This window comes from Enhydra lutris, unplaced genomic scaffold, assembly GCF_002288905.1.
Source record: "Enhydra lutris kenyoni isolate GAN:26980312 unplaced genomic scaffold, ASM228890v2 scaffoldscaffold69, whole genome shotgun sequence".
In the NCBI taxonomy this organism is placed as follows: Eukaryota; Metazoa; Chordata; class Mammalia; order Carnivora; family Mustelidae; genus Enhydra; species Enhydra lutris.
In genome coordinates this window covers 7,691,007-7,825,219 of record NW_019154153.1, presented here as the reverse complement: position 1 = coordinate 7,825,219, position 134,213 = coordinate 7,691,007, and the positions used below count along the sequence as shown (strand labels likewise).

The 134,213-nt window shown below is 51.6% G+C and overlaps 11 protein-coding genes across 17 annotated transcripts in view; 2 read left to right on the top strand and 9 right to left on the bottom strand.

The window, feature by feature from the left end:
- The window catches only part of LOC111159799 (atrophin 1), an 11,860-nt gene extending 4,482 nt beyond the window's left edge, over window positions 1-7,378 (bottom strand). Inside the window, 6 exon segments of the mRNA XM_022522409.1 lie at window positions 1-475; window positions 477-1,304; window positions 1,954-2,067; window positions 2,221-2,358; window positions 2,484-2,678; window positions 7,250-7,378. The exon segment at window positions 1-475 is cut by the window's left edge and continues 739 nt beyond it. Of these exon segments, the coding sequence (XP_022378117.1) occupies window positions 1-475; window positions 477-1,304; window positions 1,954-2,067; window positions 2,221-2,358; window positions 2,484-2,510 (1,582 nt within the window). The 5' untranslated portion in view covers window positions 2,511-2,678; window positions 7,250-7,378.
- Window positions 7,379-11,609: 4,231 nt separating this feature from the next.
- LOC111159718 (enolase 2) lies at window positions 11,610-19,823 on the bottom strand. Of its 2 annotated transcripts, XM_022522282.1 has the most exons (12): window positions 19,714-19,823; window positions 18,426-18,522; window positions 17,843-17,938; window positions 17,640-17,698; window positions 17,265-17,334; window positions 16,658-16,791; window positions 16,205-16,427; window positions 14,865-15,062; window positions 13,405-13,606; window positions 13,063-13,171; window positions 12,838-12,896; window positions 11,610-12,542 (listed from the first exon to the last, which is right to left on the bottom strand). In XM_022522282.1, exons 2-12 carry the CDS (start codon window positions 18,508-18,510, stop codon window positions 12,473-12,475), a joined length of 1,305 nt encoding a protein of 434 aa, XP_022377990.1. In that variant the 5' UTR covers window positions 18,511-18,522; window positions 19,714-19,823; the 3' UTR covers window positions 11,610-12,472. The 2 variants fall into 2 exon arrangements, with proteins under 2 accessions (XP_022377990.1, XP_022377991.1); XM_022522283.1 differs by lacking the exon at window positions 19,714-19,823 and having other exon boundaries at window positions 18,426-19,088.
- A 504-nt stretch (window positions 19,824-20,327) lies between these two features.
- Window positions 20,328-25,914, bottom strand: LOC111159803 (leucine rich repeat containing 23). The gene is made up of 7 exons (XM_022522420.1): window positions 25,245-25,914; window positions 25,052-25,161; window positions 24,346-24,599; window positions 23,562-23,692; window positions 22,835-22,971; window positions 21,147-21,441; window positions 20,328-20,532 (listed from the first exon to the last, which is right to left on the bottom strand). The coding sequence occupies exons 1-6, from the start codon at window positions 25,365-25,367 to the stop codon at window positions 21,168-21,170; spliced, it is 1,029 nt and encodes a 342-aa protein (XP_022378128.1). The 5' UTR covers window positions 25,368-25,914; the 3' UTR covers window positions 20,328-20,532; window positions 21,147-21,167.
- A 16,532-nt stretch (window positions 25,915-42,446) lies between these two features.
- Window positions 42,447-44,859, top strand: LOC111159755 (splA/ryanodine receptor domain and SOCS box containing 2). Its single transcript, XM_022522340.1, has 3 exons — window positions 42,447-42,532; window positions 42,773-43,516; window positions 44,441-44,859. The coding sequence occupies exons 2-3, from the start codon at window positions 42,853-42,855 to the stop codon at window positions 44,566-44,568; spliced, it is 792 nt and encodes a 263-aa protein (XP_022378048.1). The 5' UTR covers window positions 42,447-42,532; window positions 42,773-42,852; the 3' UTR covers window positions 44,569-44,859.
- Window positions 44,860-44,957: 98 nt separating this feature from the next.
- On the bottom strand, window positions 44,958-48,470 carry LOC111159724 (triosephosphate isomerase 1). Its single transcript, XM_022522293.1, has 7 exons — window positions 48,273-48,470; window positions 46,957-47,080; window positions 46,760-46,844; window positions 46,553-46,685; window positions 46,169-46,254; window positions 45,655-45,742; window positions 44,958-45,564 (listed from the first exon to the last, which is right to left on the bottom strand). Exons 1-7 carry the CDS (start codon window positions 48,385-48,387, stop codon window positions 45,446-45,448), a joined length of 750 nt encoding a protein of 249 aa, XP_022378001.1. The 5' UTR covers window positions 48,388-48,470; the 3' UTR covers window positions 44,958-45,445.
- An 801-nt stretch (window positions 48,471-49,271) lies between these two features.
- Window positions 49,272-62,364, bottom strand: LOC111159731 (ubiquitin specific peptidase 5). 2 transcript variants are annotated; one of them, XM_022522305.1, is made up of 20 exons: window positions 62,099-62,364; window positions 59,045-59,170; window positions 58,711-58,777; window positions 58,382-58,515; window positions 58,079-58,224; window positions 57,659-57,843; window positions 57,105-57,199; window positions 56,074-56,267; window positions 55,354-55,425; window positions 54,982-55,069; window positions 54,729-54,854; window positions 54,179-54,332; window positions 53,679-53,853; window positions 52,963-53,051; window positions 52,143-52,334; window positions 51,473-51,616; window positions 51,249-51,394; window positions 50,886-51,039; window positions 50,549-50,633; window positions 49,272-49,923 (listed from the first exon to the last, which is right to left on the bottom strand). In XM_022522305.1, exons 1-20 carry the CDS (start codon window positions 62,306-62,308, stop codon window positions 49,830-49,832), a joined length of 2,676 nt encoding a protein of 891 aa, XP_022378013.1. In that variant the 5' UTR covers window positions 62,309-62,364; the 3' UTR covers window positions 49,272-49,829. The 2 variants fall into 2 exon arrangements, with proteins under 2 accessions (XP_022378013.1, XP_022378014.1); XM_022522306.1 differs by having other exon boundaries at window positions 52,212-52,334; window positions 62,099-62,362.
- Window positions 62,365-63,083: 719 nt separating this feature from the next.
- Window positions 63,084-65,187, top strand: LOC111159774 (cell division cycle associated 3). 3 transcript variants are annotated; one of them, XM_022522372.1, is made up of 6 exons: window positions 63,084-63,170; window positions 63,384-63,559; window positions 63,808-63,937; window positions 64,183-64,476; window positions 64,600-64,703; window positions 64,831-65,187. In XM_022522372.1, the coding sequence occupies exons 2-6, from the start codon at window positions 63,440-63,442 to the stop codon at window positions 64,987-64,989; spliced, it is 807 nt and encodes a 268-aa protein (XP_022378080.1). In that variant the 5' UTR covers window positions 63,084-63,170; window positions 63,384-63,439; the 3' UTR covers window positions 64,990-65,187. The 3 variants fall into 3 exon arrangements, with proteins under 3 accessions (XP_022378080.1, XP_022378082.1, XP_022378081.1); XM_022522374.1 differs by having other exon boundaries at window positions 63,111-63,170; window positions 64,258-64,476; XM_022522373.1 differs by lacking the exon at window positions 63,084-63,170 and having other exon boundaries at window positions 63,209-63,559.
- Window positions 65,188-66,393: 1,206 nt separating this feature from the next.
- Window positions 66,394-73,126, bottom strand: LOC111159773 (G protein subunit beta 3). Its single transcript, XM_022522371.1, has 10 exons — window positions 71,982-73,126; window positions 71,649-71,735; window positions 71,333-71,371; window positions 70,001-70,107; window positions 69,856-69,919; window positions 69,578-69,740; window positions 69,422-69,488; window positions 69,125-69,326; window positions 67,843-68,059; window positions 66,394-66,999 (listed from the first exon to the last, which is right to left on the bottom strand). Exons 2-10 carry the CDS (start codon window positions 71,703-71,705, stop codon window positions 66,893-66,895), a joined length of 1,023 nt encoding a protein of 340 aa, XP_022378079.1. The 5' UTR covers window positions 71,706-71,735; window positions 71,982-73,126; the 3' UTR covers window positions 66,394-66,892.
- Window positions 73,127-73,136: 10 nt separating this feature from the next.
- LOC111159772 (prolyl 3-hydroxylase 3) lies at window positions 73,137-83,805 on the bottom strand. The gene is made up of 15 exons (XM_022522370.1): window positions 83,308-83,805; window positions 82,236-82,388; window positions 81,716-81,917; window positions 81,510-81,641; window positions 80,920-81,056; window positions 80,388-80,477; window positions 79,142-79,194; window positions 78,948-79,015; window positions 78,718-78,842; window positions 75,812-75,913; window positions 75,327-75,477; window positions 74,987-75,104; window positions 74,833-74,908; window positions 73,887-74,027; window positions 73,137-73,748 (listed from the first exon to the last, which is right to left on the bottom strand). The coding sequence occupies exons 1-15, from the start codon at window positions 83,803-83,805 to the stop codon at window positions 73,581-73,583; spliced, it is 2,214 nt and encodes a 737-aa protein (XP_022378078.1). The 3' UTR covers window positions 73,137-73,580.
- A 925-nt stretch (window positions 83,806-84,730) lies between these two features.
- LOC111159796 (G protein-coupled receptor 162) lies at window positions 84,731-88,471 on the bottom strand. 2 transcript variants are annotated; one of them, XM_022522402.1, is made up of 4 exons: window positions 87,452-88,318; window positions 86,566-86,755; window positions 85,776-85,933; window positions 84,731-85,470 (listed from the first exon to the last, which is right to left on the bottom strand). In XM_022522402.1, the coding sequence occupies exons 1-4, from the start codon at window positions 88,316-88,318 to the stop codon at window positions 84,919-84,921; spliced, it is 1,767 nt and encodes a 588-aa protein (XP_022378110.1). In that variant the 3' UTR covers window positions 84,731-84,918. The 2 variants fall into 2 exon arrangements, with proteins under 2 accessions (XP_022378110.1, XP_022378112.1); XM_022522404.1 differs by lacking the exon at window positions 87,452-88,318 and adding an exon at window positions 88,457-88,471 and having other exon boundaries at window positions 84,868-85,470.
- A 3,155-nt stretch (window positions 88,472-91,626) lies between these two features.
- On the bottom strand, window positions 91,627-130,313 carry LOC111159821 (CD4 molecule). Of its 2 annotated transcripts, XM_022522448.1 has the most exons (10): window positions 130,185-130,313; window positions 123,591-123,691; window positions 123,324-123,488; window positions 96,990-97,148; window positions 96,271-96,531; window positions 95,582-95,914; window positions 94,610-94,810; window positions 93,902-94,026; window positions 93,495-93,562; window positions 91,627-93,142 (listed from the first exon to the last, which is right to left on the bottom strand). In XM_022522448.1, exons 2-10 carry the CDS (start codon window positions 123,637-123,639, stop codon window positions 93,112-93,114), a joined length of 1,392 nt encoding a protein of 463 aa, XP_022378156.1. In that variant the 5' UTR covers window positions 123,640-123,691; window positions 130,185-130,313; the 3' UTR covers window positions 91,627-93,111. The 2 variants fall into 2 exon arrangements, with proteins under 2 accessions (XP_022378156.1, XP_022378157.1); XM_022522449.1 differs by lacking the exon at window positions 93,902-94,026 and having other exon boundaries at window positions 130,185-130,312.
- Window positions 130,314-134,213: the final 3,900 nt, after the last annotated feature.

Below are 134,213 nucleotides of genomic sequence, written 5' to 3'. Positions count from 1 at the left end.
TCTCCAGCGGGTGGGGATATGCTCCAGGTGGAGGGGGCCCAGAGCTCCCATGATGCTGCTGCTGCTGCTGCTGCTGCTGCTGCTGCTGCTGCTGCTGTTGCTGCTGCTGCTGCTGCTGTTGCTGCTGCTGGTGGTGATGGTGATGTGTTGGGGCTGGTGGGTGGCCTGTGGATTGGCCTCCAGTTGAAGGAGGGAAGGGACCTGGGTGGGCATTGCTGTTGGCTAAGAGACGGCCATAGGGAGGAGGTGGTGGGGGACCCTGGCTCCACACAGCCTGGGATGGAAGGGAAGGCTGAGTATACTTGGGTGGCTGATTGGAGACAGTCAGGCTTGTCGGGGGAGGGAAGGAGTGGGGATAACTGGGCAGTGCCTGGGAAGCTGGGTACTGGGAGGCAGAGGAAGAGGACGAAGAGCTGGAAGAGGAGGCTGCTGCAGAGCTACTACCAGAGGATGAATATGGATACCTCATTGGGGGGGGCTGGGGCAGAAGAGGAGGAAGCAGGTGGCAGAGGATGGGGTGAGGGAGCAAGAGTGGGGCCCTTCTCTGGGCCAGGAGGAAGTCCACCCATACCCTGCCCCATGGCATGGGGAGACGGCAGATGCCCAGGTAGTGGCTGGGCCCCCAGGCCAGGAGGAGAGGCTGAGGCATTGTTAAGGGGTCTCAGGGCAGGTGGGGGAGGCAGGTTCGGTGTCACATGGGGGAAGGTGGCTGGTGGTGGAGCAGAGGGCAAGTTTCCACCACCCACTGGAGTGTTAGGTGGCTTTGTTGGGGGAGCACCACCAGCCCCAGAGCTTGATATTGAAATGGGGGTGGTTGGTGGGGGGTGCTGTTTACCCCCAGTAGGAGCCCCCACTGAAGAGGCAGCCCCTCCCCCCTTGGAACCCATTGGGGGTCCAGACAAAACTCCACCAGTGCCCCCAGGGTAGAGCTGTGGATGAGGGGGAGGGGCCCCAGGAGGAGCCTGGAACATTCGAGATGTGGGGGGCTCCATGGGAGCATGATATCCAGTGGGTGTCACGGAAGGATGGGGCTCAAAGCCAGGCTCTGGCTGTCGGGGGGTGCTGTCCTGCGGTGAAGGGGAGGGAGGAAAGAGTGGAGGTGGGTGGTAGGGGCGGGCTGGGCCCTGGGACAGGCCAGAAGATGAGTCGGAGTCATTCTCCACACTTCCAGGGCTGTAGATGCTGGGAGACGTGCTTCGGTTATCTTGGTCAATATCCCTAGGGTCACTGCTGCCATCATCATTGAGGCTCCGCCCATCTAAACTATCCAGATCAGAGGGAGACTGTGGCCGAGGGAGCTCCTGCTGCAGAAGAAGGAGGACCATTTTTTTTTTTCTTTTTCCTTGCTCCCCCTACATTTGGGGCCTCCCTTGCACAAAATCATTTCTCCCAACATACCACTGTACCATGTGATAAATACTCTTGCTCAAGCCCACCTACCATGTGGGGATTCCCCCCCTCTCCCCACATTCTCAGCCAGTGTTGTTTCCCTCCCTGGGAAACTCCATTCTTTCCTCAAGTGTCCATCTCAAGCACCTTCTCCCCATCCACAGCTAAACCCAAATCCCTGTCTTCCACCAGCTCATATCCACCCTCTTCTCATCTCCTTTCACCCCATTAACTGCACATGCCAGAAACCCGTGGTTTTTAAAAAGACCACTCTCCTGCATTTTCCTTTTGAGACCTCTCACCTTTAATCTCCTCCCCAGCCCCTTCATGAAAACCAGGACCTGGGAAAAAGCCTAGAATCCCCCACACTCCCAGTCCCCTCTGGCCCTGCCTGGTCATCTAGTGACCTGGCTACATCCCTGTCTGACATGTTAGACAGGACTCCTTTAATAAGCACCAGGTCTCATATCCCAGGTGAGATTACAGTAGGAATCGTGAGTGAAAGGAAGTTTTCAGTTAACAGTGGTCAGAAAATGGGTCAGGATGGCTGCTAGGGTCTCCCACCTCAGTTTTGGTCTTTTTTGGTGCATTGGTCTCCTCACTTTCACTCTCTGAGATCTCCTCACTCCGGCCCTGCTTGCTGACCTTTGGGGTGGATGCTTCCTCGATGCGGGCCTTCTGTTAGAGAGAAAAGAGAAAATCCCTGTCTTCTACCTCCCAAAGCCTCCACCGTCACCCTCTGCCAGACAGGAAGTTCCCTCACAACACACACACATACACCCTCAGCTCCAGTGCCTGGGCATCCTGTGGGAGGACCCGAGGACAGAATACCTTGGCTGTCTGCCTAGACTTCTCGGCTTTGCCATCACTGCTGGACGTGCTGACCCCTCCAGGGGAGGCCCGGCCCCTCGATCTCAGTTCTTCCCGGGGCCCAGGGGCCTCTTTCTTCCGTCCACTCCTCATTGACATCTGAGGGAGAAGGAAGGAAGCACCTAACTTCATGGTGTGCCTTATTTCTGTTCTACTTCTCCAGGCCCTCACCCCTAGTTCCTCCACCCTTCATCATTCATGTCTGTCATCTCAGCATTACTCACTGAGTCTTTATTCTGACGTGTCTTCATTCTTCAGGCTGTGGAGACCCCATTCTCCTCTGCCTGGGCAGCTGAATACAGAAACTTCTCTGCTTCCCCCCAAGTTCTCCACAGCTGTGGTCTGGGAAGCAGGCAGCAGGTTCTCCCAAGTATCCAGTGCAGGCACCTGGAACTTGCAGGATCTGTTTTCAGTGAAGCCTGTTAGAAGAGACCACCAGAGTCTCCAAACTGGGGAATAGTGTCTGAAGGGGATATCATTGGGCTTATCGCAGCCCAGCCCTGGGCCTTTGGGCCAGGAGGCATAAGCTTCCATAAGACATTGCTGGCCTGCCCCGCGGGCCACCCAGGCTATCTACAAGTGAAGCAGACTTTGCTTGCAACATCATCTCTTTCATCTCTGGAGAAAGTAGAAAATTCAGATGGACCTGTGAGGTCACATTATTTACCCTTCATGATACCTAGGAAATACCTGTGTGTCCACGAGTTCTACAGAACCTTACCAGGGAGCATAAAGAAATGTAGCTCAGGGCACCTGGGTGGCTCAGTTGGTTGGCTCAGGTCATGATCCCAGGGTCCCGGGATTAGGTCCCACATCAGGCTCCCCCTACTCTGCAGGAAGCCTGGTTCTCCTCCTCCCTCTGCCTGCCACTCCCCCTGCTTGTGCTCTCTCTTTCAAAAAAAATTTTTTTAAAGATTTTATTTGACAGAGACCGTGAGAAAGGGAACACAAGCAAGGGGAGTGGGAAAGGGAGGAGGCGTCCCGCTGAGCAGGGAGCTGGATGCAGGGCTTGATCCCAGGACCCGGAGAAGACAGACGCTTAATGACTGAGCCATCCAGGTGCCCCAGTCAAATAAAATCTTTAAAAAAAAAAAAAAAAAGGTATCTGAGATAGTAAGTAATTTACTGAGTGCTGTCTTATGTCAAGCCCTTACAATTTCACTGAATACTTATAACCAACCCTCCAGTATTCTTATTTCCATTATACAGGTGGGGAACTGAGGCTCAAAGATTGAGATTGTGATTTGCCCAACTTTATGTGATGAATACACAGAAGCCTGTGACAGCACCAGAATCAAACCCACATCTCCCTGACTTCAAAGCCCATGCTGTTTCTTCTAGACTTTGCTATAGTCTCATCAGAAGCTGGGAGGGGGGGGGATTCTCAGAAGGCTCAGATCAGTCCCAGAAATATGAAAAGAATCTTTTCACATCAGAGTAGGTGGGAGAAGAATGTCCTGTTCTCTAACACAAAGGCACACAGTCCTACCAATCCCAAGCCCAAACCTGGGTATTCCCAAAGTGCAGAACTTTATTTCTGGGAGCCCCCCTGAGGCTCCCTGTCTAGTGCTTGGGTTCCCTTAGGCTAGAAAGTCAGGACTTTCACTTTACCAACCCAAGCAGTGAGGATCAGTGAGCACATAATACAATAATACAAAGTTACCAGTTTCTGAGTCTGTACCCCCACTTGGCTTTAACAGGGACACACACCTCACCACCTGTCTATATCTGTACCTGTATCTACAGCCAGCTATTTTCACTCACACTTGTTTGTTTTTCTAGCTAAGTGTCACATCTCTCCATTTTATTGACCATGAAGTCTTTTGAGAGCAAAAATAGTCTCTTCCCACCGTTTTCTTCCTTTCTCTATCTCCCACTGGTGTCACATATATATGGGTGCTCTGTTCTGTCCTTGCCATTGACCTGTAAGCCCACTCACTTCAGTAGGTCTTTTTGAATAAAATGCTGCTGGCTTTGGTGGGAACAGGGTAAACTTAGCTACCTATTACTGAGGCAGAGGCCTGGCTAGGTAAATGGCATTTTCACAGTCGATAGCATATTTCTCCCAAGGAATACTGAGTAATTATTTATTACTCATCTCCACTGAACTCTACTGAGACAGGCGGTGAGGGGTGAACCTAACCTTTACAGAAAAATAATGATTTACTTAGAGTCACAAATTGCTGAGACACAGCTCCAGGTCTTCTGAACTTAAAACCCATGCTCTGCCCAGCAAACCGGCCATCTTTCTTCAACTACAACTATTACATTTTGGAATTGTTGTGTAGATGGGTTTTAAGACATTGTCAAACCCCCTCAAAATCCAAAGAACAAAACCCAACAGAAGAGAAGGGGAAAACAATCCCAACAAAAGCACAGCAAAGTTGACTATTTGTGACTGGAGTGTCTTTGCCACTCCCACTAGAGGAGAGTCCCCATGTCTCACCCCAATCTCAGAATCCGTTCACCAAGTCAGAGCGAGGAGATCCAAAAGCTCAGAGAAATGCATGAATGGAACTGAAAAATACAGCAATAAGGATTCCCTCCCCCTACTGCCACTGTTTTAAACAAATAAAATCTGATAAAATTATCAGTGAGTAGCTTTGAAGGAGAAAAGCAGTCATAAAAGCGTAGGTAATCCTGGGGGAAAGGAGCGGCAAGGGGAGAGCAGTTAGGGTTGGGCTATACATGACGTTTCTGAACTCAGAGCACGCTTTAGCATCAAGGTGAGCTATACTCCATCTTGCCCTAGTAGCCCGTCAGTGGAACTAATACTTCAAGAACACCTACTGTGTATCCGGCAACACACTATGCACATTCCCCTTCACAGCCTTACTGCAAAAGAAAAATGACAAATACCATATTGGGGAGATGCAAAAGTGAGAAAAAGGGAAAGGGTCTCTAAGAACAGGAAAAGAAGGGAGAAATATGAGAAGGACGTCAGAGGGAATACACAATCGAGGCACAAGGCTTTCTGGGAAAGGCTTGCAGGGTGAATTTCAGGATTGCTGGCCCAGCCCCCAACGTCATTCCAGACCTGCCAGACTAGCAAACCAGTCCAAAGTGACTCCTAGATAACAACGCACCAAGCTAAGCCTTTTTAGAATGCCAGGTTGTCAGAGGGGCCTCAGAAATCACCTTATCTATAACCCCTTCATCTTACAACAAAGCCAAGACTCAAAGAGAAGTGACTGACCCAAGGCCACAGTTAGAGGTACAGTGAGGACTAGACCCAGTTATCCTGGCTCCTGTTCCGGAGTATTTCCACGGCCCTCTACCCTGGGCCACCCTCACAAGGGATAGGCTGGTTGAAGAGCCCAGCCCCTGCCCCACAAGGTCAGGGAAATAGAAGGTCGAAGGTTAGCTGAGGGCAGGGGTCACTGCTGTGATGTCCGGGACGGAGGCAGAGGGAGACTCAGGGAGACTCATGCTTAAGAAAATGTCAGAATATCAGTGCAAAGAAGCAAAAGGACTACCAAATACAAAAAGTTCCTAATAATAAGGTAGGCAGAGGCCAGAAAGAACTACCAAAAGATGGTGTAACTTGAACAGGAACATTCCCATGCTCTCACCATGCCTAGGGGAAGGAACCGGGAGCAACACCTATGACCTGAAAATAACATGTCTACCTGTTCCAACAGACTGCTGGATGAAAGGTGGGTGGACCCCCTGGGGAACCTCCCATCCACCAGCAGCACCAGAAACACCTTCCAGAACAAGCCAAGAGTCCCAACGACAGAGTGAAAGGCTGAGGTCCATCAAAATCCTGAACCCCCACCTATAGGACATCCCACTGGATCACTACTATGGCAACAAAATGGTAGAACCTGCCCCTCAAGAGTCTATCCCAGGAGTCCATCTGCCAGCCACTCCCCCTCCAGTTACCAAAGCAACTCCTACCCTTCCATGGCACCCTCAGGGAAGGGAGCTGGAGAGTGCCTGCCCCCGTGGAAACAAGCCCTTGCACAAAGAGCAATCTCTGAGATCCGAACAGAGAAGTGAAATGAAGATATCCAAAATGAAGATATGACCCCCGAAACAGAAACCACAGCTCCAGGGTCAGCCGCTGCTCTGGGGATTTGAGGGAGGAGGTCACAACTTGCCTGGAGTGCCTATAAGATTGTTCAATTCTCTCCTCCTCCTCCACCCTCCCAGAAACCCTTTCTCCCTAACTCTCCCTTCAATGGTCCCATCTTCCTCCTCATTAGTTCTAGGGGGACCACACTACTCCGCCCCAGTGTGCTCCTCTCCAAGAAGTAACTGTGGCTGGGATTGGAAAAACAAGGTCAGAGGTGGCCTGAAGTGGGCGAAAGAAAATCGAATCACAAAGGCATCCACTTCCCACTTCCACCCCATAACACCTCTGCTGCTGCTTCTCGAAGGTGGACCTCTCCTCGGCCCTTTCAGAGCCTCCCTTTCCCCAGGTTCCATTCTCCCTCATCAGCTACAATCCCTCTCTTTCCACCTACCACACCCCTTCCCCATTTCTCACTTCCCTTCTATACCTTGCACCCCCAGCCCCGAGTTCTGAAACCCGGGCTCTGGGCCTTTTCCTGGAGCCCTAATGCCCCACCTCGCTGCCATATCTCCATTCCTTTTTTGCCGTCGCCTGAAGCCCCCTCGCGGGCATCCCCCCCCCTTTTTCCTCTGCCAACCCTCCACCTCGGTGCTTCTCTTTTGGTCCCGGGGTCCCGGCTACCCTCTTGCCCCATCAGCCCTCCTCCTGAGAGACCCTCCCACCTCCCTCCACCTTCCCGGTCCTCCGGGTACCCGGGCCCCCATCCCTCCACCGGGTCCGGCCCCACCCCCTGAACCCCCCCCAACCCCAGCCTCGGCCCGGGCAGAGCCCGCAGTGGGGGTACCGGGTCTGGAAAATAACAAATGGAGGCGCCGGCGGCGGCGGCGGGAGGGGGAACTGGGAGGGGTGGGGGGGGGGAGCCGCGGGCCAGAACCCGGGCGGGCCCGAGGCCGGGACGGCAGCAGGTCTTACCTGGTCGTAGCTCGGGACGGCTGGCTGGCTCCGAGCGAGATTCGGGGCTCCGGCGCCTCCGGGGGGGCGGCGGCGGCCGCTCCCCCGCCCCCCTCTCCTCTTCCCGGCTTCAGTCGCCGCCGCGACGGCGGCGGCGACGGCCCCGGCCCCCCCGGAGGGCGGCCCCCATCCCCCACCTTTCCCCCCCACCTGGCCCCGATAGCCCGCCTGCCCCTCGGAGCAGATCCCGGTCCGCGCTCTCGTTCAGCCCCTCCCCAGACCCGCCACCTCCCCCAGGCCGCCCGGAATGCCCGGGCCGCGCTGCCCGCCCCCGCCGCGCCGCTCGCCCCCGCGGCCCGGCTGGCCCTCCGCGCGGCTCTGACCCGCCGCCTCCCGCCCGCCGCCCGCGCCGGCCCCGCGCAGCCCGCACTCGCGCGATCCCTGGCCCCCCTAGGCGGCCTCCGCCCGCGGCCCCCGCCCCTTCCCGGGCGGTCGTCCCCCACGCCTCACCCCCTCCTAGCCCCTCTTCGAGGCCAGCGGTGCCCCCTAAATGGGTCCCAGCCCGAGGCCCCGGCCCGACGCGGGGCTGCGGGCGGGCTGGGCGGCGCGTCCGGCGACTCGCACAGGAAAGCGGACGGCGAAGGGAGGGAGCTTGGGAGAGGGGGATGGGAGAAGGGAGGAAGAGGGAGAAGGAGGGAGCGCGGAGGAACGGAGGAGAGAGGGGCCAGGAGGGAGACGCGAGGGAGGGAGCGCGAGGCAAGCTGCGAGGGGGGAGAGAGGGGGATCCGGAGAGGGGGAGGCGCTGTGTGAGTTGGCCAGGCCGGCTGAGGGGGCTGGGGCGCGGGGAGGGGTTCGCCGAGGCGGAATGTGGGGAACCGGAGAGGGCTAGGTGGGAGGGGCTATCGGTTTTAAGGGCAGAGAAGGGGGGAGACTGGAGAAGTTTGGGGGCCGAGGGGGTCTGTGGCAGAGAGGAAGTAGAAGGTTGTTGGGTGTGTGGCAGAGATTGGTCTAATGGGGGTACATTGTGAAAATGGAGCTACGTGGGGGCTTTGGGGGACAGTGAGGTATGTGACAAGGAGGGGTGACTAAAGCTTGGGGTGACACGTAGCAGGAGAGGTGGGGGCGATGATGCGGAGAATGGGATGGAAGCTTGAGGTCATGGGGAGGGGAAGAAATTGAAAAGATATATACATATATATATATATATATATATATATATATATATATATATATATATGCGGATGGTGTTTCTGGAAGAGAGTAGTTTGGAGGTGATAGGTGTTGGGAAAAGAATAGAGAACATAAGAAGTGGGGGTGATGATGGAAAGCTGGAGAAAGTCCAGAGATGTCAGCATGGAGAGAACGGGAAAGGTGAGGAACCTTAAGAAGGGATGAAGGAGGTGGGGGCAGAGGCATATTCTTGGGGACCTGTAGAGCTGGGTGGGAAAGGGTGGGGAGACACCAGGATGGCTGGATTCTGGAGATGGGGGGGTTCCAAGAGAACTGAAGAGGGTTTGGGTTGGCTAGACAAAGGTGGATACAGTGGGGCGGGGGCAGAGGGGAAGTGGGTAAAGAAGATTAGAAGGAAATGTAAGATAAACAAGGCCTTTGGTGGCAGTATGGAGGGAGGTCAGAGATGGGAAAGACCAGAGTGGAGATGGGAAGGGAAAGCAGTAGAAGGAAATGATAGAAATGGGAGAAGGCAAGCACCCCCGTGTAGGGAAGGGATTAATTTATAAGAGCGGGGCACCATCTTCAGGCCCTTATGTCTGGTGGTGGCTCCATTTTCCTTCTCAAACCTGTTCCAAGTCATCACAGATTGTACTCTGGGCCACAGGGAAGGGGTCCAGTGGGGATTAGGCTCAAGGTGGAGCCAAATCCCTAGGTACCGTGGTCCCCCAATCCCAATCCTCCTACTATGCAGACAATCCCCACCCACCCCCAGAACACAGGTTTTTCCTTCAACCCAACCCCCGGTCTGCCAGCCAGCCATTTCCAGTCTTCCAGCCTGAAGCCAGCACCCCCACCAGTCCACCACCAGTGTCTTCTTCTGGTCTGTCTCCCTGGCCCCACACCAAACAGCAACATCTCCCAGGACAAAGGACACCAAAACACTGGGTGATTTTTGGCAGCTGAGATTGGGAAGGCCAGAGAATGGGAGGGAGGCGGGCTGGGAAACTGGAAGAGCTGGAGCTGGAGTCTGGATTGGGAGCCTTTACTAGTTCTCCAGATTGGGGGTGGGAGTAGAGCATGTGAGGGGGCAAGCCAGCTAGAGGCCAAGGATGGGCCCTGAATGGTAGGATCCCACCAGGCTTCTGGAAAGGAAGGAGGTTGGATTTGTAGCAATTCAGTGGGTTTTGCCTCATACTTCCTTGGGTCAGGCTCAGCCAGGTTCTGGGACTACCAAAAGCTCTAACAGATTCTAAAGCACTGGAGAACCCGAGCCAGAAGGCTTCTGTGGCCTAGCAGTGAATCACCACTCTTCTGCAAAGCCTCTGTATTGGCCACTCACTTTTCTACCCCATGCCCACCTTTTTTATCCCTCAGGGCCCTCCAGAGACCAGGCCAGCTCCCTATCTCCTTCTCCCCGCTGATCCCTGCCCTCCCTTCCTCAGTGCCCTAGAATGGCCCCAGCTCCTTCTCCCCACCCCCACAACTTTGTTCCAAGACTCCTCCTCCTCACTCTCCATTGCATTTCCTCTCTTTCTGAACTTCTCAGTTCAGTCTCCCACTGGGCCCGTGGCCCAGGGTGGCCCAGGCCCTTCCCGTCTCCCTTCTAGGCTGAACTGCTCTCTCTTGTTTTTTAACCACTGAGGGATAGGCTAGGATGGTGACACACCTGAACCTAAAAGAAAAATTTAGGCAGAGGTAGGAATGGAAGATAAGGAGCATCAGAGAAGCCAGGGCCTACCACCTCCAATTCCTCTCTGACCTGAGGACCAGGCTCACCACTCAGCTTTGGGGTGCATCACACACACACACACCCCATCATCACACTTCCCAGCTCCCTTTATGGCCCCAGCCCCCCACAACCCACTGGTATCTAGGCAACGGCACAAAGGGAAAGTGGGGAGAGGGGCCTGGGAGGCCCAGACAACTAGCTGTAACCCAATCCAACCCGGTACCTGGCGGGAGCGGGGGCGGGGGGGGGGTGGTTAGGGGTGGGCATGGCTGCCAGAGAAGGCCACCTAGCAAGGAGGGAGGAAAGGGCAGAGGTCTGAAACAGTCCTGGTCAGTCCAGGAGTTGGAGAAGAAAGATGGCTATCATGGACCCCAGAGAAAACCGAGAGGCCCAGAGAAAAGTACAGTGTGCCCCAAGGGAAACGGAAAGGGTCGCCAGGAGACAGGAGAGAAGGGAAAGATGAGATGTCCACACTGAAATTAAGAGGCATAGAGGAACAGGGGCAAGAAGCTCTTTGAACTGAAAATGGCTGAGGTGTCAGTGACACAGAAAGAAGAACAGAGAAATGGGTCTTGCCCATACAGGAACAAATCCTCTTCTAGTCCTGGAGCTGGGCAGAATGGCAGAGCGCGCAGGACCAGAACTCAGAGTAGAAGCAGTTTAGGAGGCCCACAGAAGGGACAACCTTGAAATTCCTCCCATCCCACCCCTAGCTTAGGGTGAGTATGGCGTCCAGCGGAACCTTGCCTCCCTCTAGTGGCCACAGCTCCCCATGTGTAGCCCTTACATGCTGGGCTCGGTCTGTATCCCAGCCCTAGGAGAGATGGTTTCTCCCTCTGGGTGGTTGCTGGGCCCCAGTCAAAGTCAGTCAGGGCCCCCTTGGAGCTGAAGAGTGATAGTGGGTCTCCAGCCGCACATGGGGGCCCTACGCAGGCCAACCCAGCACTCGTGGTTCTGACTCCCCAGTTTACTAGAAGACTCCATTTCCACAGACCCTCCTCTGTGTCCACTGGTTCCACTCTTTTCCACTCTTCTCTCCCTAGTTCCCCATCTCACAGGTGATACCCACACAGTGCTGGTGCAGCTCGGAATGGCCCGTGGGGAGACGCCTAGATAGGAACTTCTCTAGTCCATCCATGGCTTGGTCTCCTACAGGAATCTGAGAACACTCTGAACCCCTCTTCCTAAAAACGCACACGCACAAAATCTTTGACACTTCTAGGAACGCTCAGACTCCAGACTTGAGAACCCTTCATTTGCCTGGGTCCTGGGGCCAGGCTTCTGCTGGCAAGGCAGGGGAAGCAGGGTCCCCACCTGGCCAGGGAGGGGTAGCCAGTGCCATCATCTTAGCCATACTTGTTCGGTTTCCTCCTCTTTTGGGTCCTCCCCAGCTCTGCTATGCAGGTTCACCAACTTCCGGGTGCTCCATCTTCTCTCCCCTCATATGGACTAGAGTAAGACTCTTCAGACACAACAAAGCACTGTGATTCAGACTTTAATGGTGGTGCTCATTTCCACACCACAGAGGTGGTGGCAACTGTGGAATGTGGCACAGGGGAGTGAGACATTGCTCTGGTGCAGCTGGAGGAAGAACAGGGAAGCCGGGGCTGAGGAGAGAGTTAGGGGAAAGAGTCCCCAGGCCCACAGCCCTACCTCTGGACCAAGCCGGCTTCGGTTAAGGGCTGGTGGACACAAAGGAGCTGATGAGCAAGGCCCTTTTCTGTTACCCTTCCCATTCCAGCAAGACCTCCCAGCCCCAGGCCATCTCCGAATCTCTGGCCACGTTACACACACACACACACACACACACACACACATTCATTTCCGGTCAGGCCAGGTTTGGACACTGGAGTTAGGGAGAAATGAGAAATTGATGAAGACAAATGAACAATAAATAAATGAATAAATAATCCACTAAGAGCTCGGGCCAGGCACGATCATGCCGCCAGCATGCCCCTCCACCTCGGCTGGCCATGCCTCCTGACTCCTACACAACATGGAAGACAGGTGGAAGCGACACACACAGTGACACACGGCCCCTCTCGACACGCCTCACCAACCAACCCAGACGCACCCTTCCCAGACCCTGACTGTTCTTCCATGGACTCCCTTATAATCCTCAGTCCCATGGCCAGTTTTTGAGGAGAGAGAATAGAAAGGACAGAGAAGTGGAGAGTGTGGAACCCAGAGAAGGAAGAGCACACAGCCGGGGCTGGACAAGCCAAGGAAGAGCGCAGCAGGTCAGCCGGGGGTCCGGGGAGAGGTGTCACAGAGCAGAACAGGAAGAAAGAGGTTCCAGGAGAGTGGCAAAGGGGTTCCTAGTCTCCGGGCAAGGAGAGGGATCACAGCACGCTTGGATTGCGGAAATTATGTCCAGCGAAGCGGGCTTCGTCCCCCAGCTCTTCTTCAATTCTGAGAGAGAGGAGCCAGAGAGGAAAGAGTCAGGGAAGCAGGGAGGATCCTGCTTCTTTTCCCGGGGGGCCCCTATCCTCCAAATCCGTCACAGCAGCTGCTTCGATGTCCTGGCCCAAGCGTGGGCATTCCCACGTGATTATGGGAGCCGCTGATCAGTAAAGCCATCATTCCAAAATAAGTATTTTCTGGATAACTACTGTTCTCCAGGCCCTGGGTGCTGGAGGTGGGATGGTGAGCAAACAGAGCTTTTAACCCCCTGGGCCCTGGGCTCCCAGCCCCCAGGTATCCTCACCTCATGAGCTGGTTGTACTTAGCCAGACGCTCCGAACGGCACGGGGCTCCAGTCTTGATCTGAAACGTGCCCAAAGATAAGCAGCTCAGTGGCTGCCCCTCCGTCTCCTATAAGAAAACTTAACACTCCTTTGACATTCCCCTGACACCCAAAAACACGTGGAAAGAGAGACCCAGCCACCTGACCAGAACCCACCAACCGCACAGAGCTCTCCCTTGCACTCACCTGGCCTGTGCAGAGCCCCACCACCAGGTCGGCGATGAACGTGTCCTCGGTCTCTCCAGAGCGGTGACTCACCATGACCCCCCAGCCATTCTCCTGGGCCAGCTTGCACCTGCGGCCACACACCGGCACTGACCCCCAGCCCCTCACGCAGGGCACTCCCTTCCCAGCCCCAACACTGGTCTGGCACAAAGCTCTCTGGGAGGGCCAAAAGGCATGGGGGAGAAAGTGACTACAGGTTCCCCACTCTCTTCAGCCTCTGTGCCAGGACGAGGCTGGGAGCACTTGCCGGAGGTTTCCTGTAGCAACGGGCTGCTGGGTCAGGGAGAGCCAGAGGACACTCACGCTTGGATGGCTTCAGTGACCGAACCGATCTGGTTGACCTTGAGCAGCAGACAGTTGCAGGCCTTTTCCTCCACGGCCCGCTCGATACGCTTTGGGTTGGTCACCGTCAGGTCATCACCCACAATCTGGATCCCTACATTGGCTGTGAACTTCGACCAGGCAGCCCAATCATCCTGATCAAAGGGGTCCTCAATGGAGACCACTGGAGAGAGAGCAGGAGGGGCTCCGCATCAGGCAGGAACACCTCCCCACTATGGCTCCCTGAAATGGATATAGATTCCCCTGGCTAACTGAGCCTGCCTTTCCTTGCCTCCCTGCCTCCAAGATAAGCCTGCCTGATTCTCAGCTCGATTCTTTCAGAAAACCTACCAGGGGCACCTGGGTGGCTCGGTCAGTTGAGTGTCTGACTCTTGGTTTCGGCCCAGGTGATGATCTCGGGGTTGTGGGATTCAGCCCTGCATCGGGCTCCAAACACTCAGCATGGGGTCTGCTTGGGATTCTTTCCCCCACCCCTTCTGCTCCCCCAACCCCCATGCTCTCTCCCTCTCAAATAAATAAAATCTTTAAAAGAAAATAAAAAAAGAAAAGGAAAACCTTCCCAAAAAACCCAATGGTTCAGAGTCTTTCTCAAAAGACTCTCACTCTTTTGCATTTTCCCACTTTCACTACTAGGAAGCTTTTCCTCAATGCTATTCGAAATCCTTCATTCTGCATTTATGTCTACTTTCTCTTGCTCTGTCTCAGGGAAATGGAAACCAGCTTCCTCCTTGTGGGGGTCACAGCCCTTGAAGTCTTGGAGAGGATAATTCGGCTCCTCGTCAGCCTTTCTGTTCTACTCTCACAGCGCCTGCCGGTCCACTCAGCATCCACAACTTCATCAGTCAAAAACACTGACACAGGGCACCTGGATGGCTCAGTCGGTTAAGCATCTGCCTTCAGCTCAAGTCATGATCCCAGGGTCCTGGGATCGAGCCCCACATCGGGCTCCCTGCTCAGTGGGGAGCCTGCTTCTCCCTCTCCCTCTGCCTGTTGCTCCCCGTGCTTGTGTTCCCTCTCTCTCTCTGTCAAATAAATAAACAAAATCTTAAAAACAAAACAAAACAAAAAACACTGACACATACAAGTTCCCTGCTGGGCCCCGTCACCCTCTCACCACCGCTGGTTCCTTCCAAAGCCCTCCCTGTGATCCTGGTAACTTTGGAACGCATGACTTTAATTAGGACAGAAGTAGATAAAACAGATTCACCATGGGTACCTGCAAATTTAAACTACCTACAAAGCTTGTCTCTGCTCTTGGTCTCAGGACCTGGCTCCTCCCCGTGCTCGGTCCTGATTTTCAGGCTCTTCTTAGACCTCTGCCTGACACCTACCAGCACCCCATACAGTCCAGAGTTGCCCACACATCCCTGCCTGTCCCTTGACCCTCACGCTGCCCTTCCTCCCACACCCCTTGTTCTCACCAGGATAGTCCCTGACAAAGTCCTGGTAGAGGGCCCCCAGCTGGTCCCCAGTGATGTATCGGGAAGGATCAGCAGGAGACTTGAAGTCCAAGTCATATTTGCCATCACGATGAAACTCCGAGGCAGCGACATCCATGCCAATGACAATCTTTTCTGTGTAGCCAGCCTTGTCGATGGCTTCCTTCACCAGCTCCAAGGCTGGGGATGGAATACAGAGAGATTACCGGCAGGAAGGGTGGGCAAAGAGGAATGAGAGTAAGAAAGAAATTCAGAGCCCAGGTGGAGGACTACTGCTGGGGAGAAACCTGACTACAGTTGCTGGTGGGGTCTTCCCCAGGGCTGGGAAGGGCAGGCCATCTTCTAAGATGGCAGAGGAATGCAATTCTGTTCATAACAGGTTGTTTGTAAATAGCTATCATTTATGGAGGGCTAACTATGTCACCTAAGTACAATGAAACTAAGAGGTAGATACCGTTATTATTCCCATTTTATAGATAAGAAAGACAAGCACAGAGAAGTTAAGTAAGAAAGATCACCAGCCAGTAACTCTTCAAGTCAAGGTTCAAATAGAGGCAATTTGGCCCCAGAACCTGAACTCTCAGCCACTTCCTGTTATTGTTTTTATTCACCATACAGCTCTCGCCAAGGCAGAGAAAAATTAGGGATCTTAGAGGCTCACTGAGAGGTTGGGATGGAAATGGGTCAGACTTAGAATAGAATCCATAGAGTATGATATTATCTCATCAAACTGAGAGTCCTATGAAGTTCAAGTCCAGGATGGATCCTACAAGGCACCTAGACCACTTCCCAGCATTTCCAGGGCCTCCAGTAAGAACTTAGAGTTGCTAACAAGGGGCGCCTACATGGCTCAGTCAGTTAAGCGTCTGTCTTCAGCTCATGATCTTGGGGTCCTGGGATAGAGCCCCTCATCAGGCTTCCTGCTCAGTGGGGAGTCTGCTTCTCCCTCTCCCTCTGCCCCTCCCACCACTCATGCGTGCACACGCTCTCTCTCTCTCTCAAGTACATAAAATCTTAAACTATATATATAGGCAGATATAGATATATTATCTATCTATCTTTCTACAAATAGATAGATAGATAGATAGATAGATAGATAGATAGATAGATAGCTAACAAATCTAGCTGGGCTGGTAAAGACTGTCCTCTTAGGCCTGCATGTGAATGTGGCAGGCTTTCTGGGACCCAGTTCCAGTACTGGTACCTCTTGGAGCTAGCTCAAGGGCCACCATACTCCTCAGGACCTGGTGAAGTGTGTGGCCCTTCCTGATGTCCCAGGACAGAGTGAAACTTGAAGCAGGGAGTGGGGCTCTTGGCCTCACCTTCACTGTTCTCCAGGATGTTGGGGGCAAAGCCGCCTTCATCTCCCACATTGGTGGCATCCTTGCCATACTTGTCCTTGATGACGCCCTTGAGTGTGTGGTAGACCTCTGCCCCGAGTCGCATGGCATCCCGAAAGCTCTCAGCGCCCACTGGGAGGATCATAAATTCCTGCATGGCCAGCTTATTCCCAGCATGAGAGCCACCATTGATCACGTTGAAGGCCTGGGGGGGCCACAGGACAGAAAACTCACAGAGCACTTCCCTCCTCCACCCCCAAGAGTGTTAACCCGAGAGTGTCTGCCCCCATTTCCCAGACTCAAAGTCTCCTGCCCCCATTCTTTCTCTTTAGCTGACTCAATGCACTCTCCCCCATCATTCCTCACAAGGTCTCATGCTCCCCCCGCCCAACGCCCACCCCCGGGAGAGGCCGAGGCAGGGCAGGCATGGCTCACCGGCACCGGAAGGATGAGGTCTGAGTTTCCAGCCAACTGAGCAATGTGGCGATACAGGGGCAATTCCCGCTCGGCCGCCCCTGCCTTACACACGGCCAGGGACACACCCAGGATGGCATTGGCCCCAAACTTGGCTGGGAGATTATAGAGGAAGGCACTGAGCAAAAATGGCCCCATCTTTTCGAGCCCCGGCCTCCACCTGCACTCCCAAAAGGAGCCAGTAAAGGAGACCCCCTCCTCCCTCTCCACTCCTACAACACCTCATCAGTGCTCCCCTGAAAATAGCGGGACACACACACACACACACACACACATGACGTGATGGGAAAGGGCAGAGAGCTCCACCTATTTCTAGGCATCCCGAGACCATAGGCTATCTCCTGCCAGCTCGCCCTCTTCATGCTGCAAGGAAGTTCTTCCTTCTGTCTAATGTCACTCCCTCCCACTGCAGTTAAATTAATCTTCTCTTATTCTGGCTTTGGGAGGAGAATGGAAGCTGGGCTAACTCCTGACAGTCCTTCCTAAGGAAGCCCCCATAGTGCTCCACACTATGTGCTCCACACGTCCTCCCCCTCCCACCTCCCCACTTTCGCCCAGCCCAGCTTACATTTGTTCTCAGTCCCATCTAGCTCCAACATGAGGTTGTCCAGCTTCTCCTGCTCCACCACAGAGAGACCCTGTGGGCAGAGCCACCATCACCCCAGGCCAGCATGGAGGCTGGGCCCTAAGGCAGGTTCCCCTCTGGCCAGGGTTCCTGGGAGAGCAGCCTGTCTGGATTAGAGAACCTGAACCCCACAGGGACAGGGAGCGGTAAGGGAGTCTTCCCACCCTTCCTTGGTAACCATGATTCCCAAGAGGTGGACCTTTATCCCCTGGATCCCTTCTCCCCTAATCCAAGATTCCTTCAGGATCGTGGTCCTGCCCACCAGCGCCCCAGCCCACCCCCCCGCTTCCCTGGCCCCCAGCAAAGAGTGGGCCTCACTGAGCTGATGAGGGCAGGAGCGATGGTGGTGTTGATGTGGTCCACTGCCTTCAGGACACCTGGGGAGAGGCAGGGAGGCCCAGCTGGGTCAGGTGGAAGGGGCCAGAAGTGGGGGGCATGCAAAAAGGGGGTTGGGAACTGGTGTAAGGTTAAGAGTATAAAGCTGAGGCATGGGAGAGCCTGGAAAAGAGAAAGGGCCTCACCTTTGCCTAAGTAACGCTGTTTGTCCCCATCCCTCAGCTCCAGGGCCTCATAGATCCCAGTGGAGGCTCCACTGGGCACCGCAGCCCGGAAAACACCTGGGAGAGGAACATGAAATAAGGAGGGGCACAGAAGGATACTCAGGGGCCTAGGGATTCCTTCAGCCTTCCAGCTCCAAGCTGCCTGCCACATCCAGTCCCATCCCCACACTGCTCTCTAATGCACACGCGCGTGCACACACACACACACACACACAGGCAGTGGCCTCCTCATCTGTGCAGCTGAGGTCCCACATGCACAAGGAGGACCCCACAGACACGAAGATATGCTGTCAGCACACACACGCCCACATGCCCTGGGCACACACAGACGTGCATTGGAACGGTATACCTCATACACTGAAACAGGACACACAGATTGGCCTATTCTGGCTCCCCTGGACAGAGAGGATGCAACCCCCATAATCCAGGCTTGTAAGCCTGGCCCAGCACCCCATCCCCACTGGGAATCAAGGCATCACCCCCTCCAGGGCCAGGGGAAACCCCGACTGAGGGCTGTGGGAAGACCCAAGGCCAGGCTCACTACCTTTGGCAGTGTGGAGATCCACCTCCACCGTGGGGTTCCCACGGGAGTCCAGGATCTCCCGGGCCCAGATCTTCTCTATCGACATGATGGCTGAGATCTCCAGTGGAAGGAAAGGAAGGAGAAAGATAAGAGGTTTAGAGAGGTGGAGCCTGATCAGTGGGAGGGACCAGAGGCTGGGAGGGATGGGAAAGAGGTTACTGCAGTGGGTGGGGGGTGGGGAGGAGCTGGCTGCAGTCCTGCCTTTAGAAGGGATCCCCCCCACCCCATGGGGAGCGAAGGTCAATGCAGTGAGGAAGGGGAGGTCACTGCAGTGGGGGGAGGGGAAGGATCAATCGGTGAAAAGGGAGGACACCGCAGTGAGGAGGGAGGGGCCCTGGGAGAGGTTCCCTTGCCCCCTCAGTAGCTCCAGCAGCCCACTGGTGGGGTTCCCCCAGATTTCAGAGTGTAATGGCTGCCAGGCTTGCATTTCTCCTTGGAGCCAAGAAAAGGATGGACTGTCTGGGTAGCTGGGGCCTCTTCTCCAGAGCCCACAACCCACCCTAACTTAACACCCCAACCCCCATTCCAGGATCCTAGCCCCTCTCCCAAACATCTGTCCCTTCTCTTCCCAAGAGATGTACAGTGGCGAGAGGGTCCTGGGGAAGCCCTCAGTCCTTGGGAGTTGAGTGGGGATGGAGAAGAGATCTGGGGGAAGAGGCAAGGCTGGGCCCATCCTCCCCGCTCCCCAACACCCCCCTCCCCAACACCCCGCATCCCCTAGACAAATTCTCCCCTCTTCCCATCCCTCCCCCGTGCAGCATCGAGAGGTAATGTAAAAGGAGAGGGGCAATGGGTGGGGGGGGTAGTGGGAAAGAAGGGAGTCTAGAAGTCTAGGTATGCTGAGGAATGGGAGAAGACGTTTCCCCAGATGCAAAGCCAGGGGACGTGCTAGGATAAAAATGTACGGCCCGTGAAGACCCCGAACTTAACATGGACAGAACCCGAGGCGAAGAGGTGTGGGGAGAGGGTCAGACAAGGGTAGAGAAAGGCGCAGTTAGAGAGAAACAGGTGCAGGGAGGCCTGGCGCTCAGATGAGGAGGGGGCAACAGCCGGAAACCGAGAGGAGCGGTCCCAGAAGGCCGGGGAGGGAGGATGCCCGGGGGAGGTGCGGATGATAGAGCAGGTGCGCAGCGCCGCGGGGCGAGGGATGCGCGCAGGCCAGGGGAGAGGGCGGGCAGGCGGGGGTGGGGGGGCCACGGTGGCTAGGGGAGGGGGCCCAGAGGGTCGCAGGGGCCAGCCGGGGCTTCACCTCGGGGCTGCAGATTCAGCCTGTGGCGGTGGCGGTGGCAGGGGTGGCGGCGGCAGGGGCGGCGGCGGCGGCGACGCAGAGAGAGCGGGAGTGGTGGCGGCGGCGGCTGCGGCTCCCGGGCGGCGGGCGGGGGGCGGGCGGGGGGAGGCGCCGATAGGGCCGGGCGGGCGCATGTGACCCGGAGCCCCCGATGAGTCAGAGCCTCCGGCGGAGGAGCACGTAGGAGCGCGGTTGGGGGGCCGATGGGGGAGATAGGGGGAGGCCGGGAGAAGAGAAATGGGGGGGCGGTGGCGACCCAGGCCCTGAGGCCCGGCACCCACGCGCGCTCACACCCACGCCCCGCTACCCTGGGAAGTAACAGGCACAGCCTCACACCAGTGAAGCCTATGACAGATTTGGTGTCTCACAACCCCAATCAGACGCAAGAGTATCAAAATGTCTCTTTATTTGAAAACCAAACTGTTTCTCACACACCCCTCCGCCTCCGCAGCTCCTCTGCAGCCAATTCTGCAAGCATCCCCTGGGCAGATCCCGGCCTGGTTCCCCTACACCTGCCTGAGCCCCCCCCCCAACACACACACACCCCTCCCCCCAGACACACACACGCGCGCGCGCACACATACACACAGGTTCCAGGCAGGGATCAGACCCACCCAGACGCTGCCCAGGTGCCCATTACAGAGCCTGGGCAGCAGGCTGTGATGAAATCCCAGGTCTGGGCCAAGAGAAGCCATACTCTGTCTCAGGATGAGGGGTTGAATGTGGAAGTGGAGCTCTCTGGGAGTCTTCTCAGGTCTTAGGGCCAGTGTCTTTGATCTCCTGGAGGAAGAGGGCGGAAGGAAAGCCCCTGGGCCTTACTGCATTCCCCTTGCTTCCTGTGCCCCCTTCCAGAGTGCCCAGCCACCATACTCCCCTGGGCTGGTCACCTCACTCTCTTTCTGCCTTATCCTGTCCTCCTTTCTTCCCCTCATCCCTGTTTCCTGTTATTTTTATTTTTTTTTCCTGTTATTTTTAGATTCAGATTTTTAGTGCAAAATCTTCCTCCCCTGCCTCCTCTCCTCAGCCCAGCTCCCATCCTTAACCACCACCTCCACCCTCCACCCCCAGCGCCCCCACCACCACACCCCCAGACCGGTCCTTTCCAGCTGACCTTCATGTGTGGCTGCACACGGGCATCTCTGCCTGCCACCCCAATTCTCTCCCTTAACTTTCCTCTCCTAACGTATTCTCCTAAGCCTTTTCTCAGCTCCCCCCCCAAGCCCCTCTGGTCCTTCCTCCCCACCCCAAGACACCCCCTAACTCCTAAGCCTGGTCTCTCCAAGGGATCTCCTTGCCATATTCCTTCCTCAACCACCTCCTCTTACAGCAACTTCTCTGGCTCCGGCTGACAGACCCTTGGCCTCCTCTTCCCGCCTCTCTGTCAGCTTCCTCACCGTCCTCCGAGGCTGGAAGAGCTACACGGATGGCACTTTCAGTTCGGAGTTATGCTCAGCCTCAGCCTCCTCCTCCTGGGTCTCCTTCAACCTCTGACGGATCTCATCAGCCTCGGCCCGCTCCTCTTCCTCGAAGAAATCTTTATCCAGGCGCTCGAGGTGTGTTATCTGCACCAGGGCCTCCTGGCGATAGTCGTTCTCATCTGTACACGGGTTGTCCAACAGCACCAAGGCTCGCAGCTTGGGCAGGTCTCGAAGCTTGGCTAGCTCCCCCAGGTGGGTCACCATGTTGCCCCTGCCAGGTGTGGTCAGGAGGGATTCACTCCAGGGGGGATTAATGGGCTTTGGGGGCCCCACCACCAGGAAGAAATCTCCTGCAAGAACCTCTCACCGGGCTCTGGTTTCCCTAGAAACACTGCCTCTGTGGATTGGCTTGATCAGCATAGCTGGATAACCTGAGCAGAGCCAGGGCTGTCCAGCCCTACTCTAGTGCTGCCTCGGCCCTTCCAGAACACTGTGAGTGCCACGGTCTGTTCTGTAACATGCTGGTCATAGTTCTCCTTTTGGAGCAGCAAAGCTATGTCACCAACCCTGTCTCGTTAGTTGGAGAGGAGGGGGGATATCTCCCTTGCAGTGTCAAAGTGCTTGTGTATCAGTCGTACCTAATCAAAGGTTAGAAAGCAGGACCCAGGCCAGTGGAGAAGGAACTGGGATCTGAGCTCATGGAGGTGGGTGCTAGGTTGGTACTCCCCTCAGGAAGGAGCCTGGAGCTAGGGATCTAGCATCTTTGGCCCCAGAGGCATCTCCCAGTCATTAAGGGGCATCTCCCCTACACTTATGTCCAAACAACCCCAGTTAGTAGCCATTGAGGAGGGTCTATTTTCTCTGACTAGATTATTAATAGGAAAAGAGCAAGCCCCCCCAACTCTACCAGACCAACACAGCAGAACTAATTAACAAGAGATTTCCCCAGGAACCATGGCAGGAATTGGGAGCTCCAAGATGCATCCATCTCTCCCTACTTGGAGGTTCTCTTTCCTTTGCCAGTTTTGAGGATTTGGCCATGTTGACTAAGGAGGCAGTTACCTTCCATCTTGCTTAAAGAAACACACATAAAATCCTCCAATGGACAAGGGTTACTGAAAGAAAATCCACCCCCCCACCAATCCGATCAATCCCCAGTGCCTTTCCATCTAGAGATTTTCTTTCAAATACTCTTCTCTTCTCAAATATGAGAACATCTTGTGTTTTTATACCAGTAAGGAGCCATCCCTTACAAGTAGGGCTCAGGAGAAGAGGGGCAGGAAATGGGAAGGGAAATGGGAGTCCAGGAGGTGGAGAAGGGCAGAGAAAATTTACATGGAATAGGACCAAGAAAAGAGAGTTGGAGCCAGATTGTGAATCCCTTGAAAACAGGGACCAACTCTGATTCCTTTAGATGTTCCCAGAATACAGCACCAAGCCTGGTATGTCGCACATTCTCAGTAACTGTGGACTGAGTGAATAAAGATTCAGGGGTCCGAGGCTGTACACAGTAAGGAAAGGAGGGCTAAAGACCAGGATGGAGGATGAGGGGAGAGTCTAGGAGCAGGCTAGGATTGGGGCTTTGGAGCCAGGGAGGAATGTGGGGTCAGAAGCCGCTCCTGGTCCAGGGCAGGGACAAGGTGGGGCCAGGAAGGGGTGAATACCTCAGATTGAGATACTGCAGTGATGTCATTTCTTTGGAGAAGCCACTCAGCGTTTCAATCTGGTTGTCTCGAAGATGCAAGGTAGTGAGATTGCTTAGGTGCTCCAAGCCCTCCACCTTCTTCAGCATGTTCTGGGCCTAGCCCCCAGGATATAGCACAGAGATCGGGAGAAGGTAGCAGGGACAGGGAAGAGAAGTCAGAGACACAGGAAATGTAAGAGTGGCAGTGCAGGGGTGCAGGAGGGGAGTGGAAGTGGGTAGAGATGGGGGTAGACATCAAAGAAATCTAGGAAAAGCTGCCAGTCCAGAGAAAGGTCAGCAGTAACCATCCCCATCCCACCAAAGCCCCCTCTGATTCGGGAGGAGATGCTTTCACCCACGCCGAAGCCCATGCGCCCCACTGCTCCACTGAGCAGAAATGGCTTCAGCACCGCCCTAGAATCGAGAAGCTCAAGAGCCAAAAAGACTTAACATTCAAGTGGCTTCTCTAGTCTGATATCTGTAAATTACACTACTACCTGTATCAAAGCAAATTGTCTCTATTCCCTTGTGTTATGTATTATCAGCCCTACAAAGTAGGAAGGGCTCAGTAAATGATACCAAATGCCCATGATGATGGTGAGGTTAATAGCTGAGCCGACTAGAAGCCAGGCACCCTGCTCCCCACCCCTCGGCCCTGAGCTGTGCCCTCTTCCCCGTACCAACCACCCCCTAACCCAGTAAGCTACCAGGAAGAGGTTCTTTAGCTTAGGAAGGTTGATTCCCAGGGTGCTCTCCAGCTGGTTCCCCCGCAGCTCCAGTGTGTGCAGGCTGATCAGCTTTTGGGGGTCCAGACCAGTCACCCTGCGGATGCGGTTCCCTAAGGAGCAAGAGGGTGGTATGAGCTCATAGAGCTATTCCAATTCAGGTAGAACCTGAATGTTGGGAGCCTCTGTATCATCCTGTCCCTCTAATGTGAGGTGTCTATGAGGAGGGACAGCTCCAGACTTGACACCTCTGGGGCCCTGGGGCAAGGGGTCTGGGAGTCTAAGGGCCAAATGGACATGTCCATCCAAGCCTTTGAGGAGGGAATGAAGACTGCCCAGTAACCCCCATGCTTAACTCCTTCTTCTCCCTCAATTCTTTGCTCAGATGTCAGCCTCTCACTGACGCTTGTCCTAACCAGCCTGTTTGAAATTACCACCTGTGCCTCTACCTAGTCCCTTTACCCTAATCTGTTTTCCACAGCACCTATTTCCTCTCCACATCACACATAAATTTATTTATTATGCCCATTGGTAGCTGTCTGTCTCCCTTATTTGAATGTAAGCTGCATGAGACTAGGGATTTTGTTTTGTTTACTGCTACATCTCCAGCACATAGAAATGTCATAGTGAATCATAAGGGCTGTCTGAATGAATGAATGAATGAATGGAGATTACTGTGTGGCACAGCCCAAGACCACACTGCCCGCTTCTGCTGGCCCCAAGCTAGGAAGGAGAGACTCTTGTGTAGCCCGACTGAAAGACCCACCTTTGAGATCCAGGCTGCCCAGACGAGGGTGGGAGATACCCTCAGTGTCAGTGATCTGGTTATAGGCAAAGCTGGCAATCTGCAGGTACGGCAGCTCGTTCAGGTGTGCACTCCGCAGATTGTTGCCATCGGCCTTGAGCCAGAGCAGGTGGGTCAGATTATTGAGTGGGGACAAGTCTGTGAGGTGGTTCTCAGAAACATCCACATAGCGCAGATGGATGTAGGACCGTAACAGGTGGATGTCGGTCAGGTCCCTAGGAGACAGCAGAGGCCAGAGTTAGAGTGAAGAATCCAGCAAGGACTGGCAGAGATGCTACAGCAGAGGGCAATGTGGAGATGGCTTGTACTGGAGAGAAGAATGGGTGACTGATGGGAGTGGTGAGGGAGGGGGAGAGAAGGTAGGTGGGTTCTTCACAGGGAGCAGGGGCTTCCATCTGTGAAGAGCCGAGAACTGACCCTCTGAAGTACAAGAGGAGGAGTCCAGTCCAGTAGGAATCCCCCTGACAGACCCTCATAGCCTCCAATTCCCCAGGCCAGCTCTGAAGCAGGGACCCACAGGGCTCCTGGAAAGTAAATTCTATCCTTCCCTTCCACTGGCCAAGGTAAGAGAGATTCAGACTCCCAATGGCAACAGCCAGGCAGGAGGGTGAGAGAGGAGATTGGACCCTACAACCTCAGCCCTCTTCTGGTCCCCCCATAAGCGCACCTCTCTTTAACATCCAGCTTGACATAAGCGTGAGCCAGTCCATTGCCCGTCTTACAGAGCAAAGAAAGCCCTTCCTTCATCATGTCCTCCGTGAGGGGGTTGAGCATCCACTGCAAGAAGAAGTGGAGTCAGGCATCCCTTTTGTCCCAACCCCCTCCCTTAGCCTTAGGACCCCACCGTTTCCAGCTCTCACTTCCTCTGAGTACTCTTCTCCCTCCTTCCTGTAGTCCTCCCACTCCTCCATCTCCTTCTCATCATCTTCTTTTTCCAGATCGTCCTGGTCTGGCTCAAAGTCTTCCAGCTCTTCATCTGACATCTTTCTTCCCTGCTGAAGGCTCTGGAGTGAGAGATCAAGCTCAGTGCACCTCCCCCAAAATAATGTGTCCTGAGCTTTAGCAAACCCTCAGCTCCTGGCCTCCATTGACGGGGTGCCCTTCCCATCACCCCTGATCTCTTCCCAACTGTGCTTCCCTCCTTATCCCTGTGAGCATCTCATTTTGATGCCCAGCCTCCACCTTGACTTCCCACCAAGGACCTCTCTCCCTTCAGGGTACCTTCCCAGGCCTTTCCTGCCCTTCACAGGGGCTCCAATTGTCTTCTCGAAGCTCTGCCTCCCTGCTTCCTGACTTCCCCTCTCCCCAGGTCTTCCCGCCTCCCCCTTCAGCCACGTTCTCCTACCAACCTCCTACACCCCTCCCCTCCCTGCCTTCCCTAACCCCTGCTCCAGTCATTTCTTTTCACTTTCCCACCCTGTCTAGCCCCATTTCCCCGTCCCCTCTGGGGCACCAAACTGACGCCCTCTCCAACCCTCCCACCCAATCCTTCACTAAGGGGCTCGGACTCTGGTTCCGCCCTACTAAAAAATGAGGTTCCGGAGAGGGTCTTGGCCTTGACAAGGAAGGAGTGTTTTGGAAGAGGGGAAAGGCGCCGGGAGGCGTTGTGTACTGTTGTTATGGAAACGATGGGGCGGGACACTTGGTTACAACAACGGCGCAACCGCTGAGAGGAGGGCCGCGAGGGGTCCGCGACCAACTGACGCGAAAAATCCGCCCGGGAGCAAGTGGGCCAGTAGTCGCCCGGTCAGGAAGCCAACTTCCTAGTCCTGAGAAGTCTGGGCGTTAATTGGCCCAGGACAAAAAGCAGTGGGTGGGGCTTGGAACAGGGCAGTGGGGAGGGGAGATGGGCGGGGCTACGCGGAAGTCACTCAAGACGTTAAAGGGACCGCACATCCTCAAAGCAAAAGTATTGTGACTTCAGAAGAAACATGCTCCGAAGCTAAAGGGGGAAGAGGAGCAAGAGACACCAAAGTATGTGGTCTGGTTTCTACCCCCACTCCAGCCTTGCGCTCGGCTGACCTTTGCAAGGTGGCTTGGTGGAGCGGAAGAAGCCCAGGCCAATGTATCTTAAGACCAGGGTTGGAGTCTTGGCAAATCTGCAGTTTACTAGCAATTTACCTGAGACTCTACTTTCTCATCTGTAAAATAGGCTCAAGTGACACCAACAGACGGGATTCGAGTGTGTGTGTAACCTATGCTAATGCAATGTAGATTGCTAAACCCGTTCGGAGCATTTCACTTTTCCTCATATCCTGGACTGGTTTGATGCAAACCTTTTAGGGGCTAGTAGGGGAGAAAATCCAACAAGCGCCCACCGAAATACTCCTCATCCAACGTTGTAATGTAGACAACAAGACCTGATAGAGCCCTAGACAGGCAGTCAGGTCTGCGTGACTTGTTGAAGGAGATGAAAAAGAAGTTAAGGTTCAGCAAATATTTCCTGAGAGTTTGTGCCAGATACCATGTGAGATGTCTTCACAAGTGATTTAATGTTTACACCAGTCCTGTGAGATAGATATTTGAAAGAAGAGGAGACTAAGGCTCAGAGTGGTTAATATTTATGACCCAATTCCTGCCAGGAGAAAGGGAGATAGTACCAATCTTATGGGATCTAATATAAATAAAACAGTTAGGCAACAAGGTAAGATATCATGATTTATTGTTAAATTGTGTGTTACAGACTTACTATGACACACAAAGTGATCTGATGGAAGATCTAGTGGGCTAGAAATCAGGACCTGTTACCTCCTGCCCTGTCCAGCTTGGATAAAACAGTTAATAGACAAATCTGGTCACTTGATGTCATGGAACTGGCAGAGTCAGAGACACCAGGTTCAAAACCCACCCTACCGTTTAATCCCTATGTGTTCCTCAGCAGGTTATATTAACTTTTACTGAGGTTTAATCTTCACATTTGTGAATTAGGGATAAAGACATCCGTTTCCATAAGGATTCTTAGAAGGTCGAAAGAGAAAATGTGGGTAAATTGCCTTGCACTTAGTTGACCCTCTGTCTGGATCTCCCTGGCCCTCCCCACCTCTTGCCTGTTTCCTCAGTCCTGGGATTGTCGTGAGGAATAAGAAAGGAAATGTGGAAACACTCAGGAAGGTTAGAAATGTGAGGCAAATGAACCCAACTGTATTGTTGGAGTGGGAAAGGAAAAGTCCACGTGGTCTGATGTAGCTAGCGGGAAAGGCTGTGATTTTCCTTGGCCCAGAAGAAAGAAGAAGACATATTAGGTGGGAAGAAAAGACATGACAGAAGGATGAGGGAAGTATCATCGAGCCCTGCTTTAATTAAGCGCTTACTCTGTGCCAGGCTGTGAGTACTGGGCACCCAAGGACAATAAAGGACAGTTCCTATCATCTGGAGCCTCACAGTCCACTGACAGGGTTAAGTAAACGAGTAATTCAATATAATGAGACAGATGTTATAATAATGATACCTGACACTTGCAGAGCTTTTACTGAGTGCCAGGGGATAATTTTATAGTACATGTATCTAGATAATATCATATATTCAGCGCAAAGATTCCAGACAGAGGAAGCACCTTTGGTAAGTCCTGGAGGAGAGAGAGGCCAGTCAGTACCGGTGCAAAGAAAGTAGTTGGCGCCTGGATGGCTCAGTCGGTTAAGCGGCTGACTCTTGATTTTGACTCAGGTTGTGATCTCAGAGTCGTGGGATTGAGCCCCGTGTGGTGCTCCACACTCAGCGTGAAGTCTCCTTGTCCCTCTCCCTCTGCTCCTCCCCCTTCTCTCTCTTTCTCAAATAAACAAACAAATAAATAAAATGTTAAAAAAAAAAGTGGGTAGCTCTGCTGGATGGAACAAGAGGCTTAGGGACATGAGGTAGGAGCTGCAAACGGAGCTGAGCACACTGAGGAAGCTGGACTTTATCCTAAAAACTGGGAGGAGCCACTAGAGGTTTTATTTTGTGTTTCGTTGACGAGGACTGAATCTACACTGTGTAATGACAGCTAGATACTCCATGTCCTCTCTGATGACATCTTTCCTCTAGAATGGTCTAGATGGAATCTCCTGGAATTATAAAAGTAATATTTAAACTTAAGTGTACATAGAGAAACATACAAGTCCATGAACTCTCAGCATCACTTTCATTTATGAATAAAGATGTAGAGTTTGGGGCGCCTGGGTGGCTCAGTCGATTAAGCATCTGCCTTCAGCTGCTCCCAGGGTCCTGAGATCGAGCCCCACATCAGGCTCCCTGCTCAGTGGGGACCCTGCTTCTCCCTCTCCCACTCCCCCTGCTTGTGTTCCCTCTCTCACTGTGCCTCTTCTCTGTTAAATAAGTAAATAAAATCTTTAAAAAAAGAAAAAGAAAAAAATCATTTCAAATCATTTTTCATGTTCCTGCAAAGTTATTAATTTTTTAATTGATTTTTAGGAACTGTTTATGATTTGGAGATTAACTGGCAAAAACTGCGTGTTGCCTACCTGATATTCAGTCTACCTTTATTCCTTCCTAACTGAACTGTTTTTGAACAGTTATTTTATTTTATTACAAGATTTTATTGCCGCTGGCAACCACTAATTTACTTCTTGTCTCTATAGATTTGCCTATTTTGCACATTTTACATAAATGAAATCATATAACATGGGGTCCTCTGTGACTACCTTCTTTCACCTGAGCATCAGACCTCCAAGGTTCGTCCGTGTTGGAGCATCTATCAGGACTTTGTCCCTTTTGATTGCTGAGCAATGTTCCATTGTGTGGTTTATGCCACATTTTATTTTTTCATTCATCGATTGATGGTTATTTGGGTTGTTTCCTTTTTTTTTTTTTTTTTTTAAGATTTTATTTATTTGACAGAGAGAGAAACAGCGAGAGAGGGAACACAAGTAGGGGGAGTGAGAGAGGGAGAAGCAGGTTTCCCATGGAGCAAGGAGCCTGATGCAGGGTTCCATCCTAGGATGCTGGGATCATGAACTGAGCCAAAGGCAGACGCTTAATCAACTGAGCCACCCAGGCACCTCTGTTTCCATTTTTTGGCTATTATGAGTAATGTTGCTATGAACATTCACGGACAAATTTTTGTGTGGCCATTTTTTTTCATTTCTCTTGCTTACATACCCCATTGATATCAATACAAAAATAATACTTTTAGTATCAAAATATTGAATTCTGTGCTATAATGAAAGGATTCCAACGGAGGATACCATCCTTTGCCCTATGGAGATTTCATTCTAAAATATTTACAGTATCTGGGGTACCTGGGTAGCTCAGTGGGTTAAAGCCTCTGCCTTCAGCTCAGGTCATGATCTCTGGGTCCTGGGATCCAGCCCCCGCATCCGGCTCTCTGCTTCATGGGGAGCCTGCTTCCCTTCCTCTCTCTCTCTCTCTCTCTCTCTCTCTCTCTCTGCCTGACTTTCTGCCTACTTGTGATCTCTGTCAGATAAATAAATAAAATCTTTTAAAAAAATATTTACAGGGGCACCTGGGTGGCTCAGTGGGTTAAAGCCTCTGCCTTCGGCTTGGGTCATGATCCCAGGGTCCTGGGATTGAGCCCCACATTGGGTTCTCTGCTCTGCAGGGAGCCTGCTTCCTCCTCTCTCTCTCTGCCTGCTTCTCTGCCTACCTGTAATCTCTGTCCGTCAAATAAATAAATAAAATCTTTTAAAAAAATATTTACAGTATCAACATACTCATTCACTTAGTCAAATATATATATTGGGCACTTGCTATGTATGAAGCATTTTGGTAAGAGCCTAATAAAATATTATATGCTAATGCTAAGAAAGAAACTATTTTCATTTGGAAAATCTATTAAAGGGGGGCTTGTCTGGCTCAGTCAGTAGAACACGCGACTCTTGATCTTGGGGCTGTGAATTCAAGCCCCTAAATTAAGTGTAGAGATTACTTAAAAATAAAAAAAATCTGTAAAAAGTGGAAAAATCTATTACGATTACAACCTGACCTCAGACATTTCAATTTAGTTTATTGGCAAATTTTTCCTTACAAGTGGAATTGTAAGGAGTGGAATTGCTGTATGATATGGTAACTTTATATTTAACCTTTTAAGGAACTGCCACACCAGTTTCCAAAGTGGCTGTACCGTTTAACATTTCCACCAGCAGTGTCTGAGAGTTCTAATTTCGCCACATCCTGGCCAACAGTTCTTGTTATCTGTGGTTCTTGACTATAGCCATCCTAGCGGATGTGATGTGTTTTGTCGTGGTTTTGATTTTCATGACTCCGATGGCTAAAGATGTTGAGCATTTTTTTATGTTTATTAGCCATTTGTGTGTCTTCTTTGGAGAACTGTCTATTCAGACTGTTTATTTTTTAGCTGGGGTTTTCAGTCTTCTCATTATTGAGTTAACAAACAGAACTTTTATATTCCTGGGGGAAGCGTTGTGCCCAACTAAAAAAATTTCCCAGCCTCCATTTCTGATAGGTCAATGACATATTAGTGAAGTCACTGAGGGAAACTTCGAGAAGGTCCCTTTTTTCTGCTTCCCTTCCTCTTACTTACTGTCTAAAACAGGAATATGATGGATGCAGTCCTAGCAACTATGTGGGACTATGCGATGACCCTGAGAATATAAGCCACGTGCTAAGATTCTAGAACAAATGTAGAGAGCAGCCTGTGAAACACAGAACAACATGAAGCTGTTATACCAACCTTGAGCTGCCTCTCAAGATTTAATTTTACAAAAGAGAAAATAGTTTACGCCACTGGGTTTGGGGGTGGATCTATGTTATTGCCAAAAGCAATTCTTACCTGATGATAACCAGTTATCTCAAAACTTAGTAGCTTAAAATGACATTCATTATCTCAGTTTCTGTGGATCAGGAATCCAAGAGTGGCTTAGCTGGGTTTCATCCAGCTGTTGGAAGGGGCTACAGTTATCTGAAGGCTTGACCAAGGCTGGAGGATTTGCCTCCAAGAAGGCTCACTGCTATGGCTGCTGGCAAGATAGTTTCTTGCCGGGGTGACTGGCTGGCTCAGTGGGTTAAGCCTCTGCCTTTGGCTCAGGTCATGATCTCAGGGTCCTGGAACCCAACCCCACATTGGGCTCTCTGCTCAGCGGGGAGCCTGCTTTCTCTTCTCTCTCTCTCTGCCTGCTGCTCTGCCTACTTGTGATCTCTGTGTCAAATAAATAAATAAAATCTTAAAAAAAAAAGTTTCTTGCCATATGGGTTTTTCTATAGGGCCACCTGTGTGTCATTACAATATGGCAGCTGGCTTCCCCCGGAGCAAGTGATCGGAGAGAGAAAGAGACCAAGATGGAGCCACTGTGCCTTTTATGACTTGGTCTCCAAGGACACGTGCCCCTTCCACTTTATTCTGTTCTTTAGGAGCTAGTTGTTAAATCCAGCCCACACTCAATGGAGGGGAATTAGCTTTCACCTTTTGAATGAAGAAGTATCAGAGAATTTGTGGGCATATTTTTAAAACCTTACCTGGATACACTAGTGTTTTGTCCTTTTTACATGCAGAGTATCTTTTCCTAATTGTCCTTATACTTGGTTTATAGTGTCACCTTACAGAAATTTGATATTTGTCTGTGCTCTTTACTGCCAACTGCTTCAGTAAGGCTTCCGAATTGTGTGTCTGGTTTAGAAACCCTTTCTCACCCCCAAGGTTATGAAAAGATTCTTTTGTATATGTTCTGGTATTTACATTTTTTCAAAAGATTTTTATTTATTTGAGAGAGAGAGGGAGTGAGATAGAGCAGGACCAGGGGGTGGGGAGGGGGAGAAACAGGCTCCCTGCTGAGCAGGGAGCCCAATGCAGGGCAGTAATGACATTTTTTGAAGTCTTTAATTCATCTGTAATAATTTTTGTGTAGAGTATAAGATAGGGATCTAACATTTTGCCAGAAGAGGGGCCAATTTTCTCAGCATCATTTATTGATTAACCCCATCTTTCCCTACTGATTTGAAATGATGCCATCTTTATCATATATCTATGTTATAAATGATATATATGTTATATTTGTATATATAGTTTCTGGGCTATAAATACTTTCCATTGATTGATATATATATATATATATATGTATATGTGATTTTATATATATATATATATATATATATATATATATATATCACTATTTCAGCTCTAGTACCACACTGTCATAACTATTGATTTTTTTCCCTATATGTCACATATCTTCCTACCTTATTAGTTCTAATAATACAATAGACAACCTGTCGATTGAATAGAGAGAAGTCGAGGAATACAATAAATTTTAAGATGGGAAGTTCTTAAAATAGAAAAAAATATATATATACACACATTTATATATATATGAGAGCTATATGTAGTTTATCATATACCATGCACCACATATATATTCATATATATGTATATGTACATGTATACATATATGTTTCTCATTTTTCAGATCAAAATTATACTCTAGAGACTGAGTAACCCCTATAGTTGTAATGTGCTACTAAATGTTTAACAACAGGCACTCCAGGGAGAACAAAAAGCCCTTATCTTTACAATTTGCTAATTTCTCTGGTGTAAATACTCCCACCATGACTGATTTCAAGAAGTAAATAACTTCAAGGGCATAGATAAGAGTAAAATTGTTAGGGGCTGAATTTTACCCCCTCCCATCCATATTTTGAAGCTTTAACTGCCAGCACCTCAGAATGTGACTGTATTTGGAAATAGGCCCTTTCAAATGATGATTAAATTAAAATGAGGCCATTAGGGTGGGCCCAAATCCAGTCCGACTGGTGTCAGTTTGAGAAGAGGAAATTTGGACACACAAGTGCAGTGCACAGAGAAAAAGACTATGTGAAGACATGAGAAGGAGTCATCTGCAGGAAGAAACCAAACCTACTGACACATTGCTCTTGGACTTCTTGCCTTCAGAACTGTGAGAAAATTAATTTCTGTTGTTAAAATACCCAGTGTTTTGTTATGGCAGTCCTTGGCAAGCTAATATAAAAATACAGTAAAAATAATTAGAAAGTGATAACTTGTAAGTATCTTTTTAAAAAAGATTTATTTACTTATTTATTTATTTGCCAGAAAGAGAGAGAGAGAGATCACAAGTATGCAGAGGCAGGCAGAGAGAGAGGTGGAAGCAGACTCCCCGCCAAGCAGAGAGCCCTATGTAGGGCTCGATCCCAAGACCCTGAGATCATGACCTGAGCGGAAGGCAGAGGCTTAACCCACTGAGCCACCCAGGCACCACCTTGTAAGTATCTTTTATTTTTAAAAATTACAATTTATTTAGGGGCACCTGGCTGGCTCAGTCGGTAGAGTGTGTGACTCTTGATCTCTGGGCTGTGAATTTGAGCCCTATGTTGGGTGTGGAGATTACTTAAAATCTTAAAAAATAAAATAAAATTTATTTAAATTATGAGATAAAAAAAATAATGGCTGCCTTGGGTACCTGGGTGGCTTGGTGGGTTGAGTGTCTGCCTTTGGCTCTGGTCATAATCTCAGGGTCCTTGGATCAAGTCCCACGTCAGGCTCTCTGCTCAGCGGGGAGTCTGCTGCTCCCTCTCACTCTTCCTTTGTGCTTTCTCAAAAAATTAATAAAATCTTTTTTAAAATGGCTGCCTTTAACATCTGGCTTACAGAATTCATGAAAAATTATCGGTTCTCACAAGACTGTGCAACCCAGCTTCAGCATACCATTGCATATTCTGCTGAAAATTTCTATTTTCAAGCAAGAACTCTTTTCTCAGTGCTGGGCTTATATAGCTAACCTCCTACTTCAACATTTATGTGACTCACAGACATCTCAAACTTAACAGATCCAAAAACAAGTCCTGTATCTTTCCCCCAACTCTGTTTTTCTTCAGTGCTCCCTGTATCAGTATTCAGATTGTTCAAACCAGAAACCTTGAGGTCATCCTTGTCCTTTTTTTTTTTTTTTTTTCTCCCTCAATGACTCTTTTCCCCACTGGCCTCCCTGTGAGAAGTGTGACTCCATCTACTCTCCGACTCCTAGGATACCTTTCTGACCTTCGTTATTGCACCCAGCCACCCTTGGACCAGAGAGCCCTCTTTTCAAGTCTTCCCATCACGAAGCCCCGTCCTTCTTCAAGGGATCTCACTCTTCTGTGTCGAAGTCCTGCTCATCATCTCGGCCTCAGTTAAATGTGACTTCCTCAGAACGGCCTTTCCTGATGCGGAATTTAGGTTAGGATCCCCTCTTATAGTTCCTGGCCTTTCTCTGATAGCAGTAAACACAGTTCATCTTTATGTAAGAATTCGTGGATCCTCAGGTTTGCGCCCTTCCAGATGTCATTAGGATTCACTAGGAGTAGACGCCCTGGAGGATATAAAGGCGGACAGAAAAACTGGAAAAACTTGAGTCTGTATTTTTAAAATTAGCAAGGATAAACAAAAGCGTATTAGACTTGGCACGCAAGGGTTTGGGTGGCTCAGTGGTTAAGCGTATTCCTTTTGACTCAGGTCATTATCTCAGGGTCCTGGGATCATGCCCCACATTGGGGTCTCTGCTCTGCAGGAAGCCTGCTTCTCCCTCTCTCTCTCTGCTGCTCCCCCTGCTTGCGCTCTGTCAAATAAATAAAATCTTAAAAAAAAAAAAAAAAGATTTGGCAAGCAAGACATTTGATGACTAATCTAGGTGAGACTGGCAGAGTTAAAGACGTTGTGGTATTATAATAGGTGTGTGTGCTCCTTTATACTAGTTTCTAACATAACCTGGGTGTCTCCTACTGCCGGCCTCCCCCCTCCAAGGTGAACAGAAAAATTCTCTCCTGTAGAGGGTCCCTAAACGTCTTCCCTGATAGCTGCAGGAAGACAGATGGGGAAGCAAGGAAAACTGAAGGACGGACAAGTGGACCCTTTACATGTAAAGAAACTGGGGTGTAAGCCTCGATTCGGAAACTGGCAGAAGCAGTAGGCCCCCTCACCCCCCTCTGGAGCCCCGGACCAGAACCGCCCTCCGCGTCCGGGTTAACAGCCCCTACCCGCCAAGCACCGGCTTTCAGCTTCGAACCCTCGCTTCCGCCCTAGGGCCTTTGTTACGGCGCAGAACGTTCCAGACGGGCCGGAAGGCGGTTGGCGGGAGGCAGGAGCTGCAGTGCAGGGGTGGGCCCCAGCTTGAGGGCTCTGGCCTCGGAGGTGGCGGATGGGTGGGAACGGCTGCGAGCAGCCCCCGGCCACGGATGCGGCCGCTGGGGGGCGCGCGAGTCGCCGCCCCCGCCGCCCCTGCCGCCTCCTCCGCCGTCCACGTGACCGCGGCGCGTTCGGGAGTCCGCGTCCCCGCCTGCCGCGGACTCTGCGGCAGCTGCCAAACGAGCACCCGGGGCGGTGGCGCGGGGCGGGGCGTGTGGCCCAGGCTGACAGATCTGCGGTCGCCATTTCGTCGCTGCCCTAGTGTTTGGCGAATGGCATCTCGTGTCTAAGTCCTGATGCTGCCGTTTACCAGCTCTGTAGTCCTGGGCGGGTCGTTTAACGTTCCCGAGCCGCGGCTTACGAATCTGTAAAAATTGGCATATCTTGGTCGGGAGGACTTAATGACATACAGTGGGAGTTTCATCGTAGACGCACTTAACGTGGACGGGTTAAATACGGCAGAAGCTTGCCAGCCACCATTCCGTGCGAGTGACAGATGGGAGACGAGACCATGTTCTCTGTGGCTCCAATTCTGCGCCTCTCAGTGCCTGTTACCTTAGGAGGCTGACTGAGATTCTAGAATTTTGTTTTTAAAACTAGGTTCTAGGGGCGCCTGGGTGGCTCAGTGGGTTAAGCCTCTGCCTTTGGCTCAGGTCATGATCTCTGGGTCCTGGGATTGAGCCCCGCATCAGGCTCTCTGCTCAGAGAGCCTGCTTCCCACTCTCTCTCTGCCTACATGTGATCTTTCTCTCTGTCAAATAAATAAATAAAATCTTAAAAAAAAAAAAAACCTAGGTTCTAGAGTTTTCGGATGCCTCTTTTCTAATAGGACCCGTGTGAAGGCAATCCACCCATTTTACCAAGGGCTGGTATGTCCTCCAACTGGCACATAAAGGACCTCAAGAAATCCACATGTGCAGTCAAGGTTCAAAAAACTTGGGAACCTGGGTCATCAGTTTCTCACCTAACTGCTATATTGACAGCAAAGTACATGTGATAAACCTTTAAGGAAGACTGAAAGAGCATTAAACTTCCTGGAAGAGAGGAACCAGGTATGTGAGCCTAACTAACAATGGCAGTACATGGCGGAAAAAGAAAAACTCTTGGTCTCATCCAGAGTTCAAGCCTCCTGCCAGAGAAGGCAGCTTCAGACGGAAGGATTTCAAAACCACCCAAGGATGGCATAACATTTAGAAACCACTTCAACTTCTAAAATGTGCAAACCATTGGTGGGACTGTATCTGTAGAGAACAGGGAATAAAACCCACCCAGGGCTACTAAAATAAATTACCGGCCAAATGGCTTTTTTCTAGAATATGATGAGGCTGGTAGCTTCTGGGGGGAAAGGGCCCAACTGTTTTTATGTTTCCAAACTAGAAACACAAAGCTCTGGATTGAAAACAATGACCTTGTGACCACTTCTGTCTCCCTCTTTCATTGTGGTAGCGTTGCCCGGTATTTAATAAGCCAAACATGTTCCATGGGGATACCAATGCCAGTACCCTAAAAAAAAAAACAAAAAACCAAAAAAAACCTGCTTTCACTGCAGCAATTAAATGCAAAGTGCTAGGTGATCACAGCACTTTCCACGATTGGGATTTATAGTTCTACATTCTAGAAGTCAAGTAGGACCTCATAGTGAAAGGCCTTGGCTTTAGTGTGGCTCACAGACTGCACTGCCATCCGAGGTACCACGCTCTTTAGAAGCGTGCTCCTAAAAAAAAAAAAAAAAAAGAAGCGTGCTCCTGAAGATATCAAAGGCTACCTCTCCCCAACATTACCCGTGTCCTTCACTTTGCTGACCTAAGCAGAATTTGCTATTTCAAAGCCACATACATGAGGCTGAGTGAGATTCCCCTCCGACTCCCAGAGCCATGGGTGCTGACCCTAATCTAAATGTGGTAATGAGTTGGACGGGTTGGACATTCTTCGGTGTTGGCGAGTTACATCACTTATAGTAAACAGTCATGGCAACAATCAAGCTTAAAACAGATCATGCATGTTGAGAAGAATGTATTTAGGATTTTAAAGGTTTTCTATTAACAAAGAAGGGAAACACATTGTTGGAGTGGCCTAGCAAGCCGATCGTGTCAGCTTTGTGGGAGAAATTGAAGAACTTCTTGAGAGCCACAGAAAAATACTAATAAGAAGGATGAGGAACTGATAAAATCATCCCAGAAGACAAAGATATGAGAAACAGGAAGGGAAGACCAGATCGCATCTTCGCAAATATGTTAAAATTTCTGCAAAAATGCTGAAATACCTGATTTAATCCGCCCCCTTTTAAGTAGACTCCACACCCAGTGCGGAGCTGGAGCTTGAACTGACAACCCTGAGATCAAGACCTAAGCTGAAATCAAGAGTTGGATGCTTAACTGACTGAGCCACCCAGGCACCCATGACTGACTTAATTTCTGAATAAAATCTCTCTGTGGAGAGAAACCAGAAAATTAAATGTGGTTAACACTGTATCCTTATAACTCAGCAGTTCAGTGTATAAGTATGCTCCCAACAAAAATGCGTACCCAGGTCCACTAAAAGACTTGTATAACACTTTATGTACGTAGGAGCTTTTCCTATAACAGCTAACAACCAAAAACAACTCAAATGGCCATCAACAGTAGAATAAATCGTGGTGTGGCCATACAACAGAGTAATGTAAAGCAATGAAAATAATGAGCTACCATTTCGTGCCACAAGATAGATGACTCACCGTCCTAATGCTGAGAAAAATAAGTCAGGCACAAAAGAATATACACTCTATGGTATTTTATGAAATTGAACAGGCAAAGCTAATCTATACTAACAGGTCATATAAGAGTTCCCTTTAAGGATGTAGTGTCAGGGAAAGGGCAAGAAGGAGCCTCTGGGATGCTAGAAATGTTCTGGATCTTTTTGGTGAGGATCACACAGCATATGTAAAAATTCATTGAACAATTTAAGATGAATTTACTTTATAGTTGCTACATCTCAAATAAAAAATAATAAAACTTCTTGTAGCATTATGTAACATTTGAGCGAGTATCAACAAGTGTTTGAGCAGTTCAAGATTCAATGGTAACAACTGGTGAATACCATGTTTTAAGCAACCAGCCCCTGATCAGGGACACTTCCCAACCTCGAACTAGAGTCGGCCATGGCTGAAGCTTTCCCTTTGTGCCCTAAGCCTTCATCCACCACAGTCATGATGTCCTTTTTGTTATTGTCACACTGACAAGAATATCCAGGTTGGGTGGATGACAGGTTTTAAGGTTCACATCCTTCTTTTGATATGTTTTCTTCGTCTTCAGTTAAAATTACAAAATTTTATTCATGCACCATTGTATGATACTCCTGCTACTGTATTTTACACAAAACCAACATCTGCTGTATCTGATAGGTTCAGTAAGGGATTTTCAAGGGTAATTCTGAGACATGGCTGTCACCTTATCTCTCCCAACTCTCTATCTTTGCCCTCCTGTTTTACATAGCATAGCATCTGACATACAGAAACTGCCAGTTCAGCCTCTTCAGCCTAGACTCCCACCTCCCACAACCCACATGAGCTCTCCCATCAAGGTTGCCAACGACCGAAAAAATCTCATTAAGTAGTCAAACCTGAATTTTCTGCTCACTGTGTCCTCCTTAACCCTCTTCTCACTCTACATGCGCTCTGTGGGGCCCCTCTCTGATTCTCATAGTTCAGCTTCTGACCAAAGAATGTCACACCTCCCAAATTTACTTCTCCAGCCCAGGCCCCTTACTACCCCCCCAGACCTGCAATTTTCATGTGTGTGCCGGATGGTTCCATCTGGTTGTTGCTCAGACACCTCAAAAACACGTCGTAAAGTGAACTCACATCCCTCCCCCATTCCCCTGCCCCTTTCCAATGGCTTGTCTTTCTGTCATCTCTATCATCATTAGTGGTACCCCCTTCCAACAGTCTTCCAGGCTAAACCTTTTCTCTCACCTCAGCATCTAATCAGCCACCCTAACTTGCAGTTTCATAAGTGTTTCTTGAATTTTTTTCTTCCTTATTTCTACTGCCTCATTTCAGGCTCTTGACACTCGTCACCCAGGTGGCTGTAACCAGTCTCTTTGCTTCTAGTTCTATTTCCCCCGAAACCTCCTTTATGTTGCTGTGCCAGGGTGGTTTTTCAATTTTTTTTTTTTAAGTAATCTCTACACCCAGCATGGAGTTCGAACTCATGACCCCAAGATCAAGTGTTGCATGCTCTACCGACTGAGCCAGCTGGGTCCCCTCATGGTGGTTTTTCTAAAATGACTATCTGTCCATGTTTCTCTCCTGTTTCCTTCATATGTGTCTCCATTACTGGCCTGTCCTACAGGAGAACATTTGCATTCCTTAACTTGGCCAATAAGGCCACTGTCATTTGGCACTGACTTCTGTAGGCTTGTCTCTTATGGTTTCTTTCTAGCTGCAGGAACACTGAAGTCTTCAAACTTCCCCAAACCCATCTCCTGCTTCTGGCTTTTTTCATGCTGACCTCTCGGTCTGGAATGATTTCTCCATGTAGCAACCCTAATCCAACCCCCATCCTGCAGAACTACCTCCTGGGCCCATTCTTAGTCATTCTTTAAGATTCAGCCCAGTGAACACTCCAGGACACCTGCCTAACTGCTTGATCCCTGGTTAGGAGTCCCATCCTTTTGATTCCCATAAGACTTTCTTTATTCCTCCATAATTTCATCTACTATATGATAAACTGTTTTATTTTGTTTTTATTTATTTGACAAAGAGATCACAAGTAGGCATAGAGTCAAGCAGGGAGGGCAGGGTGGGGGGGGGCGCGGAGCAGGTTCCCCGCTGAGCAGAGAGCCCGATGTGGGGCTTGATCCCAGGACCCTTGGATCATGCCCAGAGCCAAAGGCAGAGGCCAACCCACTGAGCCACCCAAGCACCCCAATAAACTGTTTTATAAATGTCTTGTTACCTCCTTGGGGATTCACAGTTGCATCTTCCGTGCTTAGCATAGATGATTAAATTTGAACTCGAACCTGCTCTGAGTTCACATGTATATAACCTCACCGAATCCTCACTATGGCTTATGCAGTAGATACCAACAGTATCTCCATTTTACAGAGGAAGAAACAGGTATTGGGGAAATTCAGTGGTTTGCTCAAGGTCACACGCATACTGGCCTTCAGGTATTCACACCCAGTTAGCTTGGCTCCACATTTGGCATCCTTCATCACTATATTACATTGCCCCCCCCCTTTTTTTTTAAGACTTTATTTATTTTGCAGAGAGAGAGAGTACAAGCAGGGGGGGCAGCAGAGGGAGAGGGGGAAGCAGGCTCCCACTGAGCAGGGAGCCCGACTCAGGCCTCGATCCCAAGACTCTGGGAGCATGACCTGAGCCAAAGGCAGATGCTTAACGACTGAGCCACCCAGGTGCCCCTACATTGCCTTTATATAGAGTGGACACCTAGTAAATGTTAACAATAATAGTTATGCTCAGTTATTGTATAATAGGTACCAGACTCCGCTAAGTGCTTTACCTAGATTATTTCAGCTCCACAACAATCCTATGAGGTAGTACCATCATATTTCCATTTTACATAAGAGAAAACGGATTTGGGGCGCCTGGGTGGCTCAGTGGGTTGTCTGACTCTTGATTTTGGCTCAGGTCATCATCTCAGGGTCCTAGGATGGAGACTCTGGAGGCCGGGGAGGGGGCAGTGTCTGTGCTCAGCAGGGAATCTGCTGGAGATTCTCTCCCTCACTCTCTGACTCTCCACCCCTAAAATAAATAAATAACTCTTTTTTTTTAAGATTTTATTTATTTATTTGACAGAGATCACAGGTAGGCAGAGAGGCAGGCAGAGGAAGAAAGAGAAGGAAGCAGGCTCCCCGCTGAGCAGAGAGCTGGATGCAGGGCTCCATCCCAGGACCCTGGGACCATGACGTGAGCCGAAGGCAGAGGCTCTAACTCACTGAGCCACCCAGGCGCCCCAATAAATAAATAACTCTTAACAGAAAGAGAGAAAACAGGTTTAAGAGAAGTTTGTTGAAATCTCCCCCAAGGTCATAGAGCTAATTAGTGACATTGCTTCACTCACAACCAGAGTCTTTTTTTCTTTTTAATAAAGATTTTTATTTATTTACTTGACAGAGAGAGATCACAAGTAGATGGAGAGGCAGGCAGAGAGAGAGAGAGGGAAGCAGGCTCCCTGGTGAGCAGAGAGCCCGATGCGGGACTCGATCCCCGGGACCTGAGATCATGACCTGAGCCGAAGGCAGCGGCTTAACCCACTGAGCCACCCAGGCGCCCTCACAACCAGAGTCTTAACCATTATACTCCGCCATATGAGACCAACAGTTTGGGAACGGACTGACATCCAAGATGAAGACTAGAACAGCACCGAGCCCTAGGACACCTACCTCTGAAAACAGAGTTCAGAACCTCAGGCATAGAACAGACCGACTCACAAGTGGGGCAGAAAGAGACCAGTCCAGAAACAGTGACCCACAATCAAAGGGACACAGAAACAGATTTCAGCACACTGAAAGCCCCTCCTTGACCCCATGCCCTTCCCCTCTAGGAGCTCAGGAGTCGGTTGCTCAAGCGGCTCAAAGGTCTTGACGATGGAGAACACACTTCCGGGGATCCCAAAGCGGTAGAGTTCACTGTGAGCCTCAACAACCAGGTGCAGACTCCTTTGCGGTCGAGAAGGGTTAACCAGAGGGGAGGGCCTCCACGCGGGGGTGGGACCTCGGGGCGGGGTCCACAGGTTAACCGCCGGGTATTGGCTTTAGGGTGTTGGGTCCTTGGGGCGGGGCGCCCCCTCCACAGCTGCGATCCGACTGAGGTGTTAACCGCCGGCGAGCTACACCCCGTGGGGGCGTGGCCGCGGGGCAGGGCGGGGCGCGACCTGGGGCGGCGACGAGAGGGTTAACCGCCCCGGTGCGGTGGCCGTGGGGGCGGGGCATGGGGGCGGGGCGAGACCGGGGAAGGTGCTGGAGGCGGAAGCTGCCGGCAGCCTGCGCCCAGCGTGATTCGGCCACCTTTAGCTAAGCCCCTATTGAGGCCCGGTGACCTCCGGGCCTGGGAAGCCAAGCGAGGTTCGGGGGCGGTGACTGGGCACGGGTTGGGGAAAGGAGACGGCCCTGGGGAGGTCCAAAGGGGGCGAACTCGGGAGAGTCTGGGGAGACCGAGACAGATGGGCGAGGGCAAGGTGATGGGCCAAGAGGGAGGGGAGGGAAGTGGTGGGCAAACACGCGTGAAAGGATGTGGAGCCTGGGCGAGGAGCCCCCGCCGGGATACCGCACTTGAAACCCTCATTTCTCCCAACTCCTCTCTAGATCAATCCGGTGCGGGAGCTCAACTTTCAGAAGAGAGGCGCGCCAGGAAGACTCGGGGATTCCTTCAGCTCCTCACCTTCATGGGCCAGACGGCCCTGGCAGGGGGCAGCAGCAGCACCCCCACCCCACAGACCCTGTACCCTGACCTCTCTTGTCCCGAGGGTTTGGAGGAGCTGCTGTCTGCTCCCCGTCCTGATCTGGGAGCCCAACAGCGCCACGGATGGAATCCCAAGGACTGCTCAGAGAACATCGAGGTCAAGGAAGGGGGGTTATGCTTTGAGCGACGGCCCGTGGCCCAGAGCACTGATGGGGCCCGGGGTAAGAAAGGCTACTCTAGGGGCCTGCACGCCTGGGAGATCAGCTGGCCCCGGGAACAGAGGGGTACCCACGCCGTGGTGGGCGTGGCCACGGCCCTCGCCCCGCTGCAGGCTGACCACTATGCGGCGCTGCTGGGCAGCAACCGCGAGTCGTGGGGCTGGGACATTGGGCGGGGGAAGCTCTATCATCAGAGCAAGGGGCCCGGTGCCCCCCAGTATCCAGCCAGACCTCACGGTGAGCAGCTGGAGGTGCCCGAGAGGCTGCTGGTGGTTCTGGACATGGAAGAGGGAACTCTGGGCTACGCTATTGGGGGCACCTACCTGGGGCCAGCCTTCCGCGGACTGAAGGGCAGGACCCTGTATCCGGCAGTAAGCGCTGTCTGGGGCCAGTGCCAGGTCCGCATCAGCTACCTGGGCGGAAGGAGAGGTGAGCCCTGGGGCAGGTGTGGGGAGACTGTTCTGTTACTGGTGGCTGTGGTATGGGATGGCAGTTCGCTGCACACCTTATAAGAGCAGAGGGAATGGGCCTTCATCTGACCTGCCTCCTACTTCTATTCAGTGTGGGGAATGGCAAAAGGGCTTCACGGCTGTTACTTAACTGTATCCCAGCAGCAGTAGAGATGAAAGTGAGGCTCGGGAAAGCCATTTGCTGCTAGTGGTGAGTGCTCAGAACAGAGTGAGGTGCTCCAGGGCTTTCCAGCAGATAAGTTCCTGAAGCAAGAGGTGCATAGAGTTAAATGGATGCTGGACTAGCTGTAGGAAGAGGATGGACAGTGCCAAGCACCCAGGGTGTGGACCAGATCTCCTGGGATCTCACCTGTCTGTGCTATTTCCTTCTAAGGGGCCTTTGAGGCCCTGGGCAGCTAGAGGGAGAGCAGGAAGGGAGGCAGGGTGTTCGTGTGGGGCCTCCTCTAGAAAGGATGGGGCCCCCAACCTCGGGGCTGATGGAACTTCACCCTGCTCTGCAGTTGTGTGCTCAGCAGAGGGTGGGTACCTCTCCCCGGTGGAGAGTTATTCGAGAGTGGAGGAGTGCCATCCTTCCTCTCACCTCATTATTCTCGGCTCCAAGGCTCTATGGAATCCAAGCCTGGATGAGCTCCACTCTGGTCCAAGCTGCCTTGGCCTGTTGCTTTGGGGGCAGGGGGGAGCTTAGCTAGAGCTTCACCCCCATGCATGAGATCAGTGATGCCTACCACCGCAAGAGCAGGTGCAGAAATTTGGGGTGCCTTAGAGCCTCTCTCAACCAAGACTCCAAGCAGGAAAGCGGAAGGGAATTTGGACAGGACCCTGTAGTGTGAGGTCTGGCTGGTGGCTACATCCGAACTTACCTTCCCCTCCTTCTCTCCCCCAGTGGAGCCACACTCCCTGCTGCACCTGAGCCGCCTGTGTGTGCGTCACGCCCTGGGGGATACCCGGCTTGGCCAGGTATCTGCTCTCCCCTTGCCCCCTGCCATGAAGCGGTACCTGCTCTACCAGTGACTTCCTGGACACCACAGATGGGACAGCACAGATGGCGCTGGGGCCTTGAGGCCACCCCTCCCCTGGGGGGTGGGGCAGCAGCACTGCTGTCCTAGACCAGCTGCTTTCAAGCCAATAGGCTGGGGGGAGGTGAGGCTGGGCCCCTACCCCAACCCAAGCTCTGGGGATCCCACAGCTCCCGAGCCACCCAGAGCAGTGGATGGGAAGGAGCTATTATTCGAGGTTATGGCCTCCTGGTACGCAAGACATTTTTTTCAAGTAAAAATGGTAAGAGATGTGCTATTGCAGAAACCTGTTTGTGGTATTTTTTCTGTACAAGTGTTCTGTGCTGCCTCAGAAAGGAAAGAGATGATATGGGCAAGTACAGTGAAGGAGGACATGCCACAAGGCTCAGTGCCAGGTGTTTATTGCCCCCCCCACACGTGGGATTGCTCACATACACAACACACACAGGCATTGACATCATGGGAGAGAGCAGCACCTCTGGCCTCTGGGCGAAGGACAGGGCGTTCTCTCAGCCCCTGGCCTCAGGGAGCGAGATGGGAGACGAGGATGGCTTCTCTCTCCTGCCCTCACTGGGGTCTGAGGGGGCCCACGAACAAATGCCACCCCTTCCATCTCTCAGCCATCGAGAAGCCACCTTGGTGATGTTTCGTTCCAATCGTTTGTTACATGGAGAAGGGATTGGCCTGGTCCCAGCCATTACAGGGGAAGGTGTAAACATTAAGGAAGAGGTATACTTTGGCCACAAAGGGGACGACACCATCAGAAGCATGTGTGGGGTGGGGGGTGGGGTGGGGGAGGAGCACTGTTACTGAGCTTCTGAGCTATCTAGTCCCTGGCTTAGCAGGAAGAACAGGGAAGATGGCCGGGGGGCTTATTGTTTGGCATTGATGATATCCACAAACTCTGGCTTGAGGGAAGCCCCACCCACGAGGAAGCCATCCACATCAGGCTGGCTTGCGAGCTCCTTGCAGGTTGCTCCAGTCACAGAACCTGGGAAGGGAGAAGAAAGAGGGAATAGTCAGGGATGGGCTAGGAGGTCCGAGTCTACCCCTGTATCAGGTGGGAGCCAAACCCACTTACCTCCATAAATGATACGGGTGCTCTGAGCCACGGTGTCCGAGACGTTGGACTTAAGCCATCCGCGGAGCTTTTCGTGTACTTCCTGGGCCTAGAACAAGAAGCCAGATGAAGTAAGCCTTTTCCTGCCTTTCACTCAAAGGCTAAAAGACCCCGGGCCCCAGTGAAGAGAGGCAGTGTGGTTTCAGGGCAAGAACCCTGAGATCTGAGTCAGAATGCCACAGCTCCAGTACCACCCAGACCCTGGAATGGATGTCCTTGGACAACTCACTCTACTCTGGACTTGGGGATTCCTGTCTTTACTATTATTATTTTTAGGTATTTTACTTTTTAAAGTAATCTCTACATTGAGCACTCCTGACCCCAAGATCAAGAGTCACATGCTCTACTTACTGAGCAAGGCAGGAACCCTGGGGGCTCCTGTCTTTAAAATTAGGGGTTGGCTCAGGTGATCTCTGTTGCAGTCCAGTCCTGCGCAGGCAGGTAGGGGAGGGGCAGAGCTCCTGGGCTCGGTTACCTGTTGGGGTGTTGCAGTCTTGCCAGTCCCAATGGCCCATACAGGCTCATAGGCCAGGACAACCTTGCTCCAGTCTTTCACATTATCTGCGGGACAGAGATCACAAATGAAGGGATGAACAGGAAGGAGCTAGCCAGCCCGTTGCCCAGGGGATCAAGAACGGTGGTGGCCTAGTGCCCCCTGGTGGCTGTTGGAGGAACTCCAAGTGGCATCTATACCATCTGGGCAGGAACAGAAGTGATATGGAGGATGCAAGGGTTCTCACCCTCCCCCTTCCTGTATTAGCATGGGATGGGGATCAAGTCAGGCTGCGGGGCATCTGACCCCACCCTCTGTGCCTCTGTAGCCCTGGTCAGGCTCAAAGGTCCCCTTTTCCAGAGTTACCTGCGATGACCTTGGTTTGCTCGAAAACAACCTTCTCAGTGATGCCAGCTTCCCTCTCATCTAGCTTCTCCCCAATGCAAGCAATTACTCCAAGTCCCTCTGCCAGGGCATGGGCCACTTTCTGTCCAATCAGCTGTTGAGGAACAGATTTGGTGACACAACCCCCTTGGAATAAGGCATCTCTTACCTCCCTTCCTGGTTACTAACCTCATCTGACTCCCCAAAGACGTGCCTTCTTTCAGAGTGCCCCAGGACTACCCACGTGGCTCCACAGTCTTTGATCATGCCAGGGCTAAAGGAAGAGAGAAAGCCATGTTTCAGCCAAGAGCCCACCTGTGGCTTTCCCCTCAAAAAGGGAAGTGAGGGGAAGGTCCCCATAGGCCCCCCTCCTGCCTGCATCTCACCTGATCTCCCCAGTGAAGGCCCCGTTCGTCACTTTGTAGCAGTTCTGTGCAGCCACAGCAATCTTGGCGTCCAGCTTTTGCCTGGCAAAGTCGATGTAGGCGGTGGGGGGTGCACAAACCACTTCTGGAGAGTGGCAATGATGGCACAAGGGAATGAGGTCACAAGGAAGCCATTCTCCAGGCTCCATCCAGTGTTCTGGAGGGCCCTCGCCTTCACCTTATTTCTCAGTTCTGCCTTCCAGCCCTTTTCACTCCAGTAAGATCATCTCTGTCCACTTCCCAGCCCAGGGGGGCCATACCCAACTCCTTGAGCCTTCCAGGTGTCCCTGGGAGGCCACGGCCCTCGCCCTGCCCTCTGCTCTTTAACAGCTGTGGTTCTGATTTCCCCAGGCTATTCTGGGCCTAGGCACCTCCTAGACTCAGCATTCTCTTGGAGCCAACCACGCCTCCCTTCTAAAATAGTCCATCCCTACCGCCCCCAGGCAAGGATTTTTAGCAAAAGCAAAAAGGGCCAACTCCTGGGGTTTATATTGGGGTCTTTGGGGAATAAACCAGGGATTCTTTTGATCAGGCCGGTGTTTCTGTGACTGAGGTGAGTGGGAGGGTAAGGGCCGAGGACAGCATTCTTTGCCCGTGGGTGGCGGGTGTGTGTGTGTGTGTGTGTGACAAGCTCACCGAGGCCTTGCGTTTTCCCATTTTCAGCCTGCAGAAGGCTGTAGGATCGCTCCTCATTCCCCAATTGCCCATCTTGTTTGGAACCTGCTCAGCCCCTTCGTGGGAAGGCAGGCGCCATCCTGGCCAGTGAAGGATAGAGCGGAGAGCTCAGGAGGCCACCGCCGCCCGGGGGTGGGGGGACTCGGCCCGCCCAGCAAGGCGCGGGGAGGAGTCGCGGGCTACGTGCGCCGGCGCACGAAACAGACCGACGAGGGGGCAGGTAGCTGGATCCCCGCACGCAGGCTCAGCCTCCTCCCCCACACGGCGGGGCTGTCGCCAGCCTCCCGTGATCGTCCGCAGGGGCTCCGTTCCTATCCCCGGCTCCCGTAGGGTCCCGGGCCCAAGTTCACCCACGGTGACCCCAGAAATCCCCTCCCGCCCCACGATCCGAGGGCACCCTTACATGTAGCCCGCCTTTCCCCGCCTCGACCCACCCCCGGTATTGCGGCTGTGGGGTCAAAGTCCCGACCCCCACCCGCCCTCGCGCCCAGCCCTGCATCCAGGTCCACGCGGACACCCGGCTAAGCGGGCTCGGGAGAGGGCGCTCGCCACGCCCGACCTCCCCCAATCCCGGCCCTCGCCCCCGCCCGGGCAGGGCTTACCGGTGTCGGCCGGCACCTTGGCTGCGTTCAGAGTGGTGATGAGCTCCCCCAGGTTCTTCTTCCGCCCGTTCATCTTCCAGTTCCCCCCGACGAAGAACTTCCTGGAGGGCGCCATGGCGCTGCTGCCGACACCCTGAAGGTCAGAAGCAGCGCGCAGCCGCTGCCACTGGCCGCTTATGTAGAGCGCCGTGAGGCAGAACTCCGCCTCCTCCCCGCCCTCGGCCATGGTTAGTTCGACCCCGCGCCTGGAAGCCCCGCCCGCCGCCGCCGCCCCGGCCCGCCGCTCGCCGCTCGCCGCGGCTGTTGCAAGGCTGGGATGTGACTCCTCCCCCCTTATTGTAGCAACGTTCCAGGGGCGTCCGGGGGCTCGGGCGCTTCGACCCCACCTCCTGGCTTTCGGGGGGAGGCGAGAACCCACCCTCGGGGGAGCCCCACTTCACGACTACAGCCCCCCAGGGGCCAGAGGTGCTTCCAAGAGGAGCTTGGACTCCCGACTGCTTGGCCTGAGATCGCATTGCTGGCCCGGACCGAGGGAGCTCTGAGGGGGCAGGTCTCCAACTCTGAGAAAAGGACTTCTTCCCTCCGCTAACCCCCCCGTCGGAGTAGCTGCATCCCTGATTGCTGAGCAGGCACCTTTGACCTATGGGGGGAGGGAGGGCAATCCCACAGCTACGCGGCCAGTAGGAGGGTTCAGAGGGGGAGGGGCAGCCCTTGGCACTTGGGACCCCTCTGGTGTGACTGCCGGAGGGACGGCGGAGTTCTTCACCCCCATCTTTGCTCTGTGTCATCCCACTTCACTGCCCCTGATCTGACAGTACCCAACCCCTAGCTTTCTTGCACTGCCCCAGTGCTTGCTCCCCCGCCCCCATCTCACAGCCCATTTCCAAAGAGCTCTAGAAATATTGAAAGTAGAGAACGGCCCAGGGAGGGGGCAGAGGCAGCTCTCCTGCTGGCCCCAGACAAGATCGGTCTCCCTCCACGTACCAAACAGGACACAACTTAGCCACTGTACTTTTTATTCACATCGTGTATTTTGGCATTTTCCAGAGAAGGGCAGGGAAGAGACAGGGTTGGGGAAAGACAGGCTGGAGGGCGATGGGGATCCCCATTTCCCTCACAGCCCTCCTTGCCTGACCACACAGGGAGCAAACACAAAGAGGGAGGGGAGGCACGGACGCCCCATCCCCGTGGAAGAGGCTGCACAAAGCTACACCCAGGCGCACACACAAGCCCCCCTCCACATCAGGGGCCGGCAGGGTTACACAGAGAAGCAGAGCACTGTGGGTTCAAGGGCGGGGAATGCAACGGAAGTCTCCTCACAGACAGGTGGCCCGCCCCTCCCATCCCCTTCCTGCTCTATCCCCAAAGTCTCTCCAGTGTCCCCCGCTTTGCTTGGCCATTCTCCTGTGGCCTCGAGCTTCTTCCCTGCTGCTGAGGACAAAAAGAAAAAGGGTACAGAGCAGGGGGGGTGGTGGCTGAAGTCCATCCCTCAGCCCCTATCCCTCATGCCAGATGGTCTGTCCCCTGTCCTCAGCAGTAAGGGGTCAGGGCAGGCTCTTAGCTGGCCACTCTCTGGTAGAAGTAGATGTAGCCCAGGTCCTTGGGTGGCTTCTCAGAGGCACACACTTTCTGGTCATTGTAGATCACCCACCTGGGGAGGCGGGCGGGGGGGAGGGTGGAGAAGGATGAACAGACTGGGCATCCACTCCGCATCAGCTTAATCTCTGACACAGCCCCTGGAGTAGATCCCGGTGATGCCAGGGCAAAGGTCCCCCACATTCTCAACCTGGGCCCCTGCACCCACAGGCTAGCTGCTACCTGCCTGAAGGGAGTATCCCAATCCCATTCCCTGCTCGGTCTTCAGATCCTCCAGCACCTCTTTGGTCACCCCCACCCACTCCTTCCAGGCCCAGGACCACCAGCTCTTTCTGGAAAGGGCCAGCCAGTAAGTAGTTTAGGTTTTGCAGGCCATCCGGTCTCTGACACAATTACTCAACTTTCCTGCTGCAGTGTGGAAACAGCCACCAACGACACCTACATGAGTAAGTGTGCTTATGCTCAGTAAAACTTTATTGAGAAAAGCAGGTGGCCTTGGGCTCTCTGTCATCGGCTGATCCCTGCGGTCAGGCGTTCTATGCATTTCTGGTGTCTCTGTGCCACCCCATCCCCCCAGCAGCCCTTTACCTTCTCCCACAAATATCCTGAACACTTCAGGATGTCCCCACTCTTCCCCACCAGCACTCCCCAGTTCCGAATGTGCCCTGCCAGCCCCTCACCTGCCTTCCTTCTTGATGTGGCAGACATAGTGACCACACATGGTAGAGGTGCCCATGTGACTGATGAAGGCAAAAAGCTGATACTCTAGAGGAGACAACGAGAGGGGTCCCTGAGCACCAGCCCAAACTCAGGACGCCAGTCTCAGGGACTGGGGGGCAGCGACTGGGTCACAAGTCTGTCTCGGCCTCCTAGAATCCCACCTTCAGAAGCCACGTCAGTGGAAAGAAGCTTCTGCCCCCTCTGCTTCCTGAGGGAAGCAGAGCTGCGTGGGAATGAGGAACTGGTAGCGGACTGGCTAGGCTCCACTGGCCCATCCTGCTTCCCAGGGACACTCACTTCCAGGCCCATCCCGGACTTTAGGTCCCACTGGCACGGACTCGGAGATGGAGTCGGCAGCCGAGCGGCCCTCCGAGATGTCCATGGCGGCTTCTGCATCCAGGTCATCAATGTGACTGAAGATCCAGTCCACAGCCCTTTCTAAACTATTGTTCTTGGAGAGGAGGGAAGCATTACTCTTTCCAACAAGTTCAGGGCAAGAAAAACCACCAGTGAAGGCCTCATCTCCCTCAGTGCAGCCACAAAAGGGAGGAAGCCTTGGCCTTGGCTGTCCCACAAAGGTCTGGCTCACAAAGGATGGAAGCTCACCGCCACCCATTCTTCCCCATGGGCCCCCAGTCCTCAGCCAGAGGCAGCCCATACCGTGGCCCGAAGAGCTTTCAGGGCCTGGTCCCGGGAAAAGCCCATGGAAACGATGGTGCTCACGCAGTCCTCCGGTGGGGGGTCAGCTGCTGCACTAGTGGAGCCAGGCCCGCTGGAGCCAGGCAGGATGAGGGGGTTTGCAAAATCTGCGGGGGTGAAGGGGTTGAAGTGTGTGTGTGGGAGGATGGGGGCCCTGTCCCACCCTGCTGCCCAGCCCAGCCTACCTGGATCGTCCATATGTGACATGACCCAGTTCATGGCGGCCTCAGCCCCACTGTTGCCCGTGTAGTAGACAGCCTTGCGGCAGGCATCCATAGGGAAGCCCATCTCCACCAGCTGGATGATGACCGATTCGTCCAACATGGGTGCTATGGGGGGAGAAGTGAGGGCATGGTGACACGACTCCTTAGGCCACTATCTGCCCCTCCTGCCTCCCACGGTCCAGCCCCCCAGCCCTCTCCCAACCCCCCACCCCCATTCCATGCATTTTCCTTCCATGGCCTGGCACCTTACTCCAGAACCAAAATGGCGGCACACCATGATGTGGATCCCGCAGTACTAGAGACACAGAACTGAGGCTAAAGCTCTCTCATAGATCCTCCGCCTCACCCATTCTCACAGAATGGGCCCCATTTCTGCAGTATGATGCCTGCCTGTCCCCACCCCCAAGTGATGAGGTGACAAGGGCAGAGAGGCAACTGGCCAGCGCTACTGCCATCCACACAGAGAATGCGGCTGGGAGTGCTCTAGTCAGTCCTCACATCCAACAAGAGGGCAAGGGAGATTCGAAAGGGAGGGCAGGAGAAACACAAAGGACAGGGTCAAGGGGAGGCAGGCAGAAAAGACCCCCATTGGCAAAGAAGAGAGAGACAGGCAGGAAGAAGAGTCACTAACATGTTGGAGAGGAGAAGTGAGGGGAGCAGAAGGAGTCTTCGTCTTCGTTGCCATAGAAACCAAGGCTACCTTTGGGCTCATCCGGAGTGACCAGGGGTGGGGCAATGTCAGGCAGCTCCTCCTCTCCAGGCTGCAGCCCTGCACCCCTCAACTGGGAGATGTCCAGCTCCTCCGGCATCTCAATGGACACGTCTGTGATCACAATGGTGGGAAAAGGGTCACCTTGGCAGCTCCCTGGAGCCCTCCCAGAGAAAGCACTTGGGGTTCCTCAAAGCCCTGCCCCACACCGTGGCACTGCTCTGTAATAAGGAGCTGCTCAGAGCGGTTCCAGTCGCGGGGATCCTGGTGTCACGTAATGGTGGGCCTGGGAATCAGGAGGCCTGGCCTCTAGTCCTAGAGCTACCTGAGAGATGCTATGGACAAGAGCGGGGGCCTCCGACTCGTACAGCGCAACGATCTCATACCTCTGTGGGTCTCGACTTATCTAGGACAGGACATGAGGTGAAATCAGTAGTTCTCAAAGCCGTTGGGGCAGTAAGACTTGGGAGAACCGTTCCAAGATTATCTAAATGAGAACCTCTTACCAAGTATAAAAGTTAACACCGTGAGATCCGCTTTTGGTTCTGAATCATCAGTGTAAAATCAAGTGCTTTACTATTTTTAGTCCATGCTTTTCAAACTTGGCTCATTTTGAAATACTTAGGGTAATGTTTTCCTCCTTTAGAGGAAAGTTGGAGAAACGCTAGGTTACACATGGTAAGGCCCCTTCTTTTTCTAGCATTTTCTGCTTAACCTCCCTCGCTTGTCCCAGCCACCATACCCAGTTTCTTGGGCACCCAGTCTAAGCCGAAGGTGAACTTCTTGATCTGGATGACCAGGTAGTCAGGGAAAGAGGCAAATCGTGTGGTCCTAGGGAAGAGAGAGCATTCTGGTACCCAGAGAATCCCAAAGTTCTCTTCTCCTGAAACCCCCACCCTGGGGTTCAGCCTCTCATGGGTAGAAGACCTGAGAGCCCAGAAGACACTTCAGATTCTTATCTTGCCCTGGGCAGACATCAGAGCATCTGCAGACAAGGAGCAGCAGAAGCCAGGGGCCTGTCAAAGGGGTGGGGGTGGGAGGGGGAAGAATGGCTGAAATCCCTTAAGACCAAAGCACGCTTTCAGATCTCAAGCCTATGCCAACGAAAGAATGAGGCTCAAACTCAGGCCATTTGCTAGAAATCCAAACTCTGTCCAAAATGCAGACTATGTGTCTTTGCCCTGCCAAAACCGAGGGCACGAGTGGACAGAAGCTGCACTAGAACGTGACCCTGTCCCACAAGAGAAGACGGCGTGACAGGGACAGGACAAGGGGATGTGGCAATCATCCACATCGACTGCTGCTGGGGCCTCTCGCTTCCCTCAGAGCCAGCTCCAACAGACACAGCCCGGAGGAGCCAACCAGGAAGGGACAGAAGACTGAGAATGAGGCAGAGGATCTTTCTGGGATCACCCTGACAGCGGCCCGAAACCGGAGGCGCAGACCACCAGGACTTACTTGACAGCTACGGATTTGGCCTGCAGGGCTGTGCTCCAGAAGTCGTCCACCTGCTCTGGGGCCCCGTAGGCCTCCAGGCAGGAGCTGAAGGGTACCTGGGCCCGGACCAGCTCTGGCAGTGGCAGTTTCTCCTCCTCGGCCTGCCGCTTCTTCTCCTCATACTCGAGAAGCTCCTCTGCTGACAGAATTGGTGGGTGAGTTCTTCAGAGGCTACAGCCTCTTGCCCTCCTTTTCGCCTTGCCAGACCGGCCCTGGGGCCGGGACGATGTCAGCTGCCCCCTGCTCTCCAAACCCACGTGACCCATGCATGGCTGATCTCGCCTTTGGCCCCAGCACAGCGCTGACAAGCCAAGGTGCTCCTACCTCCCCGAGACAGCCCTGCTCTGGACTCCCAGCTGGGGAAGGAGTGCACCCCATGGGCTCTGCTTCCATATGTGTCCTAGCGCCCCTCCCAGGCCTCACAGCCCCACCACACCCAGGCCTTGCTGGGAGCAACCTGCCTTTGTTAAGGGCTGTGTCCATGGGCACAGGCAGCTGCATGATATAGTCAACTCGCTGGGTGTACTTGACCTTCTCTGTGGCCAGGCACTTGATCTTCTCCTCCACCAAAAAGCGGAACACCTCGTTAGGGTTTTCAGAGCTCCGACAATTCCTCTACGGGAAAGAGCCAGGGTGGGGAGGTCTGCGTGGTCAGGGAGGGGAACGGGGGCCTGACCCCGGGCCCTCACCCCAGTGCCATCATAGGAGACAGTGGTGGAACATATTGGTATTTTTCTCTGCAGGCAATAAGCATCCTCATCTCATTTTCTCTGGGTGTATCCTGCATTCAGCTGCAAACCCATTGAGCAAAAGGATCGCTGCTTAGCTTTCCCAGTCTCCACGGGGGCACCTGCTACTCACGGGGAAGACCCGGTGCACGCAGACTCCCTGTGTCCCAGGGAGGGCCTGACTGGGGCTGACTGGAAAGAATGGGCAGGAGGGAGACAGGCGAGAGCTGCATCAGAGGGAGGGAGTGTGGAACGGCCTCCTTGCCATCTTGCCAGCTCTTACCTCCACCATGTTGATAAGGTGAAGAAAGAACTCTTGGGCATCCTGCTGCCGGTTGGTGGAGAACTCAGGGTGACCCTTGCCAATGAGGGCCTTGAACATCCGAGGGGCGATGCCATCTTGAACTTCCTAGGTAGAGCCAGCGCAGCAATTCAGCTGGGGCTCAAGAGGCCACAAGGGGCCTTGTTTAGACATCTCCCAGACCTCAGTCTCCCCTTAATTCCAGAGCCTGAAAGGGATAGAGTCCCAGACTCACCTTTTGGTCTGGGACCTGCTCCCCATCGCCTGATTCCGGGGCTGGCTTGGAATACTCTCCCGAGAGCAGGCCGTGGCCCAGTTTGGCCCTGCGTTAACATCCAAGAGAACCATTTAGCTTCAGTCCACTAATGACCATCTGACCTCTCTTTGTGCCTTTCCTCCCCAACTCAATCTCTGCTGATGGCCCTTAGGCAACTCTCTACAATGTGAAAAACCGCAGACTTCCCAGGAGCCCAAGTTGAGGCAGACAGCACGGCCGGAGGCAAACCCTACACTACTGCCCACTCCAGGCGGTGGTCGTGGAGGAGAAAGAAGGCATGGGGGCGGCGAGGCTCTCAGGAGCCTCTGTACACAGGACCTGGCTACATACACCTGGGTGCTGAAGTCCTGGGTAGGGTCCGTTGGGGCATTCTGGAAGATCTTCTCCAGCTTATCCACATACCTAAGAGCCAAAGGAAGCATAATTAGAGGTGCTTTGGCATGGGCTCCAAGGGAAAGGGGAGGGAGTATTACCCACTTGCTCAGGGAATAGGCTCCCTCCAGAGTGGGGAGTTACAGGGTTGAACCGCAGAGTCCCCATTCTTCCCGGCAACCTGCCCTTCCTCCCCTTCCCACTGTGCCAGCATAGTTCACTCAGCTACCTTCTTTCCCAGTCTCCTCCCCAGGAGTGAGCCAGGGGAAGGGAGAAGGCAGCCTGGGAGAAGGGTAAGGACAGCTTCCATTATCTGGGATGAAACAGGTCTTTCTCCTAGTGTCCCAGGCCCTCCCCTTTCCCCAGGAGCTACATGGCCACAGCAGGTCCTCATCTGCTGTCACTGGTCTCAAGTAGAGAGAGCATCCCCTCCCCACTGAGTCAGGCAGGAGGCCAGGGAGCGCCCTGGGATCGGTGTTCTGCCCTCAGTGGGACCCGTGGGGCTGGGGGACAGTGCTGCTCGAACTGATGGGAGTGTGCCAGCCACAGTGTCACAGGAACTAAGACAGCCAGAACACAGAGGTCCTGACGGTGGCTTAAGGAGTGTGGCCTAGAGGCTGGTGTCCAGCAGAGCTGTGGGGCAGGGGTCCACAGTTATGGGGAGGGGGTGCCACTTACTTCCTCTGGAAGTCGGGGATGCTGAAGAGCACCTGGACCACCGAGTTGAGGTAGCAGCTGTTACCCAGGTTCCGGATGCCCGTGTAGCCAGGCCCAAACAGGGGCTTCAGGGGCACACCCAACTCCTGGATCAGCTCCCATTCACCAATCCGCTGGTTCATATCGATCTCCAGTTCCGTCATCGTCTTGTCTGTCTACAAGGGAAGGGGCACTTCAGACCCGGTGAGAAACTCAGTCCTGGATTTTTCACACTGATCCCTCATAGCATCCGGGACGGTCCCCAGCCAGAGCTTCGAATGTGTATGATTATGGACTCTCATACAGGATACACACTGGCTAGTCCTAGTCCCAGTTCTGGAAGGTCATGCGCAATTGTTCCCTATGCCTTGAGTCATCAGGCCTCTGCCCAGGTGACAAAAAGAAATGAATGGGATTCCCTCCGCTTGAAGTATTTTTTCCATTCTGAAGTTACCCCTTCTCACCCCTCAGCTCTGCATGCAGGTATCACTGCTTCGATCCCCTTGACCGGCCCGGTCCTCCTGGTATACACCACTCCTGCAGCACCTGTCTGTCTGTCTGTGGTGTTTTTTTTTTGTTTTTTTTGAGTAGGCGCCACACTGGGCATAGAACCCAACACGAGGCTTGAACTCACAACCCTGAGATCAAGACCTGAGCTGAGATCAAGAGTCAGATGCTTAACCCACTGAGCCACCCAGGCGCCCCTCTAGGTCTCTTTCCCAGCACCCCTCGGTTTGTGGTTAGTCACTCATTCGCCTGAGCAGATGGTAAGTGTCTGCCTTTCTGTCTAGAATATGAGTCTGTCTTAGTCACACAGTGCCTAGCGTATAGTAGGTACTCAATAGTATTCCATGAGTGAATAAATGATTCTACAAAGCTTTTCAAAGGAAGTGCAAATGTCCTGGGGACCGGGATAACTGTGGCAGCTGCCGCTGACACACTGCTTCAGCCTCAGGCTGGGATGGGCCTGGCAGGGAGGGATGAGGAGCATCAGAATCTGAAGGGGACCTCACCTTCTGCATCTTTAACATGTCAATGCCAAAGTGGGACAGGTGCTCAGCCAGGTTGGGGTCCAGGACCATGTCATCCTCATCATAGGAGTACACGTCTAGGGCAGGAGGCAGGAGGAGTGGGGTCAGAGGGGGCGGCTCTGGACTAGCCAGGCCTCCAATCCCACTCCCTGCCCCAAGGGGGCGCTGGTGGGACAGAAGCACTAGCCCATAAAGGCAGCCCTCTTTGGCGGTCCTGAGAGGCAGTGCGGTCATTGTTATGGTCACCCGCCCTTCGGAGACTGGCTGTCAGGGATGATGGTGTGAAAGAGAGCGAGGACTGGAGTTACTTGTCACTCTACCGCGCAGGGTAGGGTGCTAGGCTCCGAGGGGTTTGGAAGGATACTCATTAAACAGATAATGCTGGTAACCTCTAAGAAAAGGACTGGGATTTGGTGGGTTAACTGAAGATTTAGTCTCATCTGCAACATTTTCATTGTTTATCAAGAGAATGCACGGACATGTTCTGTCATATGCAACGAATAACAGGGAGGGAAAAGGGGGAGGGGCGGGAGTACCGGCTCCATCAGGTGTGATGGTGCCCAGCTTGACAGCTAACGGGTAGCCCGTCTCCCTGTAGTGCTCCACGGCATGGTTGTTGCCCCCGCTGCCGTCGAAGTAGCGTCGGCCACAGAGAATGGAGCCATCTGTCAAGTTGAGCCACAGGTTCTCTCTCATGTCACACTTGGAACACTTCCAGCCACTAACCCGGGGAGAAGAAAGTTACTGAAACAGGAGTCAGGGGTAATGGCATTGGCCCCCTGCCAGTCCAACAGCTCCCTCTTCTCTCCTTTCGATGTCATTTTGCTGAGTTCATCTCCCCTAGTCCCCCTCCTTAGCCTGCTCCCGACCCTCTCTCCCACCAGATCCCCCGGGAGGGTGGCCTCTCTGCCATGCTCTGGGGAGTTGTACCCCAAGGTGGAGGGGCCAGGCCTCACCAGGGAGGGATTCGAGCTGGGTTGTCCAGCTGCTTGAGGTTGAAGGCATGCTTAGACACCTGTCGTACTTCTCCATCCCAGGCCTGCACCTCCTGCTTGCGGGAGGCCGAGTCAGCTGACAGCAGGGCCTCCACCGCACTGGTCACCTGGGGGAAGCAGAGGGTCAGAGTTGGCACCCAGCCCTCCCCCCTCCCCTGTCCCTCTAGCCCCTCAGTCTCCAGCTTTCTCAGGGCTTGCCCAAGACTTCACTGCTCGGGCCCCGCTAGCCCTAGAGTCCCTGGTAGGGTGGGATGGTATTCATACCCGATCTCTGACAATGTCAGGCAGTCCCCCCAACCCATCCCGGGCAATCTCCAGGTAATCCGGCAAGATAACAATCTTCACATCCTCATCATATTCAAATTTCTCCTCGCTGAGGTCAAATCCGCCTTCCATGCCTGGTAAAACAGGGAAGAGGAGGGAGGGTAGGATGACCACCACAGGTAAATGTCCCTCCTCCCGTACAGCATCTCCTTGTGTCCCCCTCCAGAGCTCTAGGGGCACTGATCAGGCCCATTCTTCTGGGGCTTTCCTGGAATGCCTGAGAGCAGGGAAGACCAGTTCAGGAAGAACGGGACCATAATGGAACTCACCAATTGCCAACCGGGTGGGCTTCTTACGGGGGGGATCTCCAGTGCTTGTAGTGGTGTCCTCTTCCTTCTGAAATCAGGCAGGAAGGGCCAGGATCAGCAATGGGTACCAGGGAAGGGACAAATGGGGAGGATTGACAGGACAGAGGGGGTTAATCTTAGAAGGGAATGGAACTAAAAAAAAAAAACACAGGTGCTGAGTTCTAATGATACCAACAGAAATAGGTGAGAAGGGGAAATTGAGGCCAATAGGAGGTCAGAACGGAAGAGACAGATTCAAAATGGAGGTGCAGTGGAGCCTCAATGTCCCCCAGCCTCGCCCCAGCCCTGTCCCTACCGGGCGCCGGGTCCTCCGGAGGTGCAGGTAGACTCGCTGGCCTGTCTTGTTGAAATGTCTCTCCACATACTGTTTCCCAAAGCCCAGGAATGTGTTCATGCAGATGTACAGGCCACCCTCAGACTCCTGTAGTACGAGAGGCAGGGGGGAAAGCACAGGGAGGATGCAGCCTGGCCAGGTGGGGAAACCAAGACCCAAGGCCGGACGTTGCTGGTTTCCAAAAGAAAGGCTCTGTTCTCCAACACCACGTGGCTCTCAGGAAGTCATTTAGCCTTTTAGGACCTGGTATATGGCGAAGATTCTCGCCCCTCTCCTATGAATTTGATAACAACCAAGGATACCAGGGGCGGAAAAACACCTGTCAGTCATCATTCCTCTTCCTTCTTGGTCCTTCTTTGGGCTCTGGAGCCTTCCAATCAATTGCAGAGAACTCCCTTTACTTTTTTTTTTTTTTTCTTTTAAGATTTTATTAATTTACTTGAGAGAGAGAGAGCGTGCACAAGCAGGGGAAGAGGGAGAGACAATTTCCCCACTAAGCAGGACCCCAGGTTCATGACCTGAGCCAAAGGCAGACGCCTAACTGTTGGAGCCACCTAGGCACTCCCCTTTTCCTCTTTCCTTGAGGTAAACTGGAGTCAAATACTATGGATTTCCAGGGCCAGTGATTATATTCAGAGGGAAAAGGGGTCCTTTCCCAGGAGAGGAAAGGCCTGCATGCCAGACACATAACCTAAAGCAGGGACACAACGCCCTGTCTCATCTCCAGGACTCAGAAAACCTTCCGGACTCGAGGAGCAGAGATGCTAGCACTTGAACAATACACCCAATTCCTGAGCTTGCCAGCAAGCCCAGACTTTTCCTTTACCACACCCTACTAGGTCATTAAACCTTGGTCCACGCTGGGTCTTCTCCCTCCTTTCCTGCTAAAGCCTAGCTCCAGGGTAACAATGCCTTGTCCGGGGCTCACTGCTATACCTGGGTCTCGTTTGGCAGGGACACGAAGACCAGCATTCTCCAGCCACTACCCAGCTGCCTCCCCTCTGACCAATAACTAAAACCCCCACTGAAGTCCATCAACTGCCAACCTCAAAGCCATTCCCCCCATAGAATAATCTAGCAGCACCTGCTAAGACAGCTAAAACACATATAACCCAGGAAGAAAACAGGGAAAAACAAGGGTCCACCCCAAATCACAGCTAAGGAGAGAGGATGAGCTTCTCTAAAATGGAACAAGTCTGCCAGTGCCTTTGTGAATAGTGATGGATAAGGTGGAGGAGGTAATCGGAGAAAACAAGAGTCTTGCCTCAGATCTGAGCTACGACAGGCGTCTTCTGCCTTGAATACACGCCTCAGTGGCCTTGAAAAATTCTCTGTGATATGAAAAATAGGGCACTCTCTAAGGCAGTTCTTGGTCCCATTGATTGCTCTGTACCACTCCCTAGAACAGTGTGGATTACAACGTTGAGGAGCAAACAGGACATTTTTCATCAGGGAGGTCAAATAAGCTCCCTTCCTACCATGAACCCAATCTGAAGATCATCAAACATGCCGGAAGTCAGTTAGGAAAGCAACTAAGCCACACTGGAGATCTCCTGATTTGGGATGACAGGAGGAAAGTATAACAAGCTTACAAAAACACCATTTGGATTATTTGAAGCAGTTACTAAAGAGAGACAGACAGGAGTGTGAAGAGGGACCCACTGACTTCTACCATCTGTCGGTAATTAAGAAAAACCTTTCCCTCCTGAGAAAGACAGTGCTTCACCCCGCACTTGATGAACTGGGTGGCATGTGGGAGCTCCCCGGTAACCGAACTCCTTGGCTGGAAATAAAAATACACTGGTTTCCTCAAGGCTTGGGAACCCTGGAGCTCTGCTCTGAGCCGTCCTCTTTTAGCTTTGCCAAAGCCAGACTCCAGAGAAGCTGCACATTGTCTGAGGCTCAGATCAAAGCCTAGCAAACCAAGCAAACCACAAATCGCAGTGATGATCCTGAACTGGGCCTTAGATCATGCTGCTATACTCAGCACTGGCGATGCATTAATGAAGCCTTTCCACTCTGACTTGCAGTTTTCCCAGCCATGAGCTGGTCTGGCTCAACACCTTGGGCAGGGCCCAGCGGCCGCTCCTCGGGAGGGGTAGTGAGGGGGGCGGATCCCAACCGGGCTGCTGCCCTCTCAGTTAAGGCTCTGGCCAGGCCAAAGGTGACACAGGAAGGCAGAACTGCAGGAAGGGAGGTTCCGGGTGGAGCCTGCAAAACGTGAAGCATGGTGTGGGTGGAGGCTTTGTCTAACTAGTCAAGAGTGGGAGCGGGATGGAAAAGGGGTCTTAGTATCCTCCACGAAAGACACCGTCTCCCTGGGAATACTTTTAAAAGGGTTCCCTCTGCTCTCTGTGACGGGCGGGAAAAAGAGAGGGGGCTGCAGTCCCAGGTCACCTCGAAGGAGAAACGACTAGAGCTTTCCTCCCTTCTCTCTCTCCTCCCTACCACCAATGACCCACCTCCCCGCCCCCTGTCTATATTAACCATGGGTGGAGTCTCTCTAACTCGGCCCTTCTCAGAACCGGCCTTCTTCACAGTCCCCTCCAGACTACTAGGCGCCCACGAACTGCAGTCCCCACGCTCCAACCCTAACCCCGGCCCCGGACCGTGCGGGGTCGCCCCATCCCTCCCACACGAGACTACAAAACCCGGAGGGCCGTGCGCGGCAGGCAAGGCCAACTCCCAGGCTTTCGCAGGGGTCCACTTGGGGGATGTAGTCCGACGATCGGATGCGCCTCTACCTTGGAACGGCAATGAGGGGAGAGAGCGACTACGATCCCCACAGTGCTCCACGAGACGGGGAACGGGCGAGGCAGGCGCGGTGGCTTCCGGGGGCGGTAGTCATACGACAGCTCCGGCTAATTAAATGGAACGGCAGGGAGGAGCGTGGGAGACTACAAGTCCCATGGTGCATCGCAGGAAGGCGGTAGCCCAAGCCTTGCAGGCCCCGGCAAAATGACCAGGGCGATGGAAGGAAGTCGTGCTCGCTGCGGGCGTGGGGAATGGGCTTACCGGTGTGTCGAAAGAGAAGGCGCACTCGTCTTTGTGGACCCGGTCTCCAGCCTTAGGAACCCGGATCGTCGGTAATACTGACAGCAGCGCCTCCTCACTCAGCTCCGCCATGACACCGGCAGCAGCTCCTCCACACACAGCGGCTCCCACCGTTCCCAGTCCCCCACCCCCTAGGCTTGCCGTCCAATGAGCACTACTCGTTAGGTGCATGCGCTAAAGGGAGGACGCGCGAGAGTGGCAGTTGGACGTAGCCTGCCTACTAGTGCTCCGCCCTCTGCCCCACTCTTGACTAACGCCAATGAAAAGCGCTTCTAATGCAAGCGATGGTCGAGAGAACCAATCCCACACTCCCAAGGGCAGAGCGCATGTAGAGCAGCGAGGAGGGTCCCGGAGTTTTGGATGCTCGGATTCTGGGACCCCTACGGTCCCTTCGCGTGTCTTCTATCAAAGAGCAGAAACTGACTGTTGTTTAAACCAATCAATCCCAGAAACTTTCCTGGGTCCTGTCCAATCGGAAAGTAGAAGGCCAGTTGTACTCTTGGTATTTGAACAGGGGCTGTCCAATGAGGCGGAGTATGAGAGGGTCGTGCCGACTGACTGATAACTCCGTCAGCCAATAAGGATTACTAGCTCTGTCGCCTCAGAAAAAACCTTCATAACTACATCTCCAGTTGGATCTGTACAAAATCGCGTAAAAACTCATGACTCTATTTTTTTTAAATAAAATTCTTTGGGTTTTGAAACTGAAGGTGTTAAAAGCGAAGACCGGCACGCCTCAAAGTCTCACGACGGACAGCTCGAAACCCGTTGCGAAACAAAAGTCCCCTGAGCAGGGCGGTGTCAGCCCTGGGCCAGCCGAGCCGCTGCTCATTGGCCCCACGGTTCTCATGATAGACATCGCCCCCGCCCAATGGCGTCCCGCACTGGAGGCGGGTCTCACAAGGAGGCCCAGAGGAGCCTGCGTCGGCTCCACCAATAGAGTCAAAGCAGGGGGCGTGGCGGGAGGTTTGAAACTCGGCGTCGGGAGTTGAGGCTCCAGCTGCGGTGCACCCAGAAGAGGAATCGGGGCCTGGTAAGTGATTTGAGTTCATTAGCGAGTAAGTTAGAGGGCCCAGCGGGCCCGGAATGAGCCGGCCTGTCAGTTGCATCAGTCATTATCTCCACAGAGGCCTCTGGCCTGGCGGCCCGAAGGCTCCTCGGCAGGGAACCGGGAAGATCGGGTGGTCTGCAGTCAGAGGTCAGACGTGGTCGAGTTAATGGCTGAGACCTGAGTCATTTCTCACAGGCGTCCCCTCCTCGCCCCCGGCCGGGCCCTGCTCCACCTTATTCCTCCTGGATGAGATGGGCTCAGCCAAGAGCGCCCCGGTCACCCCGGCGCGGCCTCCGCCGCACAATAAGCTCCTGGCCCGAGTGGCGGACCCGCGTTCACCCAGTGCCGGCATCCTGCGCACTCCCATCCAGGTACGCCGGGACCGGGTGGGGGAGGCAGAGTCGGCCTTCGTGGGCCTCTGCCTAGCCTCATTCTGAGAAAGCCCTCACGCCCTCTTCTTTCTAATCCGAGGCCCAGTTTTCCACTTTCTTAATCCGGATGGGGCAGGCTGAATGCCCGAGGGCTTTGGCCTTGCCTGCCTGGACTATCCACCAGGGCCTAGAGACCTGGGAGGGAAGAAAGAGTCCAGGTCCAGACTTGTAGCCTTTGGTTCTGCCAGGTGGAGAGTTCTCCACAGCCCAACCTACCAGCAGGGGAGCAGCTGGAGGGTCCTGATCAGGCCCAAGACTCAGATCCCCGCTCTCCTACCCTTGGCATTGCACGCACACCTATGAAGACCAGCACCGGAGGTAAATGGTGGGCCCAGGAAACTCCGGTAAGGCTGTCACCTAGGATCCGTGGGTTGGGCTAATAAAGCCATCTTCTCCATCCTTTTGCTTTGAACCAATCTCACTCTTCTCTCAACGTTTCTCCTCTCGCCTTGATTTCTCTCTTCCCCTTCCCTCACCCACCAGGGCATGAATCCTAAAGCTCCTGTATCTTTTCCTCCTTGCTGAATGATTTGCCACTATCTCACTTGACTTCTCCCCTCTAGAACCCTCAAGCCCACTGGTGAAGCAGCTGAGTGAAGTATTTGAGACCGAAGCCCCCAAATCGAATCTGCCCCCAGAGCCTGTTCTGCCCTTAGAGGCAACTTCATCTTCTGAATTGGACTTGCCTCTGGGCACCCAGTTTTCCCTTGAGGACCAGACGCCACCCTGCAGCCAGACTGAGCTCCCCTCCAAGCAGGTGTTCTCCAAGGAGGAAGCAGGACAACCTTCAGAAACCCCCATGGCCAGCCAGGGCTCGGACAAGCCTTCAAGAGACCCTGAGACGCCCCGATCTTCAGGTACAGAATCTAAGGGCAAGGTAGAGGGAAAAGAAACAGGGATAATGTCCACGGATGAGTGTAGAAAGAATAAACTGTAAGCCCCTAATTTTGGCTTTTGCTTTAACCCCTTACCCACCCTAGGTTCTAAGCACAATAGACGGAAAGCAAATGGCAAGGTACTAGGGAGATCTCCCCTCACCATCCTACAGGATGACAACTCCCCCGGAACTCTGGCACCACGACAGGTAAAGGGGGAGAGGGTGAAAACTTACTGACCAAGGCAGGCTGGAGGGTGGGAGGCCTTTTTACCAGATCTTCCCTCTCCTGAACAACCAACCTCCCTCCCTCCAAATCACACACCGCTTTTGGCAGGGTAAGCGGCCTTCTGCCCTGAGTGAAAATGCTAGGGAGCTAAAGGAAGGGGCCATTCTGGGAACTGGACGACTTCTGAAAACTGGAGGCCGAGTATGGGAGCAGGGCCAGGACCAGGACAAGGAAAATCAGCACTTTCCAAACTTGGTGGAGAACTAGGCCGAGTGCGGCCCCAGCACTGGCTTCACCTGGGGCCGAGTGATGTTGCGTCCCCTCCATCCCATCTTTTCCCGGGAGACTGGAAAGGCTCGATGTCTTCAACCCCCCCCCCCAAACTCCTGGCTCGGGGACTCCGTGCTTTCTTGGGCTTTGTGTCTCATGTGTTTCTTGTATATTAAAGAAAGTGGTTTTAAATGATGTTTTTCAGTGTTCTACCTAAACCTTGCAGTGGGCTACTGTAGGTAGAGAAGCAGCCTGGGGAACTTGGGTTCCCTGTCTTCCAAGCCACTTTCACACGCTTCCCATAAGTCCTGGTGTTCCCCAGATCTCCGTCCTTGGCCTTTTCCTCTTGCGCTCCCTAGGTGTGCCCTTCTAGAGCTTTAACTATCATTTACTTATATTCTGGTAATTTCAGGTCCCTCCAACTAGCCCTGACCTTTATCCAACTGCCCTTGTAGGAACTACAGAGTCAGTTTGTCTAAAGTTGAATTTGTGCTCTTTCCCCCAAAACTCTTCCTCATACCCTATTCTCTATCCCTAGGAATAACAGCATTATCCTCCCTGTTGCCCAAACCTGGACCTTGGCCATTATCTTGGATGGCTCCCTCTTAATATCCCATACTCAAGCACTAAATCCTGGCGATTCTGTTATCTTTCATCTCTTCCCCATTCCTTTCCTTGCCCCCATGTCCTTAACGCTCTTATTTTTTTTTTTTTTTTAAGATTTTATTTATTTATTTGTCAGAGAGAGAGCGAGCGAGTGCCCAAGCAGGGGAAGCAGCAGGTAGAGGGAGAAGCAGGCTCCCCGCTGAACAAGGAGCCTGATGCTGGACTCGATCCCAGGATTCTGGGATCGTGACCTCAGCCAAAGGCAGCCAGCAGCTTAACCGACTGAGCGAGCCCCCAGGGGTCCCTCCTGCTCTAGATTTCTGGCCATCTCCCTCCTGCCTCGTTTTCCTCCAGTCTCCCCTCCCACCATTCCATCCACCTACACTGCCGCCAGGGTGACCTTTCTGAGAAACACAACTGACCATGTGACTCCTCTGCTCAGAACTCTTCAGTGGCTCCCCATTGCCCTTAGGATAAAGTCTCCGCTGGTATTCAAGGTCTGCTGTAATCGGATTCCTTCTCAGCATAACCTTCCTATACACATGGAGGTGGGCCAGTGGTAGTGAATCATTGGACAGATGCTCCGCTGGCCACCTAGAGAATACCTTCTCCTGATCTGTCTCTTGCCTTCTCCATGAGGCTTGGGCTTCCACCTCCCCCGCACTTTCTGCCCCCCAGCTGTTTGGTACCCAGCCTTTATCACTGCACCTGTAATACCTCATTACTTAAGTAGGGCCTGTGCCTTTTTGGCAACAGAAGTGGGGCAGAAGCCAAACATCACAGACATACACCGGGCACTACGGTTTATTGCAGGTCCTTTAGGAGGGAAATAAAGAAGGTAGAAAGTGGAGAAAACCTGAAGAAGGGGGCCAGGATCCTAATGTGTGCCAGAGCCATAGTCACAGGACTGAGCACCCTCTGCCACCCAGGTCTGGACAAAGGTAGTGGCTCTGGGGGCAGGGGGTGGAATTCCAGGGCCTGGGGCCTCAGACCAGAAGCCTGCCAGGCCCGCCCGGGGCTGGGGAGGGGCCAGTTATCCTTGCTCAGGACCGGAGAAGCTGCAGGACCATGGAGAGGGGAGGCCATGGGAGGAGATGGGGCAGTTCTTTGCCCCTGTGTCCCTGATGCTGCCTCCCAAAGGCATATTCCCCATTTTCCCCACTGCCCTCAAAGGACAAAGCTGGGTGGGGGTGGCAGCTGGGGCATAAAAGAAAAAAACCTTAAAAGAAAATGGGGCAGGGGAGGGGGCCACTGATTGTCTTCATGGCCTTTTACCTCCTCTCCTCCAGCCTCCTTAGTTCCAGACTTTGAGGAAGCTGTCCCAGGAGCCCGTGGCCACAGCCATCCCATCAGCTGTGACCCCCAGGCAGCTGACCCTGTTGTCATGGCCAGAGAGCATGCCTGAGGAAGAGAGAGACAAGTCAGCTTGTTAGCCCATGCTGCTTTGGCAAAGAGCACATGTGCGTCTGCAGGAATCCTAGGTTACATTGGCCATGACTCTCAGCCTTTGGCGGGGACTCAAAGAGGATTACCCTAAGGGGCAGGATTTCTCTTGAGGCCAATCTCTGTGGTGGGTGGGGTGGGGGGCCGAGAGGGACAGGAGAGGTCGGCCACACTAGTGTGCTATGAAAAATGCAAGGAGCACCTTGATGGACCCTAGAAAAGGGGGAGGTAGCTCTTTTGTCTCATTCCTGAGTTTCCAAAGGAAGAGACTGAGGCCCAGAGAGAAGTGACTTGCCTCAGGCCCTTGGACCCTAAGCAACAGAATTCAGATTTGGATCCTGACTCTCTGGCCAGTGGTATTTTCATTCAGCACCTGGCCTCTCCCAAGAGAAGCCACATGATCTGATTCAGCTTCAGATCAGGGTGGTCCTCATTAAGCCCCTAGGTTGGGGTGGCCTTGATTCTGCTTATTACAGTTCCCCGAGATTGCCCCTTCCTCCAGTGGATGGCCCTAACACTTCATAGGCCCTGGAAATCCAGAAGTGACTGGACATTCAAGGTCCACGGGTCTCAGGTGACACAGGAGCTCCTTTGGCAGAAAGCAGCTAGAGCACTGGGCGGTGGAGACAGGCCTCTAGAGATGATGGTCCTAGGTTGGGAAACCAAGGGGGACTGGATTCTAGGGGTAGAGCTCAGTGTCATTCAGTAATTAGGGCACAGGGGAAAGTGTCCCAGAAAAGAGAGCTATTAAGAAGGTCCTTCCCGCTGAGGTGGCGGTAGGGGGGCGGGGCTGGCCCTTACCCACACGCTCGCACTTCATGGAGTCCCAGACGTTGCAGTTGAAGTCGTCATAGCCTGCAAAGAGCAGGCGGCCGCTGAGGGAGAAGGCCACAGATGTGATACCACAGATGATGCTCTCATGGGAGTAGGTAGTCAGCTCCTGGTCTGCCCGCAGGTCAAACAGGCGGCAGGAGGCATCGTCTGAGCCTGTGCAGATGGCCTCTCCATTGGGGAAGAACTGAGGGTATAGGCAGGCGGCAAGGGGGTCAGGACTCAGACCTGGGTGGCCTGAGACCTCTCTCATCCTGAGGGCTCCAGGGCAAGCGCTATCCCGCAGCCTCTGCCTATCCTTTCCCCGGCACTCTTCGCCAATGACATTTGTCTCACACCAGCTGCATGCCAGTGGCTGCCCTACACCCTCCACTCGCCCCTCACTGCCGGGCGGAGCCGCAGGCAGGCATTATTTCCATGTTGCCGGCAGGAGCAAGAGGCTGAAGGAGGGCGGGCGGCTTGCCCAGGGTCACATGGCTAGAAGGGCGGAGGCTGTCCCCGACTCCCGCTCCGACTCCGGACTCCCAGCTGGATCAGGGTGTGGACGCAGAGGGCCAAGGGCAAAGGCATGACCTGAATCTCATCACGCGGAAATGTCAGATAAACTCAAAGGGACACAAAGCTTCAAGAAAATGGGGTGGCACTCTTCAAGAGGTCAATGGCCCGAAAGACAAAGGTAGAAAAAAGTTTTTCGGGTTTAAAAGAAAGTGAAAAGATATAACAAGGGAATGCAATGCATGTTCCTAGTCAGAAAAAACCATGGCTTTTAAGGATATTCTTGAGATAACTGGTGAAACGAGTATGGATATAGGCTGTGGACTCTACTGTGTCATTATTCAATCTGATTTTAAGAATTATACGGCGACCGTGTTAGAGAGTGGCCTTGTTTTTAAGAAACACGTACTGAAGTACTTAAGGGGTACAGAGGCATGGTATCTGCAACTTACTCTCCAAAGAGGAGAGAAAAAAAAGATAATAAAATATATCTAGGTGTCTGTGTCGGTCTCTCCATCCATCCCTCCCTCCATCTACAGAGAACGATAAGGCAAACGTGGTCAAATGTCAGCAGTGAATATGGGTGAAGGGTAGATGAGGGCTGTTTCTGTGACTCTCACAGCCTTTCTGTAAGGTGAAATTATTCCCATCAGGAAAGTTAAAAGGAGAGGGGGAGGGAACTAGGGAAGTAGTGTAGGATGTGTGTGGGGGGCCCGGCGAGGAGGTCTCTGGAGCTGGGGCGCAGAGGGGTGCTCACGCAGATAGCGTTGATGTCCGACTCATGGCCCGTGAAAGTCTGCCGGCAGGTTCCCTCCCGCACATCCCAGAGCTTGGCGCTGGCGTCACAGGCTCCCGAAATGAAGAGCTTGAAGTCAGGAGAGACAGCCAGACTCATGCAGTCCCCTGTGTGCCCCACAAACACCGTCTTCTGCTGCCCAGTCTCGATATCCCACAGAGCACTGGCGGGAGGAGGGGGGACGCTGTCACCCTGTCACAGAAAGGCCAGGCCAGAGCCGCACCCCAAGCCCCAGCATCCACAGCGTTCAGTCCTCACCAAGTGGTGTCCCCGGAGCTAGTCACAATGTTGTTGTCATCCAGGAAGCGGCAGCAGGAGAGATAACCTGGGGGTGGTGAGGACAGCGCCCTGGCTGCAGAGCGGAGTCCCTGGGCCTCTCCCAAGAGGGATAGGAAGAGAGGGTCACTCACTCACCTGTGTGAGCAGAGAGCTCCCGGCTGACCTTGACATTACCCTCACGGGACTTGAGGCTGTAGATGGAGCACATGTTGTCCAGCCCCCCACAGGCCACGAAGTTCCCTGATGGGGCGTAGGCACAGGTCATGACCCAGGAGGAGCGCAGCGGGATGGCATGCACCTGCAGGAGGGCGGGCAGAGGCAGGAGCTGAGCTCCCGGGTGGGGAGGATGGAGGCGAGGAGGCACAATGTCCCCCAGGAAGCAGAGGGCAATGGGGGGCTGGTGAGGCCAGTACCTTATTGGTGGTATAGGTGTCCCACACGATCAGCTTCCCGTCTTGCGAGGCACTTACCAGCAGCCTGGGGACAGGGCAGCCCACGTCACCCAAGCCTCTCCTTTCTGCCTCCCATCCCCACCCCTGGGTGGCCCTCAAGCCTCACTTGGAGTCGGTGGCCCAGTGCATAGCATAGATCTTGGCCAGGTGTCCCCTTAACGTCCGCCGTGTCCGCATCTGGACTCTTCCCACGACCTCTAGGCCTGACACCAGCTGCAGAAAAGGGGACACGAAATCAGGGTGAGTAGGACACATGCCTGGATATCAGTGTCCTGGCCACCAATCTGGACCAGGTTCTGTTCTATGCCAGGCTCTGGGGTCAGGCCCCCAGCCTTAGATAAATATGTCCCTGCCCTGCGGCGGCTTCAGCTGAAGTGGGAGAGACCAGACATGGCCAGTAGCACATTGCCAAGTGTTTAAGAAGCATCTCTGCAGTGTGGGCTGCTGGAGGAGATGGGGGCGGGAGAGAGCTGTCCATCATGGAAATACTCCCACCTTGACCAACTTAAGCTGCCAGCATGAAGTCACTGAACACGGACTTGGGAAGAGAGGCACACATCCACCGTCCCAAGTCCCTAGGAGGCCTGGTCCCACTCGACACTGTGGCCTGGCTGTCTCTTCCACGGGCTTCCCTGGGGCAGCCAGGGCAACCCTGAACTGCACCTCCTGAAATTTGTGGTCCTATGGCCCTTACACTCCACCCAGTCTCTCAATTTAGGCTGGGGCTCAAGTCCATGGCCTTGACTTGTCATTTACTTGCTTTGTTGTCCTGGGCAAGTTGCTTGCCCTCTCTGAGCTTGTTTGCTCATCTGTAGAATGAGGTTTATAGCATCAACTTATGGGGTTGTCGTAGAAATTAAATGAAATTATGCATTGAAGCAGCTTAGCCCAATGTGGGGCTCACGGCAAAGGTTCGCCGTTCACCCTCACTGTTAATGTATTTAATCAGACATGAGATGCTGCCAGCTCTACGAAGCACCATGCTTTTAGGTATCACTGAGAAGGGAAAAGACGCCACCGATTCTAATTGTCGAGCATCGCCTGCCCACGTTGGGCTGCGTCTCGATCTCAGAGATGTCAGAATGTGAAATATGTGACTTAGAATTGATGCAGTACACTGTTAGGAGACTAGAAATCGCTCGTAAGTCCATCCCTTGCTTCCTCCTCGCCACCCTGCGAGGGGGTATAACCCTTCTCGCCTTCTGGTTGAGGACAGAGACAGCATCTGCAACCTTAGCTTCCAATAAGGGGCCTGGCCCAGAGCAGATCTCACTAAATGTTTGTTGAATGAATTAATTAATGCCGTTCCTCATTCCAAGGACACGCTGTACTAAAGCTCCGGCACCAGGCTGCTGCTGGTCAGGGAGCTCCCCTCCCTTCCCCTCCCCTCCCCTCCCTTCCCCTCCGGGCCTGCCTCAGGGGGACAAGGAGGTCTCACCTCTGCCAGAGTAATGTCAGCACAGGCTTTCCGGGCATCCTGGGGGGAAAGCGGCCATCAGGTGGACATAAGGGCAAGGTGGGGGTAGTGGGTGCATGGGCCTCTGAGGTGGGTGGGCTTGGGCCTCTAGGGTTTGGGGGCATCTCAAATATGAGACCCAAGTTCAGAAAGTCTCTGGTCACTTCCAGGTCAGGGGTCTCTACGGTGTTGCTCAAGAGCTAATCCAGCCTCCTTCCCCCACCCCCAAGTCCACACTCCCTCGTGTCCCGGGTTCCATGTTTTCTAGGGTCCCCTGATGGGAGAGTTCTGGGGTTACGGCAATCTGCTTCTTGAGCTGCTCCGCTTCCTGCCGTAGTTGCTCCATCTCCCCCATGGCTGACTGGTTGAGGGGTAGCTCCGGCTCCTGTCAGGAACATGGGATAGGAGTAGGTGGTCCCCACCCGGCCATGTTCCTATCCCTTGCGCCCACTCCAGACTCAAGGCCTGGAGCCCACTACAAGAAGTAGAGAGATGCCTGGGGGGGGCAGGCCGCACCAGCTCCCCACAAGCCCCTCCACGTCTGGAGTCCCGTACAGCCAAGCCTGGCCCTGCCTGAGCCCTCCCTGCAGCCCCCAGCCCCATTCCCAGAACCACGCCAGCTCCCCCTTACTTGGACTCTGACTGGACCTCTCCCGGGTTTCCAGCTCCGCTTCCAGGCGCCTCTTCACTCCCTCAGCGGCGACGCCAACCCGTCACCTGCCCCAGCTCTGCTGCCAGAAGAGCTGGCCTGGCCTGGCCCCAGCTCTGGGTGGGGGGGGGTTGGGGGGAGCACTGACAGAGAAGGTAGGGCCGATGACAACGTCAGGCAAATGAAATCAGCTGGCAACGGGGGGGGGGGGGGGGGGGAGGGGGGGGAGGGGGGGGTGTGGCTTCTAGAGAGACTTGAGCCCAGCCTGGGGTGGGGCAGGGGGGGTAAATGGGAGCAAGAGTGTGGGGCTATAGAGAGGAGCAGTCCCCCACCAGCCCTGGGGGGAGGAAGGGTCGAAGGGGTGCTTCTCTGGCCAGTCTCCTTGTAGGCAGAGATCAGAGCATCAGGCCCCATGGGATTAGAGCAAAGCTGTGAGGATTAAAGGTTGGGGTCTGGGAGGGGTACAGAGGAGTAGAAGCAACCACAGCTCCGGTGCCCTCCCCCAGCCCCAGCCCCCCACAATGCTGATGATCGTGGCAGTCAGGGCCTGCCTAGCAACCGGTCCAGGAGCCGGAATATGAGGGTGAGAGGTGGCCCATTATCAACATCCAAGATTTTGTCTCTAAGTTCACGGTTGTGGGGAAGGGGGTTCGGGTGAATACGGGGAGGGTGCAGGAGCTGAGATTAGATGGGACTGATCTGGATAATCCTTCTTCTCAACAAACCCTAACCAGCTGCCCCTGGGTCTGATCCTGGGGGGTTGGGGGGGGATGGGGAAAGGTACAGGGGATTCAGAGAGAAAGACTAGACAGGGTTGCCCCTGCTTTGAGTGGACCAACAGTGGAAAGTGGGGTGCAACCCCAACCCGGCTTCCATCTGGGTTTGGCCCACTCCTTGCCCCCATGACTCTCGGAGTCCTGCCAGGGTTGTGAGGCTGGAATCAGAGGATCAGGCTGCCCTACGTCTTGGCTGAGCTCAGAGGGGGAAGACAGGGCTTAGAGTCGGAGGCCCAAGGAGCAGCTGTCAGGGGTTTGGGTCCATTTGCATGTGGGGAGCAGGTGGCCGAGATTTCCCTGACAAATCGCAGGCTTTGAGAGGCCCCGCCTCTGGGAGGCCCAGAGACACCTATCTCCTCCCAGGCCAGCCACAGCCGCTTCCCGCTGCAGACACCACAGAAACCATGATACCCTTGACTGGCCCTTGACTGAGGGATCTTCAGTTCTTTATTACAGGCTGGAACAGGGCCCTGGGTTTAGCCTCCCTCTCATCCTCCACACGTGAAACAGTCAGGCCCTCTCCCCTGCCATTTCTTTCTAGGGAGGGATTGTGTCCTCAGTCTGTCCTAGGTCTTTCCTCAGGCTGGAGGTCCATCAACCAGGCCTGGTGTGCTTTAGGCTAGTCAGTGCAGTGTCCTCTGCGTCCAGGGCTGGACAGCCCTTGTGATCCCCAAGGTAGGAGGGGTGCAGAGACAGAGAGCTCACTGTTCTGCTCCCGTCACATGGGGGCTTCTCGTGGGTCCTGGCATCAAGATGGCCCTTCACCAGTCAAGTGGCCACATCCCCGAGGAGCTGGCTCAGTCCCTCACAGTTCCTCTCGGACCCGAGGCGGTTTCCCAGCCTTGTCCTGGACCCGCGGAAGCCTGCGGCTGGGGGGTTCTGGGGAAGGGTCTCTGCTGGGCATTTCTTCCTCCTCCTCCTCCACTTCCTCCTCCTCTGGCTCCTTCAGCAGCTCTTTGGCTTCTGTCCACTCCTGAGCGATTGGAAGGAGAACGTGGCCCAGTCCCTTGCGTCACCTTGCCCCCAGGACCCTCCGTGGGACGTCCTGGCCCCGCCCCTCATCCTTCACACACCAGGAGGGAGAGACCTTCCTGCTCCCCCTCCTCCTCACCTGCTCCCTGTGCTCAGGCGCCCACGTGTGCCACAGGGCCAGGGCGCAGCGCCGTCCCCGAGTCACAGCCCACACACCGTGGGGATTCTCTCCACCGGAGCTAAAGGCCACGAGGCGTCCACAGCGAGGACGAACCTGAGCCTAAGGGGTGAGAGCAGGTTCAGCGCCACAGAGCAGGGCTCTCAGAGAACTTGGCCTTGACTCCCTAACGCCAGGGGGCGGGCCAGGGCACAAGAGTTCAGCTCTCCTGCCCGTCACTTCCCACTCCTTAATTCAGGGACGCTCCTGGGGGGAAAATGGGAAGTTGGCCTCCACTTGGAGAGCACAAACACCAGACTGAGGCTAGTGGAGTCGGAGCCAAAGGAAAGGTGCCTCCACGGAGGGCCTCCCCACCCCCTGCCCAGGCCTTGACTTTTCCTGCCCAAGCTTTGAACCCCAGGTGTGACACAATCTGAGGGCATGAACGCGGTATCAGGCTCTGGGGATTGAGGATAAGGATCTTGGGGACACTATTCCACCTCGGGGAGACCAGGGGTCATCGGTAGCTGGTGGCAGTTAGCAGAGAAGGAGGTGGCTGGGTAAGACAGAGCAGTAGATGATGGACAATCACTGTCCCACTCCTTCTGTCCAATTCCAGCCCCTGGTTTCTATCTGGACTAGGACCTTGGGGACGTGTGCGCTTTACCCACCCTCCTTGAGGGAGTGAGGCAAACACTGAAGGCAGGGTTTGGAGGGGCCACTGCCATCTCCCGGGGAGCTGTAATCCACCTCCGCCAGAACCCCCAAACCCAGATAAGTGGTGGAGAGGGCTGGGGAGGCCAGGAAAGGAAAAGGTTAAGGGGGACCCAGCCATTTCCCTGCATTTGCCTCTGGGAAGCTTCTGTTTTGAATTCAGAGCCCACAGCTGGGCTCTCCACCACACCCCCACGCCCCCCACCCAGCTTACTGTGACCGTGAGGGCATTGGGCTGTGTGAAGAACAGGTCCCCACCGTGGAAGTCATCATTGAGGTAGAGGAGCCCACTGCAGAGGAAGAAAGGTGGCAGGCAGTGAGACCCCAAATCGGGTCCACCTGCCTGACCGCCTGGGGGGGCTGCCCACCTGTAGTCTCGATAGGTGTAGGCTGGGGGCTCCCGCCAGCACTCCCCGGTGTCAGGGTCTAGGACACAATTGTCTGCATGGACCGGGTGACTGAGGTCCATGCGCTGGTCTTGCTCGCCTGGGAAGCAGAGGGGCCTGGTGAGTGCCCCAGCGCCCATCCACTGCCGCCCACACTTACCCTGCACCTGCTGGGACCGCAGCTGGCCGGGTCGATCACCGGCCCTCACCCGGGCGAGGGAGTCAGAGAGCCCACCAGGGGTGGACATGGAGGGGGGTGCAGGGCCCAACCCGGGGCCAGGGCCAGGGCTGGGGAGGAGCGGTTAGGCTCCCTGGTAGTTACCTTCTATGGCACTCCGGCACACCAGGTGGGTGAAGGAAAGATGCAGGGGCCTCTCCGGGGAGAAGTAGGCCTGTGTCAAGGTCCTCACGCGCTCGCTTACCTCCAGAAGGAGCTTAGCCCCCTGACTGCCCACAGCCCCAGCCTGGGCCAGCTGCAAGCCGGGAAAGGAAGGGCAGGAAAGGAGGGGGCCAGGGAAGGGTGGCCCTGCCCCAGCCCCTGCCCTACTTCCATTGCTCTCCACCCACGGGTTTGGTCTCGGCGGCCAGCTCTGTCCATCACCCCAAACTGCTCCTTCCATTGGCTCTGCGACCATCACCCAGGTCCCTAGGTCTCAGAATACCTCCCCTCCCACCGCCCTCGACTCTAGGCAGGGGACTCAGGCACTCTCAGTCCACAGAAGACGCCCAGGCCTGGGAGCCCAGTCTCCTGCCTACCCTCTTCTCCGGTTCTGGGCATCAGCCCAGGGCACGGGGGTCTCCTCTCACCTGTGCAGCCTTGAGCACCGTGAGCCCTTCGAAGCGCTCATGGGGGGTGTGAGGGGAGCGGCGGCCACGATAGCCAGACCTGGCTCCAGCCTTGGCGGCGTCCTATGGAGGAAGAGAGGTGGCCGGGGAGTCTCACTCTCTGGGTCCTAGGCCATCCCCCACCTCACTGTCCACAGGGCTGCAAGACCTTCCTCCAATCCTCCCACTCCCCGGAAGGGGCTAGAGGCCCCCAGGGTTCTCTGCTGGCTCTCTTCCCTGAGTGCTGACCCTTCCCACAGAGCAACTATTTTCAGGCCTATATTGTCACTCTCTGGTAAAGATCTGGAATCCCACTGGCCTATGGGGCTGTGCCCAGAACTCTGGAGAGCTTCCTACAGCAGGGAAGGGGCCTCTGAGAGGGTACGGCCCGTTGGGGAAAGGGGGCAGGAAGGGCTTGATCATTCATTCCCGATGACCCAAGGATAGAGGAGTCTTTCCAGAAACAGGGCCCCAGCAGGAAGTTTGACAGGCCGGGTCCTGGCTGGCTCAAGGTGGCTCCCCATCGGCCGAGGTGCCTCTCTCTGACACCCTTGACACACTCTTGGAGTATGTGAGAACCCTTAATGCTCAGCCCCAACTACCACCTACATGAATCTCATCACATGGGTGTCTCCTGGTATTTGAGTGTCCCTTTCCTGACACCCATTCTTTTGGCTGCTTTTTGCAACCACTACCCAGTTACCCTGTGTATAAACCCCCTCTCTGAGAGACCACCTACTCACCCAAGCCATCTAACCTTCCATTCTTGTATTTATTCATTCAATAAATTTGTACTGAGCACTTCCTATATGCCAGGCACTGTTCTAGGCACTGAGGACACAACCGTGAACATGCTCTCACGCAGTTTATATTCTGAGTAAACAAACAAATAAACCAGATTTAAGGAGCCACTTGAATACATAAGAGAAAAAAATGTTCCAGGCTGCAGAAACCAGAAGTGCAAAGGTCCTGAGGCCAGAATGAATTTAGTGTGATGAACAGAAAGGAGGGCCGATCCTTGGAGTTATCCCTGACTCCAACCTTCTGTTGTCTTCCACGTAGATTTAGCCCTGAACTTCTCTATATTTGACTTTCTAAATATTTCTCATCTGTCCACCTCTCTTCACTCCCTTGAAATGAGGACCTAACCTAAAGCCATGGCACTCCAGCATCACCCAGAAGCCTCTCCTCCTTCCTTTCCCCGTGCATTCTCCACAGTGCCACTAGAGGGATCTCACGGGTTCCTCAGGATGGTGACCCCAGACCCTACTCTATCTAATGCACGGGTATGGAAAACCTAACCCCTCCTTAAATTCTCCTATGAGCTATCCACCGCGGACCAACCAACTCCTTGGCAGGGGACAGAAGGCCCTTCGTCACTGCGCCTGTGCCTCCACCTCTGGCTTCTCTCCCCTATATTTTCTCTGGATAGCATATAGCCTGAGGACACAGCAAGCACTAGTCCTGAGCACTTTTTATATTCTCCAAAAGTGTTACCCAGAACTACCTGGGTAATAACAACCCTAAAAGAACCCACTGTAGTTAGCCCCATTTTACAGACGAAGGAACGAGGTTCAGAGACATTAAAATACGTTGCATGAGGTCACCCAGCCAATCACTACTGGGGCTGGCACACGTTCTTTACTCCCGGGGTTTTCCTCAGTGGTCAGAGGCCCCACCATCTTCTTCCTTAGGGCCTGGCTCTCCTCCCCTTCTCTACCTTGTTAACTCATCCTTAAACCTGAGCTCAAGGGGCGCCTAGGAGACTCAGGCAACAAAGCATCTGCCTTCAGTTCAGGTCATGATCCTGGAGTCGCCGGAATCAAGTACTGGGATCAAGTCCCGTGGCTAGCTCCCCGGTGGCCAGGTCCCCACTAAATGGGGAGTCTGCTTCCTCCTCTGCCCCTCCCCCACCTGCATGCGCGCACGTATGCACTCGTGTGGTGAGTGTACACCCCCTCTCTTGCAAACAAATACATAAAATCTTTAAAAAAAAGACAGTTAGAATGCGCCCTTCAAATGCCCCCCCGCCAGGAAACCTGTGACTCGGCATTTTGGCACTTATATTTGGCTGGGTACATGCTGCTGCTTTTTTTTTTTTTTAAGATTTTATTTGACAGAGATAGAGATCACAAGTAGGAAGTGAGGCAGGCAGGGGGCGGGGGGGGGGGGGGGAGCAGGCTCCCTGCCGAGCAGAGAGCCCAACACAGGGCTAGATCCCAGGACTCTGAGATCATGACCTGAGCCGAAGGCAGACTCACTGAGCCACCCGGGCGCCCCAAAGGTACATGCTTCTTGTAGCCAACCCCCCCTTACCCCCCCACCCCCGTCTACCAATATGTCTCTGTGTCTGATGCCTCCTCTATCCAGGGAGCTCCTGAACGCAAGTCTGAGCTCACCTACCTCCCCCCAGAACCCAGGAGTTCTGAGTACACAGCAGATACTCAGTAAGTGTGTGTAGAAGGCAGGCTAACCTAGAATGAAGATGGAAGCTTCCTGAAATGGCGGACTCAGCCTGGTCGATATGGATCATTCCACCCAAACTCGCAGGGGACTCAATGGGTGGGGAGAGTAGCCCATATGCCCCCTCAGCCGCTGACCAAGCCGTAATTAAACTCTTGGCCAACTAACCAAGGAATCCTCACCTGCACTCACTCTTATGTTTTGTTTTGTTTTGTACTTCCTAAGAATTTCTCGCAAAATCCTTCTGTAAAGAGTGTCCATCCACCCTATGCCGGCTAAGTTGAGAGGAACAGAACGCGTTCCACCACGGTGGGGAGGGGGGGCAAGCGCTGTAGCCGCTGGAGAACCAGAGAGGGCAGGAGGGGGATGCTGTGCCAGAGGTCCCTAAACAGCCGAGGGCGCCACCTACTCACAGGTCTTCTTACCTTGGCCAGCTGCAGCAGCACCCCGCACTCGGCAGGCGTGAGCAGCCCGTCCAACACCACCCGCTCTGACCCATTCAGCTGTCTTGCATCCTGGGTCAGGGTGACTCCCTCCAGGAGGAGCACATCTGCAGGGGAAGGGACAGGGCACAGGGGGGTTGAGCGCCCCCTGAGGGCAGACCCAGAGGGCCGGACCCTCGGGGCTCCTGCTTCCTGCTCTCCCAGGGACCTACCCTTCCAGTGAGTCAAGGGCTTCGGCTGTGGCGGCTCATGGTCCCAAGGCCTCTTCTCTTGATCCTCTCTCAGGGGTGAGAGATGTGCTCAGTGCATGCACAGGCCTTCCAGACCCATCTTCCCCAGACGTCCCAGGACCCCTCCCTCGCCTTCAGCTCAGGCCAGGCCCCTCCTACCATAGGACATCTCCTACCTGAGCTTTTCTCTAAGTGCCTCAGGGATGACAGCTGCTGGTGTCCAGGGATCCTGGGAGAGCCAGGAAAAGCGCCATCACCCACTAAGTCCAGCCCAAATCCCTGACATTATTCGACTCCGAACTACCATATTGAGGTCCTCCTGCTTCCAGGGAGGAAGGCAGAGGCAGGAAAAGTCCTGGCCACATTGTCAGGAGCCCCGGGAACTGGGCCAAACTCCACGAACATCTGCTCGCGTGGCACTACTGATCAGGTGGTTTTCTAACAGCTTCGTCCACGGAAGCGGAATGCGTGGAGATTTTTCATGTAAGGTTCACAACAGTCTTATATATTAATGTGCCCATTTTGCAGTGGAAGAGACTCAAAGACACAGAGAGGTAAAGTAACATGCCCAAGAACACACAGCTAGCAAGTGACAAAACTGGGATTCAGACTAGCTTTCGAGGGGTACTGGGGTCTCAGTTGGTAAAGCATGTGACTCTTGATCTTGGGGTCCTGGGTTCCATCCCCATGTTGGGTGTGGAACCTACCTAACATACACACATGGATACATACTAAACTAGCTTTCGAGTCCACACTTGGAGCCAGAGGTTCTCAACCAGGGAGAATTTGCCCCCCAGCGTTAGGCGACGCCTGGAAACAGTTTTGATTGCCACGACTCAGAGACTACTATTAACATCTACCGGGCAGAGGTCAGGGAAGCTGCTGAATGTCCCACAAAGCCCAGGCAAAGAATGATCCCCTACAAAGAATGATCAGGTCAAAATGTCAATGGTGCCATGAAGGTCGGGAAAATGCTTTATGTTATTGTCCTAGCAGAGAACAAACCCTCTTCCCTTCAGTTTCCTCATAACAACAACAACAACAACAACAGTAACCAAAGCAGCAGGAACAGAGCCTTCCCTACTATGTAGCAAATGATATGGCTTCAATAGTTCTATGAGAAAGGTCTGATGAGCCCATTTTACAGGCAAGGAAATTGAGGTGGAGGCAAGTGAAGGTCCAGAGCTTATTTATGGCAGAAAAGAGACCAACACTTAGGCCTGCATGACCCCAAAGCCACCCTCTACTGCGGGCACCCGCCTCTGTCCCTGAGGCACTGCAGACTCCTCTCCAAGTGTCCCAGGGGTGTGGGGACTGGGAAGCCTTGTTGCAAACCGCAGTGACACAAAGTTAGGGCATCACTGTTCCCTTCCTCTTGGGGGAGCACCAAGTGGCAGGATGGGGACAAGGGGAGATACTCACAGGATCCTGGAAGCTGGCCCCCAGGTGCTCCATGGCATAGTACAGCTGTCTCTTCTCCCCCAGGGATCGTAGGATGAAGCGCTGGATGTCCTGAGGTGGGGTGGGCATCAGGGGGAAAGGGGTGAAGTGAGGAGAAGTTGAGTGGGGCAGGGAAGTTAAGGCATGGCAGGTCCAGGTTCTAGGGGTCAGCCTGCATGCTCCTAAACTCTTCCCTGTGCCTTCCTATTCGGCAATTTCAGGGCATCTGTGCTCAATGTGTGTGTGTTGGGGGGGGCGGTTGGGGGAGGGAGTGCCTGTGGCACAGGAAGGCACATGAGGGAGGGCAAGTAGGGGTGAGGTGAGGGCAAGAGGGGAAGGGCTGGCACTTGGACTCAAAGTCAAGTCTGCAATGGGGAGCAGGGAGGGGAGACAAGACAGATGCTGGGCTTGGGGTTGCCTGTGGTGCCTAGTTGTGGGGACAGAGTCCAGGCTACTTCTCAGTTCTATTTGATTTAGGGTTACCTCATAGGGTAAGCATGGGGCAGAGGGTTACCTCTCGTGGACCGAGGCCAGGTCTCGGCTCTCCCAGCTGGGCCTGGTACTCATTCAGAGCCTTCTTGGCAGCCTCGTCCTCCGGGTAGAAGAGCAGAACACTCAGGACATTTTCCACAGCCTGGGACAGATTCCCCACTGGAGACAGAGCAGGAGGGCGGGGAAGGGCACAGAGATTGAGAATGACAGCGGTCCCCAGGCAAGAGTCAGGGAAGACGGGTGGACAGAGGCAGAGCCAGAAAAGTGGTCTCCCGACGCCAAACAACTCCAAAACCCCCATCCCACCCGGCCGACGCACTCAGCCATCGCTTCTTTCCAAAGCTCACTCAAACATACCTGGGCAGGATAGGCAGAGTTCAAAGGGAAGGAAGAGAGGAGGGAATTAAAGAAGATGAGAAGCAGCAAGGGCAGAAGGACCTTTCCATAATGGTGCCAAAGGAGAGCCAGTGAGAGTCCTCCTGACCAGCTATAGATCCAGAGACAGATGGGAGGGATGGAGAGAATGAGGCTCAGGATATGGACAGAGACAAACCTTCACTTCCCCTGTTTCCAACCCCAGTCACCCCCAGGGCTCACCCTTCCCCAACTGACCCTGAGCATGGGCCTCGTGCAGCCGCCTCAGCTGGCTGGGAAGGAAGTCAGGGACAGGGAAGCTGCGTCCAGGACGCGTGGCCATGTCTCCCACACAGCGCTGGCGGCACTGCAGGACCCGAATCCAGTGGCCTGCAGACAACACACGTGAACCATTTGGCTTGCAACGCTCTTCTCTGTGGGGCTGTGAATCCCCAGCTCCTTACCGGCAATGGTCTCATAGAGGCCCCCCTGGCTCCCAGCTCCTTCCTCCTCTTCTTCCACCCTCTGTTGCTCCTCGGGCCCCTCACAGCCAGCCCGGCAGCTCTCCATCTGGGCCAGGCTCTCCTGCAGGGCCTCCTCCAGCCTGGGCAGTGCCAGTCCTGCCTCCTGGCGCCCCAGTAGCTCCAGGCCATCGTCATAGGCTGCCTGTGGGGGAGGGAAGTGGACAGTTACCCGAGCTCCTGGAGGCAGGGTGCCAAGCAAGACTGGGAAGCAGAAAGAAGGGGAGGGGTATTGGTCACACCTGGGGCATGGACTCCAGGTCCCACTTCACCTTGGGGAATATAGGGCCTCAGGATCAGAATGGACATACAAAGGGCTTTAAGGATCCTTGAGAAGAAAACTAAGGCCCAGAGAGGGACTCTCCAGGCAGGGTGACTGAGGACAGTACCCAGGTCTCCTGATGCCTGGGCCACACAGGTCCCAGTCCAGTGAGCCTTGTCTACCTGGCCAAAGGTGTCTCACCCAGTGTGGCGGTGTCTCCAGGTCTCGGAAGCTTTGTGGCCGCACCCGGGACATGCGTCTGTACTTAGCCATGTCCTCCCGCATCTGCAAGTGTGTTGGGTTTGCTACAAAGAAGGTGTGCGCTGCAGCCGCTGCCAGGTCCAGCTTCTTCAGCTGAGAAGCAGGGAGGATGAGGGTCAGTGCCCTCCTGCAGGGGTGTCAGACCTCTGCCCATTCACTGCCCCCCCCCCCCCCCCCCCCCCCGCCACACACACACACACACCTGGAACTGCCCCAGGACCTTCTGGAAGACTTGTCAGTCAGAACTGATCACTTCCCAACCTCCAGAGCCCCCAGAAACCAGTACACTGGGGAAGCTCAGGAAAGAAGGGTTTGAAGACTTTGGAGTGGGTGCCATACCACAGAGGCAACTCAGGGTCTCCCTTTGGGAGACAAGGCACAAGTGATGACTAGTGATGTGGGGAAGTGGGGGAGACCCGAGCGACCGGCAAAACCCGCAGGTCTCTAGGACCCTGGGCTGAGGTGTGTGTGACAAGCCCCCCCAACCCCAGCCACGTAGGCTAGAGCTACCCAACTGGTAGCTGCGCAGTGTCCACTGCCCGCCCCGCACATGCCCGGCCTCAGGGCTGAGGAGCCGTGCCCCTGCCCCGCAAAGCCTCACACTCAATTCCCCCCTCCCAGTGCTTCCCGTGCCGCTGCGGGGTTCCTCCATCCCCTCCACTTCACTCCTAGGAAGAGGCGGCTATCATTCCACGTAGATCTCAGGAAGACCTAACGTTTCAGGCCCCTTCCCTCCATCTCCGATCTGTCCCCACCCCCTCAGGACCCCATCCAGCCCCGCTCCAACTCTGCTCCCACTCTCCCTTAAGCTGTCCCTCGGCGACGTCAATGGGTACTTGACGCCGTTTGGATGGGACAGACTCAGAAGGAGTGTGCCCGCTGACCGCCCCCACCCCCCAGCCCCACCCCGAGGCCCGGGCGCCGGCATTCCGCCCCCTCCCGGCGAGCTCCGAGTAGCGGCGCAGCATAGGTCAGGGCAGGACCCCCGAAGGGGCCCGGGCGGCTCCCGCACCTGGTAGTAGGCCCTCTGCAGGTAGTTGTAGGGCTCCCGGCGGCGGAAGGCGTCCCGCAGAGCGCTCCCCACGCGGAGCCGCGCCGCGCCCCCGGGGCCCAGCCTCTGCGCCCCGCACTGGGTCAGGCACTCGGCCCGGCTGAGCGCCGCGCGGAGCAGCAGCCGCTCCCAGGCCCCCTGCGCCAAGCCGGGCCCGGAGTCAGGCCCCGGGGCGTCAAGCCACACGGCGGGGAGAGCGGCCCCCGGCTCGGCCGCACAGCGCGCCCCGCAGTCCTGCCGCGCGCGGCCCAGCGCCGCCTGGCTCCGCAGCGCCTCCCGCAGCAACGCCACCGCCGGCGCCCAAGCCCCGGCCGCGTAGGCGCGCAGCCCGTCCGCGTACAACAAGTCGGGGGCCTGGGGGGGCGCCCCCGGGGACAGCGGGACCAGGCCCGGGGGCTCGGGAGAGCCCGGCGGGGGCAGCAGCAGCAGTAGCAGCAGCAACCGGAGGAGCCGGAGCATGGTGCCAGGGGCGCCGGCCGGCTGCCTAAGCGGAATGCGGGAGCCGAGAGGGAGAGAGAGGGAAGGGGGAGGGAGAGGGAGGGGAAAAGAAGGAGAGATTGAGAGGAGGGAGGAGAGGAAGAGAGAAGGAATGAGCAGGGCCACGGAGACCTGATGCGGCCCAGACTCAGCCCTGGGAGAGGCTAGTGTGAGAGCCAGAGAAGTCGGGAAGCCTGGCAGAAAGTGAAGAAAGCAGTGTTCAAGACGAGGGACAGTGTGGGACGAGGAACAGGCCCTGAAGAACAGATGGCAAAGGGCTGGGACTGGAGCGGGACTGGAGCGGGACTGGAGCGGGACTGGTGCTTTGGAAAACATCCTGGGAAGCCTCTTAGGACCCTTGACTCCAACCCCTGGGCCCATGGGGTCAGAGTAACTCCTCAGCTGTGTTCTCCTCCGCTCTGTGCCTGCCCTACCCCCACTCTTGGGTCCAGGACAAGGAGAGTGGATGCCTCCCCCACACCCACCCACACCCACTTTTGGAAAAAGAGCCTTAGAATGCAGCATGAGATGCGGGCCTGTGACACCAACTCAGGCCCAAATACTTTCCTGCCCAGAAAGTGAGGCCTCGGTGGATTTGGGGGAAGGAGGAGAGTTGGGGCATGGTACATGGAATCCCACTCTGAAGCTACTTCACAAATCTGGACAGAGATCCTTCACACCCCAAAGCAGCAAAGTCGAGTGTCTCCCCATGCCCACGTCCGTGCCCAGCACAAGATGCTCTTGTAAGCCTGTCCCTCTGCATGTCTTCATGTTTGAATTTGTCTTTGTCTGGGCATCTTCCTGTGCCTCTAGTCACTGCCCCTGCTCTATTTGGTCCTCTATGAGCCATTCCACCCCCAAGCCTCCCATCATACCCTCTACCACCCTAGCACACAGGACACCGAGGTTTCCATGGTAACACTTCAGGCTTTAATACATTTTGCTAAGAATGATGGAAGGTGAGTAGGACATCTGGTCACTGAGATGGGAGACAGCATCGGGCTCCAGGCCCCAGATCCAATGCCCATCTCCACAGAGTCTGGAGGTGTTACTCACCCAGGGCCTGTCCTCTGAGTCCCGCAGGCCCACTTGGGCTCAGAGGGTCAGCTGAGGAAAAATGGGGTTACCTGGGCCCCAGGATCCTCCCCAAGGTCTTGCACTCCCCTCACCTCCTGTCAGGGAGCAGCGTCTCCCTGCACTCAACCCCAAAGGAAGTCCAACGGCTCTACTGTCAGGGGACCCAAGGGAGAGCCTGCGGGGTGAGAAGCCCAGGGGCCTGGGCCGGCGAGGAGAGGGCCCTGGCGAAGCAGTCGGAGAAGGCAGAGGTGTCTCATCAATGAAGGTGGTGATCTCTTCCCGGAAGAAGCCAGGACCCCGTGGGGGTCCCCCACCTGACCCCAACATCCCACCCTCCAGGAATTGGCGAAGGCTGGCCAGCCCCCCACCTTCAGCTTCTTCCTCATCCTCCTCATCCTCCAGCCTTTGTCTTCGCCCCAGGTACTCAGGAGGGCCCCCCAGGGCTCGGCTCTGGGCCGGAAGGACCCGGATGTCATCAGAGGATGACCACTTATGCAGGATGGAGCCTGGTGCCCGAGGAGTAGAGAAGATGTTGGTCTCATCGTGGGACAGACGGCGGGACAGAGGGACCTGGGGAGAGGAGCAGGTAGACCCAGAGGTGCTATAGGGACAAAGGGGGGTAGAGGCAGGAACCAAAGCGGGGACTTGGCAAGATGCCTCTACCCCCTTAAAATTTCGCAAAACATCCTCTGATGGGCAAACCTGGTTCTGAGGGGTCTGAAGGGGAGCGTCTCTTGCCACACCTTTCTTTCACCTACCCCTTAGGGGCCCTGCAGGCCAGGGCTAGGGAGTGGGGAGTCGGGATGGTCAGCAGAGACTGGAGACAAGTAGTAAGGGGGTACCCAGAGAAGGAGGTACACTCCCTAGCCCCATACCTGTAAGTAGTGGACCCTCTCAAGAGGGGGAAAGAGCATGTGCCTTCCAGGCAGCAGCTTCACCTGGGAAGGGTCCCTGCCCCCTGGTCCTGTGGCACCATTAGCATCAAAGCGCACTTTGCACACTCGGCCGTCTGCATAGTCATCACAGCCTCCATCTAGGAGAGAAAAAGGGCAGGGTGGTTACAGACAGGGAATGCCCACGCCCCTCCCCGGCCCCCTTTAAAACCTCCTGCCCCCTTTATAAGCTTCCGGGAGAATCCTGTTCCCACTAGTCTGTAAGCTCTAAGAGGAAAAGCAAGAGTGTCCAAGGTCTGCTGCATTCACTGCTAAGTCCCTAGTGCTTCATACATATAGACAGATTCACTGAAACAGTTACAACCCCGCCCCCAAGAACTGTCCCTATAGCTGGGCGGGGGGGGGGGGGTCTCTCTCAGGGAGCTTAGCCTCCCCTCTGTACCACAGCCTTCCTTTAGGGTTGTCTTAGGACTCTGGACTGTTTCTCAGGCACTCGGCCTGGAGTGCGGAGGCAGAGCTGGGTAGTGTGGGCTTCCGGAGGGAAGCCGCCGCCGGGTGCAGGGAGCCCTCGGTGCAGGAGGAAGCAGTGGGTGCACATCGGGGTGCGTGATTAGGGAAAGGGGGAGACTGGAGTCAGCCCAGGGGCGGCGCAGGTTCCGTCCAGCAGGGGGCACTCCAGGGCAGCCCATCCCCGCGCAGGGAAGGGCCAGTAGAAAAGGGCAGGAAAGGGAGCCGAAGCCGGGGAAAGCCAAAGCCCAGGCCCTCCTCTGACCGTCATCGCCATCCTCTTCGGACATGATGGCCACGCACTGCTCCCACACCGTGCGCACGTCAGCGCGGTAGCGCTCGCAGGACCAGATGAAGGAGGGCAGCAGCAGCGTCTGTGCCATGGAGCACCACAGCACCGCCAGCACCATCCAGGGCGGAGCCGAGTCCGACTTAAGGGAGAAGAAGCTCACCACCTAGCGGGAGGATGGGGAATGGAGCGGGGTCACCACCGGGCGCACAGAGGTCCCACTTGACCCCAGATCCAGTATTCTAGTGCAGTGGGTGGACAGAAGGGAAAGGACCGCCCAGTTCTCAGAGGATCATGACAGAGGCAAAGTCGGAGGTGGAGATGGGATGAACAGAGGGGAAGGGACTGATTCAGAGGAAGGTCAGGGGGCAGGGACTGGAGACAAAGCCCTGAGGTCCAGAGGGATGGAAGCAGACGTGATACAGAAAACTTGAACACAGGCAGAAATTCAGGAATCAGGACTAGACAGGGATGCAAAAAGCTGGGGTGGTGGCGGGAGCTCTCTGGGTTTTCCACTGGAGTGCTCAGAGACCCTGTGGTGTGTCCCCTAGAGCGTTAGGGAATGGGGACTGGAGCTGGGCTGCTGGATGGTAGGTCCAGGGGCTGAAGTGTGGAGCCGCAGGATAGATGGAGGATGGGTGGTGGTGTGAGCACTAGAAACCGGAAAACAGACGACGAGGCTGGGGGTAACAGGAACGAGGAGATGGGTGATAGAGGTGGGGGGGCTTACAGATGTAGTGGGGGTGGGCAGAAGAGAGGAAGGTGAATGGCTAAGCTGCTGTATGGCTGATGGGCTGGGGGGTCAGATGAATGTTCTGGGGCCTGGATATCGGGGAGAGCCGGTGGGGGACCCCAATCTCACCAGGATGGGCACCCCTGTGAGCGAGTCATAGAGAAAGACGATGGCGCTGACCAAGTTGGTGACCTGCAGGGATGTCTTGGCCGACTCGGAGCCATCCAGCGAGGACCGCCGCTTCCCTCGGGCATCCTCCACCACGATGGCTGGCACCTCGAAGGCCGGCCGGGTCCCCAACCCCCCGGCCCCACCCCCCTTGGCCCCACCCCCTGCCCCTGCTCTCCGGGCCAGGCGCGCCCTTCGGGGCCGGGCCCACAACGTCTGGTAGAAGGTGATGGCCACACAGACCAGCCCCATGACAATGCCCCCAAGGAGCAAGAGGCTGAAGCAGACGCCAAAACCCAGGCCGATCTTGGAGACTATGAACTGGCAGCCGCGGGCATAGTAGCGCTCGCCGTTATTGTGCCAGCCAATGGAGGGTAGTGTAGAGAGGATGAAGCTGACCATCCAGATGCCCATGACCGCGTGCAGTGCCTGCTTCTTGGCGTTGCTGAGGCGGTAGTTGACGGGCCAGCGCACCATCCACATGCGGTGGTAGGAGAGTGAGGCGACTGTGAAGCAGGTGGCCAGGGCCAGGGTGTAGTAGGTGGACACGAACACCTTGCAGATGCTCTCATTCCAGTCGTAGTCGGAGGAGGCCTGGCGCCGCAGCTGCACCACGGCGAAGGTGGTAAGGGGCACGGCCGCCATGAGTATGTGCGTGCCCGCCAGGAAGCAGAGCAGTAACTCCAGCGGCTTGTGCTTCTGCTGCTTGGCCGAGATGCTAAGAATGATCCAGGCATTGGCCAGCAGCGCCAGGAGCCCACAGGCCAGCCAGGACAAGGCGTTTGAGCGCAGGGAGGCCTCCTCTGCCCCTGCCCCTCCCCGAGCCATCCTATCCTCGGCCACCCCCACCCCCCTTTGGACTCCTGGGGGTGGGGGCTGGGTCTCACCCAGGAGCCCCACTCACACGCACACCCATGATGCGTACAATCCCTGCCCCTTGGTGAAGCAGACCCTCCCCGGGCCTACCCGGCTGCTCAGCATTGCATGACTGACCCAGCTAAGGGGCAGTGTGGAGGGCAGGGTGGGGAGGAGACTGAGGGTCAGCAGAAGCGGTCCTCAGCCTCCATAGTGGGTGGGAACCTTCCTGAAGTACCCCTGCCGTTGATGGGGGAGGCAAGCTGATTGCTTTCCCAGCTATGAGGCTGGCTGAGCGGCTCTGGTCCCCATGCCAGGACTTCTGGGTCTCTTCGTCCTCTGGTTCTTGACCAGTCAGGGATCTTCCGGGTACCCCAAGGGGTGTGGGGGGTGAGGCTCAGCCACCCGGAGAAACTACAAGGGAGAAAGGACAGGTGGGAGGGGAAGGGCAAAGGCAGGGCCTAGGCTGGTCTCCAACGGATGTCTTGTGCCCCCTTCTCTGGAAGCTATAGAAATAACTGATTACTAGGGGCCATTCAAAACATTCTCCTGCCTTAAGTCAGATGGCCAGTCACACAGCCCACACAGATCAAGAGCCCTGCTTTCCAGACCAGCAGGAAAGAAGGTATTCTGACCTCCTGTCTCCTATCCCTTTCAGCCCTTTTTCCTCCCTCTGGCATTCCCAGGTCCCTTCTTATATCCCCTGCTCGGTACTATTCAATCCCTATCTTCATGTCCCTAGTCTCTCTTCAGACCTACTGCTGGCAGGTGCATGACTTGTTTCATTTTTGAGGTTCCTGGTAAACTGGGATATGTATGCTATCCCAGCTCTTCCCCAGCGTTCCAGCTCCTGGGCCCAGGGGTCTTGGTGCCCAGCCCCATGCCCCAAGCCTGTGTGATCCCCCTCTATTTCATGGGGGATCTGGGAAGATGGGAGAAAGGAGGCTGGGACCAAGGGGGGGGGGGCTAGGGAACCCGAAGGCAGGGAAACCGCTGACATCAGAAGCATCCAGAAATGGAAAGATGGGGAACTAGGGGGAAGGAGGAGAGTTTGAGCAGAAGAGAAAGAAAGAGGGGGCAAAGTGATAGTATCTGAAAATAGAAGGAAAGCCCCAGAGACCCCCGGGAGAGGAGGCTTGGGAAGGAAGAGGGGCTCTGTGAAAGGAGGGAGCAGGAAACAGGGAGACTGAGAAGAAAAGCCCAATGTTCAATAAGGTGCCGACTCCCACCCATAGACCTCCATTCTTTCCTCCCCTGCCCCAGCCTCAGTTTCCCTCTGATAGGAAGGAAGATAGTCCTGAATTTTGAGAAGCTGAGCTTCAGTGATCCCTGGGGAGGGGGCTAAGAGGAAATCAGGTGAAACCCTGAACAGAGTGGAGGCAAGAAGGATGAGCTAACGACTTTGGGGGGGAAACAAGGGTAAAAATGGGGCACAGCAGTAAGAGGGTCTACTTCCTGTGGAAAACCTCAGATCCTTGCCCTCCCTGAGAAGTCCTAGTCCGCCCCCCACCTTTGTTCCCTCCGGAGCCCAGTACACCCTAGTTGCCATGGCAATGGCCAGCCAGAGGGAGGTGGAAGGAATTGGTCAGAAGCGCCCCCCCACTACTCTCCCCTACAGCCTCGCACCCCTTTCCACCTACCCCCCACCCAGGTCCAGCGGGTGGGCTGTGGAAGAAAGAGATGGGGAGTCAGGGAGGAGGGAGGCAGGAAGGATGTGAAGGACAGAGAGGAGGTGAAGGACAGAGAAAGATCAGAGGAAGGTGGGAGGAGGATCTGGGGGACTCCACAGAGGACAGGGGTCCCTCGCCCTTCGGGGTGAAGGGGTAAGGTCAGGCGGCTCCTCCCTCCCGCCACCCACCGTGTACTCCGGGGCAGTGACAGCAGGTGGCTGGGGAGGAGGGGCCGGCCGGAGGGGAGAGGAGGCGGGTGGGGAGGAGGGGGCTGCGGGGATGGGGGCCGCGGGGATGGGGGCTGCGGGGCGACAGGGCCGGGGTCGTCTTACCTCTGGCTGAGCCCGGCACTGCCATGGAGACCGCACTCCCGACGCGGCTCGCCCGGGCTCCCGCCGCCTGCCGGCTCCAGCTCGCCCGCCCTCCTCCTTCCCTCCCTCCTTCCCTCCGGGCCTCCCTGCCCCCCCCACCCACCCTCGGTCCCAGCCTCCCGGGCTCGGTCCGCCGCTCACTCAGCCTCTGCCCCCCCCACCCCAGGTCTTTCGGAGCACCCCCCCTCTCCCGGAGGCACGCCGCCCGTGAGCCCCGGGTCAGGGGGCCGGCAGGGAGCTGTTCGGGGGGCGCGGGGGCGAGTGCGGGGCGGGGAACTGGACGGCGGCGACTTGGAGGGGGAGGGGCAGGGAAGGCGCCGGCAGGGAGGGGGCGAGGACGCTGGCGGGGAACCGGCTTCATTGGTGAGACGGTTCGTGTCCTGCCCCCACCCCACCCCGCTTTTCGACACGAACACTAGCTCAGAGAGGCAGCTGGTGGTGCTCCGGGAGGAGGAAGCGTGTGTGTCACTGTGTGTATCCGTGAGAGCTGCGCCCGCCTGGAGTGTAGCGCGGAGGGGCAAGTGCTGGAGGGTTTGCTGAAGCTGGGGCTGCTGGGGCGCGGGGGTGGGGGGAACGGGAGGGGACGCGACACAGGTCTCAAAGAATGCACCCACCGCATACACACACATACTGCTTCCTCCTCCTGGAACACAAACTCTCACTTCTCTTGGGGATGCACACAATTGGCAGACACACATTACAGTTTCTCTTGGTCCTTTTTCTCCAGCACACACATATGTGTGTAGAGCACACACAACCCTGCGGCGTCTCCCCAAAGTCTGGGCCTCCTGCACACACAGGACCCTGTGGGGTGGGCAGTGGGGTAATCAGGCTCCAAAGAACCCCCCCCACACACCCAGGGAAACTTCACCTCCTTCCCCTGGCAAGCTTGGCAACCTCTCCTCTGGGCCTGATCCCAAAGATCAGAAGATCTGGTCACCAGAGAAGAGTCTGTCTGTCTGCCTGTCTCTCTCTCTCTCTCTTTTTTTTTTTTTTAAGATTTTATTTATTTATTTGACAGACAGAGATCACAAGTAGGCAGAGAGGCAGGCAGAGAGAGAGAGAGAGGAGGAAGCAGGCTCCCTGCAGAGCAGAGAGCCCGATGTGCGATGTGCGGCTCCATCCCAGGACCCTGGGATAATGACCTGAGCCAAAGGCAGAGGCTTTAACCCACTGAGCCACCCAGGCGCCCCTCTGCCTGTCTCTCTTACATACACATGAACACACAGAGAAGAGCATCTTCTTTATAGTAAGTTTATTGTATTTTCTGTGGCAGGGGCTGGAGTGGGCAGGAATACCAAGCAAGCAGTGGGGAGGGAGTCCTCCTGGAAGGGGCAAGCTGGAAAGAGAAGATTAGGGAGAGGGGGTCAGGACTGAGACAGGTGGTGAGAAAGGGAAGGAAGGAGAGGCAGAGGAGGCTGGGGATCCTGAGAGAAATGGACCAAGAAGAGGAAGAAGAAGCCTCTTGTAACCCCAATTTTCCTGTATCCTGGATGGTTTGGGGGAGAGATGAAGGAAAGTACAGGGCAGGGGGACGGAAGCCCGGCTCTGTCACCCTTTACAGGAGTCCCTCAGAGGGTTCCCTCTCCAGCCAACTCCCCGCCCCCTCCCCCTGGCAAAGCTCACCTTCCAGAAGGTTCTGCAACAGGGTGAATGGTAGGTCACTGGGCACCCTCTCTCCCATGGGGCCTGTGGCTCCCAGCCTGTGCTCTGATTAGGAGAACTGACAGCTTTGTCCTCTGGTAACAGGATTCTGCCACTGGCAGGTGAATAGAGGAGGGATTTCAGACAGGGGGGCTCCTCTTCCGTGTTTCTGAACTCTCTGAGGCAAGCTCTGTCTGGGGTGGCGTGCTTTTACGAATCCAGAGCTGGGTCCTGGGCATCAGCGACTAATAAGCTGCAGACATCTGCATGGTAACTGTCTCTGTGTTCAAGGCATAGCCCTGGAACTAAGGGTTAGGAGACCTGGGCTCATCCTTTGGCACTGACTAGCTGTGTGACCTTGGGTGGTCATCTGACGTCTCTGAGTTCCATTTCTGGTCTATAAATTGGAGATGCTAATCTTGGTCCCGACACTCCTAGCTCTACACTATCTTCTCAAGGTTTAAACAAAGAATGTGAAACCGGCTCATAAACTGACACATACGGCTTGGGGCATAAGGAATTGTGTCTGTGCACAAGTGTGCACTCTGTACACACGTGTGGGTCCAGGGGTGCCTGTTGGTGCACAGGTCACGATGTGAGTCTGTGTCCTGCCAACATGGATTGAGAAGCAGACCAAATGGAGCAGTGGAAGCTGGCAGTCAGGAGCCTTCGGATCTGGATCTACCCTCCTCCAGCTGTGTGATCTAGGGCTGGGGTCTGCCCCCTCTGGTCCCAAGGTCCAGACCAGTAAAATCACAGCCCTGCGCTTCATGCTTCAGACACCCAGCCTTGCCCTCCAAGCCAGGCAGGGCTGGTCCCACGTGATTCCCCGGGGACCAGTGGGCCGCGAGGGAGAGAGCTGGGAAGAAATCATCGATAGGGCTAGACTTGATGTGAAGGAAACCGGGAAGAAATGGTATAAGCCTCAGCAGGAGGACTAATGCCAAGGAGAGCGGGAGAGGGCCGGAAGTGCTGGGGTCTTCTACGTTCATCTGCTCTGCGTAAGCCCAGGAGCCGGGCAGGAAAGGCAAGGGAAGGCAGCTGGGGAGGCTGCGAGCCGGAAACTCCTTGGCCCTGCGCCTCAGATGAGATTGCATGCCTTCTGGAGCCGGCTGGAGGAACAAAGCAGAGCAAGTTTATTCTTCTCCAGACTCCTTGTATCCTCGAAGCTCCACGTCTCCCAGCCACACTCTCCCTTCTTGTGTAGTGGCAGCCAATGGGCCCCAGCTGCAGGCTGGTCTCCAGAAAGATCCCCGGCCTGCTGCCCCCTCGCCTCTGCTGTCCACCCTCTCCCTGCTTCCCACCTCCTCAGCCACCCCTTTGCACCCTTCTTTGCCCTCCACCACCTTCCTGAGCCCCCATCCTCTCACCTCCATCCAACCTCTCTTCCCTCTCTTACCTCCAACACCGGCCACCCTCCCCTTTTCCTCCCTCTCTTCACCCCCCCACCAACCAGTTCCTTACTGGGGGCATTGGCAGGTTTTCTTCTCACTGAGGAGTCTCTTGATCTGAGACATCCGTGCTGCCTGCCGCTGTCCAGGAAGAAAGGAGAGTCGTGAGGGTCCCAGGCCTCCAGAAGGGAGGCGCCCCTTGGAGGGGGGCGGTGGGGAGAGCTGGGAGAGGAGAAGCAGTTACTGTGGCTGAGGCCATCTGTCCCAGAATTAACTCTTTGCTCTTTCCAGTCTCTCCCTTGGCATGGGATCTGGGACAGGGCCCAGTGCGCCATGAGGGAACCGGCTGGGCAGGCTGAGAGGACAGGGTGGAAGTGGCTCACATGTTCAGGATACTGTTGTTGTTGCTGTTGTCTATAGGCCCCAGGTGCTCAGATGCCCTATGGGGAGTGCAAGGGGGGTCTGGGGCGGCTCACTCACCCTGCGGTGCCAGCACTTAATACAGCAGAAGATGCAGAGCCCAAGGAGAAGCAGAAAACCTAAGATCCCACACAGCACAATGGCCAAGAGCTTTGGCCAGGCCTTGGTGAGCACTGGGGACAAAACTGGAAGCGAGAGGCAGAAAGAGAGAGACATGTTTCAGCCCACTGCCCTCCATCAGGGCGCCGGCCATTCTGGAGGGCCCCAGGAAGGCCTCGCTGCCCAGCTCCACTTGGGGCTCAGCCTTGGGCCGGGAGAGCAGGGCAGGGTCCACAGGACTCTCACGGGCCGCCAGGGCTGAAGGGGAAGGGCTGGGGCAGAGGTTTTAAGATTTAGAGACTCCAGGGCCCTCTGGGGAACTGGAAGCAGCGGTTTCAGGCTGTGCACAGGGCATGCGTGTGTGCATGTGTGAGTATGTGCGTGTGTCTGGGTTTGGAAAGGAGCCAGCGGAGGTGGAGGCTCTTGGTCAGAGGGGCCCCATTCCTGGGCTGTACATCTCAAGGAGGCAGGAACTTGTGGGGTTACAGGTAGGAGCCACACCTCGCCTTACCTCGTTTGCCCTGTGTGTCCAGGCAGCTGGAGAATAACCCACCCATCTCAAAGGACCTGGGAGGCCGGGATGCTGGGTGGTGTCCGACGCAGGGAAGGTCCCACAACTGAAGAGCGAGGGGCTCGGGGTTAGACCACGGAACCTAGGTCCTCACTCACCCTCAACCTTGGAGGCCAGCAGGACTTTGTCCTTGTCACTCAGGAGGCACTGCCATGTTCCGTCCTCAGGCTCCACCACCGACACCAGCTTCTGCTGCTTTGAGACCTTGGCAGCCCGCTCTTCCAGATTCAAGCTAAGCGTCAGCTCTGGGGAGGTGGGTCCGATCACCTCACAGGTCAAATTGTTCGGAAACTTCGTCACTACAGAGGGACAAGAGCCTGAGGCTGGGAGCCTGGATTTCTGAGCTCCCCGATACCCCCATACTCTAAGGGGCTTCAGTAGGACAACAGTCAAAATAGTCCACACGAATCCCACTCTTTGAGCCTCTCAGAGCACATTTTCAAGCAGTTACACAAAGAAAAGACAGGTTTCGAGGCCCAGGGTCTTGGACTTGAATCTTGACCCCAATGCTTACTATCTGTGGGTCCCTGACAGTGACTCGACAGCCCAGCCCCAGACGTTAATTAAATACACAGTAAATTCACAAGCACATGTAAAGCTCTTGAATGGGTATGGTGCAGAGGGAGCACCAAGATTTAGCCATTATTATTTGTGGAGTTACGGTGATGGAGGAGATAAGGAAGTCAAGAGCTCAGCGCGAGCCTAACATTACGCTGTCATACTAAGAGCAGATTCTGTTCTCCTCCTTAGGAGAAAGAGGCCTGCAGAGGCAGGGGGCTTTTAGGGAAAGCCACAGAGGGCTGGGCAGAGGCAGAATTAGAGCCCCGGTTCCCAGCTCAGGCCCTCTGGGGATTCTCAGCAGAGCCGACCCCGGGCTGGCTCACAGATGTCAAGGAAGGACATGCGGCTTCAAGTCTCAGTTCAAAACCAGCTCCAAACTAGAAGGCCCCGGATCAGCTCCATCAGGGAACTAGAGCCAGGGCCGAGGCCTCCCTGTTGGGGCCAGCCCTGCCTCAGAGCCAGCCCTGGGCCATGCCCCTCCACCTCCCTTTCTCAGTCTAGTTCCTCACCTCGCATCACCACCAGATTCACTTCCTGCTGCAGTGTCCCCTTGGCAAGACTCAGGGTCAGGGTTCCAGAACCAGCCCACTGAGACGAAGCCTGGGGCAGGATAAAGCTGAGTGGGAGCGTTTCCTTCAGCTGCAGACTGGGGTGGTGGACCTCTTTGACAAATACCTTCTTGTTCTCCAAGGTGAAGGAGCTCCAGAGCAGGGAGGAGGGAGTGCCCTCTGCCCGCCACCTCAGCTCCCCACTCAGGTTTTCAATTTCGAAGCTAAGTGGGAAGGAGAACTTCACCTGCTCCCCTTCTTTTGTATAGACTGTGTTAGAGACCTTCTGGAAACCTGGAGGTGGGAAGAGAAAGAAGCTGGGTCCGGAGATAGGAAGATGAGGGGGTATGGGGTAGGATAGGTATAGGCTGGGGACAGCCAAGGGATGGAAGGGGAGGGACCATGAGTCTAAAACCCTCAGGTTACCATCTACCTCTCCCACCCTCTCTGGTCTCTCCACCCCAGATTGTTCCCAAGGCAGCACCTCCTTCCCCTTGGAAGTCCTCATAGAATAGTCCGGCTCCGGAGGGGACTGGAGCCTCCCTCTGTGGACCAGCAGCTGACCCAGGAGCAGAGCAGTGGGAGCAGCGGGCGGGTGTGCCTGCCACTGAAGCAAAGGGGAGACTGCAGGGGAGAGACACCCCTCTTACCCAGCACCAAGATGTTTATGTTGAACACCACTGACTTCTGGTTCTGGGAGATGGTGCATGTCCAGGTCCCGCTCTCCTGCAGGTCCAGCCCAGACAGCGAGAGTCTTTGGCCGCTGCCCTTGCTTTTATTGCCTGGACCTTTCCATTGCACGGAAGGGCTGCCACCAGAGGGGGCCTCCACGGTCAGGGTCAGCGGCTGCCCTTGCAGCAGGCGGATGTTGCTGCCACCGCTGCTGCTGCCGGTGTCCCACTTGGCAGTCACTGTGGAAGGAACAGGCCACCTGTGTCACACACACACTATCCCCCAAGGGGAAGGAAGAAGCCAGGAAACCCAGAGAAACAACAAGAGTTGGGTGAGGATGTGGAGAAAAAGGAACCCTCTTGCACTGCATTACCCCGCTAAGACCCCCGAGGCAGAGATTCCCTCTCTCCTCCTCAGACGGGCTTTCTTCCCTGCCTTTGTTGCTTTCCCTCCTTGCTCTGGTTCCAGCCCTTCTCCCCACCCCTCCACCGCCCAGGTTTCTTCCTTTCCCACTGCAAGACCGAGACCAAGACCGAGACCAAGACCGGAAGCCTGAGGAGGGTTTGAGGAGACGCAGGGGCCAGTCTGAGCCACTTCAGGACTGTGGAGGAGCCACGAGCAGCTCAGGCCTGGTTTTGGTGGAGGGTTGGGAGTCAGGGAGGAAGGCAGTTGGCTGGAGGGCCCCTCATCTACTCACGGTTGAACACCAGCAGCTCCACCTCTTGCTTCTTGCCGTCTACCTCACAGAAGTAAACCCCTGAGTCTGCTGCTTCAAGATTCTTGATGATCAGAGGGAAGGATCCTTGGTCCCACAGGTTTTTTTTCGATTCCACACGATGCTTCAGCTTGGAGGCACCTGGGAGCAGAAGTCAGATGGAGGAGGCTGGGGTATGACTGAAGGCATGACATCCCTGGGGAGGGCAGGGCCCACGACTTTTCTGATCTCAGTCCCTAACTTCCTGCAGAATCAGAAAACCCTAGACCGGTGAGGTGGTCCCATCACCCTCACTTAACTGGCCAGGGCAGTATCGCCTTAATCCAAAATAAAATAATATCATTTCCAGAGCGCCACCTCCTACAGTGCCCAATACTTTACATGCATCATCTCAAGTAATCTTCACAACAATTCCAAGAAGTAGGCGCCACTTTGGCTTATTTTGCAAGTTGTGTAGCTGCCTCACCTCGTACTTAGGCCTTGTTGGCAGGAACATGAACCAGTCCAATTTCTTTAGAAGGTAATTTACAATATCTACCAATATTACAAATGCACACACAAAAATACCCGTCCACCAAGAAAGGATAGGTCAAGTAAATTATGGTTCGCCCCTTCAGTGGAATGCTGTAGGAGAAGAAGGAGGAAGCTATTTGCTGAATGGAATAATAGCTAAGAAACATCATTAACTGAACAAAGCAAGATATTAGACAGGCTGCCATTCACCTACAAAGGAGGGGGAAATTTACCTATCTATAGTTATCTCTTTGCAGATGCTGTGTATAGGAACACGTATTTCTAGAAGTAAACAGAAGAACAGGGTAACTTTGGGTGCCCCTGGGGAGAGGGAGTGAATACCCCCAAGGACAAGTGTGGGGGGGTGCTTCTCACTACACACCCTTTTCTACCTTTTGGATTTGTTAATAGGGTACAATATTAGACCCCCCCCCCCAAAAAAAAAGTGATGGCCGCCCAGAACAGGTCCATCAGTAAATTTCCTAGAGCTGACCAGGAAATTCCCATGTTGACTGGCTAAAGGTCACATTTCTGGGGATTGAAACTGCAGTTAGGTTAGGTATTAAGTCTTGGTTTACCGACTTGGAGTCTTAACATAAGTGACACCATTTTAGGCCTGATGCTTTCATTTTAACAAGATGAAAGAGAAAAACACTTTCAAAGGAAGGAATAGCCATCATGGGTGACTGATAGGAAACCACGGATTGAAGTAAAGGAAAAAAAAAAAAAATCCTGACTCTCTGGTTCAGAAATTGGGGGAGTCAGGAGAGTCAGGGATCAGGAAGTTGAGAAGGCGAGGTGTTCTGGAGGAAAATCAAATCCTAGAAGCAGAACAAAAACACTGACACAAAAGATGGGAATTTTTAGAAAGGAGCACATTGTTTCAACCTCACAGGCAATCAAAGAAATGCAAATTAAAACAACAATGATATATTTTTCTTTTTTTTCTTTTGAGATTTTATTTATTTATTTGACAGAGAGAGAGATCACAAGCAGGCAGAGGGGGGGTGGGGAGCGGGCGGGGGGTGTGTGGGGTGGGGAGCAGTCTCCCCGCTAAGCAGAGAGCCCGATGTGGGGCTGGATCCCAGGACCCTGAGATCATGACCTGAGCCAAAGGCAGAGGCTTAACCCACTAAGCCACCCAGGTGCCCCAACAATTATATCAAATTAGCACAAAGAAAAGAAAAAGAAAGAAAGGAAGAAAAGTGTTAAATAATACTACTCAGGGCTGGCAAGAGTGCTAGTGGAAAAGGCACCGTTAGCTAGACTTAGTGTAAATGGATGGAACCTTTCTGGAAGCCATCTTGGCAGTATATACTATCTATTATTAAAAACTTATGCCCAGGGGGTACCTGGGTGGTTCAGTTGGTTAAGCCACAGCCTTTAGCTTAGGTCAAGATCCCAGAGTCCTGGGATGGAATCCCACATCGGGCTTCCCCTGCTCTGCAGGGAGCCTGCCTCTCCCCCTGCTTGTGCTCTCTCTCAGTCTGTCAAATAAATAAATAAAATCTTAAAAAAAAAAAAACCCTTATACCTTTAATTTCATTTCTAGAATGTTATCCTTAAAACAATAATTTAAAAATGCAAACCAAAATGTAGAAACAAATATAATAGTATTGTTAATAGGGTACATTAGACAAAAAGATAATGTTTGCATATTATAGTATATTAATTTGGAATATTAGGTTGGCACCAAAATAACCCAAATAATTTTTTTTCTTTCTTCCTATTTAACCCATCCCCCTACACCCACCCCCTCTGGTAACCATCAGTTTGTTCTCTATAATTAAGAGTCTATTTCTTGATTTGCCTCTCTCTCTTATTTTTTCCCCTTTGGTGATTTGTTTTGTTTCTTAAATTCCACATATGAGTGAATTTATGTGGTATCTGTCTTTCTCTGAGTTATTTCACTTGACATTATACCCTGTAGCTCCATCCATGTTGTTGCAAATGGCCAGATTTCATTCTTTTTTATGGCTGAGTAATATTTCATTGTATGTATATGCCACACCTTCTTTAGCCGTTCATCTATCGATAAACTCATCTATCGATGGACATCGAAGGCTGCTACCAAATCTCGGCTATTGTAAATTAATGTTACAGTACCTGTGGGTGCCTGTATCCCTTTGAACTAGTGTTCTTGTGTTCCTTGGGTAAACAGTTACTTGTGCAATTCCTGGGTCGTAAGGTAGTTCTATTTTTAACTTTAAAAAAATTTTTTTGAAAGATTTTATTTATTTATTTGAGAGAGAGAGTGAAAGAGAGCATGTGAGGGGAGAAGGTCAGAGGGAGAAACAGACTCCCCATGGAGCTGGGAGCCCCATGTGGGACTCGATCCCAGGACTCTGGGATCACGACCTGAGCCGAAGGCAGTTGCTCAACCAACTGAGTCCGCCAGGTGCCCTATTTTTAACTTCTTGAGGAATCTCAGTAATGTTTTGCACAGTGGCTGCACCAGTTTGCATTCCCACCCACAGTGCAAGAGGGTTCCTTTTTCTCCACATCCTCACCCAACTCTTGTTGTTTCTCGCATTGTTGATGTTAGGTTTAGCCATTCTGACTGGTGTGAGGTGATAAGGTCTTGTGGTTCTGATTTGCATTGATTTGCATTTTCCCCATGATGGGTGACCTTGAGCATCTTTTCATATGTTTGTTGGTCATCTGTCTTCTTCAGAGAAATGTCTGTGGTCTTTTGCCCCATTTTAGAAAGGATTATCTGCTTTTTGGGTGTTGAGTTATGTCAGTTCTTTATATATTCTGGATACTAACTCTTAATCAGATATGTCATTTGCAAATACCTTCTCCCATTTCATAGGTTGCCCTTTAGTTTTGCTGATTGTTTCCTTCACTGTGCAGAAGCTCTATTTTGATGTAGCCCCAATAGTTTATTTTTGTTTTTATTTCCCTTGCCTCAGGAGACATTTTTTTTTCTTTTAAAGATTTTATTTATTTATCAGAGAGAGAGAGGGAGAGAGAGCAAGCACAGGCAGACAGAATGGCAGGCAGAGGCAGAGGGAGAAGCAGGCTCCCTGCAGAGCAAGGAGCCCGATGTGGACTTGATCCCAGGACGCTGGGATCATGACCTGAGCCGAAGGCAGCTGCTTAACCAACTGAGCCACCCAGGCGTCCCCTCAGGAGACATTTTTGAAAGAAGTTACTATAGCCAATGTCAAAGAAGTTACTGCCTGTGTTTTCTTCTAGGATTTTTATGGTTTCAGGTGTCACATTGAGGTCTTCAGGCCATTTTGAGTTTACTTTTGTGTATGGTGTAAGAAAGTGGTCCAGTGTCATTCTTCTGCATGTGGCTGTCCAGTTTTCCCAGCACCGTTTGTTGAAGAGACTGTCTTTTTCCCATTGGATATTCTTGCCTTCTTTGTCAAAGATTAATTGACCATATAATTGTGAGTTTACTTCTGGATTTTCTATTCTGGTCTATTGATTTATGGGTCTATTTTTAGACCAATACCATACTGTTTTGATTACTACAGCTTTGTAATATAACTAGAAATCTGGAATTATGATGCCTCCAGCTTTGTTTGTCTTTTCCCAGATTGCTCTGGCTATTCGGGGTCTTCTATGGTCTATACAAATTTTAGGATCGCTTGATCTAGTTCTGTGAAAACTGCTATTGGTATTTTGATAGGAATTGCATTGAATTGGCAGATCGTTTTGGGTAGTACAGACATTTTAACAATATTTGCTCCTCCCACCTGTGAGTGTGGAATGTTTTTCCATTTCTTTTTTTTTAATATTTTATTTATTTATTTGACAGAGAGAGAGAGATCACAAGTAGGCAGAGAGGCAGGCAGAGAGAGAGGGGGAAGCAGGCTCCCCATCGAGCAGAGAGCCCCATGCGGGGCTCGATCCCAGGACCCTGGGATCATGACCTGAGCCGAAGGCAGAGGCTTAACCCACTGAGCCACCCAGGTGCCCCTGTTTTTCCATTTCTTTGTGTCATCTTCAACTTCTTTATCCGTGTTTTGTATTTTTCAGAGTACAGGTCTTTCACCTTTTTCGTTAGGTTTATTTCTAGGTATCTTATTATTTTTGGTACAATTGTATTAAAATAAGTTTTAATGAAATGGAAATATTATAGTAATAACATTTTATATAACATATTTTTAAAGTAAAATAACATTTTATGTGTATTTATATGTATATATAAAATAAAATATTTTATATGTTATATAAAAAACATATTTTATAATAACATAAAATAACATATTTTTAAAGTTGCATGAGAATAGTCTTGACTTTTTAGTTGTGAATTACAAAATTTATACAAACTCAGATCTTCCCTTTTCCCTTGCCTACCCTTCTAATATTACTGTAAACAGTTTGGTGTGGATTCCTCCATACTTTTTTCTTTGCTCATACAAACATATGGAGTTTTTAAATTAGAATAGGATTGTTTTGGGGGTACCTGGGTGGCTCAGTCAGTTAAGCATCTGACTTTTTTTTTTTTATGTTTTATTTATTCATTTATTTGACAGAGAGAGAGGGCACAAGCAGGCGGAGCAGCAGGTAGAGGGAGAGGGAGAAACAGACTCCCCACTGAGCAAGGAGCCTGACACAGGGCTCGATCCCATGATCTTGGGATCATGATCTGAGCTGAAGACAGACGCTTAACCAACTGAGCCACTCAGGCGCCCCAAGAATCCAACTCTTGGTTTCAGCTCAGGTCATGATCACATGGGTCATGGGATTGAGCCCTGCATTGGCCTCCATGCTCATCAGGGAGTCTGCTTGAAGATTCTCTCCCTCTGCCCCTCCCCCAACTCTTTCTCTCTCAAATAAATAAATAAATCCTTAAAACAGGATTATATTAACATACACTTACTCCTCCCACTTACTCCTTAAAATATGTTAGATATCCTTCTAAGCATATACATATGGATTTCATTTTTTGTTTGTTTTATTTTGAAATTATGAGAGCTAATCTTTTTATTCTTTTGATCTTTTAAATAAAAATTTTTATTTCAATATAACTATAGGAAATAATACAGAAATCTCAAGTACCCTTTACCCAGGTTACCCCAATGGTAACAGCTTGCAAAATTGTAGAACATCACAACCAGGATACTGGCATTGACACAGTCAAGATACACAACATTTTCAACACCACAGGATGTTGCCTTTTTCTAGCCATATCTCCTTCCCCCAACCCCAGACCCTAGATTCCAAACCTCTCCCTCCCTTAGCTTCTGGTAATCATTAATCTGTTCTCCATTTCTATAATCTGTCATTTCAAGAATGTTATATACATGGAATTACACAGTATATTACCTTTGGTATTAGCTTTTTTTTTTTTTTGGATTGACTTTTTTTTTTTCAGGTTGCTGTATATATCTACAGTTCATTCTTTTTACTGCTGAAAAGTATTCCGTTGTATAGATATAGCCAGTCATCCACTGAAGGACATTTGGGTTGTTTCTACTTGTCGGCTATTATGAGTAAATCTGCTATAAACAATTATATACAAATTTCTGGGTCAACATAAATCTTCATTTCATTTCTCCAGGATAAATGCCCAGGAGGGCAATTGTTGGGTTGTTGCATGTTTAGCTCTTAAGAAGCTGCCAAACACGGGGTGCCTAGGTGGCTCAGTGGGTTAAAGCCTCTGCCTTCACCTCATGTCCTGATCCCAGCGTCCTGGGATCGAGTCCTGCATCCAGCTCTCTGCTAGGTGGGGAGCCTGCTTCCTCCTCTCTCTCTGCCTGCCTCTCTGCCTACTTGTGATCTCTGTCTGTCAGATAAATAAATAAAATCTTTAAAAAAAAAAAAAAGAAAGAAACTGCCAAACTTTTTTTCCCGAATGGCTGTATCATTATATACTCCCACCAACAATGCCAGAATAAACCAGTTTCTCTTCATCTTCACCAGCATTTAGTATTGTTACTATTTTTTATTTTGGCCATTCTGTGTAATGATACCTCATCATGGTACCGATTTGCATTTCCCTAATGACTAATGATGTTGAAGACCTTTTCACGTGCTTTTTCTCATCTCTATATCCTCTTTGGTAAAATATCTGTTCATATCTTTTGGCCATTTTCTAATTGGATTGGGGTTTGTTTTTGTGGGGGGCTTGGTATTGAGTTTTGAGAGTTGTTTACATATTCTAGGTACTAGTCCTTTGTTGGATAGGTAGTTTGCATATATTTTCTTACATTTAATAAATTATCTTTTCCTCTTCTTAGTAGACTTTTGCAGAGCAAAGTTTTTAATTTTGATGAAGACCAATTTATGCATGTTTCCTTTTAGGGATTGTGCTTTTGGTATCAAGTTTAAGAACTCTTTACTCAGTCTAGGTCCTGAAAGTTCTCTCATATGGGCTATAATTTTACATTGAAGTTCATAGTCCATTTTGAGTTTTTAAATAAGATGTGAGACTTAGGTCAAGGGTTTGTTGTTGCTGATGATTGTTTTTACCTATGGATGTCCAATTATTCTAGCACCATTTGTTGAAAATGCTATCTTTCCTTCAATACACCTTTGTATTAAAAAAAAAAGTCGGAAAAAAAAAGTTGGTTGGACATATTTATGAGGATCTATTTATGGGTTCTCTATTTTGCTCCATTGATCGATGTGTCTACCCCTCGACCAATACCACATAACTTTGATTACTCTAGGTGTATAATAAGTCTTGAAAGCAGATAGACTGAGTTCTCCTACTTTATTCTCCTTTTTCAAAATTGGCTTAGTTCTTTGAGTTCTTTGGTTTTCCCTATAAATTTTTGAATAATCTTATTTATATCTACAAAAGAAATCTTGCTGGGACTTTGATAGGAATTGTGTTAAACCTGTATATCAATGTGGGGAGAACTGACAAATTTACAGTGTTGAGTCTTCCACTTATAAATATGACATGTCTCTCTATTTGTTTAGATCTTCTTTGACTACTTTCATCAGTATTGTGTAGTCTTTAGCATACAAATCCTGTGCATGTTGTTACATTTACCTAAGTATTTTTTGAGCATTTGTAAATGGCATTATTTTTTAAATTTCTGTACACACATATTCATTGCTAGGATACAGGAGAACAATAGATTTTTGTATGTTTCTCATCTTTTTTTTTTAAGATTTTATTTATTCATTCGACAGACGGAGATCACAAGCAGGCAGAGAGGCAGGCAGAGAGAGAGGAGGAAGCAGACTCCCCGCTGAGCAGAGAGCCCAACATGGGGCTCGATCCCAGGACCCCAAGACCATGACCCAAGCTGAAAGCTGAGGGTTTAACTCACTGAGCCACCCAGGCACCCTGCTCATCTTTTTTTTTTTTTTTTTAAGATTTTATTTATTTATTTGACAGAGAGACACAGCAAGAAAGGGAACACAAACAGGGGGAGTGGGAAAGGGAGAAGCAGTCTTCCCGCTGAGCATGGAGCTGGATCGGACTGGATCCCAGGATCCTGGGATCACAACCTGAGCAGAAGGCGGGTGCTTAATGACTGAGCCGCTGAGGCGCCCCTCTCTTAACTTCTGTAACCTTACTAAACTCGTAGGTTGATTCTAAGAGTTTTTTTAAAATATAGATTCTTCTTCATTTGCAAATCAGAACAGTTTTATGTCTTCTTTTCTAATCAGTATTTCCTTTGTATACTTTTCTTGCCTTATTGCACTGGCTAGGAGTTGCAGTACTATGCTGAATACAGGGAGTAAAGCAGATATCTATGCTCTGTTCTGGATCTTAGAGGAAAGCTTTCAGTTTTTCATTATTAAGTATAATATGAGTTGTAAGATTTTTTTAGATGCTTTTTAAATTTTCACTCAGTTTGGGGCCCCTGAATGGCTCAGTCGGTTAAGCGTCTGACTCTTGATTTTGGCTCAGGTCACGATCTCAGGGTTGTGAGATCAAGCCTCCTGTGAGGCTCCACTCTGGGCATGGACCCTACTTAAGGTTCTCTCTCTTGGGGTGCTTGGGTGGCTCAGTGAGTTAAGCCTCTGCCTTTGGCTCAGGTCATGATCGCAGGGTCCTGGGATGGAGCCCCAGATTGCATCAGGATCTCTGCTTCCCCCTCCCCTTCTGCCTGCCTTTCTGCCTACTTGTGATCTCTCTCTCTCTCTGTCAAATAAATAAATAAAATCTAAAAAAAAAAATAATAAAGATTCTCTTTCTCCCTCTCCCTCTGCTCCACCCCCAATTTCCTCCCTGCTCTCTAAAAAATAAATAATACAATCTTTAAAAAAAAATTTTTTTTATTCAATTTGATGTGCTTTTCTTTTTCTCTTGAGACTTCACTACTGACCCACAGAATACTGAAAAGTTGTTGTTTTCAAGTGTGTGGAGATTTTCCTGTTATATTTCTGTTATTGATTTCTGGTTTGATTCCATGTGGTCAGAGAATGCACTGTACAATTTCAATATTTATTATTTTTGTTTAGATTTTATTCATTTACTTGACAGAAAGACAGCAAGAGAGGGAATCTATAGGCTAAATATCTTACCAAATTTGGGACATTTCAGCCATTTTTTTTCAAATGTTTTTTCAGCCCCGTTTTCTTTTTCCTCTTTTTCCTCTCCTTGACACAAATACTAGATCATCTGTTATAGTCCCACAGGTCCCTAGGCTTTGTTCATTTTTTTCCAGTTTATTTTCTCTCTGTTTATCAGATTGCATAATTTTTTTAAAAGATTTTATTTATTTGCCAGAGGGAAAAAGCAGGAGGAGTGAGAGAGGGAGAAGCAGCCTTTCCGCTGAGCAGGGAGTCTGATGTGGGGCTTGATCCCAGGGCCCTGGGATTATGACCTGAGTGGAAGGCAGACACTTAACAACTGAGCCACCCAGGCACCTCCAGATTGCATATTTCTATTATTCTATTTTGCAGCTCACTGGCTCTCTCCTCTATCCTCATTTTGTTGTTGAGTCCATTCACTGATCTTTGTGCTTTGGTTGTTATATTTTTCAGTTCCAAAATTTCCATGTGTTGTTCTTTTATTATATCTTTTACTTCTTTTTTCATTGGTTTCAAGTATGTTTGTAATTGCTTGCTGAAGGATCTTTTACTGTGACTGCTTTAAAAATCTTTGTCGCAGAATTCCAATATCTCTTTTATCTCAGTGTGGACATTCACTGATTCTTTTTTTCATCCCACTTGAGATCTTCCTGGTTTTTGGTATCATGAATGATTTTTTAAAAAATAACTTTTTTTTTAGTTTATTTATTTTTTTAATAATCTCTACACCTAATGTGGGACTTGAACCCATGGTCCTGAGATCAAGAGTCACATGCTCCTCTGACTGAGCCAGCCAGGTGCCCTTCACGAATGACTTTTTATTGGAACCTGGACATGTGAGTGTTATATAATGAGATTTTGGATCTTATTTGAGCCTTCTATCTTAACTGGCTTTCTTTGACATCACTCTGACAAGGGAAGAGAGTGGTGCTAGCCTACTAATGCCAGGTAGAGATAGAAATCTAGGTTTCCCTTTCATTCTCCTTTGCCACTAGAAAGGGATGCTCCTTATAACTGGGCAGGGGTGGAATTTCTAGCTGCCTACATGGTCTCCATAAATCCTATGATTGTGGCTTTGTTATTGCTGAGTGATGGTGAAAGTCTTGATTCTCTACTAGACCTCCTCTGAAAACCATCCAGCAAGGAGGGGTGCCCCATGACTGCTGAGTGGAGGTGGAAATCCAGGCTTCTTATGTGATCTCTACTGACTATGCAGGGGGTTGAGAACACTTGCCACTGGCTGAAGGGAATGAATGGCCCAGGTTTCTACTGGGACCTGTGGGGATATTGGGGTGCCTCAATAGCCCCAGGAGGGTAGAAGTTTAGGCTTCCTACTCAGCCTCTTCTGGCATAGGAAGGAGCCACTATTTTTCTTCTGGTGATTGACAGAAGGAGAGCAGTTATTATCTAAAAGAATTTTGTCTTTCTAGGTTGCTCCTTTCCTGGTCCCCTAGTTAGAGAGAGCAGGCTTTTTGCTGAAGCTTATATTTGTCTATGTCCATTGAGGTTTCCAAGCTGCTGACTTCTTTAGCTCCAAGATTAGAATATACAAGGCAAAAGAAAACACACCACCTTGTTGTTCCTCAGACACTGGGGTCTCTACCAGTCTGTCCTCTTCTCTACAGCTTCCAGAGTCTTCTTATGTTAGTTCTGTGTGTAATGTCCAGGGTCTTCTGTTGTACTTAGTGTGCTTAGCACAATGCAAGTTACTATGGACTGCATTGTATCCCCTGCCTCCCCATTCATATGTTGAAGCTTGAACACTCAGTGTGCTGGTATTTGGAGATAGGGCCTTTGAAAGGTAATTAGATGTAGATTTATATGAGGTCATGAGGTCCTCATGATGGAATTTGTGCCCTTATAAGAAGAGATGCCAGGGAGCTTTCTTCCTCTTTCTCTGCTATGTGAGGACACAGCAAGAAGGCACTACCTGTAAGCCAGGAAGAGAGTTCTTTCCAGAACCCAACCGTGTTGACACCTTAATCTTGAACTTCTTGCCTACAGTACTGTGAAAACATAAATTCCCATTGTTGGAGCCCCCTAGTTTATGGTATTTTGTTATGGCAGCCTAAGCTGACTAATACATATGTCTACTCCATTCTCCTGAAAGCCCTTATTTTTTCATTACCTGAATAATTTTCCATCATTGTACCATAGTTCAATTCTTTCCTCATTAATGGATATTTAGTTGAATTTTATTTTTGTGTATTATAAACAATGCTTATAACAACATCCTTGCACAAATATCATGAACTATTCACAATTTTATTTCTGTCAAGTAAATTTTCCAGAGTAGCTATTACTACATAAAAGAGTTATAATTTTGTATTTGTTAAACTTTGGGAGATTATTTTTTAAAATTAGTCTAATAATTGATTGTCCCACCATGATAAAATGTTATGGAGGAGTAAGATAAAAGGTAATACAGCATGATATCATCTATGTAAAAATATATCTATTGCATTATCCACACTGAACAAAGCTTGGAAAGAAATATATCAAAATGTTAACAGAGGATATCTCTGAATGGTGGAAGTATGCATGCACTTGATTTTCTTCCTTATTCTTTTTTGCATTTGCCAAATATTCTGTAATGAGTATGTAATACTTCTTAAATGTGGAGGAAAAAACAGTAACATCAATAAAATTTGCATAAAGGAAGTAATGTATTGGAAGGTGCAAATTAATATATAGTCAAATTGTATAGCAGATGGCATTTGAAAAAATTTGCATAACACAAAGATATCTAAAGATGAAGCTGACCTGGTCCACCAATTTCACTTCTAGGAATTTATCTTACGAAGACACATTTGCATATGTGTTCGGAGATACACAGTTAGATTCACTGTTTGCAATAGCAATAAACTGAAAACAGCCTGAATGTGCGACAGTATGGGTCAGTCAAATAAATCGTTGTATAATTATGAAAAAGAACTACGCAGTCACTGAAAAGAACTGAGGTAGAAATAGAGACAGACAGATGTAGATATATAAACACACACGCATATGAATATAGAACAACCTTCAAAATATCTGTCTAATTTAAAAGAAAGAAAGCAAGGTTAGAACCACTACCTGAATGTGTCTTTTGTTTTCCACCATATTATATCCCCAGCATCTAATGTAGAACATTACTTGGTACTTGTGAGCACTCAATACATACATATACATATATATATACATGTATATGATGAATTTATTATTTTATGTAAGAGAAGAGGGGACTGTATACATATATGGATAGATCATCTCTTGAAGGAAACACAAAAACTGGTTAAAAGTTGCTTCTCTGGGGCACCTGGGTAGTTCAGTGGGTTAAGCCTCTGCTTTAGGCTCAGGTCATGATCTCAGGGTCCTGGGATAGAGCCCAATCGGGCTCTCTGCTCAGCAGGGAGCCTGCTTCCCCCTCTCTCTGCCTGCCTCTCTGCCTGCTTATGATCTCTCTCTGTGTCAAATAAATTAATTAATTAAAAAAATCTTTAAAAAAAAATATTGCCTCTGGAGAAGGTAACTGAGAAATAAAATCAAGAGTAGAGAAAGATTTGGGACTCCTGGGTGGCCCCGAGAGTTAAGCCTCTGCCTTTAACTCAGGTCGAGATCTCGGGGTCCTGGGATCGAGCCTCACGTTGGGCTTTCTTGCTCAGCAGAGAGCCTGCTTCCCCCTCTCCCTCTGCCTGCCTCTCTGCCTACTTGTCATCTCTATCTTTCTGTCAAATAAATAAATAAAAGCTTAAAAAAAAAAAGAATAGAGGACAATTTATTATTACTTATTAAAAATGAGACAAAAGGCCCAAAATGGAGTCACTTAAGCCTAATCCTCACATCTGCCAACCAAGACTCTCCTAGGAATGTAATCTTTAACCAGTCAGTCTGGAGTTACCTACCTGGTCAGCACTAGTACGGAAGTCTGCCTGATACACCCTTTCTGTCCCTCTTAGGAAGGTGACCTTGCCTGAAACTTGCACTCTCTGCTAATAAACTTTTTTTTTGCCCACTCTCTGCCTTTAAAACCTATCCTTTTGTACAGCTCCTTGGAACCCCTTTCTTTCTTTCTTTTTCTTTTTTATTTATTTGACAGAAAGAGACACGGTGAGAGAGGGAACAGAAGCAGAGGGAGTGGGAGAGGGAGGAGCAGGCTTCCCACCCAGCAGGGAGCAGGATCCCAGGACCCTGGCATCATGACCCAAGCCAAAGGCAGACGCTTAACGACTGAGCCACCAAGGCGCCCCAATCTTGTTGTTTTTAATAAGATTTGGTCATTTTCATAGATATTTATGGCTTCTGGACCATAGGATGTTCACTCTCACCCCTTCTATTCAACATAGTACTAGAAGTCCAAGCCACAGCAATTAAACAACTTAAATAAATAAAAAGCATCCAAATTGGTAAGGAAGAAGTAAAACTATATGCAGATGACATGATGCTATATATAGAAAAACCTAAAGACTCCACCAATAAAACACTAGAACTGATAAATGAATTCAGTAAAATCGTAGGATACAAAATCAATGTACAGAAATCTGTTGCATTCTTATATACTAATAAAGCAGCAGAAAATGAAATTAAGAAAACAATCCCATTTACAACTGCACCAAAACCAATAAAATATCTCAGAATAAACTTAACCAAAGAGGTGAAAGACCTGTACTCTGAAAGCTATGAGACACTGATGAAAAAAATTCAAGATGAGGCAAAGAAATGGAAAGACATTCCATGCTCATGGATTGGAAGAACAAATATATTTTTTTAAGAGTTTATTTATTTATTTGACAGACAGATCACAAGTAGGCAGAGAGGCAGGCAGAGAGAGAGGAGGAAGCAGGCTCCCTACTGAGCAGAGAGCCCGATGCGATGCGGGGCTCCAACCCAGGACCCTGGGATCATGACCTGAGCCAAAGGCAGAGGCAGAGGCTTTAACCCACTGAGCCACCCAGGCGCCCCAAGAACAAATATTTTTAAAATGTCTAAACTAAGGCATCTGGCTGGCTCAGTCAGGAGCATGCAACTCTTGATCTTGGGGTCATGAGTTCAAGCCCTATGTTAGGTATGGAAATTACTTAAAAATTAAAGAAAATTACAACAAAAAAATTTAATAAAATAAAATGTCTGTACCACCCAAAGCAATCTATAGATTTAATGCAATATTTATGAAAATACCAACAGCAATTTTTACAGAGCTAGAACAAACAATCCTAAAATTTGTGTGAAACCACAAAAGACCTCAAATAGCCAAAGGAATCTTGAAAAAGAAAAACAAACCTGGAGGTATCACAATATCTGACTTCAAATTATATTACAAAGTGGTAATAATTATAATAGTATGGTACTAGCATAAAAATAGACACATAGATCAGTGGAATAGAACAGAAAACCCAGAAATAACTGCAATTATATCAATTATATCATCATTTAGCTGGCTCAGTCAGTTGAGCACCTGCCTTCAGCTCAGGTCATGACTCCAGTGTCCTGGGATTGAGTCCCACATCAGGCTTCTTGCTCAGCAGGGAGCCTGCTTCTCCCTCTGCCTGCTGCTCCCCCTGCTTGTGTTCACTCATGCCCTCTCTCTCTTTCTGAGAAATAAATAAATAAAATCTTAAAAAAAAAAAAGGTCCTAAATGTGAGACTTGAAACCATAAAAACCCTCCCCTCCTAAATTTTAATTTAAATTCTAGTTAGTTAACTTATAGTATATTATTGATTTCAGAAGTATAATTTAATGATTCATCAGTTACATTTTACACCCAGTGCTCATCATAACAAGTGCCCTCCTTAATGCCCATCACCCATTTAGTCCATCTCCCACCCACCATGAAACCATAAAAATCCTTGAAGAGAGCACAGGCAGTAATCTCTCTGACATTGGCCATAGCAACATTTTTCTAGAGATGTCTCCTGAGGCAAGGGTAATAAAAGCAAAAATAAACTATTGGGACTATATCAAAGTAAAAAGCTTCTGCACAGCAAAGGAAACAATTAACAAAACTAAAAGGCAACCTATGAAATGGAAGAAGGTATTTATAAATGACATATCTGATAAAGGATTCATAACCAAAATATATAAAGAACTGATACAACTCAATGCCCAAAAAACAAACAATCCAATTTAAAAATGGGCAAAAGACATGAACAGACATTTCTCCAAAGAAGACATACAGATGGCCAACAGTCACATGAAAAGATGCTCAACATCACTCATCATCAGGGAAATGCAAATCAATGCAAATCAAAACTACGATGTATTATCACCTCACACCTGTCAGAATGGCTAAATCAAACCTCAAAAACACAAGAAACAACAAGTGTTGGTGAGGACGTGGAGGAAAAAGAACCCTCTTGCACTGTTAGTGGGAATGCAAACTGGTGCAGCCACTGTGGAAAACAGTATGGAGGTTCCTCAGAAAATTAGAAATGCAACTACCTTCCAACCCAGGAATTGCACTCCTAGGTATTTATCCCAAAATACAAGAACACGGGGTGCCTGGCTGGCTCAGTTAGGAGAGCATGCGACTCTTGATCTCAGGGTCATGAGTTTGAATCCCATGTTGGATACAGAGATTACAAAAAAAAAAAAAAATACAACTTTAAAAAAATGCAAGAACACTAACTCAAAGGGATTCATTCACCCCTATGTTTACTGCAGCATTATGTACACTAGCCAAGATATGGAAGCAGCCCAAGTGTCCACTGATAGATGAATGGATAAAGAAAATATGGTATATATATAATGGAGTATTATTGAGCCACAAAAAAGAATGAAATCTTGCCATTTGGAACAACACGGATGGAACTGGAGAGTATTATACTAAGCAAAATAAGTCAGTCAGAGAAAGGCAAACACCACATGATCTCACTTGTAGGTGGAATTTAAGAAACAAAACAAACAAGCAAAGAACAAAAGAGAGAAACCAAGAAGTAGGCTCTTAACTAGAGAGAACAAACTGATGGTTACCAAAGGGGAGGGATTGGGGGGATGGGGGAACTAGGGGATGGGATTAAAGAGTACACTTATCATGATTAAAAAAAAAAGTTTCAAAATTCCAAAATGCCTTCCTTAAAAGGTATTCCTAAAACAAAGGACTATAAGAGTGATGTAACTCCTACTGCGCCCCTCGGTCCTTTATTTGAGTGCTCATTCTAGTAATCCTCCCCCTGAACTGGCTTTCCACTCTGAAGAGACTACAAGACTGTAAATAAAAGTCAGCCAGCTGAGTGACCTTACAGATACCCCCATACTATCTCAAAAGGGAGCCCCTCCCTTTTGTCTGTCTGGACCCCTCCCAGAGTCGTTGGGACTCATGGAATTTTTTTTAGTAAAGGGCTATGTTATTCACTTCAAGCAGCCAAGGGAAAACTAAAATTAAAGCTTATGGAAAACTTTGCCAAATTCTGGTAGATACCCAAGCTCCATACAGATGGGATCCTGGAAAAACTGGCAGAAGCCAGCTCAAGGTGAGAACTCCTACCAGAGTCAGCTCTTCTATATCTCTGAGTGTAGTACCAAGTAGGGAAAGAAAATAAAATATCTCTTGCATCCTCTTTGTGGCTACCTCTAGAGTCCAAGGGGCTGTTCAATACTGCCAAGAATATGTGCTGTTTGTCCCAGCTGAGCACTGACAAGATATTTAAAAGGATTTTTTAAAAGATTTTATTTATTGATTTGATAGAGAGAGCGAGCCCTAGGGGAGGGGTAGAGGGACAAGTAGACTCCCTGCTGAGAGCAGAGCCTGCGGGCTCCTTTCCAGAACCCTGATATCATGACCTGAGCTGAAGTCAAATTCTTAACCAACTGAGCCACCCAGGGAATCCTAAAAGGATTTCTTTTAAGTTTTTCAGCCTTCTCTCTTATGCTAAGATGAAACTTTGTGTCTAGAGAGGGTTCTGGAGCAATTTGAAGATAACGTGATTGGATGGCCAGGTGGGTTTCTCTCTATCATTTAGGCTACAACCCAGTTCCTTGGGGAATTGAGAGCAGCTGCCTTTACTTGCTCTAGAAGTAGTGCAAAATCCACCTATTCTTATATCAATCCCCAAACCTTCCCAATTTATCTCAAAAGGCTTGTAAGTACTGTAAAAAATTTTTGGCCTCAGGAAATAATTCTTCTTAGGGGAACTTGCATTCTTTCCCTGAGCCTTTGAGATGTAAGTGTTCTGCCTAGTCTATAAACTTTAGGGAGGTAATTCTTCAGAAGAAAAGCAAAAGGGGGAGAAATGTTATTCGAGACTTGGACAAATGAAAAATATTGTGTCTCACCACTAATATATTTTTTTAAGATTTTATTTATTTATTTGACAGAGAGAGAGAGAGATATCACAAGTAGGGAGAGAGGCAGACAGAGAGAGAGGGGAAAGTAGGCTCCCCGCTGAGAAGAGAGCCCGATGCAATCCCAGGATCCTGAGACCATGACCTGAGCCGAAGGCAGAGGCTTAACCCACTAAGTCACCCAGGTGCCCCTCACCAGTAATATTTATAAAAAGCTTTAGCCATCTGAGCAGGTAATCTTAACTTTTTCCAACTGTTCTTTTATAAGCTAGTAAGTTTTGCATTATCATACCCATCTCATGGAAGTAACTGAAAATTGCAAACTATAAGGTCTTTGCATCTGTATGGATGTTTACATGTGTCTATATATATGTGTGGCATTTTCTACCTCCAGATGGCATTGTCAAAATTAATTTGTGGAAGAACTCTATTTAATGGGGCTAAAGAAAATTAAGTGTCTATATGAATTATAGATTCCCAAAGTTCTTAGAAATGTAGTAAAAATGAAACCAAACACTTTTCAGGTTCACATGATCTGAGGTAATCTTTAGTAATTAAAAGCTAGTTTACAATTGTTGGTTTAATTAAAATAGACATGTCTGTAGAATTATCAACATTAAGAACAGTGCAGGGGTGCCTGGGCGGCTCAGTCAGTTAAGCGTTTGCCTTAGGTTCAGGTCACAGTCTCAGAGTCCTGGGATAGAGCCCCATGTTGCAGGGGCAGGGTAGGGAGGTGGAGGGGTGGAGTGGGGAGGGGAGGGTCTCTGCTCAGTGGGGAGTCTGCTTCTTCCTCTCCCTATTCCTGCTTTCTCTCTCTTTCTCTCTCTCTCTCTCAAATAAATAAAATCTTTTTTAAAAATTTAAAAATTAAAAAAATAAAAACAGGGGCACCTGGGTGGCTCAGTCGTTAAGCGTCTGCCTTCAGCTCAGGTCATGATCCCAGAGTCCTGGGCTCGAGCCCCACATCAGCCTCCCTGCTCAGCAGAGAGCCTGCTTCTCTCTCTCCCACTCCCCCTACTTTTGTTCCCTCTCTCCCTGTGTGTGTGTCTCTCTCTCTGTCAAATAAATAAAATCTTAAATAAATAAATATAAAAAACAATGCAGACACACAACTTTTATTCTACCTGGGTTAACTAGTCAAATAAGTTCCTGTTATCTCTGTTAAAAAACTTGTTTGTGGGGCACCTGGTGGCTCAGTCATTAAGTGTCTACCTTTGGCTCAGGTCCTGATCCTAAGGTCCTGAGATCAAGCCCCATGTCAGGTTTCAAGCCTGTTTCTCCCTCTCCCACTCCCCCTGCTTGTGTTCCCTCTCTTGCTCTCTCTCTGTCAAACAAATAAATAAAATCTTTATTTAAAAAAAGAAAGCATATATTTCTAGGAATTGTAAAATGTATTTGTACCTCTGCCAAGCCAGATGTACATCTGTACGTCTGAGACTCTTAATCTCACAAAACAATCTGAGGGTTGCTGTGGGGGGAGGTGGAGAGAGGGTGGCTGGGTGATGGATGTTGTGGAGGGTATGTGCTATGGTGAGTGCTGTGAATTGTGTAAGACTGACGATTCACCAACATGGACCCCTGGGCAAATAATACATTAAATGTTAATAAAATTAATTAATTAAAAAAATAAGGTTGACTTTATGGAGCCAAAAAAGCCCCTTGAAAAAACTGAGCTGGTATCTTATTCATAAGGTTCCAGCGAAGCAGTCTTTAAAAAAAAAAAAAGTTTATATGGTCAATCACTGTTCATGCAGCACTTATGTAAATAATCAGACCAAGTTTAATGCAAACAAATTAGTTTTATTTTGATTATCTTTGATAAAAATGGGGCTAACTATAGAGACAAAAATTATGTTTGCACTTTTGTCCATATTAGATTCAATTCAATTCAATTCAATTCAACCTCAAACATTTCTTTGAGGTTTTCTTACATACCTGTATACTGGACTGGGTCCTGAATTCTTCTAGTGTCCTCAGATATCTGGCTGCAACTCTCCAAACTAACATTTCCAATTTTCTTTCCTCCTTTTGATTTGGAATCACTGAGAACAAAGACTGCCTTTGAATCTCCTTGGATAGTACTAAATCAGGTCCTCTTTGCTACCCAGATGGCAGCCAAACTTCAGGGACCTGAGCCTTGGGGACATGTCTTACAGCTGAGGAAGTCTCCAGCTGCCACCTGGCCCTGTGCACCTCAAAATCTTTTAGCTGGAGACCTCAAAATCAAATTATCTAAGAAGAGGAGTAGCAGACGTTGAGATAAATTGCTCCCACCCAAGAAGCTAGATCAAGACTTCTCACTTAGGGGCACCTGGGTGGCTCAGTGGGTTAAAGCCTCTGCTTTCGGCTCAGGTCATGATCCCAGGGTCCTGGGATCAAGCCCCGCATTGGGCTCTCTGCTTGGCAGGGAGCCTGCTTCCTCCTCTCTCTCTCTCTGCCTGCCTCTCTGCCTATTGTGATCTCTCTCTGTCAAATAAATAAATAAAATCTTTAAAAAAAAAAAAAAAGACTTCACACTTAAGCTGAACATGACACTCTTTCTTCCTCTCTTTCCTTTATTTTGGCATTGGCTTGGAGAACATCTGGATCTCCCAGGTCATTGCCAAAGGGGGTAACCCTTCAGGTTGCTGGATTTGTCATAAAAAATTCTGATTTGTCCATGACGCTAGAGAGCCCCTGGTCCATTTCCCTGTCTCTGGTGAAAAACCCCAAACCTGGAGAAGAGACACCAGACAAGGGTAATCAGAAGAAAACCACTTAAGGGTCTACAGACCCTTAAATTTCACTGGTCTCTATGATAGTCACCTTTCCAGTCCTGAACCACAGACTCAAACATGAATTACCAGTAGGTATCCCTGATTCAAAATTAGCTTGGTAGATCAGTGTTCCCCCAGCTAGTATTAAATGCAAATGAGGATACAATCAGGAACTTCCTCACTCTTGAAAATATTACAGAATCCACTGCTAAAATACTAGCTGACCAACAAAAATCCTTAGATTCTCTGGCCAAAGTGATTCTTGATAATAAGGCAGACTTTAATTTTCTCTTTGCTGAGCAAAGAAGTGTCTGCACTGGCCGGTACCACCTGCTGAGCCTGGATTAACCGTTCTAGGGAAGCTGAAACTCAGTTACATAACATCACTGAGCAAGCTATTTGGCTTGAAAAGGTGACTCTTTTAATGGGGTCTTTCTTTGGCTTGTTTGATTTTTATTGGTTTGGGTTTTAGGGATCATGATTTCAAAGTACACTCAAACACTGGGAATTTTCCTACTTATAATAATCATAGTAGTCTCCCTGGTGCACTGTATCTTCTTAAAAAGACTTTACTTTGTTGCTGTTGTTTTTTTTAAGATTTTATTTATTTATTTGAGAGAGAGAGAGAGAGAGAGAAGGCATGAGCAGGGGGAAGGGCAGAGGGAGAGGGAGAAGCAAAGTTCCTGCTGAGTGGGGAGTCCAACCCAAGCCAGAGCTCGATCCCAGGACCCCAGGATCATGACTTGAGCCAAAGGCAGATGTTTAAGGGACTGAGCCCCCCAGGTGCCTCTCTCTCAAAGGCTTTAGATGCCTTTGAAAATGGATCTCTCCTCTTCCTGCCTCTGTCCAGTGGGAGAAAAGACCTCCATTTTTGGCAAGGAGGTTCTTGCTGGGGCCCCCAGAGGGATGATTCAGACACTCACACGTGTCCACTCTGCGTTTGGACATGAAGAAAAGGGCTGGATCTTTATTGACCCAAGTAAAGTTTATTGACCCAAATGTTTGCTGTCACTAACCACCAAGCAAATGATCTCCCTAAGACTAGAACATCAGAAAAGGAACAAAAAGAACCACCAGCTTCAAAATTGTAAGCCTGAAGTTATAAGCTATGAATGTCACAGAGATTAGGGGGGAGAAGTCATGACCTGTGAGTACCAGACAAAGAATCAACAGAAACTTCAAGAACTTCAGAGCAGTAGCTGGGAGAGCCGCTAATGTCACTCTCAGTTTAGCTGAGAGCTGTGATCAAAGAGGGGAACTGTGAAAAAAGACCCAACAGGACCAAAATGGCGTCAGTTATGCTAACCCCCACATCAGCAAACCAAGACTTCATACCTAACCTAATGCAGTTTCAACTTTTCCCAGCAACATAATTTTTAATGAGTCAATCTGGAATTACCTGGTTGGCTCTAGTGAGGAAATCTGCCTGACAGACCCCTTCTGTCCCATCAAGCAGGTGACCTTGCCTGAAACAATGCACTCTTTGCTAATAACCTTCCTTTTCCCACCCCTTTTCTGCCTTTAAAAACCTTTCCTCTCTACAGCTCTACAGAGCTCTTTTCTGTTTGCTAGACAGGATGTTGCCCAATTTACGAATCACTGGAAAAAGCCAGTTAGATCTCCGAATTTACTCAGCTGAATTTTGTATTTAACACACTGGGTATCGTTTGCATGGTTTTAAATGTTTACCATGTACCTGTGTTACTTTTTCAACTCATTTTAATGTTAAAATTAATAAAAATAAAGTCTCAGCTTAAAGTCTGCCTATTTCAAGCAATTCAGCAGAATAGAATTCTAGGACAAGAAAATCACTTGCAGAGTTTGTGGGAGTGTTCTGAGCTCTGCCCAGGAGTGAAAATTACATAATGGGCACCAGGAGCCCACAGGCCAGGGGAGGACACAAATTAGTTTGATCACAGGGTCCTCTTATTTTTCTATTTATTAGATTTTATTTATTTAAGATAGATTTTATTTATTTAAGATAGAGAAAGCACAAGCTTGGGGGAGGGGCAGAGGGAGAAGGAGAAGAAGGCTCTCCACTGAGCAGGGAGCCCGGTGCAGAGCTCAATTCCAGGACCCTCTGATCATGACCTGAGCCAAAGGCAGAAGCTTAACTGACTGAGCCACCCAGGTGACCCCCAAAGGGTCCTCTTTAAGCAGCTGTTTGATGGAGAGGACATGGGCAAGCCAAGGGCCGTTAACCTGCTGACTTCTGCTTTGGTGCCTGTATCAGAAAGAGATCAGAGTTTGGGGATTTTGTTAATTTTAGGGAATGGCTTTGGGTCAATAAAGATCCAGCCCTTGGGGTGCCTGGGTGGCTCAGTGGGTTAAGCTTCTGCCTTCGGCTCAGGTCATGATCTCAGGGTCCTGGGATCGAGCCCCACATCGGGCTCTCTGCTCAGCAGGGAGCCTGCTTCCCCCCACCCTCTCTCTGCCTGCCCCTCTGCCTACTTGTGGTCTCTGTCAAATAAATAAAGAAAATCCTTTAAAAAAAAAAAGACATTAAAAAAAATATTGGGGCGCCTGGGTGGCTCAGTGGGTTAAAGCCTCTGCCTTCGGCTCAGGTCATGATCTCAGGGTCCTGGGATCGAGCCCCGCATTGGACTCTCTGCTTGGCGGGGAGCCTGCTTCCTCCTCTCTCTGCCTGCCTCTCTGTCTACCTGTGATCTCTGCCTGTCAAATAAATAAATAAATAAAATTTTAAAAAAAAGATTAAAAAAAAAGAAACAGATTTAGTGGTTTTTTTTAATAAATAAATAAAGATCCAGCCCAATATTCTCTTTTCTTCATGTCCAAACATGAAAAGTGGACAGGGTGGTGGGGTGGGGGGGTGTCTGATTCTTCCCTCTGGGGCCCAGCAAGAACCTCCTTGCCAAAAATGCAGGATTTTTTCTCACAGTGGATGGAGGCAAGAAGAGGAGATGTCCATTTTCTTTTCTTTCTTTTTTAAGATTTTATTTATTTATTTGAGAGAGAGAGAGACAGAGTGAGAGAGCATGAGAGGGGAGGTCAGAGGGAGAAGCAGACTCCCCATGGAGCTGGGAGCCTGATGTGGGACTCGATCCCAGGACTCCGGGATCATGACCTGAGCCAAAGGCAGTCACTCAACCAACTGAGCCACCCAGGCACCCAAGAGATGTCCATTCTCAACAGAGGGGCTTTTCTATGCACAGTGGCCAATTCAGTTTTGATTGCACCTAGGATAACTTTCCACAGGAGAGCCTAGGCCTGGGAGTTGAAAGACCAAAGCTCTAGCCCCAGCTCCGCCTTTAACCCGGCACAAACTTGGGGCAGGGACTTCTCCCCAGGCCTCAGTTTCCTCACTAGTAAAGTCAGAGTCCTGGACAAAAGCCAGGTTTCCCAGACTTCAACCATTCACACATCTTCTACATGATTTTGGCCAAACTACCTATCTTATTAATGTAACATTTTAAATGCATTCATGTTTTTTAGATTAAATACATTTATTTTACGAGGACAGTTTAGGAGCACCCGGGTGGCTCGGCCGATTAAGCACCCGACTCTTGATTTTGGCTCACGTCATGATCTCCGGGTCGTGAGATTGAGGGCCACATCCGGCTTCTGCACTGAGTGTGGCCCCTGCTTAAGACTCTCTCTCTCTCTCCCTTTCCCTCTGCCCTCTCATCCCTGGCTCATGCTCTCTTTCTTAAAAATAAATAAATAAAAGGAAAGTTGTTACCGCTATAATAAACAGAATGTCTGTAGCATTTGACATAAATGGAAGGCAACTATAAAAAAAACTAAAAAACAAAAAAAAAATGTTTTTATAATTCTCACTTACAGCTAACACTTGAACCTATCAATTAATCTTAATAGCCCAAAAAGAGTGATAGACATTACATAGCTCCTGATGTGATGAAATTGGTAGTACCAAACACCACCTATGAGGTATTCTTGTCAAAAAATTACTGGGACGCCTGGGTGGCTCAGTTGGTTCAGCCCCTGCTCAGGTCATGATCCCAGGGTCCTGCGATTGAATCCCACATCGGGCTCCTTGCTCGGCAGGGAGCCTGCTTCTCCCTCTGCCTGCCACTCCTCCTGATTGTGTTCGCTCATACCCTCTCTCTCTCTCTGACAAATAAATAAGTACAATCTTTTTAAAAAATTAAATGTGAACTTAATCAAGTCTCTAGATTTAAGCACCAATCTATGGACAATACAAGGGACAGAGGAATGTTAAATGGCACCATGGGAATGCAGCCAGTTCCTATTCAAATGTGCAAAACTTCATGAGACAATTGCTTCATTTCTTCAACCAATCAGTGATAAGAGGGAAAAAAATCTGGGGGAATAAATACATAAATTCAAAGGGATTTAAGGGCATATCAACCAAATATCATGCATAAATTTTTATCTGAATCCTGATTCAAATAAACTAAACATAAATATAATATGAAAGGCAATTGGGAAAATTTGAATACTGCCTGGATATGTATCATCATTAGGGGATTCTTCTTCTTTTTTTAAAGGTTTTATTTATTTATTTATTTATTTGTTTTTAAAGATTCCGTTCATTTATTTGACAGACAGAGATCACAAGCAGGCGGGGGGGGGGGGAAGTAGGCTCCCTGCTGAGCAGAGAGCCCGATGTGGGGCTCGATCCCAGGACCCTGAGATCATGAACTGAGCCGAAAGCAGAGGCTTTAACCCACTGAGCCACCCAGGTGCCCCTAAAGGTTTTATTTATTCATTTGACAGAGAGAGAGCACAAGCAGGGGGAACAGCAGGGAAAGGCAGAAGGAGAAGAAGGCTCCCTGCTGAGCAAGGGGCCTGATATGGGACTAGATCTCAGGACCCTGGGGGCAGATGCCCAACTATGGGAGGCATCCAGGCACCCCGGATTATTCTTCATTCTTTTTTTTTTTTTTTAAGATTTTATTTATTTATTTGATAGAGATCACAAGTAGGCAGAGAGGCAGGCGGCGGCAGGGGGGTGGTGGGAAGCAGGCTCCCTGCTGAGCAGAGAACAGGATTCGGTGCTCGATCCCAGGACCCTGAGATCATGACCTGAGCCAAAGACAGAGGTTTAACCACTGAGCCACCCAGGCACCCCTTAGTCTTCATTCTTAATGGGTGACAATGATACTGTGGATATGTTTTTAAAGAGTCATTACTTTTGGGGCACCTGGGTGGCTCAGTGGGTTGAGCATCTGCCTTCAGCTCAGGTCACAATGCCAGGGTTCTGGGATCAAGCCCCACATCAGGCTCCCTGTTCGCTGGGGAGCCTGCCTCTCCCTCTCCCCTCTCCCCTCTCCCCTCTCCCCTGCTCGTGTTCACTCTCTCTCTCTCTGTCAAAATAAATAAAATCTTTAAAAAAAAAAAAAGAGTCATTACATTTTAGGAGGGGAAGAAAAAAAAGAGTCATTACATTTTGGAGATACGTACTGGAGTATTTACAGACTAGATGATACAGTGTTTGGTATTTGCTATAAAATAATGTGGTGGTGGATGTTTGGGGATGGAGATGAAAGGAAACCATTAACTAACCATGAATTGGTAATTGTTGAAGCTGAGTGGGATACATGGGGGTTCATTATCTAATTATTCTACTCTTCTATATGTTTAAATTTTTCATAATTAAAAAAATATTAAAAATAAGCAATGAGGGGCATCTGGTAGCTCAGCTGGTAAAGTGTATGATGCTTGGTCTTGGGGTTGTGAGTTCAAGCCTTATGTTGAGTGTAGAGGTTACTTAAAAATAAAATCTTTAAAAAACAGTAAAAAATAAAAATGAGCAATGAAGTACAAACAATGGTAAATCTAACAAACTTATAAAATAAAAAACATATTTACAAAAACACATTTCATGCTGATGAGGTTTTCTCATATGGTGCTTCATGTTAAAGATTCGAGGCCATACAAACAAGAAAGAAGAATTATTTAAAGACGAGCATGAGGGCAAACCTGAATGTGACAGTAAAACTCCTTTACTGCAAAATATGTTCCTAAGAAGTATAAAGATCTTAATTCCTCTTTAAAAAGCTAGAAAAAAAAAATCATTCTGCTGCTTTTTAATGGAAGCAAAAACATATCATCCTAGGTCTGTAGCAATAACATCCATGAACTTACAGGTTTTATATGATCGTTATTTCTCTAATATCTACTAAAACAAGGCCATGGACATTGAAATTCTGAAATTGTAACAGACACGGAGAGCCACTCCCGGGGCCACCACAGGTGGCCCCGGGAAACCCTGAACTGGGAGGGCGCCCCTGAGCGGTCAACCAGACCCCTCTGGTGATCTGAGTTTACCAGGCATGTTCAGTCCATGGTGTCTTCCTCCCTGGACGGGGAGCTGGGCCACCCTACCTGTGATCCAGAAGTTGCCCTGACGCCCCAGGATCTTGACCGTGGAAGACTGTAGCCAGTTGAAGAGTATGTTCTTCCCCACGGAACCACTGCACGGCAGCTCGGCTGTGTCTCCCACCTTCCCCAACACTACTTCTCTCCCCTGAGTGACCGCAGGGAGCATCGCTAGGTGGGAAAAAAGGAGCTCAGGCCTCAAGACCGACCCCTCACCTCCGCATCTCCCAGTCAGCCCCTCCTCCCACCGGGACCCCAAGTCTGAGCACTCACCCAACTCCAGCACCAGGAGCAGACGCCTAAGAGCAGCTCCTGGATTCATCACAGCCTTGCTGAAGCAGGGACCTGGGCCTTCCCTGCACAAAGGGCAGGGCCTGAGGAGACACCAATCATCAGTCAGCAGGCGCTTACTGGGCCTGAAGCACAAAGGGATACGAGGGGGTGACCCACACAGCCCAGCCAGGGACCTAACCACCCGTAGGTGCCACACAGGGCTGTGCCCGGGCCAGAGCGGGTTCTCAAAGTGGCCTCAGAAAAAGATTCACATGGGCGCCTGGGTGGCTCAGTGAGTTAAAGCCTCTGCTTTCGGCTCGGGTCATGGTCCCAGGGTCCTGGGATGGAGCCCCGCATCAGGCTTTCTGCTCAGCAGGGAGCCTGCTTCCTCTCTCTCTCTGCCTGCCTCTCTGCCTACTTGTGATCTCTGTCTATGAAATAAATAAATAAAATCTTAAAAAAAAAAAAAAAAGGATTCACAGAGAAGGTGGCAAACTGGTGGGGACGGAGACAGGGGGCCAGGGCAAGCTGTGAAGGTGCTCAAATGCCATGTTGCCATGAGGGGCCATGACCCTAGGCACCGGGGAACCAGTAAAGGATTTTATGTCAAGAAGGACATGATTTGGTGTGCAGAGTAGCTTCCTTCAGTGACTGTGAGGGGGAGTGAGGGGACAGCTGGAGGCGGGCCAAGCACAGGAGGCCAGGTGGTGACCATCCTGGTGAGAGAAGACAAGCCCGAACTGAGACAAGTCAGAACTATGGAAATGTGGAAAAAGACTGCCCTGAGCGGCACGACTGAGGGCAAATTCCCAGTACTTGGAGCCAGATACACTGTGAGCGGTGAGGGAGAGAAGGAGTGGAGGATAACTCCCGGCTCACTCTCAGACCAACCCTGTAAGGCCTCTGAGGGAAAGCAGAAAAATACTGTTTTCAGAGTTGTTTTCTGTGAGTTCTGGAGATGGTGGCGGCTGGGGCGGGGTGATGGGGGAGTGTAGAAAGGCTCTGAATGAACCCAGTACAATGAGCAGTGTGAAGTTAGAGCTGCAATTCTCTCTCTCTCTTTTTAAAAGATTTTATTTATTCACTTCAGAGAGGTAGAGAGAGAACACCAACAGGGAGGAGAGGCAGAGGGAGAGGGAGAAGCAGACTTCCCAATGAGCAGGGAGCCCGAGATCATGACCCAAGCCGAAGGCAGACACCCAACTGACTGGGCCACCCAGGCACCCAGAGCATCTGTTCTCAAAGTATGGTCCTGGATCAGCAGCAGCTGTCAACTTGTTAGAAATGCAAATTCTCAGGCCTCACCCCAGTCCTGCTGAATCAGAAACCGGGGGTGGGGGGGGTGGGGGTTGTCTAGCCTGCTGTGTTTTCACACCCCACCCCAGGTGACTGGCATAGGCTCAAGTGTGCAAACCATAAGTTAGAGGGAAAGGGGGGAACCCCACTGTGCCACAGCTAGGTTAGGCAGCCTGTCAGGGGCCAGGGCCCAGCTCCCAGCTGGGAATCTGGAGAGGACTCCGGGAGGACGGGGGTGGGATGTGAGAAAGCATCTGAGGCCTGGTTGAGAATCTTGCCAGGGAGGCTAGAAGCTCAGGGTTTTGCTCTGCAGTCGACTGGGAGGAACTGCTGAATTTTGAGCATAGACAGGACAGGGTCTGTGTAGAGCTTTGGGAAGGGGACCAGATGACATGGAGGGAGTGGGGACTGGAGGAGGGCCACCAGATCATGTCTGGAAGGCAGGTGGGAACAGGGCTGGTATCTTTACGCTCCAGGCCCAGAATGCAAGTAGGCCTCAGAGGGGTGGCTGCCTTGGGCGGCAGTGTCAGCGTGAACTTGGTCCAAAGCTTGGCAAGAGGAGACTGTGCGTCCAGACCTATTTCTCTGTCCCCCGCCCGCCCGGTCTTTGCTGACTGAGCTCTGCAGCTCCCTGCCCACTCCCAAAGGCCCCTGCTGATGCCCTTTGCAGCCATGTCCACCTTCTATCTCACGGTGCAGTGTTGGGAAGCTTGATCTCCTCCAAGATAAAGATGAGGGTCCAGCCAGCTCTGTAGGGCCCAGCACCCGCTGGAGCGGTGAGAAGGGATTTGGCGTGTGTTTGGTTAACTTAGACCAAATTGAATTGAATGGAGGAGGAAAAATCACTGACTTCTTTCTGTACTCGACATATTAATTGTGTTACTAAAGTGGGTCATTAAAGTATGTGTCTATGCCCACCCTGTCCTGGATGAAGCCGACTCACCCAGATCCATGTTGCCTACTCGTGCCCCTCCCCCCAATCTCCCTCCTCTCCACCCCTCCCCACCCCTGGGCTGTCCTTCAGCCTCCCTGCCCTGCTCTTTACAAGGAGGTTGATCTCTGCAGACTACCACGTAGGCTCCCTTGCTCCCCTGCTACTAGCTGGGATTGGCCAGTGGGACGCACCCATGAGAGACAAGAGCATCAGAGAAAGAGGTTGGGGTCTTTTCCCTAACTCTCTTCCTACTCAGGCCTACTTTCTGGCAATTGCTATCCTCCCTCCCTCCCCCTTCTTCTCCCCACACCCTGACTGTAGCTCCTGTCAGGTGGCCCCCGATCCACAGCTCAAACCCTCCCTAGGTTCCAGAAACATCATTTCATCCTTGCCCCTTCCATATCCTGCCTACTGCACTTAACATCTGGTGTGCCTCCATGCTCTGGCTGATTCCCTCTTGCCACCTCTGGGAAGAACCCCTTTCTGCAGTCTCTTGAGCCATCAGAGGCAGATTCTGTTTCCCTTTGGGCATTGACCCATGATAGGGATGTTGTTCTCAGATGGGTGCTGGGGACATGGACCGCCCAATGAGGAGATATATATATATATATATCAGATATGATATAAAAATGCCATCTCCAGGGGGCGCCTTGGTGGCTCAGTTGGTTAAGCGACTGCCTTCGGCTCAAGTCCTGATCCTGGAGTTCCCGGATCGAGTCCCGCATCAGGCTCCCTGCTCAGGAGGGAGTTTGCTTCTCCCTCAGACCCTCCCCCATTTCATACTCTCTCTCTCTCAAATAAATAAAAAAAATCTTTAAAAAAAATGCCATCTCCAGTCACTCCATCTGCCTGAAAGACTAATGTCTTAGGGCCTAACACAAGATAGGGCCTTGACAGAAATTTTTTTTTTTAAGTTTTTTTTTTTTTTCTTAGTAATCTCTCCGCCCAACGTGGGACTCAAACTCACGAGCCTAAGGTCAAGAGTTGCATGATCTTCTGCCTGAGCCAGCTAGATGTCTCTGACAGAATTTTTTTTTGACCAGGGAAATAGGAAGTGAAGAAATCGAGAAGGTTTCCAGAAACAGAGGGTGGAGGCTGCTCACGGGGGCAGCTGTTTACAAGCTAGCATGGGGCATGGGGTTGCTGAGGGGAAAGAGTGCGCTAAGGTCGCTCTTATGTCTGAGAGTGGTTTCCACTGTCCCCCCTATTCCGGACTTGTCCCCAGCTATGTCCTTGGCAAGCAGAGAGTAAAGGAGTCTCCATTTGGAATATCCCTTCTCTAGGGTCCAAATTCAGTATAGATGCCTGGGGAAGGCTAGGGACACTATTGACCCTCCCAGGTGGTGGTCATTTCTTCTTCCTCACGCCATGATCCTGGGGTCTGTGCCGAGGGCTCCTTCCCCACCTCCAGTTCCTTGTACTGCCCCAAATCACCCCGGGGCTCAGCTGGGTGGAGGAAGCTAAGGGTTTCCAGCTGCTGCTTGCTTTGGTGACTTGGGCTTCCGCTGCCACCCCAAAGAGTAGGCTTTTGATTCCCACATCCTCATCCTCCCCAGAGGCACTCTGCCCCAGTACAGTAGCACCCTGTAAGCCATAGTGCCTTAGAGAGGCTGGGAGGGCTTGCTGGTCCCCCAGGCTCTGGCCCCCCCATCTCTCTCTCTCTCTCCCTTTGTCTCTCCTTGTTCCTCTGCTCACATCTGTGTATTTCTGTATGTGTGCCTCCCCACACTGATGGCTCCCATACTGAACTCCCCACATCTGTACCTCTCTTCCTCATGGCCTTGGACGCCAGGAACCAATTCCGGCTCTGTTGGTCTGGCCCGGAGCGCCCCTTGCCTCTCTCCTCCTTTTTCATCTCCACCTCCAGCTGCCACTAAGCTCTAGCCCCTTCTTGCCAGTAAACAGGCATCCAGGCCTCTGGCAGGAACACAGGCTTTCAACAAGCTTTGATGTGAGGGGAGCCCAAGAGCACAGCCTGGAGCCAAAGGTGGGTGAGAGGGAGATGTCTGCAGGGTGGACCAAGGGAAAAGGACAGATTCCAAGAAGTGCACAGAGACCCCAAGGGAGAACGAGGGAAGCTTGGAGGGAGAGACCCAGAGCAGCTCGTCAAAGGCACCGCTACACTTCTCATAATCCCTGATCCCCTGCCAAGCCCAGGGTAGTACAAACTGGGCAGCGTCAGAGGGAAAGGGATGAAGACATTCTGAAAGGCAGCACACAGGCCCAGAGCAGGAGACCAAAAGAGAGATCAAAAGGGACCAAGAGAACGGTGAGACCAAAATGGCAACACACATTCACAAATTCTCTGAGCTCTTGAGGTTCCTGTTCGCCTTGCCCTGGCCCCCCACTGGGATGAGGAGCAAGACTGGGGAGAGGAAGAGGGCACAGCCCCACCACAGCAACAGTGTGTGGTCCCACAGACACTTTCATCTTCTCCCCGGAGCCCCCAGGCAGCCCCTCGAGCCCCGCCGCGGGATGGGCCCCCCACCGCATTCACGCTCTCTACTGGCTTTGTTTACACTTCCTAGAGACCGTGACCCTCTAAGGGACCCTTGTGGTTCAGTGGCTGCAACCTCCGCCATCCTCTCCTTTGCCTCAGACGCCCACGTGGGGGGTGCTGTGCCCTCCTTCCTTCCTTCCCCTCTATCCCCCAAAAGGTGTGGAACAGAGCTCAACCTTAGAGCCCTACAAACCCAGGCCCCCGTCTGCCCCTTTTGCATAACTCACCCTCATCAAAGTTATTTCATTCAACATTTGTTGAGTGTCCAAAATGTGCAAGACCCTTGGTCTACCGAAATCCCTTGTTGCCACCACCTCACCATTATGGCCCGGATCAGGGCCTAAGCCGCTACAGCCCTTCTGCCTAGAACCAGTTGGTCAGGGGGAGCTTTTATTTCAAGGTAGGCCTCTTCTACCCAAGTGCCCCCCAACTGAAAGAGGGAAATCATGTCGGGAGTTCTCTCTGATCCTGTCCTCGGGGAACTCCTTCATCCGAGGTTATGAAGGCGGCCATTTTGTATGAGCCCACAGAATCTAACACAGCACAAGAAATTATTTATCAAAATATGAAACGGGGTGATCTCCCCCATCAGGTTCTACTGTCAGCCTCGCACCCCTAAAAATTTGCCCCACAAGAAAGGGACTTTCAGGAAGAGCTATCCCACCCAGAGCAAAATGTTTGAATTAGCGATAGTGGGGCATTTCTATTTTGAGGAATCTGACCATACCAAGAAGGTCCCTCTCCCAGAGAAGGTCCCTCTCCTGGAATATGTCCAGAAGGGAAGGCTGAGGATACCTGGGGGACAATGTTGCAAGGCCGTGGAGGTCTTAGGAGAGGGGAAAGGACAAAGAGGGTGGAGGTGGGCGGTGGGATTATACAAGACATTCCATCTTGAGGGCTAGCACCTCCTGCATCCCCCCACACCACACCAAGCCCAGGAGGGACCTGCAGATCCTTTTCTAAACTGCCTTGCCTCCTTTTCTAGAGCAGCTGAGACATCTAAAACTTTCTTAGAAGCCATTTTTCTAATGACATATTTACCTAAGAATATGTATCTATCATGGTTACAGCATTGCATATCTAAGAGCTCAGTTTTAACCTTTTCAGAGAATTTCGTTAATCATGAGCTTTAAGCTCATTAAAACGGAAACACCCTTAGACATATTGTTCAAAAATCCTAAAAATGCCCCAAGTTAGACAAAAATGTACAAATAAATATAAGCAGAAAAGATAGGTAAAGGAACCTACCTCAGTCATAGGGCTTATGACATGCTGCAAACAAATATGGTTTCTGGTGTGAATTTCTGGCAATGGCGTCATTGGGAAAATTCATCTGGGGAGACTCGTTTCTAGACTAGATTTCACTTGTCCTTCTATTTTCTTGCTTTTTCCTTTGTTCCCCCTTTTCGTTTAATTTTTTTATGGGCATCCTTCCTCCTTAATACACATTTATTCTTTCTATTCGTTTCCCACCCCTTCTTCTGTCTTTTCTCCCTCTTTCCCCTCTTCCTATCCTCTTATCCTCCATGGCCCCTTATCTAGTTGCCTCCCACCGCCTTTCTCAGCCTGGGTGGCCTCCAGTATCCGTGCCTTCTCTGACCTTACGATCTAGCTCAGCGCCACTCTGAGGAGCACCTTCTGCTCCAGGCACTGAGCTGTGCACAGGGGAATGTGGAGACAAGTTTGCCATAGTCCCCAGCCTCTTGAAACTCACAGTTCATTTAGTGCAAAACACAAGAGAAGATGACCAGAGTGGTAGGCAGAGAACTGAGAGTCCAGAACATTCCAAAACGCATCTGCTGTCACGTTCTCCTCCCCTTCCCAGACCCTTGGAAAGAAATGAAACTGACCGTATCCATCTTACCTTGGGACTTGTGTCTTCCCTCCCTTCTGCTTTTCACACAGGTGTGTCTACGTGAAGGCTGGGAGTGTGTGGCCAGGAGCCCCCTGAGGAGAGTGCTTGTTACTTCTGCAGAGATGTATGTAAACGAAGAGACAGGAAGCCTGGTGGTGAGGCTCCTCCACACCCCAGGCCTGGGCCAACCCCCAACGTCACCATCTGGGGCTGGGGTCCCCACCCCCTGCCTCTCAGGGAAGATGTCAAAGTGAAAACGCCAAAGTCAAGGGAAAAAGTTGAGCAGAACCAGACTGGAGTTCAGAGTGTCACTGACCCTGTTGCATAACAAGAAAAAAGATGGCTTTGATGACACTGCAGTTTGGTTTGGGCTTCAGAAGAAGAAGTGAGAGGGAAGTAGGGGGCACCTGAGGGCATTTGGTAAGCCCCAAGCAACCCCAGACTCCAGAATCTTTTTTATTTATTTATTTATTTTTTAAAGATTTTATTTATTTATTTGAAACAGAGAGAGAGAGATCACAAGTAGGCAGAGAGGCAGGCATAGAGAGAGAGGAGGAAGCAGGCTCCCCGCTGAGCAGAGAGCCCGATGTGGGCCTCGATCCCAGGACCCTGAGATCATGACCTGAGCCGAAGGCAGAGGCTTAACCCACTGAGCCACCCAGGCGCCCCTGACTCCAGAATCTTGAGGGCATTTGTTCAGCGGGGAGGGACAGGAAGCATTACTGGTGGCCCAGCGTGGCAGAGAAGGCCTGGGCTGAGACCTGCAGAGTGACCCCCAAAGTGACCATGGACCAGATCCTTTTCCTCCAGCCCTTCATCTCTGGCCAGCCCTTGAGTGTTTCTCTAGCCCAGGTCTCTCTCAGGCTCCAGATGTGTAGATCTATCTGCCCATCGGACATCTCCACTTGGATGCTCCCCGCACAGCAAACCCAATGTGTCCCACGGGCCACTTCTCATCGGCTTACCACCTCCCTCCAGACCTCCTTCTCCTGCAAGTCCCTGCCCAGCTAGGGCTTTGCCACCTCCCAGCTGCTCAGGCCAGATCAACTGCATGTACTCTCCGACTCCTTCACCCAACCCCTCCCAAGTGTTTATTTGCCATTTCCTGTGGATGTTATCTTCGAACTCTCTCAGAAGTCTTTCCAAGTCTCTCTGCTCCACTACCACCGTTCCATCCATTCCGACCCCAGGCGCCTTCCCCATCCTGTGCCAGGACGACAGCCCCTGCCTCCTCGCTGGTCTCCTGGCCTCCCCATTCTGTCATCCTCTAGGCCATCCTCCACCAGCAGCCTGAGCGCTGGTGCCCTCAGTGCTCTTTAAAGGTGCCCATGTGACCGCGCCCTTTCCCTCCCAGGAAAAGAGCAGCTAGTTGAGCTCCCAACTCCAACAATTCACGCAGACATTTCTACTGGAGACACCCTTGTGATTCATTTGTGGCAGAAAGGCATCGTGCTGCTTCTCGTTTTATTACACGGTGTACTCAACGTTTGAGATGTAATAACATTAATATTCACTGCTTCATCAAAGGCATTCTTAAGTACAAGTGGCATTAATATTTTTATTCTTTTTTTACTGCAAGGGCCTGGCAGTAAAGAACACAATGACAAGCCGGGTTTGGCTCCGCCGCCTTGATTTGTGCTAAGGCAGCAGTCTAACCCAGATTGCTTTTGCAACATCACTGCAATGTCAACAAAGTGACAAAAGCCAACAGCGTCTGTTTTTATGAAGGTAGCCTGACCTCAAACTCTCCCTGAAAGGGTCTCGGGGACCCCTGCCCCCATGGGCCATACTTCGAGAACCACTAACCGAGGAAATTTGTTTTTTTAAAGATTTATTTATTTATTTGACAGACAGAAGTCACAAGGAGGCAGAGAGGCAGGCAGAGAGAGAGGAGGAAGCAGGCTCCCCGCTGAGCAGAGAGGCTGATGCGGAGCTCGATCCCAGGACCCTGGGATCATGACCTGAGCCAAAGGCAGAGGCTTAACCCACTGAGCCACCCAAGCACCCCTAACAGAGGAAATTTTTGTTCATTCTTCAGATCTTCACTATTTCTCTGCAAAGACTTTCAGTTGTCCCCAAAATGTTGTCTCTTTCTTCCTTAGTAATAGAATGCTCCCTTCTTTAGCTGAGCTCATGGCTGCCCAGATTTAATGTCTACTGGATCCCAGCCTCCCTTGCAACTGGATATGGCTAAGTGACTCAACTTTGGTTAATGGATATAAGTGCAAGCGTTCAGTGCAACCTCTAGGGCTATCCTTTACAGAGAGGGTGTGTGTCCTTCTCAGGCTTCATCCCCTTCCTGGGCACCTGTTTACAGCCTGCCTGCTTTTCTCACTTACATTACCTCACAGGTCCTAACGGGCATTTAAGTTTCTAACCTCTGATCTAACCCAGTTCTGCCCGTTCATTCATATATTCAACAAGCTGTGTTATTTTTGTTTTTTTTTTAAAGATTTTATTTTTCAGTAATCTCTGCACCCAAAGTGGGGCTCAAACCCACAACCCTAAGATCAAGAGTCTCAGGCTCTACCGACGGAGCCAGCCAGGCCTCCCCATTCAAGTGTCTTCTAGGCCCAAGGCCCTCTGTGGGTGCTGGGGATGGAATAAGTAAGCTAGATGTGGTCACTGCTCCAGCCTCCATCATAGACACTAAACAATTAATAATGCCATCACAATTGGACACATGCTACAAAAGAGAAGCCCAGAGTGCTGGGATCTTATTATAGGGAGCCTTATTTCAACTGGGAGATCAAGAAAGGCTTCCCTGCCAAGTGTGTATCAGGGAGCGTTGGGCTCTGCAGCAAGTGAAAGAAAATTCAACATAATAGAAGCTTAACTGAGACGGAAGAGGATTTCTTTTTTTTTTTTTTTTTTAAGATTTTATTTATTTATTTATTTGAGAGAGAGACAGTGAGAGAGAGCATGAAAGAGGAAAAGGTCAGAGGAAGAAGCAGACTCTCCATGGAGCTGGGAGCTGGACTCACAGATCGTGACCTGAGCTAAAGGCAGTTCCTTAACCAACTGAGCCACCCAGGCGCCCTGAAGATGATTCCTTACCTGAAAGAAGTCTGGAGGCAGGTGCTTCAGAAGTAAGGGAGGCACGGGAGCACCCCACACACCCCCCACCCCACACTCTGCAGCAGGATTTGCAGGATTTTCTGGACCTTGTTGCTTCCGCTATCCTCTGCACATGACCCTTCGTCTCAAGCTCCCTGGTTGGAACCAGGTTCCGTTAATAAGGTAAGATGGGCCAGTACCCCATGCTTCCTCTCCCTTGCAAACACTCGTCCAGGTGTAATCATTACGAAATTACTGTTTAGTGTCTCTCTGGCAGGCTCAAGCGGTGACCATGTCTGTCTGTCTCTCTGTCTTAGCACCCAGCAGAGTGCTTGGGCCTGGTAGACCCTTATTACTATTGAATCCTTTATTAAATATATTGACGGGCACCTGGATGGCTCTGTCGGTGAAACGTCTAACTCCTGATTTCAGCTCAGGTCATGATCTCAGCGTCCTGGGACTGAGCCCCACATTGGGATCTGTGCTGAGCATGGAAACTGCTTAAGATTCTCTCCCTCCATCCCCACACCAACCCCCACTTGGACATGAGGGTGAACTCTCTCTTTTAAAAAGAAATTGAGGGGTGCCTGGGTGGCTCAGTGGGTTAAAGCCTCTGCCTTCGGCTCAGGTCATGATCTCAGGGTCCTAGGATTGAGCACCACATCGGGCTCTCTGCTCAGCAGAGAACCTGATTCCTCCTTTCTCTCTGCCTGCCTCTCTGCCTACTTGTGATCTCTATCAAATAAATAAAATCTTAAAAAAAAAAGAAATTGAATTGTGTTGGTATTTATTGGTATTAAATTCGTCGTGCTAAAATATGCATACTGAGAAATTTACCATTTTAAAACCATTTGGTGGGGCACTTAGGTGGCTCAGTGGGTTAAGCCTCTGCCTTCGGATCTGGTCATGATCCCAGGGTCCTGGGATCGAGCCCCGCATGGGGCTCTCTGCTCAGCGGGGAGCCTGCTTCCCTTCCTCTCT

What these genes read in the sequence shown, in the direction of transcription:
- LOC111159803 (XM_022522420.1), bottom strand. Translation starts at nt 25,367, where the DNA reads ATGTCAGATGAAGAGCTGGAAGACTTTGAGCCAGACCAGGACGATCTG. An exon ending in GGGCAGCCTGGATCTCAAAG is followed by an intron (nt 23,693 to 24,345) that starts GTGGGTCTTTCA and finishes CTTGCTCCTTAG; the next exon opens with GGAACCGCATCCGCAGGGTG. An exon ending in AGCTAAAGAACCTCTTCCTG is followed by an intron (nt 22,972 to 23,561) that starts GTAGCTTACTGG and finishes CCTGGGGGCTAG; the next exon opens with GCCCAGAACATGCTGAAGAA.
- LOC111159731 (XM_022522305.1), bottom strand. Translation starts at nt 62,308, where the DNA reads ATGCACCTAACGAGTAGTGCTCATTGGACGGCAAGCCTAGGGGGTGGG. An exon ending in ATCCCCGACTTCCAGAGGAA is followed by an intron (nt 55,426 to 56,073) that starts GTAAGTGGCACC and finishes TTTGGCTCTTAG; the next exon opens with GTATGTGGATAAGCTGGAGA. An exon ending in GCCAAATCCGTAGCTGTCAA is followed by an intron (nt 53,052 to 53,678) that starts GTAAGTCCTGGT and finishes TCTCTTCCCTAG; the next exon opens with GACCACACGATTTGCCTCTT.
- LOC111159724 (XM_022522293.1), bottom strand. Translation starts at nt 48,387, where the DNA reads ATGGCGCCCTCCAGGAAGTTCTTCGTCGGGGGGAACTGGAAGATGAAC. An exon ending in GCCTTCACTGGGGAGATCAG is followed by an intron (nt 46,845 to 46,956) that starts GTGAGATGCAGG and finishes CTCTTCCTTTAG; the next exon opens with CCCTGGCATGATCAAAGACT. An exon ending in TCTTTGGGGAGTCAGATGAG is followed by an intron (nt 46,686 to 46,759) that starts GTTAGTAACCAG and finishes GTTCCTCAACAG; the next exon opens with CTGATTGGACAGAAAGTGGC.
- LOC111159773 (XM_022522371.1), bottom strand. Translation starts at nt 71,705, where the DNA reads ATGGGGGAGATGGAGCAACTACGGCAGGAAGCGGAGCAGCTCAAGAAG. An exon ending in CACTGGGCCACCGACTCCAA is followed by an intron (nt 69,920 to 70,000) that starts GTGAGGCTTGAG and finishes CCCTGTCCCCAG; the next exon opens with GCTGCTGGTAAGTGCCTCGC. An exon ending in CGGACATCAACGCTATCTGC is followed by an intron (nt 68,060 to 69,124) that starts GTGAGCACCCCT and finishes CTATACCCTCAG; the next exon opens with TTCTTCCCCAATGGAGAGGC.
- LOC111159796 (XM_022522402.1), bottom strand. Translation starts at nt 88,318, where the DNA reads ATGGCTCGGGGAGGGGCAGGGGCAGAGGAGGCCTCCCTGCGCTCAAAC. An exon ending in TCACAGGGGTGCCCATCCTG is followed by an intron (nt 86,756 to 87,451) that starts GTGAGATTGGGG and finishes TCCTCCCGCTAG; the next exon opens with GTGGTGAGCTTCTTCTCCCT. An exon ending in CGAAGAGGATGGCGATGACG is followed by an intron (nt 85,934 to 86,565) that starts GTCAGAGGAGGG and finishes TTTCTCTCCTAG; the next exon opens with ATGGAGGCTGTGATGACTAT.
- LOC111159821 (XM_022522448.1), bottom strand. Translation starts at nt 123,639, where the DNA reads ATGAATCCAGGAGCTGCTCTTAGGCGTCTGCTCCTGGTGCTGGAGTTG. An exon ending in GGAGCTGCTGGTGTTCAACC is followed by an intron (nt 96,532 to 96,989) that starts GTGAGTAGATGA and finishes TTCCTTCCACAG; the next exon opens with TGACTGCCAAGTGGGACACC. An exon ending in TTAAGTGCTGGCACCGCAGG is followed by an intron (nt 93,563 to 93,901) that starts GTGAGTGAGCCG and finishes CTTCCTGGACAG; the next exon opens with CGGCAGGCAGCACGGATGTC.
- LOC111159774 (XM_022522372.1), top strand. Translation starts at nt 63,440, where the DNA reads ATGGGCTCAGCCAAGAGCGCCCCGGTCACCCCGGCGCGGCCTCCGCCG. An exon ending in TATGAAGACCAGCACCGGAG is followed by an intron (nt 63,938 to 64,182) that starts GTAAATGGTGGG and finishes TCTCCCCTCTAG; the next exon opens with AACCCTCAAGCCCACTGGTG. An exon ending in TGAGACGCCCCGATCTTCAG is followed by an intron (nt 64,477 to 64,599) that starts GTACAGAATCTA and finishes TACCCACCCTAG; the next exon opens with GTTCTAAGCACAATAGACGG.
- LOC111159718 (XM_022522282.1), bottom strand. Translation starts at nt 18,510, where the DNA reads ATGTCGATAGAGAAGATCTGGGCCCGGGAGATCCTGGACTCCCGTGGG. An exon ending in GGATCTCCACACTGCCAAAG is followed by an intron (nt 17,939 to 18,425) that starts GTAGTGAGCCTG and finishes TTCCTCTCCCAG; the next exon opens with GTGTTTTCCGGGCTGCGGTG. An exon ending in AAGTACAACCAGCTCATGAG is followed by an intron (nt 12,543 to 12,837) that starts GTGAGGATACCT and finishes CCTCTCTCTCAG; the next exon opens with AATTGAAGAAGAGCTGGGGG.
- LOC111159772 (XM_022522370.1), bottom strand. Translation starts at nt 83,805, where the DNA reads ATGCTCCGGCTCCTCCGGTTGCTGCTGCTACTGCTGCTGCTGCCCCCG. An exon ending in GGGCCAGCTTCCAGGATCCT is followed by an intron (nt 79,195 to 80,387) that starts GTGAGTATCTCC and finishes TGGCTCTCCCAG; the next exon opens with GATCCCTGGACACCAGCAGC. An exon ending in CCAATGCCCTCACGGTCACA is followed by an intron (nt 74,028 to 74,832) that starts GTAAGCTGGGTG and finishes CTCACCCCTTAG; the next exon opens with GCTCAGGTTCGTCCTCGCTG.
- LOC111159755 (XM_022522340.1), top strand. Translation starts at nt 42,853, where the DNA reads ATGGGCCAGACGGCCCTGGCAGGGGGCAGCAGCAGCACCCCCACCCCA. An exon ending in CTACCTGGGCGGAAGGAGAG is followed by an intron (nt 43,517 to 44,440) that starts GTGAGCCCTGGG and finishes TCTCTCCCCCAG; the next exon opens with TGGAGCCACACTCCCTGCTG.